Here is a 144,179-nt window from a genome sequence, read left to right as displayed (position 1 = left end):
AAGTCACAGACACCTTCCTGCCTAGACCAGCGCCCCCGTGGGAATCAGGTGAGCATTACAGAACGCGAAGCCCACCACTAAACTCCTACCCAGGCGCAATGGAAACCTCGGACACAGACCAATTGGCCCAATTGCTTGGGGAACTAAGAGCAGAGGTACATGCAGCTCGTCAGGAAACAAACTCTTTGAGAAGAGAGCTGATAATATCCAAGGAGCAAACAGAGGACCTCGCTAGGCAATTATTACAAACACAGGCAGGACAGACTCCTTTGCCCGCTCCAGGAGTAAGTTATCCTTCAGCATCCTCAAATCCAGTGCAAATCAATCTACCCGGTAATGTGCCTTTGGCTCCACCCGAACGCTTTTCTGGTGACCCAAAGAAATTTGCAGTGTTTATCAACCAGTGCCGCCTACACTTCTTATGTCGCCCAGCTGCCTTTCCAACAGACCAGACCAAGGTGGCTTTCGTGCTTTCTTATCTCAGTGGCAGTGCCGCAGATTGGTCGATCCCTTTGGTCACTCAGGATGATCCGGTCCTTCACGATTTTCAGGCCTTCCAGTCCAGCATGGAGAAACTGTTCGCAAGACATGCACAAGGGCAGGCCTTGGACAGTGAACTCCTTTCGTTACGACAGGGTAATCAAGACCTCTTGACTTATATTGCCTCATTCAACAGACTTATAGTGGAAACTCAATGGCCTGAGGATAAAAGAATAACGCTTTTCTACAGAGGCCTGCATGGAGAGCTCAAGGATGTGTTAGCTCAAGTTGTGAATCCTCCACAAGAATGCTCAGACTATATTCACTTAGTTGTCCAATTGGACCACAGATTACAGAACAGGAAGGCTGATCGTTCCAAATTTGATACCCGAGTATTTTCTAAACCACAGACCTCTACTAGGGGAGCTGACACCGTGGAACCCATGCAAATAGGGGGCATGAAAGGACCTTTAACTCAAAAGGAGCGGGAAAGAAGAAGACAGCTGCAATTATGCCTCTATTGCGGAAACTCAGGGCACTTTCTTCGAGACTGTCCAGTGAAACCAGCTAAGAAGGCTGTAGGAGCCGCAGATACCTGTACCAAAAATTCTGAGCAGGGAAACGACCTAGCCCGACAAGTGTAGAGGTCCTCTTGCCGAGCGTTAAAATCTGTCCCGTGACCTCGCATTTCGTGGTGCCTATGGTCCTCATTAGCCCAGAACGTCCGGATCGTTTGCATGCAATTGAAGCTTACATCGACAGCGGAGCAATCGGTAATTATGTGGACCGTGAAATGGGATCAAGGATAAATCTACCTCTTGTCCCTAAGGCAGTAAAAGACGTCATTACTACAGTGGATGGCACGGAGATAGCCTCCGGACCAGTAACGCATGCCACCCAAGAAGTGACGTTAGTGAGCCAAGATGGACACCGGGAGAAAATCGTGTTCGATGTGATCAAGGCCCCTCAGTTCCAGATCATTCTGGGAATTCCTTGGTTAGAGAAGCACAATCCTCAGATCGATTGGCGGGCAAAGACGGTTCAGTTTCCAGAATGTTTTACCACTTGTTATCCTCGGCCTGATGTTTCACTGGCAGTGATCTCTTCCGAGGTTCCCAAATTACCTCCCGAATACCAGGAATTCCAAGACGTCTTTCGGAAGGACCAAGCTAACACCCTGCCTCCTCATAGGTCCTACGACTGTCAAATAGATCTGATACCCGGAACAACTCCTCCTTGCAGTAGGATTTATGCCCTCACTGAGCCAGAGAATCTTCACCTCAGACAATATCTGGACCAATACCTAGCTAACGGGTTTATCCGTCCTTCAAAATCTCCAGCTTCCTCGGCTTTGTTCTTCGTTCCGAAAAAGGAAGGAGACCTTAGGACTTGCATAGATTACCGCGCCCTGAATCAAATCACCGTTAAAAACAGATACCCGTTACCTTTGATCCCTGAACTCCTGGACCAAGTCAAAGACGCATGTATTTATACAAAGTTGGATCTCAGAGGAGCCTACCACTTGGTACGAATAAAAGAGGGCGATGAATGGAAGACGGCCTTCCGCACCAAGTATGGGCTGTTCGAATATCAAGTGATGCCCTTTGGACTTTGTAACGCTCCTGCCGCTTTCCAGTATTTTATGAACGATGTCCTTAGAGAACTCATAGATGTGTGTGTTGTTGTCTACATTGATGACATCCTCGTCTATTCATCATCTGAAGAGGAACACCAGAGACACGTCAAAGAGGTTCTCGAGAGATTGCGTCAACATAACCTTTTTGCTAAGCTTGAAAAATGCGTTTTCAACGTAACTGAAGTTGAGTTCCTGGGATTCATATTGTCACCTAACGGAGTCCATATGGATTCAAAGAAAGTCGATGCAATCATCAAGTGGCCATCACCAACCTCTGTAAAAGGAGTTCAAAGCATGTTAGGCTTCGCTAACTTTTACCGCAGATTCATTCCTGAATTCTCTCGGATAGTCCAGCCCATCACCGCTCTGTTAAAGAAGAACAAACGTTTTGAGTGGTCTACTGAAGCAGAACAAGCTTTTCAGGACTTAAAAGCTAAATTCATTTCTGCACCTGTTCTAAAACATCCTCGCCCAGAACTGCCCTACATCGTGGAAACAGATGCTTCTAGTCTTGCTATGGGGGCAGTTTTATCACAAAGAGATCCGGTCACACACCAATTACATCCTGTAGCCTTTTGGTCCCGCAAATTCTCGGCTCCCGAGATCAACTATTCAATTACAGACAAGGAACTTTTAGCTATCAGATCGGCCTTTAAAGCCTGGCGGCATTATCTTTTGGGAGCCAGACACAAAGTCACCGTAATGACTGATCACCGCAATTTACAATATCTGAAGACGGCCAAAGCTCAGTCTTCCAGACAGCTTCGCTGGGCTCTGTTTCTGGCTGAGTTTGACTTTATAATTACTTATCGACCAGGCAGTAAAAACAGAAAAGCAGATGCCCTCTCCCGGATGGGAGTAGATGAACATTTGACCAATCCAGAACCGATACCCATAATCCCAGAACAAAGGATTTTGGGTTTGGTCAGCGCTCAATCCTTTGAAGACATCAAGACTACAGTCAAATCACTCCTAACTCCGGCCGATTTGCAGGACTGGCAATTAAAGGGAAAAGAATTCTCAGTGGATCAAGACCTACCATATTTCCGAGGACGATTGTACTTGCCCTGTGAGAAAATACAAAAACAAGTAATCTCCTGTTATCACGACTCTCTAATGGAGGGTCACCCTGGCATTACCAAAACCATGGAAAAGATCAAAAGACATTTCTGGTGGCCATCATGGAAGAAGGATATTAGAGACTTTGTAATCTCCTGCGGTGTGTGCGCCCAGAATAAAAGTCAGAAGGAGAAACCAGCCGGCCTATTACACCCACTAGACATCCCTCCCTGCCCATGGCATACCCTGTCCATGGATTTCATCACGGACTTACCTCCATGCTCAGGGTATAATACCATTTTAGTAGTCGTGGATCTATTCTCCAAGATGGGTTACTTCATTCCCCTGAAGGGCCTACCTTCAGCTTCAGTATTGGCCCGAGAATTCTTAGAAAACATCGTTCGGTTACACGGTTTTCCCTCGGTTTTGGTCTCCGATAAGGGAAGTCAATTCATCTCCCACTTTTGGCGAAGTTGCTGTCGTCTCGCCCAAATTGATGTAAGACTTTCAACCTGTCACCATCCCCAAACTGACGGACAAACCGAGAGGACAAATCAGACTCTAGAGCAATATCTACGTTGCATGCTCCAACAAACTGAAAACCCTTGGAAGGATATTCTTTGGATTGCTGAATACGCTTACAACAATTCGACTCATTCTGGAACCGGGAAGACTCCCTTCTTCCTATTATACGGACACCATCCTAGAACCTCTAACCTGGATCCTCCCCAAGAATTCGAAACACATGCTGTGGATCAATTGCACTCGGAGATCACTCGTGCTTTTAAGGAAGCCACTGCCCATCTGCAAAGAGCTAAAGCTCAATTCAAAAAAGGAGCAGATCGACACCGTAAAGAGGCCCCTCACTACGCAGTAGGAGATCAGGTCTGGTTATCCACTAAGCACCTGCCTCTAAAAGGACCCCGCACCTTCATCCCGAGATACCTTGGACCCTATCTCATCTCTGCCATAGTTAATCCGGTGGCTGTCAAATTGGAATTACCTGCGCATATGAAAATACATCCAGTATTTCATGTCTCCTTATTAAAACCAGTACAACCAGAAACCCGATTGACTGAACTCCCAGAACCTGTTTTGGTAGATGGAGAACTTGAATTCGAAGTAAAGAACATCCTAGACTCCAAAATCTCCAAATCTAAATTATATTATCTGGTTGATTGGAAAGGATACGGCCCCCAGGAAAGGTCTTGGGAACCCTCAGAATATGTCCAAGCACCTCGTCTGGTCAAGAAATTCCATCTGAATCACCCCGACAAGCCAAAACCCCCGGAGAAGACACGCTTAGGAGGGGCCTTGAGGGGGGGGTGCTGTCATGATCACTGCTTCCAAGGAGCCAGGACCAGCCCAACGTCCTTGGAAGCAGGCCCCTAACCCTAATCCTAGGTACCAGCCGGTCCACACTGGGACCTTTTGGACCTTGTCCTGGCGCCGGTGGCACCAGGCTCATCAAAGCCATCGGTCCCGGCACTGGAAGCGCCGGGCTCATAATATGTGTGAAGATGCTTGGGTGGACTTACCTGCAGCAGATCATGCTGCTTACTTACCAGCTACATAGGAATCCTCTGTAAGCCGGAACTACTTTCCTACCTGGGTGGGGCAAGCTCCACGCCCTGGATACAACACTGGAACTCTTCTGGAACAGGAACTCTTTTCTTACCTAGGCGGGGCCGTGGAGGAAGACGCCTCATCACTCCTAGGCTATTTAAACCACACCCGATTGATGAAACGTGCTTCGCGTTATTCTGCATCTGCAGCAGAACGCTCACCGAGTCTGTTCCAGCTTTTCTTCTTCCGATCCTGTACCTGCAAGTACAATACTTACCATTCCAGTATCCAGTCTTCAGCAGCACCTGTAAAGACAAGAAACAACAGGTTAGCACGGCGACTTCACATGCAGCGCATTCCTTACCTGGTCCATCGGCAGCGATCATTTCTTCACGCTGCACCTCCTTCTGTGGAGACAAAAGCATAGTTATTACTTACCGGCAATCCGCGAATTCCGGATGTTTTCAACGCTGCAACCCAGCATCTGAAAGACAAAAGAAGAGACATTAGACAGGTATTTACTTACGCCCATCGCGCTCGCCACAATAGAGCGCCTACAAATACTCCAGCGTTTTCCAGCATCTCTTCAGCACGAACTCTTAGCTGTAAAGGAAAGAGACAGTTAAAGCGCTTGCATTTACTTACGCATTTCCAAGCGCTTCTTTCCAAGGCTCTGGCTCCAGCTTTGGCTCTCTTCATTCCATCTTCTATCACAAGAGCCCTGCAAAACAAATAGAAGAAAGCATTATTCCGAGCCCTGTTCAATACTTACGTGTCCACGCACCTAAAGACTATATGGACTAAAAGGTGCCCGGAAACTCGCCGCTCGTGCTGTTAACGGCGGTTGCAATCCTCTGATGTTAAGAGGCCTACGTTTCACCCAGTGAAGGAACTGGCAACGGCACCCTGCACCAGACGCAGATGGAGAGTCCAGCATTCACCTATCTAAGGTGAGCACGTTGACCTGGGGGCTCTACGGAGAAGCTTAGAAGAGGGAGAGAAAGAGAGAGAAGGACACTCAACTGCCCAGATCTTTAACCCCCATATATTCTTTCACCTGCAGAAATCTCACCCTTCGAGTTCGACACACAGTGCGAAGAGGCTCAGCCCCAGAAGTCAATCGAGTCCTGCACATCACTTTTCGAGTCACAGACACCTTCCTGCCTAGACCAGCGCCCCCGTGGGAATCAGGTGAGCATTACAGGGAGACGAGGAGCTTGTCCTCCTTCCCCAGAACCTGAGTAGACTTCGTAGAAGAGGATGCTGCAGCCTGGACTGTAAAGTGGCCGCAGCCAAAACCGTGGAGGAGGGGGGCGGACAAGATGATAGGGCCACCTCTTCTGAAGAATGTAGCCTGCATCGCGCGTCAATTTTCTTATTGATGAAAAGTCGAGAGTGTGGCTTTTCCCAGACCCTACGGACCTCGGCGGAGCGGGTGCCTCGGGCACTGGAACATCCAATAGACACATCATGTCCAGTACCCGGGCATGAAAAGCTCTAATAGAGCGGGGCTTCGCAGTCCTGATCGCCCTGCGCATCATCCGACAGGTCAGGATCCTGCTGAACCGTGTCAGGCACTGCCTTGTCCACGGGGGACAAAGGAAGCAAGGGGTGAAGGGTCGGGGGAGACACCGTACGCAAGGGCAGCGCCGGCAGCGCCACTGTGGGAGCGGGTGGAGCTGGAGGCGCAGGCGGGCATATCTCCCTAAAAAGCCCCTTGAAATACTCTCTCCTGGGGTCGGTACGCATGAGCGTCTGAAATTTGCCGAAAAAGGTGTCCTCCGGAGACGGTTTTGGAGCTGCCGGAGGAGGCCTCTCATGAGGAGGATAATTCCAGGGATGCAGAGAGGAGGGTTGCCACACAGGTCCATCCCCCGAAGTGTCCACAAAAATCAAGGGTGCCGAACCCACAGGCCACGAGACATTGTGCGGAAGGGGCATCCGAGCGTTCCAGTCGTAAACTGGACGAAACAGATGCGCACAAGGCATTTTATGTTCACCCGCAGAACCAACTCCTACACCTGAGGCCGATGGCGTAGTTGTAGGGGAAGTGCCCAAAATGGCTGCCCTGGTCGTGTCGGGAACGGCCGCCATTTTGCCATCACCTGAGGGGAACTGCGGCACGTGTGGAAGTGAGGCAGGGGTCCCCATTGGTGGGTCAGGGGTCTTAATTTTAGCCTTTACATAAGGAACCTCGGCCGAGCCGGTACTATGAGGCCTGGAATTTTTCTGCGACATACCACTAGCCAAACTAGCCTTCACAGGAAGGACCTCGGCACTGCCGGTAAAGGAGGAACTTTCACTCCTTGCCTCCTCTGCAGTTCTGGCGTTGCAACACAAGAGCAGGAACGGTGAGAAACAACTTTCACCAATAAGGCCTTGTCGGGCCTCTCAGAAATGTTGGTTACTTTAGCCTCTGTACGGGAGACATCAGACCCAGGTCTGGTAACAGCCTTGCTAGAGCAGGCCTCGAACATCCGTTCGGTAACACCAAGCCCAACCAAGGCCTCGGGGCGCAACCCTGTTCTTTTGAGGGAAGCTGATAAAGAGGCCTCAGAGCGAGCTCCGGTACCCCACGACTCAGTAGAACTGGGTCTACAAGCAGCCCCCACAGGAGGGGCCTCGGAGCATACTCAGGTATCCACAGGCCCCTTACGGAGACCCTCAGAGAAAACTCCAGAACAATTATTGGGCCCAGAAGGCACCTCGGGGCAATCCCCGGTGATAGAGCGGTTGATGCTCCTCCCGGTCTGGGAAGAGCCCCGGAAAGGTGTCTCCCGGCCGGGGTGCTCTGAAAACTAAAGAACTTACCAGGCGTTTCTTCTTTTTGTCGATAAAAGATTGAAAATGCGAAGGAGGAGTAAGTTGAAACACCTCCTCCCACCGCTCCAACCGACGTTGAAGTGCCCGGACCGGAAGGGAATCGCAATAAAAATAGGAGACCCAACGGTGGTCCGGACTCATACACTCTAAACAAAGAGGATGGGGATCCAACCTCGCGAAGCGTCAGTGACACGAAGAAGAATCTGGAAAGTCTAGTTTGAACGACATAGACAGACTAGTACACGATCGCTAGCGAGAGCCAGAGAGGAGGAAAAAAAGGAAGAAGATCTTCGGCGGGTGCAAGTACGTCCAGTCCCGAATGAGCGGAGAAAAGGACTGATGGGCGATGCGCGGGGTGGAGCCGAGATGGACGAGGTTTTGGCCGCGTGCCGGGCCCCGCGTAGAAAGAGAGGAAGGACTAAATGTTTTGCAAAATTTTTGATGCTTTTACAAAGTGCTCCGGTCCCGTCCCACAGGACGGAGGAATGGCCCATAAGTATGGAGGAAAGGGGAGGGGATGTAGGAGTAAATTATATACATAGAAGGTTGCAGAGGTAAGTTGATACAACAAGAAAAAGAGAGGTGGGGAGTTAGCTTGTGTTACAGGCCAAGATAATATGCCTAGCCGGCGAGTTAAATATGTACATAGAAAAGGGTTGCAACAGTGAGAACGTAGGTGGCAGGCGCATAGTGTTACAAATCTGTGCACAGACGTTCATGTAGACTGGAGGGGTGGGCTGAAGTTCCTTAGTTAAGCTGGGAGAAGAGCCACATTTTTACTTAGTTTCTAAAAGCCCAGAAGGACGGCTCAACTCTTAGTGCTGAAGGTAAGGAATTCCAAGTCTTAGCTGCTAGCACTGGGAAACTGGAACCAGCAGCTTTTTGAAGTTTGTATTTGGGAACATTAAGAATAGTTGGATCTAGTAGGTCTAAGGGACTTTCTAGAGAATTTATCTACCAGATATTTGGGGGCCGAATTAGAGATGCATTTGTGGGTGATCATTAGGGTTCGGAATGTTATCCTGTCTTGTATTGGGAGCCAGGTAGTGTTGCGTCTTATTTGTGATATGTGGTGGGAGCGAGGTATGTTTAGAGCAGTTCTGAGAGCATTGTTTTGTAGTACTTGAAGCTTATTCAAGTTGCGCTTGCTGGTGTCTGAGTGTTAGAATAGTCCAGTGTTGAGAGTATGTGCTCTATCCAGGGTGATACAGCTGTGACAGGACAATAAATGCCTGCACCCATTAATCAGTTTGGATGTATATGCCGTAGCGAATGCTGTTGCTGTAACTTGTCTGGTGACTGACAGAGTAGAGTCCAAATACACTCCTAAAGTTTTGACATCCTTGGATACTGTGATGTTGTTCCCATCAATGTTAAACAAGTTATACTGGGAATCTAGTTTATTCAGATGTGACTTGGAGCCGATGAGCAGTAGCTCAGTCTTCTCGTCATTGAGACATAGACCCTGGTTGGCCATCCATGCCTGTACTCTAATGTAGATTTCGTTCAGTAGATTGGAATCTTTATCATAGGAGTCTGAGTGAATGATGAGGATCTGTGTATCATCTGTGTAATTAGTGTAGGAGACGCCTAGGTCCTCCAAGTGGTCAAACAATAGCTTCATAAAGATATTGTATAAGGTCGGGGAGACACACGATCCCTGGGGTACTCCACACGTGATAGGGTGGGTTCAGCTGAGGCAGTGGGAGAGAAGACCCTCATAGTCCTATCTGTAAGGAATGACTGGATCCAGACGGCAGCTTTGGGAGAGATGGAGGCTGCTGCAGTTAGGTGTTTAGTTAGGATATTATGGTCGACTAAATCGAACGCAGGTGATAAGTCAGGTAGGAGAAGAAGGGCAAGGTTTCCTTTGTCTTTAGATTCATCCCTCTGGATTTTTAAGTCCTGTAAGGCTGTCTCTGTACCGTGTCTTGGTCTAAATACAAATTGGCGGAGACCTAGAAGGTTATTAGCTTTGAGATGATTTTGAACTTTGTCCAATATTTTATGAAGAAAAGGCACGGTGGTTATAGGTTTAAAGTTAGTCGGAATGCTAGGGTCTAGGTTCGGTTTTTGGAGGAGAGGAATGACCAAGGCATCTTTGAGATTTTTGGGGACAATGCATGATCCGAATGAGGCGTTAATGAGAGAGGTAATGAATGAAGCAAATTCCTTCGTCCCCCTCTTATATGATTGGTGCTGGACAAATATCACCTTGGCATCTAGAGGGATTTAGGCTAGTAATGATAGCTTCTACCTCTGATGTGGTCGCCTCAGAGCGCATCAGAGATTGTTATCACAGGAGAACTGCAAGGTTCTCAACCACAACCCATCAAACCTGTCACTCAAGGCATGGTTCCTGAACAGGGAAAATTTGCGAATCTTACATTACCTTCAGAATGTTGGGAGATTACTAGAGTGTCTAGGGCACAATCCAACCAGATCACATACGTCAAGAAGTGGAACCATTTCACTACATGGTGTGAAGTTTAACACATAGATCCGCTTACAACATCAGTGGAACAAGTGTTACCATATGTGTTACACCTAGCAAGAGCTGGACTCTCGTTGTCCCCCATTAAAGTACATCTATCCACCATATCAGCTTCTACAACAAACACTAGTCAAGCTTCATTAGTTGCCAATCTAGCGATCAAAGTTTTCCTCAAGGAATTACTCTGTACTTTTCTGCCAATGCCGGAACCGGTACCCGCTTGGAGCCTAAATACAGTTTTGTTTGCACTCATGGAGGCACCCTATGAACCCATCGATATATGTGACCTAAAGTTCCTATGCTGGAAGGTTGCTTTTCTAGTAGCCATCACATCGGCTAGAAAAATCCGTGAACTCCAGGCTCTCTCATCGGAACCTCCTTTCACCTTATTCTAGAAGGACCGCATCATCCTCAGAACACATCCTCATTTCTTACCTAAAATAGTCTCCACACACAACGGCAGAACGTGCGCTACAATCTCTAGATATTACGCGAGTCTTGAAATTCTACATACAAAGAACCAAGGAGTTCCGTACCTCCCCATGACTTTTAGTGGCGTTCCCAGGTCGCACTAAAGGACAGTGCATCTCCAAACAAGGTCTCTCACGCTGGGTGACAAATTGCATCAGCCATTGCCACAGTCCAAAAGGTGACCCGCTCACTGCACCACCAACAGCTCACTCCACCAGAGGTAGAGCAGCGCCTGTCGCCTTCCAGGCATTACTGCTTAATAGAAGACACCAACAGGGAATCAGCGGTCGGACAGGCAGTACTCCGCCATCTGTTTGTTTAAGGTAGGAGCAGCCTATTTCTCCTGCCTTCCTAAGTATATGTGGCTTATGTTAAGTTGCTATACTTTATGGATGCTGAAGTTTAACCTTCATGGTGTAACCATTTTTGGCATGCTTAACTGCTTGGATTCTATTCAAGCATGTGAATCTATGAAATATCCAATGCTAGAGAAGTCTTAGTTGCTTACCTGTAACTGTATCTCTCCAGCATTGGTATCTTTCATAGATTCACATGCGCCCATCCGCCTCCGCTGAGAGGCTGCTCCAAGGCCCGAAAGTCATCATATAGGGAGTCAATATATGGCTCAAAATCTGAAGATGGCTGCCTGGGGTGGAGTTTAAGACCTGCTACCTCATTGGTTGGGGTCATTAACGGCCAAAGTGAGGTGGAGGGACTACACAAGTAATGTCTCATTAGACATAATGGCCAACTCTTATTGCCTTTTCCTATGGGAAATACTGTATATAAATAATTATTTTTTAAATCAGTGAGGATTCCCGTTCTGACGACGGGGAGTATTCAAGCATGTGAATCTATGAGAGATACCAATGCTGGAGAAATACAGTTACAGGTAAGTAACTAAGAGGTTTGCTGCATCAGGTGAAATTACTTGTCGAGAGGATTTGTGCAAAATGGTGTCTGCCAACAAAGCCATAAACCATGTTTACCGGGAAAGGAAACAACACATTTTGTTTCTCAACCGGTCCCGACACAAGGAAAAAAACTCAAGGTCCCTCCGATGGGACCTCGAAAACCACATTTCAATGTCCTATAATGCATGGTTTCTGCAATATTTGCACCGCAACAAACTGCACCACGCCAGGGTTGAGGCGGAACAGCGACCTACAGGATCATTCATTTTCAATATTTGATGACAGTGTTATCATGTCTGTCTACAGCACCTGAAGATTCAGATGTCATTACCCACAAGACCCTTCTTCTGCTTTAAATTAGAAGAGGAGTCCAGAGCTTTCACAAAGGCATGGGCCCTTTGAAGAAAAACCACAAAGCACAAAAACAACATGACTATCCATGACCATGGATGGGATACTGAACACACATCCAACACCATGGGTAAGGTAAGGTTAGTGGTCTTTGTATAGTGCCCTCCTGACAATTATGTTGGTCTTGCTGTACATGGCTCTGTAAGAAAGGCAGATTTGGGGGTGTTAGTCTGATAGTGTTAAAGGCAGATAGAGAAAACATGTAGTATTGATGAGTAGCCATTACTTGTGTGCAGGGCTGTAAGGGAAGCACAGCTAACCAAGTTGGGAAGCATGGATTGAGAGTGTGGTTGTTTATAGAAGATAGGTACGGTAGGAGTCAGAGATTTTTAGTAAAGAAAGGGGTTACTTGAGGGGTACAGCTGGTGGCTGTAGTGGGTAGAGGTTGGGTCTTGTCACTTCTTGGTTCTTAGTAGTACATTTCTTTGAGATATTCCAGGGCAGTTCAATGTCATGCAACCGGGTTCCTTAAATCCTCAGGACATCTCATGAATGGTATTCTAGAGAGGTAGCAAGGATTCTAAGAGGATTCTGATTTGAAGGTCAGACGGAAGATATATATTGAAGTATTAATACTCCAGATAGCACCTGGGTGCGACTACCCCTTATTACTGAAAGGAAAGGGTGTAGCTCTCCCAAGATGATGTGGGTAACAGGCCAAGTACCAGCACACAAGTCAGATTTCAGAAGAACAAGATATGCCAACAGATACATGCAGAGATGAGGCCCTAGAGGAAGAGGACAGAGGACACAGAAGTGGGAGAATTAGAAGAGATCAGAAGAGTAAGAAAGGTCTCAGATCTGAAGACACGCCTACCAGAAGTGGCAGACTTAGTTTTGAATCTATCAATTTCCTTAACAAGGTCCTATCATTTCCTCCAAGTTGTGAAGTTAATTTAAAGAAGGTGTATATTGACACATACATTCATTTGAAAATTAAAACTGGAAATATTCTTTCAGAACTGTGATCCTGTCACACAACCAACAGATCGAGTATATCTATCAGGGTATTAAGAATGCAGGATATAGAGGACACCCGATATTATCATTAGCAGAGGGATCATAACCATCTAATTTACCGATGCTTCAAGAATGACAGATATATACTGACATGTTAATTACATCTAAACTTAAATCAACTTCAAAATGTGTTCCGACATTGCCAACTGGCAACTTCAAAAATGCATTTTATACAACAGTTACATACGAAAAATATAATAACATGGACCAAAAAAAAAAAAAAGAACAGGGAACCTGGATATTATGACAAAAAGGCATTACAGTTTAATAAACGATGATAGGTTTATTAGAAAAATAGCAGATAAGGGAGGAAATGTGGTGATTTTCCACAAGACTGATCACATCAAAATGGCAAAGCAGCATTTAAACACACCTGGTTGCTACCTTAATTTTCAAACTAAGGGACTCACTGCAATTCTGGCGGTAACCCTGCCAGTGCTATTGGCGGGTTTCCGCCGCATTTGAAACATTTACCAGTGCCTGTCTTGCCAGTAACACCAGGGTATTACAAACCCAGCGTTCCGGGGAGTCAGGCGCCGGCAAATGGTAAATCCCCATTCCCATTGAGTCCTACAGGACTCAATGGGAATGGGGACCATGTAAGCACCAGCACTGTTACTAACGGTGCCAGTGCTTCTGTGAAGCTCTGCGGGCGGGTTCTGTTCCGCCCGCACATAGACTCCTAGTTTTCCGGTCCGGAAACAGCGGTGCGGGTAAGCTTACATAGACCGCACACAGGGAAACACCTATTGGCTATTTACTACAAAGACTTTTTGTTTGCAGTAAATAGCAAATTAAAGATTCCTACATCCCTGTAGTCGCCATGAAGGGAGAGGCCCATGCGAATGGCCCTCGTCTTTCATGAAATCTCTACCTCTATGCGAGTGGGCAAGGAGATTTTGTGAGCCCTGCCTTAACTCTTCGCTCAAAACCCTCACTCGTACCAGGAAGAAGACAATTGAAGTACTGCCAAGTGGTATAAGGTTGTGGTGGCAAGGCCACTAATGTGTTGTAATGAACTGTGGAGAAAACATCCTGACAAAACTTTATTGTTTAGGAAGATATGATGTGGTAATAGGTGTGTTTTGCAAGAAGGAGAGATTATATTGAAATCTGACTGGAAGTGCAAAAACAAATGACCTCATTACGAGGTTGGCGGGTTGCTGCTGTTCTCGTAACACTGTTTCCGCTGGCTGACATCCCGCTGTCACTAGGGCATTATAAGTCCCAACAATCCGGGATGTCAGGCGGTGGAAAGTGTAAGTCCCCAGTACCTTGGAGTCACAGGAATGGGTTCACTGAAGCACCATTGCTAACGGTGCCGATACTTCAGTGAAGAGCCACACTTTCCTGCTCTCCTCACATCTCTGACGTCTGTAAGAAGTCATACTACCAGCTGCATCTCCTCAGAGGTATTCTTCCTTTCCTCTCCTTCCCCCAAAAGGCTCTCCGTCTCCAGAGCTCTCGTTCTCTCTAGGCTGGACTACTGCCTCTTTCTAAATCTGCCTGCTTCTACCCTCTGCAACTCATCCAAAACAGGACTGCGAGACTTATCCTTGGCCTCAAGCCCAGGGATCGTATCGCTCCAGGACTGAAATCTCTGCACTGGCTCCCAGTGGCTGAAAGGATTAAGTTCAAAACCCTCTGCATTGTCCACAAGGCCTTCTGGGGCCTGGGGCCTCAATACCTTCAACTCTCTCTTCCTAAATATCTTCCTTCTCGGGCTCTCCGCTCATCGTCTCCAACTCCCTCAGGGTCAGTTGCTTCTCCAAGCAATGAGTTGGTGGTAGATCTCTTTCTTCTGCTTGGGCCTCCCTCTGGAACAGCCTCCCTGCCTCTCTGAAACTTGAGGAGAACCATCTCTGGTTCATGATGCACCTCAAGACCTTCCTGCTTCTGCATTCTCTCCTCCTCTCCCCTGCTAATCTCCTGGCTGAATCTGAAACTGCACTGGTTACCTGGCTACCCTCTGATCTCGGGCCCAGGTCCCCTCCCCGCCAGCTGCACACCTGCACTGCCCCCCTGGTGCCCCTTGCACTCGAGGACTGTTTCTGTATCCCTACAGCCCCTACAAGCCCTTGACACCTATGTCTGCACTTACACTTTATTAGACTCATTAAGGCTAAGAAAGGAAAAAGAGGTGGTAATGTAAGGCTCAATGTAAGACAATTAGAATGTAAACTAATTTGTTACCTGAGATGCACTCAGGTCGGTTTAAATTGTGATCATGAGATGCATGTGTTTTTATGAACTCTCTCTGGAGGCATTGGATGCCTATACGAAGAGTCTTTACTTTATGTCACATTGGATGACTGTATATCGCATATTTTGCACTGTGTAACCCGTCTGCCTTTCCCAGGATAGGAAATTAACCAAATTATCTGCGTTGAGTAAGACCCACATCTCCGCACCACCGTCCATCAAAGAAGAGGCCATAAACAAAATCATGACTCATCAACACTCAGCGCAAGATGCCCGGCAAGAAAAAAGGCAATGTTTTCGTTGTGGTTATGACCTTTCCCACGACGGGTCATCCCCAGCTATCGGCTAGACATGCTCTGCCTACGGAGGCGAAGACCATTTTTGCACCCTGTGCTGGAACCCAAAGGCTGCAAAGACCAGCTCTTCGGATCAGAAATCACACCGGCCCAAATCACCATCTTGGCACCACTGAGATGAGAGGAATAGAATCTCGGAAAGACGGCGTTACAAGGAGAAATGACACACACGAGCAAGAAACTCCCCATCACCCAACAACAGATCCAAAGGGAGGAGGCGAATTTGCCACCTGCACACAAACACGCTGTCCACAAGCGAGTCTGACTCGCAATCGAGCACGGACAGGAAGAGGAGAGGGTATCTATATGCCCTGGGCAATCCCACAACATCTGAACACAGCCCCCCACTACCACTCTCCATACAGGGACAAGAATTTGAGTACCTCATGGACTCCGGAGCCACCATCAACACGATGCCAGAGTCGGAATATCTCAAGCTGCAACACAAGCCAAAACTGAAGAAAGCGCGGGTAGCAATTTACGCTTACGGAGCCAAGGAACCGCTCCCATTCCTAGGCGCTTTTACAACACCATGCAAACACAAGGACAAACATGATTACATACTCGTCCACGTTCTAGCAACCGAAGCTGCAAGTGGATGTGTACCGAGTTTCAAGTCAACTGTTCAAATGGGGCTTATACACATACTGTATCAGATCCTAGCAGGCAAATACATCTCGCCCACTGCCAAGATAGTGACAAGCTTTCCCAGCTCTTCAAGGGAATCAGAAAACTCAAAGGACCAAAGATCTGGTTGCACATTGACCAGGCAGTGAAACCCATAGCACAACACTTCAGGGGTATTCCTTTCAATATTCAACACCAGGTAGAAAAGGAGTTGTTCGCCCTTGTAGAGGCGGACATAATTGAACCTGCATCGGGACCAACCCCATGGGTTTCACCGGTAGTACCAGTGCCAAAGAAGGGCCCGGCGGGCCAAATAAGAGAACATCATAAGTCACTGCACATCACTGACATGATGCATCTACTGAATAGGGACAAAGTCTTCTCTCGATTGTACTTGAACAAAGAATATCACCAAATTGCGAAGAGTCGAGATATATCACAAGCTTCACCACCCATCTAGGATTGTTCCACAATAAACCCTGTGTTTCGGAATTTCTTTAGCTGCAGAAATAATCAAAGTAGAAATGCACAAGATCATCTGCCACATTCACATTGTATAAATTACAGCGATGATATTTTAATATTTGGACACTCCCAAGAAGCCCATGATGCCACCTTAACGAAAGTCTGTGTAGCACTCAATGACAACAACCTAACACTGAACAGAGACAAATGTGCTTTCAACAAGAGTACATTAAAGTTCTTCAGCTACATCTTCTTCGAATGCAGAATCCAGCCAGAAGCAGTCAAAATCTGAGCCCTGACAGAAGCTCCACGCCCGGTGAATACTGCACAAGTAAGATCTTTCTTGCGGTTGACGCGTTACTGTACCAGATACCTGCCAGACTTTGCCACCATCGGCGCCCCTCTTCGCTTCCTCACGAAGCAGGACTACATATTTGAATGGGGTCCATCACAACAGGAGGCATTTCACAGGATCCGGAGGGACATTGCCGCCGCTGTGTGCATGTCCTACTTCGATCCCAACATGCACACCGAAGTAATGGTAGCTGCAAGCCCAGAGGGTCTTGGGCGGTCCGGGCCCAGCACTCTGGGAGTGAACACGCACAGAGGAAAGTGGTCTCATATGCCAGCAAAAGCCTCACTGAGGCAGAACAGAGATACTCACAAGTGGAAAAAGAGGCCCTTGCAGTCGTCTGGGCGTGCAAACATTTCCATCTGTTCCTGTACAGTAAACCGTTCACGATCATCAGGCACTCGTCACGATATACAGGAAGCCAACTGCTCAGATGCCACCCAGAATAGCGAGGTGAGGACTACGTCTACAAGAGTACAAATATATCATCGTCCACAAACCCGGGAAAGATGGAAATCCCGCAGATTTTCTATCTCGTCACCCTCTCGAGGGGCCCCAGGCATCGAGCAACCGAGCAGACGGGTACATTAATTACGTCATCCATCATGCAGTACTACCAGCCATCTCAATGGAGGAACTGATGAAGGTGTACAGTGGAAAATGCAACACTGTGCCTTGCAACGTCGTGCATAAGTTAAGGGCGGTGGAAATCATTCAAGACTGGTCTATGAAACAAAGCTTTGGATGGGTCCCTGTGCAAGACGCTCGCAAAGTCCAGAGTTGAGCTGCCCATGTCTCCCTCATCACTGATCCTCAAAAGGAGACTGGATCATGTTGCCAGCATCGGTTTGTCAACAGGCGGTTGAAATAGCGCCTGAACAGCATCTGGGGATCGTGTCTACCAAACGCATGCTGCAGAGGAGAGTGTGGTTCCCAGGCATGGACAAGATGATTGCGACAATGCTGAAATCATGTCACGTATGTCTCGGCCTACAGCCCCCAGCATTTCCAGAGCCCCTGCGCATGACCCCGCTCCAGGAAGGTGTGTGGGAGGAAGTAGCGATTGATTACTATGGCCCGCTCAGATCAGGGGAATACATATTGATGGTACTGGATTTTTATTTATTTTATTGTTCATTTATAACATGCTTAATAGCAGCAAGTGGTTTCTAAGCGCGGGATCGCAATTCAAACCCGTGTTGCACCTTGTTGTCCTGCTTCCAAGACAAACGCGTTGCCCATGAGCTATTCTTCCTCCCCCCAATGAACATATTTAAGGTACCCAGAAGCAGAACTAGTGCCCTCCACAGTAGCCATGATACCTATGCTAGACCGGATATGCTCAGCATTTGGAGTCCCCAAGGTGGTCAAATCAGAAAATGGTCCCCCGTTCATCAGTAAAGACTTCCACGACTTCGCCAGCAACATGGGTTTCTATGACTGCAAAATCACGCCACTGTGGCCACAAGCGATTGGAACGTTTGAGCGATTCATGGCAAACATCAAGAAGGCCATCCGTATAGCTAAGATCACTCACATTCCTGTTGAGCAGTCACTCTATCAGTTGCTACGGGATTATAGGAAAACGCCACATGAAGCCATTGGAACCTGCCCAGCTGAATTGATATTTGGTCAGTGTGCGGTCAAGGTAGCCCCAAGAACACAAACCCTCTGAGGAGAACGCAGAAGAACAGGATATAAGAAAGAGAGATGGTCAAGCAAAGGACAGAATGAAGGTATATGCTGATCGACGAAACTGGGCACAGGAAGCTGACCTGAAAGTAGGACATCGTGACCTGGTCCAACATAGTCCCATAAGGACGTCCCACCGTTTGACCCCCGACCATCACGCATAGGGGTCTATGGTGACGGTGGAAAAAAGAGACGTGCGCGGTGACAAGAACAGCTCACTGTTCAGAAAGACTGATGTCGGAAGACCACAGATCACCCTAGCATGGAGTGAGGAGAATTATGCAAAGGGAATGTCAGGATACTCTGGAGACGAAGATGAATCCGAAGAAGAGGATCAGAGCTTGCACGGAGGAGCACAAAGAGAAGAAAGTGACTCACACCAAGTTAATAACAGACCATGGCCCTCATTACGACCCTGGCGGATTTTTTCCGCCATCGACGGACTTTCCGGCCATGGCGTAAAGTCCGTTTACGCCATGGCGGATGGTGGACTTACCGCCCCATTCCGAGGTCGGCGGGGCGGTAAGTCCCCATTGACCCATTTACCCTTCCCCATTCCCATTTCGGCCCCATAGGGTATAATGGGAGTGGGGAAGGAGTTAATTACGCCACCGTAAATTACGGTGGCGTAATTAACACCAAGGTCCCATAGCGCCATGGATTTTTACGCCCGCAAAAAGCGGGCGGAAAAATGACCATGGCGCTATGGGAACTCGTAGTTGGCGGTAAGGGGTCGGCGCAGCGAACGCTGGCGCAAACCCCTTACCGCCAGGGTCGTAATGAGGGCCCATGTCATACCAATCGAAGACTGAGACAATGGATTGAAGACATGGGGTAAGACAGGTTATTTTGGGGATGTATGTAGCGTCGCCCTGTGGTCACCTGACCAAGGGACACAGTGGCTTGCGTCGCATGATCAGCTGACCATTGCTTATGTGAGGGCGGCAGGCATGTGAATAAAGTTAATTACTGAATGACCCTATGATGTGTGTTTGTGGCTGTGCGGTAGGTGTGCTTAGGCCGCGCACACGCAGCTCCAGAATGAAGCTGCAGGTTGAATCTCCTCTGTGATGCTCACCAAGGACAGGCTGATCTTCCCACATTTCTTTCAAACTGCAATTGCAGGATGCTAGGTTTCGTCGTGATCATGCTATAAGCTTAGTTACCAAACGACCTACATTTAACCTAATCTAACTATTTACATTTTGGAATAGACCTTTTGCATCATAAAGGTGACTGAAGGAGCCAGGTTCTGGATCTCTCTGCATTCCTACAGCCTTGTCCTACTTTTCCACTGAGAGTATTAAGCCAGCACCACCACACAGAGGAAAATGGGAATGCTGTGTAATAGCTTACAATATGTGAAATTGAACATTCGCCGATCAATGAACCAATGTGCAGTTTATTTCAAGCAGTGGATAGTGAGAAGGCAGTTTGACAGTGCGGACAGCGCAGGGCGTCAGTATACACTAGGCAGAGAGCTGGGGGGTATACGGGTGGTGCTAAGGGTGGAAGGAGAATGCAGGCAGATGGGGTTGAGGGTAAGGCTGAGATGTGGTGAGGTCCAGTGCAATGTGCTAGCTTTCAGGAGCAATCCCAGACTTTCACTGGTGCATCCAGTAAGCATTCAAGGTAACTCATTTCCAGATAACAACTTTGCTTCTATAGATGCATGTGTCAGAATTCTCCCCAACACTGTGAAGGCAACTCCTGCTGTGCCCACGCTGCATTCGCCTGCTTCACAAAGAGGTTGCAGTGAGTATCAATAGAAGTGGGGCTCTTCCATAAAAAGTCTAGACCTAAGAGTTGTGTGGTCTGATTAAACTGAGTAGATTGGTGTTTTCAAGAAGACTGCAATGACTCCTATGATTATTGCACTTGACCTTTCATTTGACGCCTACCAAACCCACCAACCAACCAGCAATGGTCTAATACTGCAGACCATGTGAACAGATCTTATAAAAGAACTGAACCCTGTGTTTTCTGTAGATGCCATCATTTACATGGTGGAGGCAGAGGCTATTATAATATCATTCTTTTTAGCCATTTTGCAGGCAGACACGTACGCATGCTAGTACTTGCACACAGGACAATGCCAATTGACATAATAAAAGGCTTCAGATCGTAATGGTGGAAAGTGTTTTTTTCACTGTATCTGCAAACCTATGGGCCTAATTACTAGGGCCCTCATTCCAACCCAGGTGGTAAGTTCCCTACTTTACCACCATGGTCTAAACTCTGTTTAGACCATGGTGGATGGCGGATTTACCGCCCCCTTGCAAGGTGAGTGGGGCGGTAAATCCCCAATCCCCATTTACCCTTCCCCATTCCCATTTTTGCCCCATAGGGCATAATGGGTGTGAGGAAGGCGCTAATTACGGCACCGTAAATTACGGTGCCGTAATTAGCGCCAAGGACGCTTAGCGCCTTGGTACTTAACGCCTGCTAAAAGCAGGCGTTAAGGTGGAAATCAGGCGTTAAGGGTTAAAGGCGCCGACGGCGCCGTTAAACCCTTAACACTTGGGTTGGAATGAGGGCATAGGTATGTTGGTCATTTAACAGAATTGTGGTGACTTGACTGCACGGTTTGTGAGGGTGCTCTCACTATCTCAAAATCTGCTATCAAGTCACTACAATTCCATGAAATTGGCCCACCATACATAGTACTAACTATTAAAGGCCCACACATGTGCATATATTGTTTGCACACATTAAAAATACTCATAGAGAAAAGCAAAATAATGGTATTCATTGTGGTGAACAAAAGAGTGTGTTCCTCTTCCTTTTAGTAATGCATTTTTGTGTAAGCACATTCATAGCTGCCATAGATAATAAGGACAAGAAAGAAATAAAACCATGTGATGCATCATACATGTGAAAAACACATTAACATTCCAGTAGGAGGAAAAACAAAACATGTTCTTAATATTATCGTTCACCAAATCTCCCTGTGACTTATATGGTTCTGCTGGTGCCTACAATGCAGCTGCCAGTATAACTGCAATGTCAACTTTGATGCGGTCATACTGTATCGCGCGGTAGCTGACTGGCACTGCTTTCCCTTTAAAATGTGTGTGTGTAGATCTGGAAGAGAGCTAAAGCGGTCCCTACTCGCACCTAAAGATGGTGACAGGAGGCGCGGCTACTGTCTCAATAGACGGAAAGGAAACATAGGATGCCAAAATGGCAATCCGTTCAAGTGAATGCCCAGAATGGATTAGCTTGGAATCGATATAGCAAAAAAAACGTTTCCTGAAGGGAGCGATATAGGCTGTGGGAAAAGCTGATATCTGCTAAGGATGAGGAATACTCAGAGGCACAATTAAGGGAAGAGGATCTGCAGAGATGCAAACATAAGCAATACCCAGAGATATTTTTACGCTCTGCCTCAAACCTAACACACTTAGTACATGTTGCTTTTAATTTTCATTCACCTGCTTGCCAGAGCTAACCTCCACACAAGAGGTGGTCAAAATGCCCACCTGGCGTAAAGGCGGGTTTTACAAATGAGAATAGCGGTGAAGAGAATTGGGTATCAGTGCTTAGTGCAAGAGAAAACCACTAGCCCAGAGCACCTGAAAGGTTTACTATTGAACAGAATTGTTGGGGGTCTATCCACAGAACACATAAAAGAACTAATTCTGATTACCCGTGTCTAATTGATTAACATAAGATGTTATCATTAACTTCCCTACACAGTGCATCACTAAAAAGAAAATCTTTTCACTTGCAATATAGTGTCCCTAGAAACACAAAAAGTATGCTCTTGCTCTTTTGTTTAGCAGTCTTTATTCTCTGGTAGAGATAACATGTGAGTATTGAAAATATTAAAGCGAATCAATAGCCAGTACCCAATATTAGTAAACATGTAGGTCAATTTCTTCTAGGAATCTTAAACGTTCAGCTAAGGAATAATGTGCATAGCCATGTAAAATATGGCACAATAAAACTCAAATATATACTCACAGTAGTGCTGTCCAGAATTGCAAGCCAGTAGACAGGCAGTGCTAGCCCACTCACTACCGTTCATTACATGGAAATGGTAAAAAGAGTCCATGGGTCAAGTAAAAACAATCTAAATCCATTGACTAAACATACAGGCAAAGCCGCCGCAATCAACCTGGTGGGGTAATTCCTCTCACCCAGTAGTGCATATGTGAGTCCACTTATTCTGCTTAGGTGAACTACAAGGAGGAGCAGAGGTTTTTAAATGCACTTTACCCAGGCTTGCCACACATAATAATTCAGTGTACCTTGACTTTCCAGGTAACAGTGAGAAGCTAACCTGCAAAGTAAAAAGTGGATCCCTCTACTCTTCTAGCTACTCTTTCTTCTCTTGTATATAACTTATATATAACTCCTGACTGCAGTGGTACCAGTTGTGCCTAAGTGACCATAGCTACTAATTTTCCTGGGCTGGGATGTCCTTTGCTACATTTCTCCCACCATGTGGTGTACCCCAAGGCTCTGTTCCTGGCCCTCTTCTTTTGTATCTGTACACTCTCCTCTTTTCTTCTCATATCTCTTCGTTTAGTCTTTCCTGCTACCTCTGAGCTGTTAATTCACTGGTCTTTCCTTTCTCTTCCTTCTATAATGAGACAGACTGTACCCTTTATAGCTGCCTTCTTGCTATCCAGACCTGGATGAATTTGCACCTTCTTCATGTGACAAAGTCAGAGCCCTGACCTTGTCAAGAGGGGGCGAGAACCCCTCCTAGCCTGAGGTGGGGTGCTACCAGGGAGAAATCAAGTACCAGTCCTACCCCAGAGGAGGACCCTGTCATGAGAGCTCACTGGGACCAGGTAAAGGGGACACTATGAGATTTACATGAATCCAGCAAGATCCTGATGTCTCGCAAGATCACACACGGGAACCTACTTAAGGCTCCACCTACTGGTACATGGTGCCAGTTGTGCCAGGTTTCCTGCCTGGACACCCCTGTGCTTGGGAACTTACCTAAATCCTTTTCCCTTGCGTTCTTCTTGCTTCCCATTTCCATTCTGGAGTGCAGATGAGCAGTACCCTATCTCCTTTGTGTCCCACCCCCCCTTTTCATCTTATTTGTCCTTCTGTGCCTTTTCTTCCTTTTTCAGCGCTCATACACTCGTCTCTCCCCCTCCTCTCTGTGCTTCCTTGTGGGCTGTTGTTTCCCTCCCCTTAGGCATCCCCTAACCCCCCTTGGCCATTGACCTCGCTACTGTGAGTTTTTGTGCTCTTTCTGGCCCCCCTGCACTCCATTTTCATTCTGTAATGCAGGTGAGTAGGACCCCTTCTTTTTTGTCTCCCCTTCTCCCCTTTTTAATCCTATTAGTCCTTTTATGCCTTTTCTTCCTTTTTCAGTGCTCTGGTGCTCGTCTCTCCCTGCTTCCTTGTGGGCTGTTTTTTTCCCTCCCCTTAGCCTTCCCCCATTGGCTGCCAACCTCGCTACTGTGAGTGTTTGTCCTCCTTTTGGCTCCCCTGCACTCCATTTCCATTCCGGAGTGCAGGTGAGTGGGACCCCTTCTCCTTTGTGTCCCCTTCCCCTATTTGTTCTTCCTATTTGTCCGTCTGTGCTTTTTCTTCCTTTTTTCACCACTCCTGAATCCCCCTCTATCCCCCTCCTCTACCCGCTTCCTTGTGGGCAGTTGTTTCCCTCCCCTTAGGTCTCCCCTTCCCCGACCTTGGCTGCTGACCTCGCTACTGCAAGTGTGTGTGCTCCTTCTGGACCCCCTGCACTCCATTTCCATTCCAGAGTGCAGCTGAGTGGGACTCTTTCTCCATTGTGTCCTCTTCTGCCCCTTTTTCATCCTATTCGTCTTCTGTACTTTTTCTTCCTTTTATCAGTGCTCCTGCACTCGTCTCTCCTCCTCCTCTCCCCATTTCCTTGTGGGCTGTTTTATCCCTCCCCTTAGCCCTCTCCCCTACCCCCATTGGCCACTGACCCCCTCATTAGTAAAGGCCGCAGTGCAGCCCCACTGCCCATGCAGCCCCTGCAACCAAGGGCCTGAGGCATAGGGCAGCTCCTACAGTAGCAGCTCCAGACTGTGTTTGCTTGTGTTCGCTGGTGGAGCATTCAGTGCAGCCATCAACCAGCAGCGACTGATAAAGTAAGAAAGGTGTGGGTAGGGGGAACAGCCATTACTGTTCCCTATTTAACTGTCCCTCCTCTATCATTACTCCTATTAACAAACTTTGCTTTCTGCAGCACCCCCCTCCCCCAGCTGTATGTTATCCATATATGGCAGGTAGACCATACTGGCACCACAATAGCACTTTTACTACCAAATCCATACATCTGGCGCAAACTAGCACCATAATAACATTGTGCTATCCAACCCATACATACAGCACCACACAGGTACAACAAAACACCTTTGGTATCCACCCATACATCTGGCACCAAACAGGCACCACAGTAACTCTTGCTATCAATCCAGTACATCTGGCATCACACTGGCACAAGAATAACTTCTCCTATGAGTTTATACATCTGGCACCAAACTGATACCACAACACATGTTGCTATCAATCCATGCATCTGGCAATAAACTTGCATCGGGATCACTTTTGCAGTTGAATCTTCCCTTCTCTCTGGCCTTCCTCCATTTGCCATCCCCCTGCTCCCTTCTTGGAAGCCAGGAATCTCGGAGTCATCTTCGACTCCTCTCTCTCCTTCATCCCTCATACTCAGGACATTTTCAAGAAGTCTCACTTTCAGCTCTACCTTTCCTCACATTCCCCCAAGACACAATGTTACCCGCGCTCTAGTTGTCTCTAGGCTTGACTATTGCAACAGCCTCCTCCTTAATCTACCTCTGTCCACTCTGCGACTCCTCCAGCTAATCCAGAATAGGGCAGTGAGACTTATTATTTGCCTCAAGCCAAGAGACCGCATCTCTCCTGTCCTACAAAGTATCCACTGGCTCCCAATCACAGCACAGATTAAATTCAAATCCCTCTGCATCATCCACAAGGCTGCCTGGGGTTGGGGACCACTCTATCTGCAACTCTTTCTGATCAAATACTCCCCCTTTTGACACCTGCGTTCCTCTGGCACCACCTCCTTGTGTGTGAAACTGTCTGCTAAACAGAGATTAAGTGGTTGATTGCTTTTCTCAGTGGGCTCCCTTCTTTGGAATAGCCTCCCCCTCCCTTTTCATGTTGGGCATGACCGCCTTAAGTTTTGGAAAACCCACAAGACCTTCCTCTTCACCTCTTCCTTCACTCCATCTCTCCCCTGCTAATTGCACAGTAGCTTGACTGAAGTGCAGGGCCATTATGCATCCTCTGGGCCCTGACCTCCCACATCCTATCATCTCAGCTGCTGTCCATTCTCTACACTTGCTTCGGCTCACCCTCCCTATTGGCAGGTGCACTTACCTTTTTCTTCATAGCACTTCACCTGCTGCTCGCCATGAGCACCACAGCACTTATCCCATACCCCCCTCCCCTCTGCACTTGCATGTTCTGAATACTCACAAGGCATAGTAGGTTTGTCTTCCCCTCCCCACTTGTCTTCATTTTGTTGGATTTAATTAACGTAATTATTTATCGTTGTTGTAATTACATTATCTATCATCCCCTGTCCCCTCGCTGTTGCCCCGTGGGCGCTTTGAAACAGTACTTTCTTCCTGTACAAGTGCGTAACAAGAGAACAATAAATAAATAGATACATCTGGCACCAAAATAACTTTTGCTATCAATCCATACATCATGCATACACATTTAGCGATACCAACAACCTTATTCAATAAGCTCCAAAACACCTGGCACACAATTATGCGATGCCAAATAAACACTTCTCAATCCATTTCCATCTATGCCTGGCATTCACATCAGGCCCAACATTCGTGCTCCCAAAATGCCACTTGCACACAAGCGTTCCTGTCAAATCTGTAATCACTCATTGAGAGCTCCCTACAATACTAGCCAACAGACACTTGACACCTGACAACATCTAACTGAGCAAGGCTCATTGCAGAGGATTTTGGTAAAATTCCTCTAAACGTCCTTGCTGCTCTTTTGCAGCACTAACCCTAAAAATCTTGCAAGGGTTAATGTTTACAAAACAAAACATTCACATACACATTTTCATACCACATCAAGCCCCCACACCATTGCATATGGCAAGCCGATCACATCAAAATGACACCTTTACGAATATGACACATTGAAATGAATACAACAGCTATTGAAATGAGTAAGAGGTGCATTGAAATGACTTTAGCATGCGTTGAAATGAATATAACATATTGAAATTCAAGGAAAGGTCTGAAGAACACATACACTGAATTATTTATTTCCTACACGGAAATGAATATCAACCAAACTGAATTGATTATCTAATGCATAGTAAATGTTTAACACATATGTATAAGTATTCTTTTCATGTATATAAACTAGGCAGAGCCCATCGGTTAGAGCTGTTTTTTTTTTTAAACAGTATCTTTATTGGCATTTAATAATTAGGTACAACCTTCATGCAGTCAAACACGGCAGAAATGAGGTATGAGAACAATTATGTTGTTCATGTTGCATTTCTAATGTTGCGGCAGAGGAGGCGCTAGAAGGCGTTAGAATCTCTGTTTAATTAGCAACCCCTGCTTCCTCCCCTCGTCTGGCATTCCATCTGTGCCCGAATAACTAGTAACAGTAACATACCCCGTAACAATTCCCTCCCTCCCCCTAAACCTATGAGCTGCTCTCTACTGGTTCCACTTGTCCTGAAATTGTGTGGCATGCTGTGTGTCTAGGCCTTTTTGGAGTGTGTCATGTTTAAAGTCGTGTGTTTAGGTACATGGTGTATCGTAGATCCGTTTTATTGGGCCCATGATCTGCACCCCTATTCCATCTTGCAGGTTTTCGACAGGAGTGAAAGTCACTACTGTCGAAAACCTGCAAGATGGAATGCGCGGCTATCGTGCGCTCACAGCCCCAGAACCCTTTAAGAGAATCAAGAGTACGAATATTCTAGTTCTCCTCACACAACAAAACTTGGCCAATCCACAATAAAGATTCCACCAGCTGACTGCACTTTCCCATTTAGCTCAATATTGTTTTTTATGCAAAGATGGTCAACATCTATCTATATATATAAAATGCTTAGGTATGTTTCCTTACTCAGCTGATGCAATTCATCAGTGTTAGGTTGCCCTTTGCTGTCCAAACAGCAAAGTGCACCTCGGTGGGTCCTTCTACTTCAACAACAGCTATCATTTTAACAAACAGAATGAGCACGGTTCTACCCAATCACCATCACCTTTCACTATCACAAACATTCTGAATAATTTCAAGTTACTTCTTTACACCACCACTTCTCTTGACACAGAGCACGGCGGTTCTAGTGTCAATGAACAGTTAATTACCGGCTCAACGTTGCTGTCTTTAAAGAGCAAAATGCTGTATGATGAATGCCTCCTCACAAGCTTAAACTGAAAGTAGGTGCTCTAACTATGCTACTATGCAATCTTATGCTGTCACAGGGACACTGCAATGAAACAAGGTTGACAATTATGCATCTAAAAAGCCACATCATAGAGGCACGTGTAATTGGTGGAACTTTAGATGCTGTTCTTATACCGCGCATACCTCTCATTCCATCTGACACAAATAAGACTTTCAAATTTAAAAGAAGGCAGTTACCTACACGTTTAGCCTTTTCCATTACCATGAATAAGCCACAGGGATCTACGCCCCCTTCCTGGAAGTGATCAGTGGTAATTCCGATGTTTAAAAAGGGGGACAGCGATTGACCTTTAAGATCTGCTACAATGGTGCATGTTACACTGGGAATGTCTAGTATTATATAAACAATTAAATGGACCCTCCACCCATAATAATGAATCGGTCAAGTGTTGGTATAGTATTTTTTTTTACACATGTTGTTATAGTCTCTTTTTTACATAGACACAATTTATTTTTCAAAATGGCTTAAAAAACAAATTACACTTCAGATGCATCTTTACAATGAAGAACTTCAATAGAGCGTACACTGTATTATGTTCATTATTCAAGGGCATGCAAATCTTATAAAATATTAACAATGATTTTAACCATGTCCTTTACGTAAGGGCCACCAGGCCACAGCTGAATATTTTCTATTTATGAGCAGTTAGCTTATATTAAAATAATATTATTTGCTCAGTGAATATGGCAGCTGTCTATGTGTGTGAATGCTCTACTGCCCATTTAAAGGAGCATATTTCAGATGAATACATATCAAAATATAAGTACACATGCCTAGTATCTTGTATGTGAATAACTGTTCATATACATCAGATTCCTCACATTTTGAGTTTGATTCAGTGAACATTTTGTTTTTACAAAATGAAGGCACAGGGAAAGCCAGAGGCCACTCTTGTGACACAAGGTCGTATGATTGTTTGATTTATAGAACATGCATGAAAACTAAATCACCTCTTGGAGTTTGGCAAATGAACAGGTGGATCAATGGTTATGATGCTATGTCAGGCAGAGGATTAAATGTATCTTGTGTGCTTAGAAATCAGTACCTCAAGAGGTATTTGTAGTGCTTATTAGTGGTACCACTTGGGAATGATTCAGCTGGTGGCAAGATTGACTGTGACACTTGCTATGTTATTGAATTGATGCATTGTTCCCCCAGATTATGAGACATGAGGATATCCCGCATGAACATTTGTGGTATTGGTAAAGCGCATTGGGGTCAGCAGTGAGAAGAGGATGCTTTTGAGTGACATCCAGAATGATTTCCTGAGGCGACCTTAATACCTAGGAACATTTTTTGCCTGAGCTGCAGGCTTTTGCAGATGGAATGGGGGATTGCCAGGAGGTTGGCTTCCGCAAAGCAGTGTTGAATTTTGTATCAGCCAGAACCTTGAGGCTTTCCTCCTACAACCTGGCAACAAAGCCTGTGAACCTTTAACTATTTCTGTGAAAAGGTGGAAGCAAGGAAGTTGATTTGATGATATCACCTTCAATATTCTGAATTCTGGACAGGGAAAACGTCTTCAATGACAATATAACATTATTTAAACATAATTGTTATGAAAGGATGGTTAATTCTAAAGCTGCCACATGATGAGAGAGTGGGGAAGAACGGAAATTCAGAGGGGCAGCATAGAACAAAAACAAACTGTAATAAAAAGGATTGGAGAAGAAGGATAAGAGAATTTGAAGTACCAATTCTTGTTAAAGGAATGGTGCGGTCAGAAATATTATTGTCCCTATGTTTCGGCCATGTGTTTTTAACCATACGTTGATCGATCGTACAAACATTTCCTATGCAACTTACTAGAGTTTTTGTCTTTTGAACACATCACTAGACGCATACCGCCCATTTCACAACGCCAAAGCACGTCTCGTGTTAACATTCTCTGCGCTTCAGCTAATGACGTGTTGCCATGAAAATGGCAGGACGCCTCTTTCCTCAATAAGAATAAACAGACTGTTTCACAACACACAACATCAGATTTTCTATTCCATTCCTCTCACTGTATTTCCTTGAGTATTCTGTGACTCGTTTCTGTGCTCTGGTCAGCTACCTTCGTTGCTTGTAGCCTGTGCAAACAGATACCAGTACCATCGCTATAAATTATTTTCATTTGTTTACCACACAATGGCAACAATAATGCCCTACCAGTACGAGCCCGAGTATTCCGAGGAGGAATTACTGGAAAGAGAAAGATGCGGTAACGATGGGGCTTCAGACGACAGTTGGGAGGACGATTCAACAGATCAAGAGCCTGAGCCTAGTCGCATGAACGTCTCCACCTGGTGTACCTGCAATCGGTGGGCGCTAATGCCAACCGAGTTGGAGAACTGCTGCTGCAGAGAAAACTCTGGATGCTTGTCCTACATATCGCAAGGTGAGCCTCGGCCGCAATGCGTTACCAAGCTGCCAGACTTCAGGGCAGCCTGCCTCACACGGTCCGTGTTGAGGATTTTGATGGTGCTTATGCACGAACTTCGCGCAACAGTTCGCCCTCGTAATCCAAGTAACAAGTAAGTATACTCTGGTTGTGATGTCAGTTAGGCCACTACTATTTCATGGTTGTCTCCAATATTCTCGTAACTTCAATATATCAATGTCATATCAATATAGTCTTACAATTCTCTAGTAATAGTCGTATAAAAGTCGTTCAATATTGTGCATTGTCTAGGTAGCATTTGTCCTGGCAAAAATGCCAATGGATACAAGAATTGTCATTGACAAGTAAGGTTTAATACACTTATCTTGGTCATTTAAAAACAGTTTGCATCCTTCTCTTTCACAGGTGGTACCGGCTGGTGGCCTATCGTTTTTTTACATGGTGGCTTCATGGGAGGCTTGGACACCGTGTTCGACGAGTAATACCCGCCTGTGTCGTTGGTGCCATTAGAGAAACTTTCCCCAGTGACAGCGGTCAGTACAGGGGATTTTCCCTCACTGTGCTGCAACCAGACCTTTACAATGTGTAGTAGTTTTGTGCCATCAAAATAAAAAACAAAATAAAACACAACATATTTTTTATCAATGGTGGTTTCAGTTTTTCTGTGAATCAAGTATGTCTCCATTCAGCAGTGTTCCGGTGCCTTGTCTGCACGCCCAGGCCCATCTATCCCCCCTCCACTATCAAAGGCAGTTGGCACCAGTGGATGTGCGCTGCCAAGGGGTGCCACCAGGGGCGCGAACGGCCCAGGTGCCAAACACCATGTACACTTCAAAGGTATCTTCCGCACAGGGGCCATTGTACACATGCCCTCCTCAGACCCCGTGTCTCCAGGCAGGCTCCCCTTGAAGCAGGCCGCGCCCCCGCAATCCACATAATACCACGACATATACACGTCATTTATTCACATACACACCCCTTTTTGTAATTCTTTATAAACCACTTGATATTTATCATGAGAACACCTTTGAGCACTGCAAGTCAACTCGTGAACGTGCTACCTAAGAACCCCGGTGACCGATGCTAATCTGCTCGTCGTCGTGCTATCTGTGAACTTCTGTGACTGCTGCAAGTCAACTCGTCAGTGTGCTACCTGTGAACATCTCCCTGTTCTCCTGCCACTAACTACTTTGCTTGCTGAATCTAACTGTTTGTTGGTCAAGGTAAGGGCATGTATCCTAATCATATCTCCTTCATCTCTAAATTTCTATCTATTTCGAACTAACGTACTCACTAGTGCTATGTTCATTCGTCTCATTGCTATTGACTCAAGTTTCATTTTTTATGTTATCGATATATCAATTTTCATCAGTGTCAATTGGCATCGAATTGCATCCTTTGCGGACCGTGTCTATAATAAGCATATTTCCTTTTCATGCACGATAGTACATTCAAGGGACCAGTAACATGTTCTGATTTTCGTCACATCAATGAATTGTTTATGAAAGTTATCCTATAATATAGCCGCCCACGCTGCACTGGTTTTGCTGTGGTGACTAAAACAAAGCTTGCATTGAAGAATGTATGGTCTAATTCCGTCTTTCTCACATTTTTATGCAAATTAAATTTCGAATTTACAAATTTTTGCAAAATTTACAACAATGCCTGCATGTTCGATTTTCGGTTGTCCCTTCGAAGACACATGACAAATCTGAAGGAACTACAATGCATGTATTCCCTAAGACTGTAGATCGAATTAGAGAATGGGTCAGATATTGCGTATATGCACCGGCAGAGCTTGAAAGTAGAGTAAAAAAAAGTCTTGGAGGACAAGAGGAGTAATCGATACCGCATCTGCAGCCTGCACTTTACCCCGAATATGTACGACACATCCTTGTACACAAAGAACAATCAACGGAGAACGACTCGAAAATTGCTCCCAAACGCTATTCCAACTTTATTCATCCACATGCCGCCACAGGTGAGTCACACTTCTGGATTTAGCTTCAGGCCTTGCGGTAGTGTGCAGGTAACCAAATGGAATGATTGGGATTTTAGGTATAAATGTAACTAATACCTATGCTATAGTGTCCTTTGAAATAAGCATAAAGTTTCCATAATCTGTCTACTTACATGGCAATTTTTAAGATTAGCATTTCTAAATCAAATAATATTTTCCCTTTACAACTCCATAACTATGCACTGAATATGAAGGAGCAAGATTCAGCATCCATGTCTTGCATATCAGATAGTCTTACTTAGCTATTCTGTTCTGGAATTGTTGTATGCATGGAATTTGTGATAGTCTGATCATATTTACGTGCTGTGTCATTCGTTTACACAATGTTTCATTCGTGGTTTGCTATTGATATGTACCTTTGTCCGCGTCCCAATGTGTGTGTTCAATTTCCAATATTTTCATCCTTACTAATCAAGTACTGTGTTTCAGGGAGATGCTGAAGCGTCCACTACAATTACTTCATCCCTTGTAGTTGATCCAGAGGTATGCGTACTGACAGTTCCATCGAATGAGATAATCTGATCATATTTACAAATCGTGTCATTCGTTTACACAATGTTTCATTCGTGGTTTGCTATTGACATGTACCTTTGTCCGCGTCCCAATGTGTGTGTTCAATTTCCAATATTTTCATCCTTACTAATGCAAGTACTGTGTTTCAGGGAGATGCTGAAGTGTCCACTACAATTACTTCATCCCTTGTAGTTGTTCCAGAGCCAGAGGTATACATACTGACAGTTCCATCGAATGAGATAATCTGATCATATTTACATATCGTGTAATTCTTTTACACAATGATTAATTTGTGGTTTAATATTTATACGTACCTGTGTCGTCGTCCTAAAGTGTGTGTTCAGTTTCCAATATTTTCATCCAAACTAATGCAAGTACTGTGTTTCAGGGAGTTGCTGGAGCTTCCTCTACAATCATCCCTTGTAGTCGATCCGGAGCCAGAGGTATGCGTACTGACAGTATCCTGAAATGAAAGAAAGCCGGTCTAATTTTATTTGTAATACAAATGACTTATTTTAAATGGATACTCTTTTCTAGGGATGTATACAAGATCCGTATATTGAACGGGAGGCACGTGGATCCGAGTCAGTGCACCAGCTTGCTGTTGGTGATGTTGGAGTAAAGAAGGTTTCAACGAAAAGAAAGAAAAATAAGGTTATTTATGAACAGTTTCTACTTTTAGCAGTTGTTTTGTGCTGAGGCCTTCATTATATGCTTTTTTTAATGTAAATTGTACGATACTGTATGATGGATTTACATTGAACATCCTTTTTCCTATCTGTCCTGTAGTCGCCCGATGGTGCACGGACTATGCAGACACAGACAGCGTCAAAAATGAGAGATGCTGCTTGCCAAACTGTTTTCACCATGGAGGAACTATCAATTGAGGCGCGGCATGTTCAGACTCGAGATGCCTTTGTCCAATGGCCAGAAAATGAATTTAATGTGACCGGCGAATACAGCAAAGTGTTTTTGGACCATTGCTACAATGCGACTGCAAAACCAGAAGAAGATGAAACTGATTGTATTGAAGATACTTTTGAATTAGTCGCAGAACACTTGACACAATCGACACCCGCCAAAAAAAATGCCACATAAAAAGCAGTCTACATTGATGTTTTCTCCTATTCACGGTCAAGTAACAGACGTTGAAATGACAGTGTCACATCCCCCATTACAGCTGCTCCTCCCTCCTCACACTTACCTGCAAAGGCAATCACGGCACACACATCAAGGCAGCAGCATCCTACCCAACGAGTGAGAACACCAGCATGCAATCCGGGTGTTTTCCGTCCTTCATTTCGTTGGCAGTTGCCATGGAAACTTTCACACAACTGGCAACGTCCCCGGTCTTCACGATCATCCTTGTGACACATAGAGAGACTTCCACAGCAACCTCGATCATCCTGCATCACGTGATCAAGATCACGTGACAATCCTCACGCTGCACGCTTCTGTGATTCACATCACGTGACTGCCTCAAACGAGTGCAAAAGCATCCGAAAACACGGAAGCAGTGCTTCACAGCTGATCTCGTGAGGATATTTGGCGTTCCTTGTTTTTCCCTTCAAATCATGTTTACTACGAACTTCTGTCCCTTACGACCTTGGACTGCTCAACGGACCTGATTTTTGCCTATCCCCTGGATTGCTTCTGATCAATCTCTCTGGAACTTTGGATCTTTGAATTCTGTATCTTGGAACTTGTGCTTTCAGGTCTTTGCCATCTGACCCAGGTGTTATCCTCCTACGAGCCGTGCGGAACGCCTGGTCTTCCAGCCCTCGACCTCCTGCTACCCACTACATTCAAGGCACTGCTGTGATACACTGGGGTAAACCCTATTCCAATTAGTGTTTACATTGCATTTCATTAGTACTGCACCTGTTTAAATAATCACTCATTGCCTTACAGTGGTCTGGGGTTCTTCCGCTGTTCCTGGTCCCTGATTGACGGCTCACAACACCTGTGGCCTCAAAGATTGCACAGGCAGTTTATTTCTCCTGCCTGTGCAGTACTTGGGGACGGAGGTATGATAATCTGCACGACCACCAAGATCAGAACAGACAGAGACTGAAGCATCAACACAATTGACCGACGAACTAGACAAAGATCTCAACTATAGTATGCCCCGTTTGGCTGATATGTCCACAACGATTCAGTCCGAAACAACATTAATGCAGGATGACAGTCTAATAAAGGAGGCCAAATAAATAGTATTCGACAGCAGCTTGATGGAGATTATAAAGATGCTCAAATGTGTGCATTCAGTGAGAGGGGAAGTATGTGGGAAGCCAATGGTGAATGTGACTCGTCTAACACAAGGAAGTAACCTCAAAATACATGCCACCTATGAAATGTTACATAAAACAATTTCATGGTCCGCTCAACCAATGCTGGGGAAACTGCCAGCTGGCAATCTACTGTGTGCAGCAGCTTTACTTTTCAGTGGCTCTAGTTTCTGGAAGTTATCCAGTTTCTGTCAGTTTGTGGGACTACATTTCATTTCTAAAACGCAGTACTACAAATATCAACGTGATTATCTATTCCCTGCCATTAGCGAAGCTTGGAAAATTGAACAATTGTCTATTCAAAGTACATTCTCCGACAAACGGTTCAGGCTAGCCGGCGATGGACAGTGTGACAGCCCCGGGTTTTCTGCTAAGTACTGCACTTACCACTTTCAGGACATGGAAAGTAAAAAAACGGAATCCTCAGTGGTCATGGAGAAACTTGGTTTTATAAAATCACTGGAAGATCTACAATCGAGGTGAATGCAAATCGACCTCATAGCCACGGACAGACACGTTTCAATATCCAAGACAATGAGAGAGCAGTTTCCAAATATTAAACATCAATTTGATGTATGGCATGTTGCCAAATCAATCAATAAAAAAATCTCGGCTGCAGGGGAAAAAAAAGGTTTGGAAAGTATTTCACAATGGTCCCAGTCTTTCAGCAACCATCTTTGGTGGAGCTCCAAAACATGTGATGGGTATGCGGAAATTCTACTGGAAAAATGGTGGTCACTAATGCACAACTGTTGCAACGTTCACCACTGGACAGAAAACGAACATTTCCACCAATGTCAACATGGCCCTTTGTCCCCGGAGCAGGCACGGAAGAAGAAGTGGTTGATTCCATCTTCACCTACACACAAAGCCCTTGAGAAGATTGTGTTTGATAAAACTCTATCAAGAGATGGAAGGGACTCACAGAATTCTGTCACACAGGAGATTTGGAGGTGTTCCACAATATATGCCTAAAGTGCAGGTCAAAGAGATTGCATTTCGGCATCGGAGACATGAAATATAGGACATTACTAGCGGTATTAGCGCATAATGAGCATGTAGGCCGTGAACAATCTAGGACTGCAGGAAACTTAGGGATGCTTCGCTACACTATGGCCTTTACGAAAAGAAGCAAAAAATGGGAGGTCAAATCAGTATATGAGGAAATGGAATTCGATTTTGTTAAATAGCTTATTATTAATGTCGTAGAGATGCATACTCATGGAATTGCGCGCAAATCTGTTCAGAGCACACATACATTGCCACAAAACATTGCCAACGTGCCATGTCCACCCAATGTAGAGCTCGTTGAACAGTTCAAATCCTGGTACAAATGATTACCATCTGTTTTTATTTTTGCCAAAAATGTTTTTATAAAGTGTCCAAATAAAGTATGCAATTTCTCTTTTGAAATCTATCCTCTTTGTCCTTTTAAAAAAAAAAATAGTACAAGAATGTATGTTCATTGTGAGTGAAGGTCACCAGCTTTGAATGTTTGCTTGGGAGCTGGGGAGGCCCCCGCGTCGCACACAGTATAAGGTTCTATTGTTTTTTTACCTTGAGAGACAGGGACCATTCCAAAAGGTATTGAATTGAAGGAGGGGTGTAATAACGTAAAATATGATAATGTTGTCCATTCCAAAACTGGACTTAGTTACATGTAAATTCAGTTTATGAAAAATCGTTGACATGAACGGAATCTGCGTTACGGTCTGCATTACGCCAAGAGAACGGAAATGTAGAATATAATGTAAGTTTCTCTTTAGACGATTTTATACCAGAACTAGTCCAAATATCAATAGCTGACCATTACTGCTGGGTTACATTGTACTTGTTCGTTCTGTGTGGCATATTGCAATGAAGCGCAAGTACAACCTTTGTGTGCTGGTCTTTCTACCGGGCACGTGGGCAGTCCAGCGGCGACACGCATGTAGACCACCACTCGTTTCCCCCTGGTTCAACGCTAATAAATCATTACATTATGCACCTCAAATTGTTGCCTCAGATTACGCATTATGTTTAGAGCTGAACATACTCCACTGCACTATCCTCGGAAGCAAATAGCGGATTACTTTCCGCGTTGTGTTCTCTCGGTTCACATTTTGTCCCATCTGTGCTAATAAGTAAAATGATTAATTGTAATAAAAATCGGCTACTGAGACACATTTCTATTTTTATGTTTTGCAAACAGGTACATCCTGCCATTCTGTGATTGTCATCTATTCCATACCCCAACCGATTGATTCTTCAACTGCCTGCTGCAGCTACATGTCAATCACTGGATTTATTTGACTCTTTTTTGGGACAATCACCAAGGGCCGATATGCCCTTACGCTGTACCAGCGATTCGGAGCAACATTACAACCTTTGCGGTGGTCTAGTGCCAAATTCATGGACCAGCCTTGCAATTCACCGTGCAACCAAAGTGTTTCATTTACCCAAAACGAACACCCTATGTACCCAAAAGGAACAGCGCCTGACTCACGATAAACATTTGCGTATCGAGAGCAAAGAAAAATAGTTCCATTTTGATTGAATATGTCAATCGCCGAATGTTCTCGAAGCATTTAATATGAAATAAATTTACTTTAACAATTGTACAGTCTTGCTGTTTCCTTTTAAAGTACAGTTTCATATTCTGAATTGTGACGCGCTGTGTTGTGAGATGATGTGTGTTGTTTTCCGGGTTCTGCGTCAAGTCGCGTAGGTGACAACTGGGTGCGTTTGGCTACGCTGCTCAGTAACGTCACGCAGAGAGGCAGAGAATATCAATGATTTGGTGATGTCAGGCTCAGGGGCGGGGGATATGATTTAGTGCCGCAAAGGCAGTTCACCCAGGGCGATGTGTCAACTGATAAGATTATCACAAGATAGCCGCGCCCTGCTGCCTGATTTCGCTTGTGTTCAAAAGACGAAAACTCCGGTAAGTTGCATAGGAAATGTTTGTAAGATCGATCAACCTATGGTTAAAAACACATGGCCGAACCATAGGGACAATAATATTTATGACCGCACCATTCCTTTAACAATATTTTATTTTTTAAATCTACCTTTTTTTAATTTTACATAGTGGATTTTTTAAGTTATTTCATATGACATGGATTGTAGTTTACATGAATTTGGTCAGTATTTAAAGAGTGCTTGTTGTGGTTGGAGGAGATATGATGTGATAAAAACTAATTCTGGTGACCTCCATTGATGGTTATGGATGTAGCAGCCAGCTAGCCATTACACATCTGAAACCAGAAAATATAACATTTTGACCTTTATCTTAAATGTATTTAAGTGATATGAAGTGAATGGAAAAACCCAGACAATGTAAAAAGCCTGCATAAAATATTCTGTCTTCCTCAATTTCTTTCTCACCAAATTACCTTCTAGATAAGAGTCTTCTAGTGGATCGCACTGGACACTTAATTCATTTTGCACACAACACAAAGTCTGCAAACACTGCAGGATCATGTAATGTAAATGTGTTATGATGTGCAAGCTTCATATGACCATCGTTTTCTGCCGTTCTATTATTTATGTATTTGAAATTGTTAGCACTTTTCTTCCCCAGATAAAAGGAAAGAACTACAATGAATAAACAGAATGGACGCTTTGTGACCGATTTCCTTCTGTTGGGGCTCACAGACAATCCGCAGGTGAAGGCAATCCTCTTTGTGGTGTTTTTGGTAATATACTTGGCCACTGCATGCGCAAATATTATCCTGATCACTGTGTGTGTCCACACGCCTCGTCTTCACACTCCATGTACTTCCTGATAGTCAACCTTTCTGTACTTGATCTTTTATACTCATCTGTATTTGTGCCCAATCTCGTGGTCCGCCTCTTGTTGGACATATGGGGCATCAGCTACTTTGGATGCGCAGCTCAGATATTCTGTTACTTGCTCCTGGGGTGCACAGGGAGTGTTCTCCTGACAGGCATGGCATATGATCGCTACGTGGCCATTTGCATCCCCTTTCACTATGTAAACATCATGACGCCCTCAACTTGCATCAAGATGGTGGCTGGTTGCTGGCTTAGTGGCTTCGTGGTAGCATTCCTGGACACATGTTTTACGTTGCAGTTGCCTCTATGTGGTCACAATGTCATCAACCATTTCTTTTGTGAAGTCAAAACGCTCATAAAGATGGCATGTGCAGACACCTTTATCGCAGAGATGGTTATTTTCTCTGGCGGGATCATTATCTTGCTAATCCCAACACTTGTTATTGTCATCACCTATGCCTACATCATCATGGCGGTTCTTAGAATCCGCTCCAACAAGGGCAGAAAGAAAGCATTCTCCACCTAGTGGTTCTCATCTCCTTGTTGTTGCTATAACATATGGGTCGGCCATCTTTGTATATATGAAACCGTCGCCAAGCAACTCAGACAATCAAGGAAAAATTATCTCTGTGTTTTTCACAGTCGGAAATCCAATGTGGAACCCCATTATCTACAGTTTGAGGAACAAAGAGATACAGGCGGCTCTGCAGAACCTCTTAAAGAGATGATAACATGTTTAAGTATCTCTGACATCTAATGAAACTGATAACAAACAGCTGCCTCTTCCCCGCCACTCCCCTACAAACCACAGTGTGGTACTGTACAGTTATGGGTTTCCTAAAGTGCATCGCTGCATAGGTCTGTGCTATCTGAATATCCACCTGCACACTTCTGCATTGTTGTCATTGATATGATTAAATGTTTATTAATAGGTTGTAGGGGGCAGCATATCAGGACCTACATGCGCTGTAGGTGGGTAACGTTACAACTGACTAACTTGAACCATGGTTCAATGTACTGCAAAATTGATTTTAATCAGCTTGAATCTGTTTAATGTCTACAATGCTGACTAAGAAATGCATTCAAGCACCAGAGTCCCAGATTAAATCAGTTCTGCTCATAGGAACTTATTTTTTTAATAGGGTTGAATTTAATAGAACTGGACTGTTACTCGTTCCAAAAATCAAATAAAAAACCTAAACAATTTCACTGAAAGTAGAATAAAAACACACACTGGTCGATCCAGCAGGTCCTCTCATCTGTTTGTGCCACTCAAATTGAGGTTTGGATCTTTCGAAGCATTTAAATATCTAGTTACAAATTATGTGAATAATTTGATTTGATTTAAACCCTTGTTTTTTCATAGGCTTGCATCAGATTAGAGACAGTTCATTCATCCCCAATATATGTATTTTAAGGGCAATAAAGTCAATTTAATTAACATGAATGTAATGAATATTTCATAAGGGTACTGCAGGCGTTCAGAGACTTCCTTGTCTGGTGCAGACGTTTGGCCATTGGGGTTGTATGTATGTCTGTACGTGTGAGGTTTTATATAGCGGTAAAACAGCTGAGAAGCAACTGAGCGCTACGTACCACACGGATACGGTAATAGGCTGTGTGGCATCGTCTTATGTTCTGCTTGAAAAATCAATCCATTTCACAATCCCATTGTGCATGGGAATGAATTGATTTTCTGCTCAGCTCCTTGCTCACCTCCCGACCCTTCAGGACCTCTGTGGGCACACTCCCAGAACCCCCACAAACCCTCATTTTCCTCATCTCCCTCCAGTCAACAGTCTCCTTGCCCACTCCTCTCCAGACCCACCCCTTCACACTGCCCACTTATCTCTATCTCACTGCTAGTTCCGATCACGTCCACTTTCACTGTCCATGCATATACAGGGGACGTTTTGCACTGGATTACATGCAAAATATCTTCTGTTCAATGCATGGCAAACACAGTGTAGCATAGACCCCTGCACAACATTGGGGACTGACAGTGGGGTGGTCCAAGGAGTCGGTTATCATACTGTGCTAGTGGATGTGCTGGGTGCAGAGTTATGTGGGTGGTCCCCAGACCACCCAAGAAGGATCCCTGCAATAAGTCAGGGGGAAGTCGCAATGGCACTCACAACCCCTTAATTCCACCTATGCTAAGGGTGATAGCCACATAACTTCTTTGTACAACCCTACCTGTAGTCATGACAATCAGAAAGTGCTATCCTACTCCCGACCCAAACACTCAGTAGATAAATCAATTACTTTCCATTCATGGAGATGCACTTGCAGTATCCTAAATTTATTTACAAGTGTTGATAAACCTTACTCTCCTCGAGAACCATTACCAATAAATCAATTAAACCAAGTAATAAGTCCAGCACGGCTCGATTCTACGGCCCCTCCTCGAGCCTGAAGATTGCAGGCGGCTTTTAACGGGCATGGGATGCTAAGAGCCAGTCGTCCAAATACGGATACACATGGATACCCTGCAGATGAAGATAGGCCACGATCACCGACATCATCTTCGTAAAGACACGCAGTGCCGAACTGTGGCCAAAAGTAAGCACTCGAAACTGAAAATGCTCCTCTCCCACAAAGAAACAGAGATATCTCTTTGTGGGCCCCAGATCAGGATATGCATGTAGGCATCCTGAAGGTCCACCACGCTGAGCCAATCGCCCATCTGCAAAGAGGACCGTGTCTGGCCGGGCGTGATCATCTTGAATTTCTCTTGGGGTAGGAAAAGATTGAACTGGGAAAGGTCTAGGATGGTGCCCAGGCCAGCCTGGTTGGGTTTGGGCACCGTAAACAGCCGGGAGTAGAAGCCTTCCCCTCTCTCCTCAAGAAGAACAGGTTCCTCAGCTCTGAGGTCCTGCAGTTTCTGCACCTCAGCTTTTAGGGAGGGCGATCCCGACTGCTGGAAAGGAGGGTTGAAGGGTGGGGTGGGGGTAGGGGTAAGCGGAAACCCGCCCGAGCGACTGACAAGACCCACCTGTCCTCAGTGATTGTCTGCCACACCTCCCAATGAGACGCAATGCATCCTCCCACCGGGGTCTCGTGCGAACGAGGAGAACCCTCATTTGCCAGGTTTTTCAGTGGTGTTACCACCTGAACCTGGGGAGAAGGCTGAGGAGCGGGGGAAAAACCGAGTTTGTTGCTGCCTCTGGCGTTTATTACCCAAAGGAGTAGCCACTCTGCAGGATTTCATGTCTAGAAAGCCCCTGAAACCAGAGGAGGGCCGGCTTTGCGACAACGGTCTCCTGGTCCTAAAAGGGGATTTAACCAGGACGGACAAGGACTTAGCTGTCTGGGTGCTGTCCTTCGTTTTGGTGAGCTCCACATCCGTTGTGGAATGGAAAAAACTCCTTACCGTCAAACGGCAGGTCCAACACCTTGTCCTGCACCTCCTTCGAGAATTTAGTGGCATGTAACCACGCCTGTCGAGAGGTATCAACACCCAGCATAAGGCCCCGAGCCGACGCGTCGACGTGATGAGCCGCGGCCTCAAGCAGATCCTGGACCAAGACTCCGGCATCGGATAAACCCGCCTTAAAGTCTTCCAGCTTCTCGACCAGAATGAACTCCTCAAACTCCGACAGACCTTTCCACATCTTCATATTCGCCCCAGCTAACACCAGTTCCGCATTAGCCTGCCGGAGTTGCAAGGCCGAGTTAGCGAAAATCTTCCTCCCAAGGGAGTCGAGGAGTTTGTCCTCTTGCCCCAGAACCTGAGTAGCCGTCGTAGAAGAGGACGCTGCAGGGGTGGACTGTAAAATGGCCGCAGCCACCACTGTGGAGGAGAGGGGCGGACAAGATGATAGGGCCACCTCTTCCTAAGAACGCAGCCCGTATCGCGCGTCAATTTTCTTATTGACAAAAACTCCAGAGTGTGGCTTTTCTCAGTACCTGCAGACCTCAGCCAAAACGTCCATCTGCAATAACAGGCCGGTACGCTCCGAAGGAGACACGGTGAACGCCCCCGAAAGCACACCCTCCTGCGGGGCGGGTGCCTCGGGCACCGGAACATCCAATAGGCACATCATGTCCAGTACCCGGTCATGAAAAACTCTAATAGAGCGTGGCTGGTCTTCGCTGTCCTGGTCACCCTGCGCGTCATCTGACAAGTCGGGATCCTGTTGAACCGTGTCAGGCACTGCCTTGTCCACAGAGGACAATGGAGGCAAGGGCGGAAGGGTCGGGGGAGGCACCGCAGGCAAGGGCGGCGCCGTTGGAGCCACCGGGGGAGCGGGTGGAGCCGGAGGCGCAGGCGGGCATATCTCCCTAAAAAGACCCTTGAAATACTCCCTCATGGGGTCAGTACGCATGAGCATCTGAAATTTGCCGAAAAAGGCATCCTCCGGAGGCGGTTTTGGAGCTACCAGAGGAGGCCTCTCATGAGGAGGATAAATCCAGGGACGCAGAGGAGAGGAATGCCAAACAGGCCCATCTCACGATGTATCCACATAAATCAAGGCTGCAGAACCCACAGGCAGCGAGATGTGCGGAAGGAGCATCCGAGCATTCCAGTCGTAAACTGGGTGAAACGGAGGCGCACAAGGAATTTTATGTTCACCCACAGAACCAACTCCTACACCTGAGGCCGATGGCGTAGTTGTAGGGTTAGCACCTAAAATGGCCACCGTGGTCATGGCGGGAACGGCCGCCATTTTGCCATCACCTAAGGGGAACTGCGGCATGTGAGGAAGTGAGGCAGGGGTCCCCATTGATGGATCAGTGGTCTTAATTTTAGCCTTAATATATGAGGCCTGGAATGTTTTTGCGACACACCAATAGCCAAACCAGCCTTCACAGGAAGAACCTTGGCGCTGCTGGTGTAGGAAGAACTTTCACTCCTTGCCCCCTCAACAGTTCTGGTGTCGCCACAAGAGCGGGAACGGTGAGAAACAACTTTCACTGATAAGGCCTTGCCAGGCCTCTCAGAAATGTTGGTCACTTTAGCCTCTGCACGAGGGACCTCGGACCCAGGTCCGGTAACAGCCTTAATAGCGCGGGCCTCGAACATCCGTTCGGTAACACCAAGCCCAGCCAAGGCCTCGGGCGCACCCCAGTACTTTTGAGAGAAGCCAATAACGAGGCCTCAGAGCAAGCTCCGGTACCCCACAACTCAGTAGAACTGGGTCTACAAGCAGCCCTCACAGGAGGGGCCTCGGAGCGTGCTCCGGTATCCACAGGCCCCTTACGGAGACCCTCAGAGAAAACTCAGGTACAATTATTAGGCCCAGAAGGCACCTCGGGGCAATCCCCGGTAACAGAGTGGTCAACGCTCCTCCCGGCTCGGGAAGAGCCCGGAAAGATATCTCACGCCTGGAGTGCTCTGAAAAGTAAAGAACTTACCGCGCATTTCTTCTTTTCGTCGATAAACGCTTGAAAATGCGAAGGAGGAGTATGTCGAAACACCTCCTCCCACCGCTCCAACCGAAGTTGAAGTTCCCGGACCGAAAGGGAGTCGCAATAAAAACAGGAGTCCCAACGGTGATCCGGACCCAAACACTCTAGACAAAGAGGAGGGTGATCCGCCCTCGCGAAGCACCAGTGACACTATGAACAATCTGGAAAGTCTAGTTTGAACGACATAGACAGACTAGTACACGATCGCTAGGAGCCGAGATGGGCGGGGTTATGGCCGCGTGCCGGGCCCTGCGTAGAAAGAGAGGAAGTACTAAAAAGATTTGGAAATGTTTTGGATGCTTTTACAAAGCGCTCCGGTCCTGTCCGACAGGACAGAGGAAAGTCCCATAAGTATGGAGGAAAGGGGACGGGACCTAGGAGTAATATATTTATTTAAAGTATATGTTGAATAAATAAATTCCTTTAATGGTTACACATGCCACCTTTTCTGTGGCACAAAACAACGCTTCAATACAACACACTTTCCTTCTTGTAATAAACAGGTAAATATTACTTGATAAAATTTAGATTGGAAACAAAGTACATATTTGATTTTAAAACAGGTTACACATTCATTATACATGCAGTGCTTGATACATGGGGGTTCCCTGCATACTTGATAATGCAAGCAGTTTACAATCACACAAACTGTGAAGATACTTTTTGTTTGTAGAACCTAACTTTCTTCACCCCAAAAGCAACGCAAACATCAGTCTGCTATCAGGGCCGCCCCTTAATCACTCTCAGAGCAGAGTGTACATTTTTCAATGGAGAATGGCACTGGGTTTCACTTTATGCAAAGCACTTCTCTTCCCAAACACCAAAAACCCAGGAAGCAGTTCTATGCAGCACCCCTCTTTTTAAAGGCGAGGTCTAAGGAGTGCGGACAGTTTAGGTATTTTATTTAGGGCCAAGAGCCCATTTTGTTTAAACACAATATTTAAGGAGTGGTGACAATTGGGAATTATTTTCTAAAACACCTTTTTTTTTAAATACAATGTTTTGGGAAGTGGCATCAGGTGGAAATTTCGTTTTGGGGACAAACACCTTTTTGATGAAAGGCAGGGTTTTGGGAAGTGCTGACAATTATAGATTTCATTTTGTGGCAAGGATACCCCTGTTCATTAGTGAAATCTGGGGTGGACAGAAAAAATAAATTAACCCAATTACTTTACGTGACTATAACTTATTCCCGCTAGGAAACAGGGTGGAAGTTTCGAACTCCTCCAAGCTCTCCCCTCTGTCAATCTATTTGGGAGTTAATTAAATTAATATTCAGTCAAATATATTAAATGTCTACACAATATGCTGCCCGCACACTATTAAGGGAAGATATTAAGGCAGCAAAATCCCCCACACATTTGTTGTCCTTTGGATAGATCTACCTACATTGGACACACTTGTGTCTGGGCACCCAGGCAAGACGGCAGGACTCCTCTTTGGACAGCACAGAGTCAGTAACTTTAGTCAGAGATTGTCACCAGCTTTCATCCCTCATGTGGCTCTCCTTAAGAATCAGGGCCCAGTGAGATTTTGACCTTGCCAGTTTCTCTATTCCATCAATTGGAGTTTTCTCCACCTAAGTAAGGTCAAGCAGCTGTCTCGGGATTCACCGAGGTGAATTATAGGTAAATCCTGGAAGATGTTTAGCAGCTCTCCCTCAAAGATGTTTTTAGGCAGGTTCTTCTGTGTCCCTCCTCTCTCCATAGAGCAAGCACTTATGTCTAAGTCTCTCCCATGATATATTAAAATCAGGAGCTGCCAACTTATTAGCCTCGAATTTTCATTGGACTTCTGCAGTTCTCTCCTAACCACCTCTCTGTTGATTTGCCCTGGAGTTCCATGATGGAATTGAAGAGGTACCCCTTCTGCCATTTCTGTTTTTCAGCAGTCAGCTTTTTCACTCAAAAAGTCTGTAGATGTCAAATTTGAGTAATTTACCAATAGATGCCATATTATATAGATATTAATGTTTCCCTATTCACCACGGATAGGTAGAGCTTACTTTAGTTTCGGCACATTATTGCATGGGAGCGCTATGTTTCTTTTGCCGTTTATGCGAAAATGCACACAGTTGGGAATATGAAACATCCTCATCAGATATCTAATTTGATAAGCCATTAGCTCCCTAACTTTCAGATTTATAACATTTTTGGGGCGGCTATAAACATCTTTGAAGTTGCCACAGGGCCATAAAGGACATCAACGCCATCGCCTTGACAACAGCTTTAAAATGAGATCTGTCACAACCCTGTAAGTATCATGTCTTAAAGTGATTAAACAAAATGGCATGTGTAGTGTAAGTCAATGGGCAAACAAATAACATGGGTTTGTTCAGTTTCATGTTTCCATTTCCTTGAGACCACGTGGTTCAGAGCATCTGCAGTCTCTTGGCTGAATGTTGGTTTAGCCTGCAATAAACTGATCAATCACTGTTGCAGAGCCCAAAGCTAAGCTAATGGATACTGCAGAGATTATATCTCCATCACCAGATGGTCGCTGACATCATGAGGCTGTGCTACATTTGCCATTTTGTCCTTGTGATCTTGAGTTGACCACAATTCCGATCGAATTGTGTATATTTTTAAGAATTTTACCCACCCAGACTGGTTCTGTGTACCACCCTGTCATAAATACCTAGTGTGCATGACCTTCTAAGAGCTCTCCCTTCCAGATAAGGAGCCACGCAGACCTACAATGGGGGAAGTCACTTGTGAATTCTGCCCAGCGACTATGGGCAGCTCTGTTTTGGGCTCAGAAGAGATTTACATGTTGATTCTGATAACTAAATACCCTTTGAAATTATTACATTTGTTTTCTCAGTGCAGCATTTTATTTATTTGTATTGCTTGCATCTTTCTGTGATTGTTCAATGCACTGAATCAATGAAATTTCTTATTGTTTTTCACAGCATTAGTTTATTAATGTGGCCACAGAAAGTGAAAGGCTGCTTTTCATTTTGTCCTTCACAATGGGCATCTATCATGTTATAATGTTCCCTGTGCCAGGGGCAGAAAAACAAATAATTTCCATTTTGCAATGTTCCTTGTGTCATTTTCAGCAAGACACACACTCTGCATTCACTAGGCCCCTTTGTTGTGTTAAGGTTTTAGGCCTGTCATTTTTTCCAGTGTCTTTTCCATCAGACCAATTTATTTGGCACTAGGGGCCTAACCTGGCCTTTCAGTTATATCTTCAGGGCTGTCATTAAACCCCATAACATATATATTGGTGTAACCTAACCATATTGGTTCCTTTATGAAAGGTTTTAATTTATATATGAAATATAGCACTGTCTAGGACTGAGTCACGTAGAGTTTAGTTGCACCTATGCACTATGATGCATTCTTGAAGAGATGACTGTTCCTTTTACTGAGCCGTGCCATTCCTTTCACACTCCCTTGATGCCCATGATTAGGGTAGGGTTCCATGCCTCCATCGTCGATTGGGAATAAATGCAAATCCCCAAGTAAATTTGTCCTTGCGTCAGTAGACCATCTTAGTCCTCACTTTATCTTTTTGGTATATGGAATTTGGGAGCAATGTTTCAGGCCACCTCTCTATTCCTTCTGCTTACTTTCATCTAATTATACATGTCCTCTCGGCCTGAGCGGGCATGTCCTTACACACTTGTAGACAGGAAGGCTAGGACATCACCATTACCAAGCAATGCTCAAGGTTTCCTAACAATGGCATTTTAGAGTACACATAATCTCCTGGCACAAATGATAATAATAACAATAATAGTGAAGTGGTCTTGCAAAGCACCCTTCTGCCATTTTGTTGGCTTTGCCGTGGATACCTGGGCAAGAGAAGAGTATAGGGTTGTTAGTGGAATGGCATGAGAATCTGATGTGAAACCTTTGCTGTTAATTGCTGAAGGTCGGAAGTACTCAGTTACTGTGTGCCGATGTGCTTTCTATGTAGCTGCCAGTCATGTGGGGGTATTTCATCCTAAAAGGAGATCCCGAAGACTGGAAGTGTAGGGAATGCCTCAGGACAGTGTTGCCCACTTATGAGCTGAAATAGGGGCGCTGCTTCAGTTTGTTGATCGTCCTATGGTGTTGCCTAGGCCTGATTGTAGTTAGTGGGTTGTGTTCTGGTGTTGCGTAAGGTGGAAGTTTCAGATTCAGAGGGAGATTGCTTCATTGTGGTGGACATACAGCGTGGGGGTTGGTGAAATGGGGGGCGGGGTTGATGAAGAATGTTGAATATTGGATTAGCCAGAAAGTAGACAGAACTGCGCTGGAATATCATCACATCCCTAAAAACAACTTTATACATACTGTGTGTCTTCAAAGCTGGACTTGTAATCAGTTGCTGAACTTACTTGGTGGTATACACAGCATATTATGATTTACCATCCCTTGAGAAAAATAATGTTACAATGTATTTTTCTGTGGCACGGTCTACCTGCTCCCAGGGCGGTCTTATCTCATTACTTATGGCTTCATTATGTATGCTTTCATCATCATGCTCCATCGTCACTTTAAAGAGCACCATTTAAATAAAACACGTTACTTGTTGGTACTGGCAAGTATGTGAGAAAACTGCAGATGCAGGGCTCGTTGCCCAACTAGCCTCCCTTGAATCTAACCATTTTCATTGTATTGAGAAAACTTTGCGTGAGAAGATAAGAACATAAGGTCAGTGGACCCATGTGGACGGGCTGGATTTCTCCCATCACTTTCCTTTGTGAGGGTGATTCAGGTAGAGTTATCAGATCACTTTCCTGAACAAGGGGAAGTGTAAGAACTCAGGACATTGTGTTGCATGGGGCTATACATCTGCTACTCTTCTTATTGGCATACACCCACTACTCGTTCAGTCGGATTCAGAAGAGTGTCTTTACAGCTACAAAAAGTTTGCAGATTGACCTGCCAGCCACCCTTTACATTCTTGGATTGAGGTGTAGCAAGGTGGAGATGCATCAGTCTAAGAATAGTCTTTAACAATACATCTAACGTCACCAGTGAAGAAGGTAGGGCTTCTCTTAAAGCTTACTCTGAACTAGCATTGAAAGGCTATTGGGGCAAATTATCTTATTTAATTCCTTATTCTAAAGTGCTATCGCCACTGGTAAGGTTGGATAATTCTTCTCTTGGGTCTACCGCAGGTCTCCATTCTCATTTGGCCAACGAAACTGGAAAGGACAAGCCTCAAAACTGAAGCAGTAAGAGAACAGCAGTGTGTTTGTGGGTGCTTTGTGTGCGAGTCACGTGTGAGTGGACATGGGTGTTTGGTGATTTGTTTGGGTATGGGGGATGAAAGTGTATTTGTCACTAAATGTTCATGGCTATAGGTTGTTTCTAGCTATGCTGTAGGCATCCATATCATGAAGGTCTTACCCCCGGTCCCTTTCCACTCCCTTCTCAAAGCACCCATTCTGACACTCTATTTGGACATGCTACTGTGGTGATAATGTGTTAGTTAAATTATTATTCCTCTGGAATGCCACACTATGCTATGATTTTGCTTCATGGTTGTGCTGTACTACTATGTGATGTGCGCTTTTGTCTTCGTAATGTTATGTTTTCTTAAGTTTGGTTTAAGTGACGAGGTCCACTGCTTGGATTCTGGGGTGCCTAAAGGGTGTTGCAGAAAGCATGTATGGGACTTCCTCTCAGGTGAGGTTGTTTCTATAAATCTTTAATAGCAGCACTGCAGGGTGAACATAGACAAGACACATATACAATCCCAGTGCAATCGCAGACTGTGTAACACCTCTCCTTTCTTAACAGGTTTCAATCAATTGCCTTCAACAGAACAAGTGGAAGATTTCAAGAGTTCCCTATGAAGGAAACCACTCTCCACAATTAACACAATTACTGACTCTGTACTGCCAGGCAAACTGAAACACCCATAGATAATTCTATCAATTTAAGAAGATAAACAACACAGGTGTGCACTTCTAATAAAATTAACCCTCTACTCCTTTTAACAACATTCATGTGAAGTAACATTATCAGTGTAACTGAATATACGTTTTGGCGTGCAGGCATTTTATAAATAATTTCGACAGGGCGCCGGATTCAAATGTGCGAGTAAATACATTGTTAGTTGCTAAGTTTCTCTGTTTCCTTTTCCTGAGCAACATTAGACCTAATACTGATTATAGAGGCCTATAATTTCTTGAATGAACAGTGTCATTGTACTTACATTTAAATTCACTTATTATATTTCCCATCTACATTCTTTAAACCTTCATTAGTATATATTTTAATGGTTCCTCCACAGATGTCCCCTTGCAACTGCAAACTCTTTCAACAATCTTTCATCTGCCCTCAACAACATCAGCCTCTCCTGAATCGTTAGAGCATTGACAGTTTCTATTTCCTTTTTAATTTAGTTTAGTGTGATTCAGTCAATATAAAAACATTTCACACATACATCATTAACAGATATTTAAAAGGCATATTTCATATAATACAAATATATTCATTTGCAATTTGAAACTGATATATCATACAAAATTATAAAATTCATTAATATTTACAAATATCTCCCCTAAATAAGCAAACTTAAAACAACTCCATGGAGTATCTATTTAGAATTCATCATTATTAGCAAGATTATTGTCAACTCATGATAAAGGAGATCATCAAACCTAAAGTACAAATCCACTAGGATCTAAATGTCTTTAGAATGAAGTGAATGCACATGTATGAACTGGATGTGTGTCTTTCCAGAATTAGGGCGCATGGTTTATAGCATATCTTCTATTTTATAACCGAGCCTCACAATTGCGACAGTCAACAACATGTTAGTACCAAGCAGGTGCAAATGCCAAAAGGAATCACTTGATGTGTGTTCTGGGTTTTGTATATATTTCCCCAGAGGTACGTGTACAGGCGCATTATAAATGGCTTATCCCTCCCTAGAGGGGAGCTCAACGGCAACGTGCTCGCCTTGGAAGCAAGATGACACGAAGCAACACAGGTTCAATCCCTGGGTCCACGCTTAGAAACCTCTGGGTATGTAAGCGCGTTATAAATACGCAACTAAGACAAACAACTACGCAACTGAAACTAACAATTCCTGTAACAGCGCCTCGATGCCCGCGGGCTGTATGAGCGCTTTAAAAATGCAAATAAAATAAAAAAATAAAAATCTCATATCACATGCTGATTGGTTTCCACCATGTTCTGGCATTTACATTACCTGCAGTTGTATTTTTTTTTCTCCTCCTTCCACCGCCCACTTATTTCTAGAGTGGGTCATTTCCCCAATCTAAGAAGTATAAATGTAAGGTGCTTCTGACCTAAATTGCTAAAAGAAGAAACTGTTGTGCGTGTGTTCCCCTGATAATGAGAGCTACCTGGGTGCAAATTGGAAGAAATTGTCACACACCTTACAGCGCACATGCGCGTAACATTGGATCCGGGGACAGAATTAAGAAAAGCTAACACCAACCCTGAGCTTTCTTGAGAACTGATAGATGCCTCCGCCAGGAGGGAACCACGGGGCAGCTCCTGGAAACCCCTTGTCTGTAGAGAGAAAAATAGGCAAAGTCCTTTCTAGGGCATTACTGTCCTTTCCTCTGGGAAATAAATACCAGGTACACCATAGCATTTGCCAGCCCCGGTCCAGGGCAGCTTTTAAATGATAAAATATTATACACATAAATATGAAATACAGTAGCCTATAAACAATAATAAAAAACAGTGAACCTGGAATAAAGTCCCAGCAATGCATTACACAATGTCCACAGTTTGTTTAATCACTCTCCTATGTGGAGGAATAATTTGAGCTTATTCACATTCATTTTAAGAGTGAGTCTGAGAGAGCGTACACACTACGTACCTAAATAACAAATCATTATCTACCCGTCTCTTAAACATTAGAATGAATAACAAAGCGGGTTGTTGACATGCTTGTGCATGGCCTAAAGTACCTCACAATTCATACATAACCTATTAAAACGATTCGGCAACACCGAACAGATGTTATTTAAATATTAGGTGAGCGAAGCAGTGTGTCTGGTGCGAGTCGTGAGGACAGACTGCTGCTGAAAACACACTTCATTCCACATTTTGGGCTGAAATTTCTGCATTCCTTTTTCGACTTCTACTGATTTACAGCGAACCAGAAAGGACTTCCTACTTAAAAACCGCGCAGGCGCGGAGCGCGGTGCGGTGTGCGAAGCAGTGTGTCTGGTGCCCGGTGCCAGGTGGCGAGGCAAGGTAAGCAGTCCTCTATAACAAGATCTGTGTGACAATCTTCAAGTAAACATCTGTTCCCCACACACAGTCAAGCCTCAGTCAAGCTTTACCTATGGCTCCTCTTTCGCCAATTGATGACGACATAAGTCGCTGCTTGCGAAATAGCAAATCATCCTATAAAAACTTGGACCAACAAGACACTTCAGAACCTAGGGATCCGACGGAGGGGAAAAGTCGTAAAACAGGAAAAGGTTTCTCTGCGCCATCGGCGCTGACCTCTACGGAAAACACCAAAACCCCTACCCCCTCTGTTCTCACAAAGTTCCCACAGTGTCTGAAAGAGTTATCCCAGCTCTCAAAGTCACGCTCTCTAATGGACTCCGAAGTCACTGTGAGCCTTGAGTAGGCTTACCCAAGCAAAAACACACCCATTTCAGCGTCGCCTGTGGGTGTGGTGGGGGGGTCGATCACTCCCAAGAGGCCGTCACAAAGAAACTTACCTCAGTGGCAGCGTGTCCGAGACCATCGGGATCATCGACGTGCACTACACCCGGCGGTTCTACCGTGGTGACGAGTGAGCCCTTGCCGGAGACTGTCGGAGGACGGTCACGGCGGGGCTCTGAACGGCCGGATGCAGTGCTCTCGACTTGTTCCAAGACTGAGGCTACGCCTCCCCGACCATCCCTTGCAGCACTGCGCATCCATGAAGCAACCCGGAAGACTATTCCTAGTAACATAAGCGCTCAGCCGCTGGCCACGCCAGGTGAAGGGAAAGTGATAACAGTCCAATTTCATCAAAGTGAACTTACACCAACAAAGCCTCTCATGTGGCTAAAGCAAAGCAAGCAGATCAAATGTAAAGCTGTCCCAATTAGAAACATTTCCAATGATTCGTGGGATACGGAAAATGAGGAGCAAATTTGCTCACCAAACGACTCAGTGTTTGAAGTTTCTTACGGGGCGTCCTCCTTCGATCAGCGGGCGGCCACTGATCCAAACGAGCCGACAGAGCAAAATCAGAGAGTGGAAGTGCTAAAATCTGTCGAGGACTCACCACATACTACCTCCTCTACTCAAAGTCCAAACAGCACCTCAGTTGGGTTGTATACCCTAGGCACAGGTGAAACTCAGCTGGGAGTTCCGGGCACCGAATCTAGTACTCCCGGAAATTCAATGCAGGTGTCAAAAACTCTGCTTCCAAAAGTGATCTCCAAAACAAGATTTACGTCTGTAAAAACACTTACCAAGAAACAGTGGAATTCAGCCACAAAAAACCAGGGGGCTCAAAACTTCTTTCTGCCCCCACGACGTCTGCATCCTTTTTTTAAAAAAAACCTTTATTTTTGCATTTTAGTAAACATGTGTATCAACAAGCCCAAACAGTGGGCTACTGACATGCTGCCGTTGCCCCCCTCACGCCCACCCTCCCACCCTCCGACAGTCCCATCACACAACAGGCAGTTAATGCATTTACATTTACACAGGAGAGGTCTGTGGTGGCTGATCAGTTGTCTCGGTTGGTGCTGCGCTGGAGAGGAGGTGCGAGATGTATGTGCCCCATATATCTGGGGGTCTTGCGTGGTGGAGAAGTGTCTTTATAAATTCTGCTTCCGTTTCTTGGCAGTATGTGATGTCCCTCTTCCAGTTTGTAAGAGTGGGGGATGTGCCTCGTCCCCACGCCATGGCTACTCTTCTACGTGCCAAAACCAATAGCATGCTTGCCAGTTTCCTGACGTGTGAGGACAGGGGTCTCGTTAGGCCGAGGAGCGCCACCAGTGGTGAGTGTCCCACTCTCTCGCCGATTATTGCGTCAGTTTCGTCGAGCACATCTGACCAGAATTTAGACACTGGCAGGCAGCTCCACGCTAGGTGCAGGAAGTCAGCATCCGGGGACCCGCAACTGTCGCAAGATGCATTGGACCCAGGTTGGTGCCTGTTTCTCTTTTTAGGGGTATAATAGGTTTGGTGCAGATAGTTAAAGTGGATTTGTTTGAAGCGGGAATTGAGTGCCACTTTTTGAGTCTGTTGTAAGATATAGCTCCAGTCTTCATCAAGAATGGGGGTTTGAAGCGTGGTTTCCCATCTTGTCTTTGTTTTGGGGTTCGAGGGAAGAGTGTCCTTGAGCAGGGTTTTGTAGATGGATGAGACTAGTTTGCCCTCCCCTTGTGCCTGAATGGTCCCATGCAGTAATTGCCAGGTGGGAGGTTGTTGTGGGAATGTTGGGATGAGGGCCTGCAAGGTGTACCGCACTCTGAAGTACAAAAAGATGTCGAGGGAGGAGGTGCCCCCCTTTTCCCTCGCCTGCTGAGGTGTTATGAAGGTGTCTTGTATGAAGAAGTCGCCAAATGTTTTTATTTTGCACTTGTCCGCCCAGATCAGATACACTTTCTCGGTGGTGAGTGGGATCCCGGGAATGAATTTCGCGGGTAGAAGAGGAGAGTATCTAAGCTGAATCTTGTACTTTTGGGCCATTTTCCGCCATATTGCGAAAGTGGATTGCACTATGTTCAGCGTCGTGTGTGGCACAGCTTGATTGCTGATAATCACGGCCCTTAGCAAGTTGGGTGAGGCTAGTGCCTGTTCGACCTGTACATGCGGTTTTACGAATTGGGGTTTGTACCAGTGACTGAGAAACTGAGCTTGTGCCGCCCAGTAGTACCGTTCTAGATCGGGTAGAGCTAGGCCACCCCTATTAACAGGAAGCACGAGGGATGAGTATGCCACCCTTGAGGTTTGCCCGACCATATGAGGTCCAGAACTAGGCTTCTCAGATTACCCAGGAAGCGCCAGGACAGCAGGATGGGGATGTTGGCGAAAAGGTACAGGAGTTTGGGTAAGATTACCATTTTTACCAATGAGGCTCTCCCCCAGAGAGTGAGCGGTAGCAATTTCCACCTGTTTACCTTGTCTCTTATTGATTTCAGTGTGCTTTCGTAATTGTCTTTGAATATGTCTTGGTGGTTTAGGGACACTCTAATTCCTAGATATCGGACGTGGGCCGTCTCCCACTGGAAGTTAAAATCGTCTTGGACTATTTTGGTTTTTGTGTTTAAGGGAAAGACGATTGATTTCGATTGGTTAATTTTCAAGCCAAACTTAATTATTTCTCGCATGATCGGGTTAAGGTTTTCGCTGGGGTTTTGCATGAACAGGACTATGTTGTCGGCATAGAGTGATATTATTAGCCGGTGAGGTCCTATTTTAAGTCCTCTCTGGATATGACGTTCCCTTAGGCGCGCTGCTAAGGGCTCCATCACAAGGGCGAATATCATGGCGGATAGTGGGCATCCCTGCCTAGTGCCACGCTGGAGGTTGATATGTGCCGAGCGAGTCGGCCCGAGCGCGATTGCTGATAGGGGCTGGTTATAGAGGAGTGAGACCAGCTTGATAAACTGTTTCCCAAGTCCGAGCTGCTGTAGCACGGCGAACATAACGGGCCACTCAACAGAGTCGAAAGCCTTTTTGGCGTCCAGCAGCACCGCCACTGCCTGCTGATCGGGGTCAAGTGCTGCCAGAACCCCAAACATTCTGCGTATTCCGAATGTGGTGTTTCGGCCAGGCACGAATCCCGCTTGGTCGGCGAGTACCAGCGCAGGCATTAATGGGAGAAGCCTATTAGCGAGGATCTTGGCCAGGATTTTGTTGTCCAGATGAATTAATGCTATGGGGCGGAGGCTTGTCTTTTTTGTGTAGTAGTATTACGTTGGCTTCTCTTAGTGTCTGTGGGAGAATGCCGGATTCGATTGCAGGAGAGGGGCAATGAGAGGTGCGAAGTGTTTATAAAACTCACCAGTTAGCCCGTCGGGCCCCGGGGCTTTGGAAGACGGTAGACTTTTGATGGATTCTTGGATCTCTTCCCGCATTATGGGCGCATTCAGTGGCTCACGGAGTTCCCCCTCCACCCAGTAAAGTTCTGTGTCGTTGAGGTAGTTCCGGATCGCATCAATGTCAGCTGGGCCCCCGGCGCTGTATAGATCCTGGAAGAAAGCCCTGAATACCTCGACTATGTCATCTTCTTTGTGCAGCATATTTCCCTGCGGTGTCCGGATGCTGTCCACCCTTCTCGGCCTCCTATCTGCCACTATAAGACGAGCAAGAAGGGCTCCAGGCTTCTGGCCTTCGCCGTATTGTCTAATTCTGTGATTGTGACCCAGAAATGTAATCTCCCGTTCAGCCAGTTTTCTAAAGTTCAGAAGTTCTTCTTTCAACCTCACCTGGATTAGGTCTGAATTGTGTGCGGCTTGCTGCTTTTCCAAGTTCTTCAGGTGCGTTTCGCAGGTCTCTAGTTCGCGTCTGATAAGTTTCAGGATACCGTTTTCCTTGGCTAGGCAGACGCCTCTTACGTAGCATTTGAGAGATTACCATAGCACTCCGGCAAAGTTGACGGTGCCTTGGTTAATGTCAAGGAAGGCATTGATTTCCTCGCTTAGCTCGGTGGCAAATGTCGGATCAGCGAGGGATCTGGGTTTGAAGCGCCATTGTGGAGGTCGTGGTCTGGTGGTCGGCAGGTGGCATTCGAGTGTTACCGTGGCGTGGTCTGAGAAGGTTTTGGGGAGTATTTGACATGCGCCCCATTGCCAGTTGCTGTGAGCGGAGACTAGAAGATAATCAATGCGAGAGTTCGTATTATGAACACTTGAGTGGTATGTGTAGTCTCTGGCTTCCCAATTCTGGGTCCTCCAAATGTCCGATAGGTCAAACGCTTTGCAGATCTCCTGCACTTGTAGGCTGGCTTTAGATGGGTGTGCTGTTGTTAACTTTGATTTATCTTTTTGTGGGTCGAGATGAGTATTCAGGTCGCCTCCCCAGATTATGGTAGCGTTTCACACTTGCGAGAGGCGGGATAGCACCCAGTCAAAGTTGTTTGCGCTGTCTGTGTTGGGGGCGTAGGAGTTGACGAACACCACCTCCTCTCCCTCCACTATGCCCCGAACCAAAAGAGCCCTTCCCTCGTTATCTCTTTCTGTTTGGATCAGGCGAAACCCCAGTGAGGAGTGAAGAAGAATAGCGACACCCCTGGCATAGGATGAATATGAGGAGAAGTAGCGATGGCATCCCCAGCTGCGGGCCCACAGGTGCTTATTTTGCGGCAAAAGGTGGGTTTCCTGAATCATTGCCACCTCGACCTTGTGGCGTCTAAGTAATTGCAGGATCTTGCGTGTCTTAGCCAGGATGTTGCCCCCTCTAATGTTCCAGGTAGCTACTTTGAATGTACCAGTGATGATTTATATGACACCTGATTGCAGCAAGATCGGAGTCAGAGTACCGACATATGGGAGGGCTGGAATGCATGGGAGCAGCGTCAGGTGGGAGGGTTCGAGAGGAGCGGTGGCGGGGCTCTGGGTGAGGCCCGCGGTTAGACGGTGGTGCAATGAGCGCGTTTCGAACGACAACAACAATGAAACAAATTTCCTTACATGGACAACCCCCAACTCGTCCATTTGGAACCCCCCCCAACTGGAACATAATGCGTGCTGTGCACGTGGTGCGGGTGGCCTTCCTAGGCTTAGTCCCCAACCTCCCGTTTGCGAAGATTGTCCTGATGGCTTGATTCCTGCTTGCTTTGGATCAGTGGCGCAGGTGTTTCTCACGGCGGGACTCTCTCTGCTCTTTCTCTGTTTGAAGCTCCGGGCGTTTGGTTTGCGGATTTACATCCCTGCCGGTCGAGGTATAGTGTGGCTTCTTCTGGGGAGTTGAAGAAGTGGGTATTTCCCTCCAGTTGAATGCGAAGCCTTGCCGGGAAGAGCATCGAGTACGTAATCTGGTTGGCGCGTAGTCTGTGTTTCACCTGGGTGAACGATCTCCTTTGGGCTTGGACTGACGGCGAAAAGTCCGGGTAAAACTGGATGTCGTCCCCGTCGAAGTGTAGTTTGCCCTTTTCCCTTGCCATTCTGAGGATGGAGTCCCTGTCCTTGTAGCTTAGAGTCTTGGCAAGGATCGGGCGGGCAGGGGCTCCCGGAGCCGGTCTTGTTGCAGGGATTCTGTGAGCTCTTTCCACTACGAACATTTGCGATAGGACTGTGGGACCAAAAAGCTCTGTGCATAATTTTTCAATGTGTTCTTCCATTCTGACTGGTAGTTGTCTTTCTCTGATTCTGACTATCCTGATGTTATTTCGTCTGCAGCGGCCTTCCAAGTCCTCGTTTACAGTTTTCATTTGCCCCTCAAGCGTGGAGACCCGGGAAGTGAGTGCTGATGTGCCGTCGTCCAGATCTGACACTCTCTGTTCGACGGAGTCGAGCCTGTCGCTGTGTTTGTCGAGCCGGTGCTGTGAAAGGTCCACCTTGGACGAGAGCGAGTCTATCTTGCTGTCCAGGCCACCTATCCCAGCTTTTAATTCCATCAGGATTTCCCTAATGTCCGTTTGTTGCTGCAGCTCTGCCTCCGACTGGTTGTTCGGGGATTCTGGGGGGTGTTCCGGCCTGGGTGTTTTAGGCGCAGGGCCTGCATCAAAATTGAGTCGTTTCTGGGACTTGTCCGGCTTCCCCATCTTGAACTTGGCTGCGGTGTCGGCGCGTCTGGTTTTGGGGTGCAGCCAAGGCGCAGGCGAGGCGATCAGATTTGGCCGCTTGATGCCGTGCGAGGGGCCGAGACCCAGACGCGCGGGAAGACGCTATGGGCCAAAATGGCGGGGACGCCGCGGAGCGACCCCGGTTTGTTGGCGAAGCGTATACTCGTGCTTCTGTGGGTCTCCGTGCGCTTCCTGCTCCCCACCTGCAGGTGTCTCGCTCTGCCACCGTCCCAGTGCTGGCTGTGGGCGCCCCGACTCCAAGCGATTCCCCCGTGCCGCTTTCCGCTGGAGGTGGCCGCGGGTGGCTCTTGTCCGTCTACGAAGGATTTTGGACAGGCTGGTCGGGTCTCCTAGGCCCCACGCAGGTCATGGTTGTGCAGGCCGCACTACGCAGCGAGTTTCTCACGAAAGGCGAGTCCGATTCACTCTGAATTTTCGACAGGGATGAGATGCCATGCTAGGATATATTATTTCTTGCAGATTTAGTGGTTTCGCCACAGGATTGCCACGATTAATCAGGATTCATGCGGCAGGCAGCCGGGAGCTCACAAGGGAGCGGCCATCTTGGTCGGCCCTCTAGCGCCCTCTGACGTCTGCATCCTTAAAGGAATATTTTATAACCCAACATAAAAGAAAACTAGACCGGGACTTAGAGTTGCCCAATGCAGAAATCTTGGAGGCTATTTCAGACCCGCGTCAGAGATCCAAAGCACGAAAAATGGACTTGACTTTACAGGGCTCAAAGCCAAGCCCAAAATCTCAGCTGCAACGAAGATCATCTACGGACCGGAGTGCGGCGATTGTAAGCCCAGTGCCTCAAGCAAACAGTAAGGCTAAAGAAATAGCGATCGATCTTGAAGAAGTGGATCCAGGTCCTAAAAACACTGAATCACCAAAAGAAATTCTTGGCACCAAACCTATACCGGAGGGTGGGTGGACTGGAACTCCAGACACCCTGGCAAGAGAAAGGCATAGACCAGATCTTAGAAATCGCCAGACTGTGTCCTTCTGCTACGCCTGTTCCAGGGCTCCGGGCCCCTCCACCTGCCCTTGACGACCTCCACCTACTAGTCTAAGTGCCGACCACCTTACTGCCTCATACAGTGGTGTACCCCTGCACTACCTCACTACATCAACACCCAAGACTCCGGCTCCTCCTGCCTCTCCTTGTGGGATGTTTTTACCCATGCATCAGAGCCCTACCACAAAAACTGTGCAGTACTGGCATTGAAAACATCATGATGACCAGAGCTTCCCAGGAAATGCCCAGGGAAATGCATGAAGAATAGGCTGCCACCCATTTTTGCCGATGTTATGGGCACAGAAGGGCACTGCCTAAAACCACCATTGGACTACCCACACAGTAGCCTGAAACCATTGGGAATGGCAATGCTGATTGCCAAAAGCAACCTAGAATTGTGGGGAATTCATTTTCTTAAATCCCAAAAATGGTTGCATTACCAGTACTCACCACTATCAGAAAGCCGGCGTTTTAAAACCACCAGACCTTTTTGTGTAAAACTGAATAAATGAACCCAAAGCAGGCCAAAGAAAGACTTACTGAGAGGTGGATACAATGTAAAGTTATATCCTGAAGTGACTTGAAGGTTTATAACAAGACTGGCTGAGCTGTGGATTTCAGCAGTTTAAGTAAATTTGGACTGAAAGACACTAAAAATCTAAATGTTTAAAAGAAATGACTGACCTACTTTGAGTGTCACATAGGTTGCAATTGTTTAAATGTCATAGTTTTAAACTTAGAATCAGCATTCCAGCTGCATATGTAAAAATTGTTAGTTTTATTTGAATGCAGAAAACTGGGTAACTAAAAGTGACATTAGCTGGGGCCTGGCTTAAGGAACTGGATTCTGCTTGACAACTTCCCCCCAATTGGAGTGAAACTGGATCCACAGCAGTTCCCAGGCCTAGCTGCCTTTTGCTGTTCCCACCAAAAGGGATATGACACTTCTCTGATTGAATTACCTGGGCTCTGCAGGAAATTGAACAAAGCCCTGTCCTGACTCAGGCAAATGTTTTATTGGTGGGAGTCGTAAATGTGGCTTCCTCCTGGAAGGAAAGGGGAGGAGCACTGCCTGTGAGAGCAAGCTGGCTTGGCAGAACTGGAAAAACCAGAAATTCAACCTTGTGCTGGGGGGAAACCACACCCCTTTGGGGCCAGAACATAAATCTAAAAAGATGGATCATTCATAGAGCGGACTTGTGAAAATTTTATAAGTGATATCATTATTCTTGTGATTTTTCTGTGCACATTTGAAGACGTGTTAGGACCCGGTGGTATGTTCAGAGGGGTTTTTAGCGGAAAAGAGGATATTACTCTAAATGTATGTATGTTAAAAATCTGACACTCCACCACCTAATACCCACATGCTTTGCGAACATTTGTGTAAATGCGGGGACAAATCTAATATTGGTAACCCGACCAAAAAGTGAAATATGTTGCCATTTTTGAACCCAAGCCCCCAGGAAGAGCAGAGTTTGAACAGGGGCTACCATCAGTAAATGCATGATGGGTGCATGTAATTTCAAACCACTGTGTAGCTATGAAATATGTCTTTTTGGGTCAAATATAGATTGTGTGTAATTTGACAGGGGAGTGTCCTCTCTGCAAGCCATTAAATGACATCACTCTGACACTCCACTTCTTTTGCCCAATCAAGAGAGAAAGGAAAGCTTGACCAATCTGCAGTTGAGAGAGGGGCTGGCTAGTGATGCTGCACACACACCCACTTTCAAAACACATAAAAGCAGACAGTCAGGACAGATAGAGACATGCTATTCCATCTGCTGCGGGACGCTCTGCCGGGAAAATCCATACTTTACCTCCATCAACCTCCAGAGAGCCAACATAGAGACTTCAATCTATCCACCTTCAGAGACCAAGACTTTACTTCAGAATTTGTAGCAGAGAGGTCAACTACAAGCTAAATCCCTCTTTAGCAGGCCTCAAATCATTGCCACTATTCACCGCCAGGCGAGTTGTTTGAATTCTTTGCAAGAACTCTTGCCATTTGCCAGAGAGCAGTGTTGTATCCAGAGAGAGACCAGCTGAACCGGAGACCGCTGTATCCGGACCCACAGACCTGATCAGAACCAGAGACCCAGACCAGACCAGCAGAGTAGAGCTGACCCAGATCACTGTGAAGTGCTGAGACCAAAACCGGAGTCCAGTCCAAAACCTGACCAGATCCGTGGCGTGGCCTATTTCTAAATATATTGTGAGTACCTAGCAGAACTGTGCAGAACCCAATCTCTTAGTTAAAATAATCTAATCTAAACTATTTTAATCTAAGTAGAACTGCCTCCTAACGGTCCCCTGTCATTTGCAAAGCTGTCACCTGTCATTTTTAGCTGCAAGCTGTAACCTGTCGCTTTGAACTTTTAAAATTTCAAATAAAAAAAACAACCTTCACAAAATCGTTCATTACTCCGTAACCGTTTGGGCTAGGAACTTGGTTTCACTTTCCTTGTGAAAGCTTAGAATCTTACCTTTCCAACAAGCCTAGAACCGACTTCCTACACTTTATACTTTCTCCGTAATCACGATTCTCGCACCCGCGAATTTTGCCGCGATTTGCGATTTGGCCCGATTTCTTTACTTGTAAAAAGATAGCTGTTTTGCCTGAACTGCTAAATTTCGTTTGCCTCTTAAGAACCATCCCTGAATCATTGCTAGAGTGAGCCTGGACTAATATTACCTAGATACCACTCACCCTGAACCTCTAGAGGGAATTAAAAGCATTTCAGCATATTCCTCACTTCATTGCCAGCACATATCAAAGCACTTTTGCCTGTGTATCAAACTTCTGTAGTCTAAGCTTGCTGGGGTGAACTGAATTACATTTGAGTGCATTTCTGAGAACTGTGTGCTTTCCTTCCATTTCCTTGCATTGCAAGGATTGCCAGAGAAAAGTGATTACATTGTTTTGTTGAAATCATATTGAGTATTTTCTGTATTGCATTTTCATTCAACATTGCATCCATCTGAACTTATATAAAGCATTCTCTACCACCTTATTCTTCTGTTCCTATTCACAAGTGTGCTAGTGCCAGAATATCCATTATTGATTACTGCTCAGATTAAGTGTGATATCCAATTATTAATTATTATAAAGTGGGATATATATATCTATTGTTTAAATTATCAAATAAACCTTTTAAACTTGCAAAACAGAACTACTTCTTGGCTCAGTGGGGTCAGGGGGATTCCAAGAGAGGGGTGTTATATAGGGGTAGTCATCCAGAACGCATGAACTGGACATAAAGATATATCCATAAGGGTTTCCATTCAGTATCCCAGACTAGGCATTGACTTAGCTGTAGTGTTGAATTGAATCCTCTTACATCCTGCTGGACATTGCTTCTTGGGCCCTGACCCCCTACAGAATTTCTTGGGGCCGCTTACCGCTCACTGGCTCCTACACACATTAGTTGGCCGAGGAGGCCCTTTTGTCCCAGGATCTGCAGTCTGGCATTGACTGGTCTCCCCATCTGGAAAGGAGTTGCCATACTCTGTCCTGGTGTTCGGCCCTGCCTCCACTCACACGTCTCCCGAGACGATCCGGGTGTCTTCCCTTGGGGCCCTATCCATCCCCTGTCTGGTCTTCTAGACTTAAATTCATCCTCTCAACGGCATCATGTGGACACGAACTGGCAAGAAGCAATCCTCTATCAATATGTTCACAAAGCCCTCGGGGGGCCCTGGGGCGGAGACATCTCCACAGGAACCTTCCACTTCACTGGCGCTGGAACCATCCGATTCCCAGAAAATGATGGAGTACATCCGGGAGGGGTTCACCACAATTCATAGTAAATTGGATGACATGAATGACACGATATCCTCTATTAAGGCACATATGGATTGAACTGATGGGCGTGTGGCCGAGATCGAGACGCGGGTGAGCACCGCCGAGGACGGCCTAGGTTCCCTCCGTGCGGAGGTCTCCACACTATCTGCCCGCGTTACTGAGGTGGAGAAGAAAAACGAGGACCTTGAGTCTCGCTCGAGGCGCAACAACCTCTGCATTATCGGGGTACCGGAGGATGGTATACATGAACCTGTGGAGGACTACGTGGAGGGCATGCTACTCCAACTTCTGGACTCCCCAAAACTCTCCCCACAGTTTGCGATCGAGAGAGCCCACCGTGCACTCACAGCGAAGCCCAGACCTGGCGCCCCTCCGCGTCCTATTATAGCCAGAGTCCTGCATTTTCGCGACCGTGATGCCCTCCTCAGGGCGGTGAGAATCAAGGGAGACCTTCTCTTGGGCACAGCCAGGATCCATCTATATCCGGACTTTTCGGTGGCGGTCCAGCGTGAGCGCAAGACCTTCCTGGCGGTGAAGAGGAGACTACGCGAATTCCAGGTTAAATATGCCATGCTATATCCTGCCAAACTGCGAATCAAGCATGCAAATCGAGTGTACTTCTTCACGCTGCCTAAGGAGGCCTCCAGGTTCATAGATGAACACTTCCCCGGCTGAACTGCACCTGCAACAAGCACTGTTAAGGTCTTATCCCTTATTGCATCAGTCTACACGATGAGACATTGGCTGGCCACAACATAGACTTATTGTTGAGTGGATGCCGTAATGACCTGTTCCAGAACTTATCTAGTCTTGTAACATACTGTAATTACATGTTGCGGCGCCCATGGGGCGTCATGGGCCGAGAGAGTCACCATTCATCCCGACTTGGTCTCATTTGTAACATACAATTTTAATGTCTTTGCTGTTTCTCTCTGTTGTTTTTGGCTACTGACTCACTGACATACCACAATGTGGTTGGACTGCTGGGCGGTCGATGGTGCGGTCTCTCCCCCATTGATGCGTCCCAGGTACTCGCCACATGCATTCTCTGATCTCTTGATTGCCTGGGAATCCCGGGGAAGCCCCTTGGTCCCAGAGTTGTCTGTTTCTCGAACTGCACCCCTTTTGACGTTGTTTTTCCACCACCATTATATTGGTTGAGATATTGACGTTACAAGCGATCACCTCTCATTGAGAGACCCTACTGGACAACTATAACCCACTAGCCGATTGTGCACCATGGAGGCCTCTCCGGGCATCTGCGGTGTACACTCGACAATCTCCTGCTGGGTTGTCTGACCTCTTGCTGGGCTCCCCCGCTCGCTTCTGGGCCTTCCTTGGATCTGCCTCCCCTTCCCGATGCTCCTTTGTCATTATGACACTTTCTCAGTATCTGTGGCTGAGCCCATACATCATCTCGATCCAGTTGATCGTGAATTTACTTCCTATAATCCCGTTATATTGGTTCATTATCTGGTGTCCATGCCCGTCCTTCCCCCCCGTGGGACCACCCCCGGGTGGGAATGGTTCTCATTGTCGGGCATCATGTTTATCCTAAAATTGCCTCATGGTTCGGAGCATCGTCGCCAGGCCAGTTCGCAGGCCCCCCAGGCGTTGATGCCATTGTTTTGGATTTGGTTGTTTGGCTATGGGGTGTTCATCCCTCTGTTTGGGGGAGGGGCGTGGGAGGGGGTGGGGAAATGGGGTTTTACATTAAAAAAAGCTCGGTATTCGCAGAAAAGGTAGAGTTCAGGACACCATGGACCCGATGGCGTTACAGATCTGACTGCATTGGGCACCGTCCATGGGGGGCACATTTCCATCCACCCGTATTCCTCTATGGCTACCTCGGGAGTGTTGAGTGCGGAAACTCTGACATTTATGAGCTGGAATGTACGGGGGCTGGGTAACTACAAGAAAATGAGACTACTCCAGCTCCAGGCCGAGAGACATGGGAGTAAAATCCTGTTCCTTCAGGAGACGCATGCATGCGCTGGAGTTTGCTAAAATATGGGGTCCTCAAAGATACTTTACCACCTACTCTACCCAGAGCCGTGGGGTTATGACCCTTATTCACAGGAGCCTTAGATTCAACCCCATTGCTACGTCAATTGATCCCCTGGGCAGATATGTGCTACTCCATGGTACCCTCCAGAATAAGGACGTGGTCCTGCTAAATATCTACGGTCCCAACATCGACAATCCCGAATTTTATACACACCTTATGACTCTCTTAGATGGCTTCCCGCTGGTACCGATTCTCTGGGGAGGCGATTTTAATACGATATTCGATGTGGACCTAGACAGATCTGGTTCCAGACCCCGTCAACTCTCCAGAGCTGCATACACTACACTCTCCTCCCTTCCCCGCTTGTCCCTGATTGACGCATCGAGGCTCCTCTACCCCGACTCCCGCTCTTACTCCTTTTATTCCTCGGTTCACGATTCCTTTTCCCGGATTGACAGATGGCTAGTGTCTGATATACTGATAAGGAGTGTTTCAGGCTTGGCATTCCTCCCTAGCACCCTCTCTGAACACTCGCCAGTGACGGTCACCCTTTGCTGGGGCCCAGACCGTGACCGAACCAGACACTGGAGAATGAAACCGCTCTCCCTCCTCGATCCGGCATTCAGCTCGGAGATGGAGTCGGCAATAGAGGAGTTCTTCGAGATCAATACCAACTCTGTGTCTTCGCAGGCCACTGTCTGGGAGTCTTTTAAGGCCTACATCAGAGGCATTGCCCTTTCCAAGGAAAGCGGTATCCTCAAAACTATTCGTAGGGAGATCGCCGAGAGCGAGGCCACATTATCCGCGTTAGAGGCCCAATATACCCTAGACCAAACCCCTGAATTCCTTGCGTTAATTGGCACGGAGTTCGATACCTTCCGCATGCTCGCGGACCGCGAGCTGAGGTTTCTTGATAACCCAGGTCATGCGAGGAAATATGGTGAGGGTGAACGGCCAAGCCGCCTCCTAGCTAGACTTCTCCACCGTGAGTTTGGTGCCCCTCCCATTCCTGGAGTTGAGAGACCTGACGGATCCCTGGCCACTTCACCTGGAGATATCAATGCCGAATTCCTCTCCTTCTATCAATCCCTATATGCTCACTCAGACAAAGCCACTAGGTCAGAAATTGACGCCTATCTTGATAAACTTCCCCTCTCGGTCCTTTCCCCCGACACCATCGGATCTCTTGAGACCCATTCACTCCTGAGGAGTTCTCGGAGGCCATAGACTCCCACTCATCAGGCAAATCCCCAGGATCGGACGGTATACCTGTTGAGTTCTATAATCATTTCAAATCACTCCTACTCCCTCGTCTAGTTGCTCTCTGGGAGGAGTTGGTGGAGGTAGGCCAGTTCGCCCCCTCGCTCCGCGAAGCCACCCTAACAGTCTTACTAAAACCCAACAAACCCCCCACTCAGTGCGGCTCTTACCGCCCACTCTCATTAATCAATTGTGACGTCAAGATTTATGCAAAATTACTCGCTCTACGACTTGTCCCTTTCATGCCACATATCATCCACCCAGACCAGGCAGGGTTTATCCCGGGACGCTCCACCTCCTTGAATTTGAGACGTCTGTTCAACATTATAAGTAGAGGGAGCCCAGGTGTACACACGGTGGCTGCGACACTTGATATGCAGAAAGCTTTTCACTCAGTCTCGTGGAGGTATCTCTGGCGGGTACTCGACAAATGCAAATTCAGCCCTGCCTTTCTCTCCGAGGTTAGGCTACTCTACTCCAACCCCGTTGCCAGAGTCCGCACTGAGGACCGTTGCTCCCCCCTCTTCCGAATAGCTAGGGGCACTCGACAGGGCTGCCCCTTCTCTCCCTTAATCTTCGCTGTGGCAATGGAGCCGTTTGCGGACATGCTTTGCCAAAACCCCGCACATAGGGGTCTACGTACCGCCGGTTCTTCGGATATAGTCTCCCTGTATGCTGATGATGCTCTCCTCTTCATTCGCTCCCCCGAAATTAACTTTGCTCCAATACTAGAGGATATTGTTCTCTTTGGTCGTATCTCTGGTGTCACGGTGAACTGCTCTAAATCAACCCTTTTCCCGCTCACTCCCAGCACACTCCCCCCTCCCGATACCATGGAATTCACATGGGCTCAGTCTAAATGTACTTATCTAGGCATAGTGGTGTCGCGTCACACTGAACGGGTCTTGGAGGAGAATTATCAAGCATACCTTACAAACCTTATGATAAAAATACAGGGCTGGAACAAACTTCCGATTTCACTGGCGGGTAGGATAGGGGTACTGAAGATGGTGGTGCTTCCCCAACTCTTGTATAGATTTGCTAATGTCCCGCAGTGGGTGGGAGCCGTCTTCTTTCAGGCATTGACACGCACCCTTAATACCTTCCTCTGGCACTCGGGTGCGGTCCGTCTTAAGCTCAAGACCCTTGCCGCCCCGATGGAGGCTGGCGGCTTTGGGGCACCTGACTTCCTCAAGTACTGGCTGGCGGCACAACTTCAACACATTGCGCACTGGTTTAATATATCAGACCCCCCTCCCCATGTCAGGCTGGAAAAGCTATCGGTCAGTGACCGCGACATCCGGTCTCTGATGATCACACCCATGCTGATGGTATTAGCCTCACTGGATCCAGTTACGTGCACGTCCTTGGCTTTATCCAAATCGTGGCAAATATTGGGCACCGCCCAGCCTTTTCGTGGTAACCTCCCAATCTGGAATTTTCTCCGAGAGGTCCCACAAGTCCCTCCCTCGGTTGTTCGTACATGGGCTGAGGTGGGTTATGAATTGCTACGTGACATATTCGAACAGGGTAATTTCATAGAATGGCCTGACCTCCCACTGCCCCTTAGGCGGAGACCCTCCGTTTGGCTTCAATATTCATCCCTCCATAGAGTACTCAAACACAAGTATACGTGCTTCCCAGCACTGCCACCTGATGAGCCTGCAATCACTGAACTATCCTCACCTTCCCCTATGAGGGGCAAAATTTCCAGGCTATACACTTTGCTTCAAACCAGATCACCCCCCGCATTCTCCAAACTAAAGCGCTCCTGGGAGACAGATCTCGGCCTGGAAATGACTGATGATCGTTGGACCCATATTAAATTCAAATTAATTCAATTTAAGTTGCTCCACAGGAACCACTACACCCGACTAGGCTACATCGCATCTCGAATGACTCCTCCCCTAGGTGCCCTAGATGTGACTATGAGGATGCTGACTATATCCACATGATCTGGTCTTGTCCCCGTCTCACTCAATTCTGGAGCGCAGTGTGTTCCACCGTGTCGTCCATCCTCGAATACCCTATCTCCCCATCACCAATCAAGTGCCTATTTCACGATTTCCCCGAGCTCCACCATGATTCCAGGAAACTAGCTGGCCTCTGTATGCTGCTAGCTCTGCGTACAATTTTACTTTGCTGGCTTCGGCCTACCACTCCTACTCACGCACAGTGGCTCAAGGCAGTTACGTGGGCTTCCGACACCGAAGAGTCCTGGACGATACAACAGCCTGCCCCTCCAGACCTAGAGATATTTGGTTGAAGTTTCGCTCATTTATGTCCCCCACTGACACCGGTTCAGGTCCTATATCCCCAGCTCTTTCTCCTCGCTCATCCCCAGTTGGTCCTTGATTTATTTCCCACCTACCCTTGTGATGACTTTCTATGTGACCCCCATGTGCATATGATGATCCTTTTTCCCTTATTTATTTCTTTTGTATTTACCATATGAATCTGTGACGTTTGCATTGTTTTGATTCTATATGCCTGGTTGTTACTCACCTGTATCTGTGCTACCGAGCTGAATAAATAAAAGTTTTTTTTAAAAAAAGAAATCGCCAGACCGGGGACCAACACGCATGGACATGGCCACATATTCCGGGCAACTCGAGTAGAGGCTCGGGGGAACCCAGTTATACGATCCAACGCGAAATGATTTCAGTAGAAAGAAGATCCTCGGAGAGACTGCTCCAGCCATCCATCGATAGAGGCTCAAGAACTCAAACAAAACCAAGACGCTTAAGTGAAATCTCAACCTTGGCAGATAAAGACACGCCATCTAAAAATAAAGCAGACCTGCTGTCTATCATGTCGGCACTTACAATAGCCCTGAATCAGTTTGGCAAGCTTTATGAATCAATCCATGAGGCACTTAAAGATAACAATTGAATGATAAGTACCATGAAAGACAAATTGTCTTACATTGAAGGCTACCAAGCCGCTATTGAGAGAAATTCTAACAGCATAGAAATAACACTGGGCAAAAAAATAGACAAACTGGGTGACGAATTGTCCAAAAATAGAATCAACTCGAGTCAAACCACTAAATTATGTCAATCAAAATCGACCCAGACTTCAGAGTGCGAAAAGCCTAAGGAGTTAGCCCCAATTTTTGCAAAAATTACAACAAAGCCCTACCGGCTAATATCATCAGCGGACCCAGTAGACCAGTCGTCAAGAAGCACAAAACAGATAAAAGAGAGGAATTTCTCAAATACTCTCTCGTGTACACAAGAAATGGGTTCAGAAGATAAGCAGCCGTCGGGCCCCATCAACAAAGACCATACGCCACAGAATAGACGGGAAAATAACAGATCCAAAACGGCAAAAATCCAAGTAAAGGCATGTCCTGCTGTCGTGTTGATAACAAACGATGACCACGACACTTCCTCGGACCTATTGGAGATCTCACAGCACGTAGACGCAGAAGAATCCATTATCGCCCCACTGACAAATCCTGCGACCGTTCCAAAGGTATTTCCTGATCTAGCCGAGGACAAAGGGGAGGAAAAAAAACGATCAGTTACAGAACCAGTGTTGTGCATTAAAAGGCTGTGTTCGAACTCTCCAAGTGCCCTAGAAGCTCTAAAAAACCTAAAGAGAACTGAAAAACACAGACCTGATCAGGAACCTGAACCAAGATCTGGACAAAATCATCATCACGATACCTACCGGGTCCATTCTTTTAAGAAGTCCACGAGAACAGGTGAGGCGGAAGCCAAAAAAAAGTTTAAACTGGTGGACGCATCGCTTTTTAAACTGGAACAAACCTCAGCAAAAGACAGTTATCTGGTACTAAATCGTAGAACAGTACTAAGATTACTGGGAAAAATCAAGAAGCTCCGCCATATAACATCGCACAACTTCATACTCGTTGAGCCTTACCATCGGGAGCATAGAGCCAAAGCATATCTCCATATAAGAAATAAGGCACTAAGCGAAATCACCCCCTAAGTAGCGAAAGACCTCCTGCATATAGGCATAAAAATACAACAGCTGGAAAAGCCCAAAACAGACCAGGTGGGCGACACGAGGGCAAGGAGAGGGGTCTTGAGTTATCGCAGCGACAAACGTTCACCATCAAGTGACGCCAGACACGCCACAACTAGAAAGAGATGGGAAGAGGGGTCGAGATTCCACAATGAGCGCGCCAAAAATGAGATACATGGAAATCACGTACCATCTACCTCCTCGAAAAGCCGTGTTGAGACCGCCAAGGAGAGACTCCGAACAGAATTAAAGGGGTCCCCAACGAAGAGGGAGATGAAAGAAACATCTGCCTCAAAGCCATGGAAGTGGATTGCCGACACCTTCTCACGAAACCAAAGGAAATAGCAGCGACCGCTGTGTTCCATTGATGCCAAGAGGCAGAGCGAAAATCCATCTACCCAGCTCAAAGAAAGTGCCCTAAAAATGGCATCATGGAACACTAGAGGATATCGTCACTTAACTAGACCGAGCGACATAAACTTGGGATCTTTTGACCTGATCTGTCTGCAGGAAACTTGGCTTACGGATAAACCAACACTTGACGGGTTTGAAATTGAAGTCGCACCAGCAACAAAAGCTTTGATGGACTGTCCTTCAGCTGGCATACTGACTGCCATTCGTGGAGGTTCAGGGATTGCCCCAAAGGGTAAAATCGTAGAGGGCTACGGCTTGCTTGCATCACTAACTTCATGGCTTCATTACGATCACGGCCTAGACTCTTGGGTAAACACCGACCTGGACATAATACATTTATACTGGAACCCGGAAAGAACAACTACGAAAGATTTCTGCAATTTAATAGCAAACATTATCGATGAAATCACAATTGACCGAAAAGTCCCAAACATCATAATATGCGGCGACCTGAACGTTAAGTGTGAGATCGAAACTATGAAGAACAAAGTCTACACGCCTTATCCACTGGTCGACGAAAGATCTTGCGCATGGTCAAACTTAATGAAATCAAGAAAATTCCATAACGCGGCAGCTCTACGAGCCGGAGGCTCTCAACATCCAACCTGGGAAAGGTCCGGATCCGTTGCTACTTTAGACTACATCTTCATTACGGAAGGCCTGATCCCTTACTTCGTGGACTGCACAGTCATAGAAACGACTGAAAGCGACCATAATCTTCTTCAGATGTCTTGGGACGGAGCATTATTAAAAAGATCCTATTACTCACCTGACATAGAGTCCAACATACAACAAAATCGACTCCGACTCACTTCCAAAAATATAAGATCCTTCCAGGCCAACCTAAGTCAGAAATACGGCCAATGCATCTTGGAAGAAGCGAGACCTGAGTACATGTCCCTATTGGCCGCCTATAAAGTGAACTTTAGCGGCAAATCACGAAACCATCTTACTTACGCCCACACGTATAACAAAATGGTCTTTGGAAAGCGCAGAGAAGTGACAAAATTAAAAAAGCTGGCAGTGAAAACGAAAACCACAGATGCCTGGACCTTATACTACACGTCTGTTAGGTCCTATAAATCTTGGCTAAAACAACAACGGCAGATAATGTATCAGAATGATGCTGAAGCCATGCTGTGTACCTGGGCATCAAGAAATACCACAGACTTTTGGATGCTCCTTAAGAGCGTAAATGGCCAGACTGCTCCACTGATCTCAAATTCGGTATCTGAACAAAACTGGATTTTACATTTTTCAGAACTTTATCGTCCCCCTCAAATTTCGGTCCCACAGATCTCCCAGTTGAATGTGGATCCGTGGATCAAATTGGATAACGTGAAAGACATTTCTAGAATAATCACTAACTTAAAATCGTCCAGGGCCCCCGGTCCGGACGGGCTGACAAATTTGGACCTCAAGGGGCATCCAAACGAATGGGCAGATGCAATTGGCGAGCTATTCAAACATTGCCCAGTACAGAAGCAAATCCCGAAAACCTGGACAGAAGCTGTCCTAGTCCAGATCTTCAAGAAAGGGGACAGAGGTTCCCCGGTGAACTACAGACCCATAGTTCTGCTTGATATCATTGGGAAGATCTTTGCGTCCCTTCTGCTGCTCCACTTCGAAAAATGGGCCTGCAATTCGCCATCAGTCGATATCTTCCAAACCGGCTTCCAAAAGGGGGCTGGCACAACAATAAACCTGCTAATTCTAAACATCATCAAAGCGAAGGTTAAGAAAGGAGCGCCAAAGGTCTACCTGGCGATGGTAGACCTATCCCAAGCTTTCCATATGGTGGATCGAAATAGACTATGGGCCAAGTTAACATCTTGGAAGTGCCGGGTCCTGTGCTTGAGCCCATAATGGCCCTTCATACATCAACATCTCTACGGGTACGCCTCAACCGACAAGGTACCCTTTCAGATCAGATCAATACAGAGCGAGGTGTTAAACAGGGCTGCCCACTGGCCCCTGCCCTGTTTATAGTTTTTACTGGTGACTTTCAAGAATCAGGAAAAAAAAGTGCGATCCTTTCCGCCCAAAGTTGGCTCCTTCACGGTTTCAAGACTGTGGAACGCCAACGACTTGAATCTCAACAAATCAAGCGACATACATGGAGAGAAATAACCTAAAAATCAACACATCTAAGACAAAAATCCTGATATTCGCAAAAACATCGAAGAAACAACAGGCAAATAGCTTGTGGTTCCTCGAAAAGACAAAAATTGAACTAGTCAGTGAATAAAAATATCTGGGAATCCAGATAGACAACACTTTGAAAGAGAACTCCCTCCAAAACTCAAACTTGGGAAAAATGAGAAACCTAACTGCACAAACACGTGCAGTGGATAAAAGGTTTGGGAAGTTCTCGTGGATTCCCGCTCTCCAGTTTTACAAAGCAAAAGTAATCCCGGCCATAACTTACGGAATGGCGGCTAATCTAACTTTACCAGCGGAGTTGTGGATCCAGTTGGAGGGATACCTATGGAAATCAGTGCTGGGCTTGCCAAAGGCAGCCCCAATGTCAGCGATCCGACGAGATCTGGGTCTGCCATCCTTAGTTGCTGTGATAACTCAAAGTACAGCTCAGCTCTACAGAAAAATCCTATCGCCCAGTTCACTGCCAATTTTTCAGGTGGTAGCCTCTGAAATCACCAAGGGATCCTGCAAACCTTTAATTGATTGGATTACTAAAATTCAAGCCAAACTGGAAGAAGTAGCGTGTAATGAAGAAGTCCTGACTACGAATCCAGGACGAGTAAAGATCAAACTTGAGCAACAAGATTGGATCATCACAAATGAAAAAATCCAACTTTACAAATCCTTAAAGCACCTGACTCCATCACACAACCAATTGAAGGTTCCTCTTAAGCACTGTGAGAAATTCCCTGCAAAAGATCTAAGGAAAACATTTATGCGCGCCCGGATAAATCTCCTTCCGACAAGGGAAATTCTGAATACCAGAGCTCTTTGCCAAAGTCCTGATTGTCGCCTGTGTGGAGTTCCGGGCGAAGTTGAAACCGTTCGTCACCTACTTACGTCTTGCCCAGCGCCAACATTCGAAAGGCAAGCCTACATTACACCACTTAAACTCACAGTCAACAACATTAGATGAAGAAATTTGCTAGTTTCGAGTAATAGCAGGCGATTCCGTCAGATGGTCCAGGATGGCAGCCAAATTCTTGACAGTAGCTCTAAAAAAACCGAACACAATGGCGGCGAGCTTACCTCCTGCTGTCTGTTTACTAGAGACCTAAACTGTCTCTTAAATAACAAACAATTACGAACAACCCAACAACTTTACTTAACCGAAAGTGGTGTCTTAATGTAGCTTGCAAATGACCAAAAACTTTTCATCAACGCTTGTTTTGCATTTTTGTAAAAACCTAAAAGGTTATAAAAATTTTTTTTTAAAAAAAATATTAGGTGAATGGCTGTGCCAAGGTATAAAACCAACATGAAATAAACAAACATACCCGGTCTGTCAGCAACCAGCACTTGATTATGTCCTGCCCCCTCCTATAGAACATGAGCACCTAGGACAAAACACATACATTGGTGCCCGTATACATGTAACATACATACATTGGTGCCTGTACACATGCAAAATACATACATTGGTGCCTGTACACATGCGAGGACTCGTTCACTAATTGGTGTTTTACTCAGGATGGTCTATGAGAAACCAACTAGAAACCTATTGGTAGCTGCAGTCCACCACGTACACACAAATGTCACTCATAGATAAAGTAAAATAAATCATGACAGTAAATGAGGCCATATAGAAACTTCCTCCCAAACCAGGGTGGTATGCAGTGCCTCCGTCTCACCAGCAAGGCGGAAACAAGAAAAACAAACTTTGCTTACCTTCCCCTGGGGATAGGGTATAATAACCCAGGGCTTACCACACCTTTCTCTTGTCGGTGCAGACCACACGGGACACCAAGGACCTTGCCAAACCTCACTAACCACCACAGACTGACAGGAGCTGTGAAACCTGCCATCACCACAGACCCTGTTTCTTTTTATAAGTGTCTTACCCCCAAGGGGAACAGCCATAATATGTGCTGGAAAGACCTGCTGAAAAGGGCCTTGAACAACACGTAGGGTGAGATCAAACCCTCCTCTTCCACTCCCTCAGCCCTGCGATGGGTGCGAACACAAGGAGTCGTCCCCTGGGAATGGTATTTCTCCCTCGAACTTTCTTTCTTTCTTCTTTCTTTAAATTAGAGTAGGCGTGGACGGACCCACGCAGGCGCTTCCCCATCCAATTGGATGATGTGCACCTATCCACCATTCAGCATTCGACCCACGTAAAACTCACAATTCCTCCCACCGCCCTGTCTGCCTCACAAAATCCAACAACACACTACTCCTCCTTCTGCCACTCACCCCATCACCTTCCAACAAAGCCTTCCCACTCAACTCAGCCACACCCTGCGCAGTCAATCGAACCCTCATCAATTCTCTCTCTACAGCATGTCTCTCACACCTAAACAGAACATGTTCCACAGTCTCAGGCACTCCACACACCGCACAATCCCTCGATTCTCGCTTCCCCACTCTGAACAGATATTCATTCAGTCCCACATGCCCTATTCTCAATCGATTCAGCATCACCTCCTCCCCCCTCCTCCATTCTAGACTTCCCGAATTCACCTTTACTGTCACTTTCTCACGAATACCAAACATCCACCTACCTTTCACCCCACTCACCCACTTCTCCTGCCACTCATCCATGACCCGCCTCACCATCACTGCCTTCGTCTCATCCACACTCAAAGGTAATCTTACATCAACCGCTTCCCTTCTCATACCCTCACCCGCCGCTAGATCCACTAACTCATTTCCCAGAATGCCGCTATGACTGGGGACCCACGCCAACTCCAGATCCATCCCTCCACGCACACACCGATCAATCTTTCTCCTGATATCCAAAATCACATCCTTCCTATCACCATCCCCTGCCACAATCGCCTGCAACCCACTCAATGAATCTGAAAATACCACTACTTTCTCAAACCTCAACTCGCATACCCTTTCAATCGCCATTGCAATCGCCACCAACTCAGCCGTACAAATTGACACATCATCCGTCAGACGCCCCACTTTATACTCCCCCGTGCTTTCTAAATAATACGCCATTCCCACTCTTCCAGATACCGGATCCTTTGAACCATCCGTGAACACCCTGCACCCTTCTTTCTCTGCCACATATGCCTGACCCAAATCTTTGATCTCACCCCGCAATCCCCGCTTCTTTGACACCACACTCGTCAACTTCAAGCACACCTTAGGAGACCTCATCATCCACATCGGACACCTCACTAGATCCATATCTGTCACAACCATCAACTCGCCCACACCCCACTGCACCCCCTTCTCCCACATGTGAAACCCCAAAGTGCCCCCTTTCTTCCTCCATCGATCCCCATAATAGTCAAACCTCCAATTATACCGCAAACATTCACGTACCGGATGAGCCACACTCTTCGCACTACACTTCATCCACCACCTCATATTCAACACATCCCTTCTCAATCCCAATGGCATCTCCCCCACAAGTACCTGAACCGCATTCATTGGAGAGGATCTCATCACACCCGAACACACTCTCAACGCTCTCGCCTGCATCCTATCCAACCGCAACTTCTGACTCTTTGTGAAACCCACTGCCACCTGACATCCGTAATCTAGCACACTCAAAATCAATCCCTTATATAACATTCGTAAACACTTCTGCTGCGCACCCCATTCTTTCCCAGTCACCGCCCGCAACAAATTCAACCTGCGTTTACACTTGTCCATCACTCCATTCACTTGCATGTTCCAATTCAACTTTCTATCCAGAATCACCCCCAAGTACCGGAACTCCTTCACACTCTTCACCCTCACACCTTTCAAAACTAAGTTCAACTCCTGCTGCACTCTTCTCCTCGAAAACACCATACTCACACTTTTTTCCACAGACACCCAAAAGCCCCATTTCCCACACCACTCCTCCATGCGTACTATCACAGCTTGCAACCGATTCTGCACCGTCAACAAACTCCGCCCTCTTACCCATACCACACCATCATCCGCAAAGAAATCTACCTGACACCCTAATCCCATCATAGCCCGAATCAGTCCATCCACCATTACATTAAACAGCATTGCACTAATCACACTTCCCTGAGGTGTCCCATTTTCCATCTTCCAAACTTCAGACAGCACCCCCCTCACTCTCACCTGAAAGGTCCTATCCGCCAAAAATGCCCTTATCCACCGAAACATCCGCCCCTTCACACCCACCTCCAACTCCCTCGAACTGCGAAAGCGCGCGCTCCAAACCCACTCTGGACCATACCAATGGATCCGTTCCCGGGGGGCGGAAAACCTAGAAACATCGAAAATCTCCTCAGAGATGACAGGGTCTCCCCTGCGAAAGGAATGTACCACTATCTGCCCTGCTGGGAGGCCCCCACATGGAAACCCACAAACAAAACACGAGAGGGCGAGATGCTGTGAAACATATATGACACAACTACACAAACATACATATAAATAATGCACTGTGGGCAGATATGTCAGATGAAAAAAAAAAACTACATTACAAATGTAGGCATTTTACCGATGCATAGTTCACACAAGGAGATCAGCACCCATTTCATTTTTGTTTTTCATATTCGATACACCATTCCCTGCGTTTTCGCGTTTTTTTTTTTTGTAACCCAGAATTATATGCAGGGTTACATACACGTTTGTCCTTTGCGGAGGGAAACTGCAGCAAATATTTCTGTGTCTTAAGAATGGAATGTTCCAGACTGGTAAACCGTTTGTAAGTTTTTAGCACAGCTAGGTGCTGAAAGTTGGTCAAACAGTCGTGTTGTTTGGCTCAGAGAGAACATTCCTGTTTAAGTTGATAAGTCTCTTTTCGTCAATCAGGAGTCTCATCTATTTCTTCGAAGTATTTTACGTTGATGTCCCTGATTTTGCAGCCGCTCTGCATCTTCCACAACTGATAGTTCTAATTATATTCAGGTGAGGACATTCAGGCTTAGGCATGATCTTGATGTACAGTACTCCTCTTCTGATACACATGCTAGTGTGTTTCGATGTAAGCCCCAATTCTAGTCTCAGTGCTTCAACAAGGATACTTTGCGACTCCAAATGTTACCTCCAAGGGCATGTAACCACTAGTTGATTGATTGATTGATTGATTGATTGATTGAATGAGTGTTTTATAGTGTGCAACATAACAAAGCAATCGTATCTAGCTGCAGTAGACACAAATAACCACAATAATGTACAGGTTTCAGGACAGCTTATCTAAGTAGTATTATTAGGGTCTGACAGAATTGTATAAAAAAGTTGAGTTATTACCTCTTTGCGGAGCTGGAGAAAAGACCCCACTTTCCTAATCTCCCATGGACGACTGTTCCATAGTTTGGGCCCATGCACAGAGAACCTACGTCTCCTCTATATACACAGGCAGAGGAGGCAATGAACAAATGCAGCTTGGCCTTAGATCAGAGGGCCCGGGTTGGTTGGTATAGGCTCACCTTCTGTGCTAAATATGAGGGAGCAAGGTTATTCAGACATTTGTATATCATACATAAAATCTTAAAGATGATCCTGTCATCCACTGCCAGCCAGTGGAGGAAGTGACGTAGCCCTGAAATGGGTGAGGACTTACTCACTTCAAACACCAACCTAACCGCGGCGTTCAGTGCTTTCTGCAGTTGATTTATTTGTTTGGACGAGGCACTCGCTAGCAAGCTGTTACAATACCTAATCTCCCACACTAGCGTGAGAAGGGTGTTTACATTCTATACAAGTCAAGGAGGCAAGTATTATGCATTCACAATCTTTACTCTGAACCACAGCAGCAAAGAAGTATAACTTTGTGAAAAACGAAATTTTTTGTAAACAAACAACGTTATCTGGACAATGCACAGGGGAAACACGCCAGTCCAACATGGTGGGCAGGTCATGCCCTGGAGGTAGACAATGGGCTGCGAGCCAGCCCCATATAGGTCCATTCCTCTAGCACCACCTCCTCTTTCTGTCGCTGATCTTCTTCCCACCTCCACCGAGCACCTTCTCCACGCTGAACGAAGAACACCTTCCCATGGAAACTGCGGGAGCTGAAACCTTCTGCAACTTGTAATAGCGTATCCCGCTTCCTCCTGAGAGAAACTCCTCAACTGAAAGCTGAAACAACAACCAAACACCAGTAAGGGTGGGCGGGAGTTATAATAGTCACCTCCTTGTCTTTTATAGAATCTAAACCCCCTTCTCACGCTACTGTGGGGGATTAGGTATTCTATGGCAAGACAGGAGGCTCATATTATACACGTTCAAAGCCCTTGCATTACATTCACAGCAACATGAGCAATACATTTATGATAAAACGTTTTAAAAGTTGACTCCCTTGACCAGTCAGCTGCTTTAAGAATCTGCTCCAAACTACCCCCCAGGAAGGCTGCTTTAGAGGCCATAGCGCCTCGGACTGAATGGGGACCAAAAGAGGACGTGTCAACTCCTGCTTCCCGCATAACCCACTTGATCCATCTGGCCAAAGTAGAAGGGGAGACTGGCTTATGGGGTCTCCTGTAGGAAATCAGCAGCTGAGAGGTACTCTGTGGCCTAAAACCTTCAGTTTTACACTCAAAAAATTTCAAACAGTTGACCACAGATAATTTACAATCTTCAGGAAAAGCTGGATAGGATATTGAGGAAGTCAAGCATGTAGTCCTTCGTTAAATAAAGAAAGTAACCACTTGAGGAGTGAACATCTTATTATCCACATCCAGAGCTCTGATATCAGACCCCCTCTTAATAGACACCAGACATAGTAACATAGCAAGTTTGGAAAATAACTGTTGCAAGGACCGATCTTCATTAGGAGGCCAGGACCTGAAGAGCTGAAGTACCATATTAACATCCCAAAGAACCGAATACTTTGGTTTTTGTGGAACCTTAATATGAATAGATTTGAGGGCCCTACGCACCAAAAAGTGCCTACCCACCAGTTCTACTTTAACCAAAAGGTGACCCGCTGAAATAGCTGACCGAAAACCATTAACAGTCCTGTAGGCTTTCCCTTCCTTAAACAATTCCACTAGAAAATTAACCACTTCTACAGGAGAGGCAGAAACGGGATTGAGGTGCGTAGCCACACACCAGCTAACCCAGCGGTTCCATGCTGAGGAATACCCAGACTTAGTAGAGGGCGCCCAGGAGTCCCTGATGACCGACATAGAGTCTTGCGAAAGTCCTCTGAAGCACCAGGAAGAGCTGAAATCTTCCAAGCCATAAGGGCAAGGTGTCCCTGCAGGACCAACTTGTGAGGGAGACCCCCTGGATCCACCAGCAACTGGGGATCGAGAGGGAAAAGATGGGAACATCTACCGCCAATTCCAAAAGGGCCGGGAACTAAACCTGAGAGGGCCAAAAGGGGGTAACCAGAACCAGAGACACCGCTGGTCTGCAAACGTGGATCAGAACCCGTGCTATCATGGCAAAAGTAGGGAAGGCATACCCCAACTGACCCGACCAATCCTGCAGGAAAGTGTCAGTGGCCAGAGCCAATGGATCTGGTCTCCAACTGTAAAATCTGGGAACCTGACAATTTGGTCTCGAGGCAAACAAGTCTATTGCAAGGGGGCCCCAGAGGGACGCTCTGCGGGCAAAGAGAGCCCTGTTCAACATCCAATCACTCCTGTCTTGCAGGTGCCTGGAGTTCCAATCTGCAACCACGTTGCTGACCCCCGGGAGATATTCTGCTTTCAAAAGAATATCCCAGTCGTGTCAAAAGTGCCAAAACTCTCTTGCCAAATCCGTCAGGGCTTTGGACTTGGTGCCCCCCAGGTGATTGATGTACCTCGGCGCAGAGATGTTGTCCATGCGGAGGAGAACACAACGATTTCCCTGATCCTTGAGGAGACTTCGAACAGCAAAGGACTCCGCTAACAACTCTAGAGAATTGATATGTAGTTGTTTTGCTGAGTCCGACCACTTCCCCCGTGTGGAAACCTGACTCCCCTACCCACTCTGCTTGCATCTGACTCCAGAATGACGCCTGGAGATGGCCCAAAGATTGCTTTGCCATTCCAGGCCTCCATGTGCCTGAGCCAGAGTTCCAACCTGGCATCTGGAGGCAATTCCACCATCTGCGAGTAAGAGAGATACTTGCGCAGATGCTTGGCTTTCAGGCCCTGTAGCGCTCTGTAATGTAGGGGAGCTGGGAAGATAGCTTGAATGGATGCCGACAGCATTCCCACAACCCTGGCTAACTGCCTAAACGAGATCCTCCCTCTCCTGAGGAGCAGACAAATCTCCTTCTTTATCTTGGAAAGTCTGCTGTCTGGGAGAAGAAGGATGCAAAGCTTTGAATCTATATGGAAGCCCAGAAACTGGACACATTGCGTAGGCTTCAATATGGATTTTTTTACATTTATCACAAAACCTAGATCCTGCAAAAGGGTCACAGTGAATTTCAGATGAGAGCACAGAGTTTGATAATTCTGGGCTAGCAGAAGCATGTCGTCCAGATAAATTATGATCCGAATCCCTCTGGATCTGAGGAGAGCCATCACAGGCCTCATGAGCTTGGTGAAACACTATGGGGCCGAAGACAGACCAAACGGAAGGGAGGCAAACTGGCACACCCGACCCCTCCATTGAAACTGAAGAAACTCCCGATGTGGGGGAAACACAGGAACCACTAGGTAAGTCCTTGAGGTCTAATTTGACCATCCAGACAAGGGTGACCCTGAGCAAATGAATCCCTTACATCTTGAAGTGGTGATATACCACAAAAGAGTTGAGGGCTTTTAGATTGATTACCGGGCGAAACCCCTGGCCTGGCCTCGGGACTAGGAAAATGGTACTCAGAAACTGAGAGGCCTTGTAAGAGGCCGGACTACCGCCCCCTTGGAGATGAGATCCCTGACTTCCACATCTATGAGGGATTGTTTGACCCCGTCGAACACCAAAGGAAGGGGATAAGACAACTGGCAAGGAGGGGTGTAAAATTCTATCTGATAACCTTGAACAGTTTGTAACACCCAAGGATCCGAAGTGGGGGACTCCCACTGTGGAAGAAACCTGGCTAGTCTGCCCCCTAGACTTTTCAGCGAAAAAACTTTTAACACCTGAGAAAGTACCTGATGGCCATCTTGATCTTCCGGCGCCTCTGCCGGCACGTCCTCTCCAACTCGAGTTTTGTTGAGGGTAAAACTGGTTGTGTGCTCCTCGAGCAGAGGAGGGATTGTATGCGCCACGGGGCGCAAACTGGCGGGGACGGGAGAAGCCCTGGGTAAAGCAGCCTGAGGAGCGGGCCCTACCTCGTCCAGCCTTGTTAAAAACCTTTGGGGCAAATACCTTTTTTATATTAGTTTGCGCATTGTCCAGCGCTGTAAATGTATGAACATATGCTGATAGATCCTTGAGGAAAGAATCCCCAAACAAATTACCTTGAGCCGAAGGGCCCCCTTCCATCCCTCTGACATGTCCGCCAGTTTTGAATCCAATCTCATTAATAATGATTTCCTCCTCTCCCTACATATGGAGGCATTAGCGTTGCCGAGCAGGCAAACCATGCTTTGGATCTACCCCCTTAATGCGTTAACATCTACCGGGGTATTAGAGGACGCCACCTCTTCTGCCATTTCAAAAATCTGCGTGACTGGACCTAGGTTGTCCAACAGTCTATCTTGACAGCTACGCCACGCTTTGTCGACCCCCTTTTGAAAAGCCGCCATAGATTGGTCTATCTCTGGCGCTAAAGCCACCTTGTCGGCGAGCATAGGCATGGGACATTCCGACCTTAACTTATTACGTTCCTCTTTGGGCATAGGGCGTCTGATCCAGAACTTGAGGAAAGAGGAAGCCTCTTCAGAGGGCTGCCACTCGGCTGACCTGGGGTGTTGTATCAGGGCAGGATCAAAGAATGGGACTCCACTAACATCAAAAGGGGCAACTAAGGTAACCTTCCTTTTCCGCCTCTTTGGGGGCGAATCAGAATCATCTGAACTCTCTGAGGATGTGACAGCAATAGGGGGTTCCACCGATGCGAAAGGCGCGGGGACTGGCCACGGGGTGGAAGTCATAGGTTGACAGGGCTCTTCCCACCCTCGCTTTAGGTTTCTTCTAGGGGAAGACACAGGTGATATGGCAATGGGGGGACTGAGTTGTCCCTGGATATGTTTAGTTTTGGCTGTGCACTTTTTAGGGGGCCTGGACTGCAACAGATGGGTCAGCGTCTTGAGAGGGATGAAAATTCGCAATGCGGGTAATTAATCTGTCAAAAGCTGACTCCAAATGTTATTCAAACCTGTTAAGGCTGTGTCCAAAGAGGACTGAATAGCTTGCACCACTCTAGGCTGGGCATGACAGGATTGATCCCCCATATTGTCTCCCAACCTATCACTTTTCTTGGCAGTACGTACTTGAGTGCTGGCATCAGCAGAGGAGGGAAGCACCCCCTTATCCATGACAGCACTTAAACAGTATTCTGCTTGGTAAAATATATATAAATATTTTATATCAACAAACAGCAGGTTCAGTTGCTGTACCATTCAAAGCCTAGCAGGCCGAAACCCCTTATTCCCACAGGGTGCAAAGTTTCAGGGAAGGGCCACATAGGCAGTATACAGGCAATGCCTGTAGTCAAGCAGACAAAATCACACGAGCAGCGTGAGAGGACAAATATGAAAATCGCTTGTAACAACAAAATACAATTGAAATAATTTATAACATAAAATACCATGTAAATACATAATTTTCACACAGAGATCCACCAGGAGGATAGCAGGCTCGAACCGCCAATCTTATAACGAGCAACCGGCACGCTTACTGCATGTGCCAGAGCTTCCTGTGAAGACACGTGCAGCCAGTCAGAAGATAAACTTCCTGACACTGGCTGATGCGCGTGATTAACAAATGAAAACGCTGCGGCCCTGAACAGGGAAGCGCGTCTGAATGGAACGCTGAAAGCGTTCGCAACAATTATAGCAAGAAAAACACTGCAAAGCCTGTATGATGAACGAGACGCCCTCAGGTGGTGCGCAACAACACCAGAAGCGAAGTGGGCCCAAATAAAGAAACGCCACGCTCGCGTGAGGAAAATTATGCAAATAAGCAGTTTAAGGAAACACGATCTCAAGCGAACGCTGCCACTAACATAACAAAAGATATTTAATCAATGACATTAAGCAATGCTACAGTGTAACAGTGTACACGCTAAGCAAACTGGAGGTGTGACTTAGCTGTGGGACAGCAGCAAAGAAAGAGGTGGTGGTGCTAGTGGAATGGACCTATATGGGGCTGGCTCGCAGCCCATTGGCTACCTCCAGGGCATGACCTGCCCACCATGTTTGCCTGGGGTGTTTCCCCGGTGCATTGTTCAGATAACGTTGTTTGTTTTCAAAAAATGTGGGTTTTCACAAAGTTATACTTCTTTGCTGCTGTGGTTCAGAGTAAAGATTGTGAATGCATAATATGAGCCTCCTGTCTTGCCACAGAATTGACTACCTGTGAATTTACCAGAGCTCCCACCACTACCGCATGGTCCTTCCCTTCTCAGAGACAAAAGGGAGGGCGTGCCATAGAAGGTGAAGCGAATAAAATCAGCCTGCACTGTGGCTACGATTTGACCTACGCTGCTCAGGTTGCCCTGCCGTATGCAGCTAAGATTCTTGATCTTGAGGACAAACTGCAATTCAGATCCCAAGAAAAATGGAAAGAGAGGACGTCTTTACCCGTTTAGCAGATGTTTTGGTCCAAACAGAGAAATCTCTGTATTGTTTGGTTTGCGTTGAATCCAATTAGTGGACATCCAACTACTGAGTTTGTCTAGGCAAAGTCCTACCCTAGAAAACGAGTCCTCCACATTGCCTAGTCTAATGAACACATGTGTGTCATTCACGTATGACTGAAAACAGTCCTTATATTTCCGGAAGATGTCCAATAAAGGGCGTAGGTATAAGTTGAATTACAACAGATAAAGGAAAGACCCTTGAGGAACTCCACAGTCCTGGGGTCTGAAAGGTAACCGCCTAACCTCACTCCTTGTTCACGCCTTGATAGAAAGGAGGTCAACCATTCAACTGCTTTAGCAGAAATATTTCCTATTTCCCTCAGTTGTTTGATAAGAATATAGCGGTCCACTGTATCAAATGCTGTGCAGAGATCCAACATAACCAATAATGACAGTTCCCCTTGATCTGCTAGTCGTAAAATGTCATTCCAAACTGCTACAAGCACAGTCTCTGTCCTAAATTTTGGCCAGAAACCAGATTGCAAAGGGTTCTTCATGTTCCTGTAGTTGGACCATAACAACTTTCTCTAAAATATTACTGGGCCGAGGTAAACCTGCATCAGCACAATATTAAATAAATCAGTGGAGATCCATGGTGCATGCACAGTCGCTACACGGGATACTCTCCCCAGGGTCACGCTGCAGCCTCAGCTTGCCAAGGTGAATTAGGGAACTCTTCAAAGGTCATGGATGCATTTGAAGAAGTCAAGGTTTCAAAAACAAAGGGCACACACGCTTCAATGCCTAAAAGCAATTATGAAACAGCCTCCCAGTGAACATATAGATGTAGACTGATTATATAGAGGTGGTTCATTGAGAGATGACTCTGGGCTCTGAAGCTGAGATGGCCGAGCAGATGCACCTGCCTTGTGTAGATCTGGTGCCTAATCAAGTATCATATTCAATATAGCAGAGTTATGTGACTTAGGGCCATCTTCAGGAGTTTCTTTATCTGGGTGTCCTCCTTATAGTGCCAGTTAAGTCTATTATAGCCTTTTCTGTTTCTAGGGACTGCCAGATTTGCCCCTCTGCTTTCATCTCACTCAGCTGCTTTTGACGCTTTGCTGGGGCATCCTTCTAAGATATGAATTTGGAATCAGAGCACCTGTCAATAGCCTCTGAGTTCCACTGAAATAAATCCTCTGAATAATGTGTGTGCATGAAACACGCTGGCCTCCTCTTAGGGGAAGTTGCACTTGTTTTGACTGACTTTGTTCCAATTCTCACAGGGTTAAGACCAGGACTAGCCTGTGAGCAAGCCCTGGATACATGGGAAGTTGCTCCTTTTGGTCATCTGGGTTGTTGCTGGTCGAGGATTCAAGTCCTCTGGTACCGGAACACTTCTTCAGAACTGTAAAGCAAAGCTTGAACATACCGAGTCCTCCTGTCATTCATGGGTTACATTTACGGTGGCTAGCAGTATGAGTACTTGTCCCCAAATGATGGGGCCCCAATATATTTTTTGGAGTTGTCATCAGGTGTCCTCAGGACACTGGAGTAGTGGGAAATTGCAGGCCTTCCCTCCAACGCAGCATATTTTGTTGCACCTTTAGAAATGCATCCAAAACCATTTAGGTGATCTACCCATGGTATACACCTGCACTTAGAGCACTTAAGCTGCTCTATAGATACGCAGAATGCACATGGCGCTCTGCCTATCATCATGAAGATAAAGCTGCTATGCAAACTTGCCACCTCAGATATCACTCAACCATCAAAGAGGCTAAAGCAGCTTTTTTTTTTACTAACAAGATTCAGGTGGCTTTGAATAAACCCAAGGAGCTTTTCTCTGTAGTTAAAGGACTATCTTCCCTGAACATGATCTCTACCTCAGTGCGCTCTACGCTGATTCTCACTGATTCCTTAGCTGATTTCTTTGTTCAGAAGACTCTAAACATTCATGCTTACATTCCAACTCCGGTTTCCACTGTCAGAAATGTCACTCCCACTATGTCCCTTCCTTTGCCATCTCTGGATAAGTCACTGTCCCGTTTTACAAAGGTACTGACACTTAACTCCTAGATTTCATCTTCCGGTTTAAGTCTTGCTCTCCAGTAGATTCTGTTCCGCTACACGTGTTGAATGAAATGTGTCCTGATGCAGTTTCAGTTCTTGTCCCGGCAATAAATTACTTCTTAATTTAAGGAGTTGTTCCTTCTGCACTTAAGCATGCCTTAGTGGTCCCTCTCCTTAAGAAACCTTTTCTCGATCCTACGCTGCTGCCAAACCTTCAGCCTATTTCACTGCTACGTTTTTTATGAAGGTTTTGGGGGCCACTGTGAAACCTCAGCTCTGGGATTTCCTTGAAGATTCCCTGATCTTCAATCCATTTTAGTCAGGTTTTCGCCCTTTGATGGGAACAGAGTCAGTTATCACCTCGGTCACTGATGATATCACCATGATCAATTGTCACAGTGGAGTTGGCTTATTGATCTATCGGCCATGTTGACACTGTCGACTATCTGATTTTGTGCCAGAGGCTTAAAGAAGCAGGTGTGTCAGGCACTCTTCTCCAGTGGTTCATCTCCTTCTTGTTTGACTGTTAGCAGAAGCTTTCTCTGCCTCCTTTTAGATCTGAGCCATCTTCTCTAGCTTGTAGCGTCCAGCAGGGTTCAGCATTGTCACCCTTGCTCTTTAATATCTATTTGCGCCCTCTTGTCACGTTGATCCACACCTTTGGCTGACACTTCTACTCTTACGCCGATGGCACCCAGCTTGTACTTAGAATAGATCACCATCATTAGGATGCAGCTGGCCCTTGAGGGAACGTTTGACAGCCATAGGCGAGTGGATGAATGTTACTGGCTTAAACCAAAGGGCGAATAAACCAAGGTTTTAGTTGTGGGGTTCACATACCATACGCCATCTTTGGCCTCACGAATTTTGGTCTCTCAGCATTGGGCCTCTCTCCTCACCTGTGGACTCTGTGAAAAATCTTGGAGTCAAAATCTCAGCTTCATTGTCACGTGATGTGAAAAATCTTGGAGTCAAAATCTCAGCTTCATTGTCACGTGAGCTGCAAGTTAGTTCTATATGTAAGACTGGTTTCTACAAGCTAAACATTTTGAAGAAAGTATTGCGTTTTCTTACCTCAGACATTTCGGGTACGGTTGTTTAATCAACCATCTCAGACATGCTTAACTACTGTACCGCCACTCATCGCTACAACCTAAATATTTCATTAAAAGACTTGTGAAATGTGACAAAACTTTGACAAGCCGACTACCAAGCAGGCCACATATCCTGCTGTTGCGGAGAGTTGCTATGATCTTCGAGAATATCTTCCCGTCATTGTTCATCAGAGTGATTGGCTTACAGGAGACACTTTGCTCAGGTTCTTTGCCTGGTTTATGGACTAGTAGTGTCAGGGTTCTGCCATAGATGGGGTGGCACAGCTTGTTGTTAGGAATGAGTTGAATAAAGTTGTGAGCCGTGGGATAGGATATAAGAGTACGTCTTGTAAAATGTAGCTGTCATGCCACCCGGACCCGGGGCTATGCTCTTCAAGGATTTAATTACATCTACAGTCTCCTCTACTGTGATTGGACATTCATGCGGTGCTAATTGTGCTCTGTGGGAGGTCTCATCGATTGAGTGTAGGTATCGCGTCTGTTTTTCGGTGGATAATGGGGGGCCCACCATAATTTCAGTATGATGTCTACCATTGTTTCCCTATTTTCCCCCTCGCTGTAACAAGCTTGACCGTCTGCCCGCAATGAGCCGTGATATATATCTGTGCACCTTTTTCATCTTATATGCTAAAATACGGTTGGCTTTGTTCCCCTTGATATAATATAATTGTTTCGTGTATGCGAGTGTTCTAGCTGATCTATCTGCCCAGTGAATTTCAAGTGCCATCTTGGCTTTAAGGTCCCTCTTCGCCTTTCTGGTTTGGCGATGTTTGAGGCATCTCTCTAGTTCTGCTACTTTCTCTTCTAATTTAGATGCTTGGAGTAGGGCGATCCACCTTCGTTCTGCGCCTCTGCTAATAAATGCCGGCATACTACCGGCTTCATAGCGTCCCAGACTGTGGCTATGGGGGTGTCTTCTATTGTGTTTTCTCTAAAATAGTGGGTGAGGGACTCGCCCATTTCCCTTCTAATGACTTTGTCTAATAATATGGAGGCCTGCAACTTCCAGTATTTTGGGGTGGGGGACAGGGGAGCCCTTAATTCATATGATTGCTGAGACTGGTGCATGGTCTGATAGCATTCTGGTGTGTATTTTCATTTGTCCCGGCAGGGGAATAGAACGCTGGATGCTAGTATTAGGTTGATTCCAGAGAAACCTTGGTGTGCACTTCAGTAAAAAGTAAAGTCACTAACCTCCGTATTGGCTAATCTCCAGGTGTCCACTGTCTCCGTTGCCCTAAGGAATTTAGCAAGGCCCAGGGCTTGAGCGAAATCTATTCTGGTTGAGGGAAGTAGTTGGTCTCTTTGCAGGTCTGGGACATCTTAAAATCTCCCAACATCAATCATGAGATGCCCTTCGGTGAATGTTAGAGTAGATCAAGCAGGAATCCATCCTGTGCATAGTTCTGACAGTCGATAGCTGCTATAGTGAGTGGTTGTTCCAGGAAGTAATATTTCACCAGGAGGTCTCCCCATGGGATCTTTCTCTACCGTAATATACGTTAAGGGGGCATTTTCGCTCAGCAATATGGCTACCCCCCGTTTTTTAACCCCTGGCATGGCGAAGAAGCGCTTCTTGAAACTACTATATTTAATGCGCTGCTCATCTGTCGGTAGAAGATGAGTCTCCTGGAGACATACTATATCCCCTGCGAGCTGACGTAGCCTTCTATCCACTGATTTTCTTTTGCCTGGGAAGTTCAGTCCCTGAACATTCCATGTTATCAGTTGTATTTTGTGTTCGCTATCCGACCCCATGTCCCTTCTCCATAACAATGCTATTGAGTAGGCATGTTTGATTCCCGTCCTGAGCGGCAGGGCGTGGATTGTTTTGATTCTCTGTGTCTGCGCTTTCTCTTGATGTTGATGGTTTGTTCCCTCTAGTCCTCAGTGAGATCACAGGGGTCAACCCACTCTTTTCTCCCATCCCCCTCCGCTCCCTCTCCCCTCCCCTACCCATAACTGCAAGGGATGAGAACAGCCCTAACCCAACAGCGTATCCGCCTAAAACCAACCATCGACATAACTCAAGGCCAACAGGGCCAGGTGCACGATAAGCGGCAATACACAGCAAACGCTAATGTTAGCTTCACTTCGCAGATTAGAGCTATAATGTCAGTCCCACCGAAGATCTTTGTTCATGGGGTTTGGTCCTTATTTCGCCCTCTTGCGCCGGGGACTCATTAGTTGCTCACTCTCCAGACACCCGTATTGTGGCTCTCTGTTAGATACCGTGGGTGGGAACCCGGGAAGGGAGAGTCACCAACCTTAACCATGGTAAGTGGCTTTCTTTGTCTGCCCCCACACATTTCTATGCTTCTTTTAGAGAGAGTATTTGTCTCTGGCTGCCTTGCCAGGTGAAATTTAAAGAGGTCCAGAAACCCCATCAATAAGGTATTTTCTTGTCTCTGAGCCACTCTGTGAGGAGCTTTCCTTTTGAGGAGCGTAATGTTCGGCAGATCCTGGTAGATTAGGATAGTGGAATCTCTGAACAGGAGCTGTTTCGAGGCTCTGGCTTCTCTCATAATTTCCTCCTTCACCTTGTAAAAATGGATCCTAGCCAGGACATCCGGAGGAGTGCAGTACGTTTGCCTCGCTTTGGTGCGATGAACTCTGTCTATTTCTAATGGGGCGCTGTCTGGCATGGTCAATATGAACCGGAACATGTCTGATGTGTAGCTCTCTAGGTCCGCATCTGTAATTGAGGTGGGAATTCGGCGCAGGCGGATGTTGTTTCTTCTTCCGCTATCTCTTGTTTGGATTCCATGGCATCGCATCTAGCTTCTAGGGCTGAAATCCAATCCAGTCCCTTCTCGATTTCGAACTTTTGTGCACAGAGGTTGTTCTCCACCGCCACTGTTCTATTCTCCACTGCCTTGCTCCTTTGTCTAGCTTGGAGATCTTTCTCATAACTTCCTATGTCCCTTTCTGGAACTCTTTGTCATTGCTGTCAGCAAGTCCTGAAGGTCCGACTTTGTGGCAGATTGAGTCTGGAGGGGTGCACCCCACAACTTATCTTGTCACGCTGTTTCAGGCCGATGGGTTCCCTTGTGGGGCCTTTTCTAGCCCGGTCTGGTTTTTCTGTCTGGACCAAGGGGCCGAGTTGGGAGGAACCATGACCTTTTGGTTCTCCATAGCTGCTTTGTGGCAGGCGTAGGATCTAGTCGGGGACACGTACTGTGTTGTACGGGTCCATCGGTTGAGCCCAATCAGGTTCAGTACAGTACAGCAGGAAGGGTCCGGAGACTCCCTCATGATGTATAGGCTTTGCGAGTTCTCCCCCATAGCAACGCAGATGGGGCGGTCTCTGGAGATGCAGAGTCTTCTCAAGCACCACCCAGGGCTTAGCAGTGCGGCTTTGTGTATTTACTGGTGAGAGGGTTGGTGTACAGGGCCCTTCTAGGTGTTTTTTTTTGCGTCAAGAATTCCGGAAGAAGTTGTTTGGGTAATATGAGCACTGAGTTTTTTGTTCCACTTGGCTGATATGTTGCAGGGCATCCCCACCACAAGGCTTCGCTGGTGTTTCAGAGCCCCACGGGGGCTATTCCATTGTTCTCTGTTTAGTGCCAACCCAACAGGCGGGCCAGAAGCCCTGGGCACCGGGGGTACGCTGATGTGGAGCATATACATTGGATTTACAGGCCCTGGGGGGGCTTATAGGGGAGCAAGCCACAAGGCGCTAATCTCCCACTATCGGCTTGTGGCGGTGCCCCAGACCCCTTATTGCGTTAGGCCTCTGTGCTTGGTGGGTCCCGTGGGGTTCTACCCCACTCCTCCGGAGGGGACGGTCACATCGCTCGTGGATCTCCTCACTCACTGGACCGATGCAAGGGAACTGGCCCCCGAGTCGAGACCGCCCCCCCCACTGGGTCACTGCTGGGGGCAGGGATAGTCTTCCTGACAATAGTCAGTCTTCCGATTATGCTCACCTCACCACTCCCAGCCTGGGCTTCTGCGTCATTCTCCAGGACACCAACGGCGTAAACTTGTTTTGCCGCTGCTGGAGGTGGGAGGCAGACGGGAAGTCTGGCAGGTGTGGACTTGTGACCGGTGTTGCTGCTCCGAGGGATATCCGTCAGATTCAGTCGGGAGACTGGGGCTGATGAATTCTGTGTTGCTTCGCATCTAGCTGTAATCAAGCACCCCGGCCCCTTCAGAGTTCTATGACTCCACCTCCTCTTGCGCTATGGGGAGCTCTGGGGTATTGCGGCTGCCATTTTCACCTGTTGTCTGCCGGGACCGGGTGAACGCACATGGTTTGTTACTGGCAAAATCCTAGTTTTTTGGCAGCGAATTTTCAGTCGAATATGCTTCTCCCCTTCCTATCTCCATCTGTGTGTTTTCGGTGGCTAACTCAGTGGACTGACTGCTGAAATCCTGTCGACGGTTAAGGCAAGACGAAATCTTCTATGGAGCCATCCTTGCAGCTTTGGCACCGAAGCCAGACCCCGTTTTGCACTCTTTGATTGCTTTGTATGACTGGAGTTCCATTCAGCACTGGCAGTTCCATTTGAACACCATTACCCCTCTTCATCCTTTACATCCTCAATAACATGCCCTCCTCAATGGAACTAGTTCTCCAGCATGACAACAATCCTGAGTAGGTGGCACAGCATCCTCTATCAATCTCCCTACAAGGACTGAATCCTTGCTCACACTATGGCTTTGGACTCAGCTCAATAACCCTAACCTCATCTCATATCCTCTCTCAGCTTGCATTCTCAAAATCTATCCATGATGATCAAGTCAATGCTTGCTCCCCTCAACTCCAATCTCCTCCAACGACGTTGAGCTGAGCTGGCACCTATCATCTGAGCTACCAGCCCTTCTTGTGAACCCACCATCCACTTCACACCACAAACAGGAAAGAAGCTTGTAAGGTTGCCCTGCTCCAACCTCTCACCTCTTGTCAACCTTATACGTTCCTCGGTTATCTTCATAGCTTGTTTCAAAGTGGCCATATGGTGGCCACCTTTGTTCCCATTTTGAAGTAATTCACTTCTAAATCAGAGCTGCCCAGACCACCAGTTACTTGTATCTCTGTTTTTTCACTATTCTAAAGGTCACAAATGTGCCATTATAGCTGCAGGCCAATAGACTCATTAGATCCTTCACAATCTGGATTGCAAGTCAGACATCAAAAGTGGAAGTGCCTACAAAGGGCTCCAACTCCCTCATATTGGCACATCACTGCATCTGTCATCTACCCTCATTCTCCTGGATTTCTTAACCACATATGATGCATAGTATTACCCCCCCATAGTTCCTCTCACATATTGGCTTTAGCGTCACTGTCCTAACTTGTCCATGCTTGGGTGACATGCTATTCAACTCAATTTGTCACTAACTGCTGATCTTCTATCCACCCCTTGATGGTGCTGCATTACTTGATGCTCAACTGCTCTAAACTGAAGTTAGTTATTTTTCTCCTGTCTACAATTGTCGCCCTTCTCTCCATTGTCATTTCCCCCTGACCTTTTTATCCCATTTCCCAAGACTCACAATCTGAGGACTGTCTTTGATAGCAGCCTAAAACTGAAGCATGCCATCCCCTCCAAAACCACAGCTGCCAAACTTCATGCACATCTGTAAAGCCTTCCCCCACCTCGCCCTTGATTCCTCACCACTCTGCTCCTTAGCAGGCTGGAATACTGCATATAGAATTCCCTCCTACTCCTTTGCTCCTCTCAACAAAATATTGAACTTTGCTACCTACACTCTCAAATCCATCTCATGATTCTCTACCATCCCAGTGCACCGTCTTAACTTGTGGTGGGGGGGTGTGGATGCCCTGGTGGTATTACTCCCCATTTAAATTCCTTCTTTCTTCTCCTAATTTTCCTGCTCGGCACCCCACTTACTCTTTCCTTCCAATCCCCCCTTAACCTAAAAATCCCTGTCCACTCTCTACTATGTGGCAAGGCCTTTACCCTGGCCTCACCACGAGAGGATGGGCACCGCTCTCTGGTGGAGTTGGGTGGCCTACCAAGAAGTTGAGAGGGCCCCAATCTCTGCACCCCTTGTGCCAGTCACTATTTCAATGGCCAACCTTTGTCTCATGCCATACCTCAGTCACAAGATGAGCTAGACTTATTCATGTCTTCTCTAGTGGATGACCATCTGAGTGGCGAGTCAACATGAACCATCACAGTGAGATCCTTGATCATTGTGCGCCATCCACATAAAAGCCATGACCTGACCACCAGCAGGTAGACGTCAAGGTCTTTGGGAGGTTCTGCCGGCAAATTGGAGAGAAGGGAGCACAGCAACGCCATCTACGTAGAGTTGTGCAGTGTTGCCGGATGAAGGTGAACATGCACAGCCACCATCAAGTGACAGGAACCGGGGGCCCCAACACAAACAAGACCTTTCCCCTTCACAGGCCATCATGACTGCTCCACTCCTGACACATAGGAGGTGGGATTAGCCTGTCACTTATAACTTTGTAGCGTTTAACATTGTTCCAAGTGGGGATGTATGTCTTTATTTCACCTGCATTCACTTTGCAATACATTCACTTTGACACTTTTACTTCTACATGCCTTGGCTTCTACTGTCACACACTTCTACTAGCAATCACATTGTCTTTACAGGGGAGCCCACATTTATCCCCCTTCCTTTCTACCCCATATTCTTCACCCTGCCACCCTTTGACCCTTTGATAGTTTTTTCAAATGTCTAAACAAATGATTTTATCTGATGATATTTTGATTTAACACATTCCGATACTTGTTTTTTCTCTAAATTAATTGTCAAATGATTACATTGAACATATAAGCTAAGACCTTCAATTAGCCTTTGGAGACATCCTTGAGTTTTGGATAACAGAATGAGATCATCCGCGTAAAAAGTAACAATGGAATTTGCTGAGATGCCATATTTGGTGCCTCAGAATTTATGTTGCTGAATCTTTCTCCAATATAAATAGATTAAATAAAGTAGAGGCGAGAATACACCCCTGCTTTAAAGCCTCAGAATGTTGGGAAAATGGATGTCATATGGCCATCAAGAGTTAATCTAACTTGCATAGATGTATCTGAATGCAATAGGTCAATCAATTTGTCGAACAAGGGTGGGCAATCAAGTGTCCTTAATTTGCATAATAGCAGCGATCTATCAATGGAACCGAAAGCCGCCCTGAAGTCAACAAAGGCCAAATATAATGGTTGTTTTCGATCTTGGCTATATTTGATGGCTTTGATGGTAGTGATGTTAATAGCAGTACCCTTACTCGCCACAAAGCCTGTTTGAAAAGGGTCCTGATTCTTAGAAAGTTGTATCCATTCCTGTAATGCTCTTAGAATAATCTAGGCATTTTTCAAGGCCGAGGCGTATCAAGAAGGGCGATTGGTCTATAGTTATACAGATTTTGTCTATCGCCCTTCTTGAACACCGAGATTTAGGTAATATTTGGCTGCTCGCGGTCTGGGAGAATAGATTGTAAAGAATTGAAGCCCACAATTCAGGAACTTGTTTCAACATTATATTTGATAAGTTGTTGGGGCCAGGTGCCCGAGATCAGCTATATTTGTTTATATAATGTAGTATATCTTCTTCAGTAAATTTAATAAAAAAGAATGTATTGGTACATAAAGAAATTGGCTGTACAGTGGGCTCAGGATTAGCGTACAATTTAGAAAAATGCAATACCCTTTAATTTTTGGAATTTTTAATATATATTGCTTTTAACTCACATTCTCCATGCTTCTGATACGAGGTCGATCTGTACATCCGCATCTAGTTTCTGTATCCTGTTTTGACCAAATTCAATGCAGGCCATCTTACATCTTCAGGTAACAATAAAGCCAATTTTTTCTCTTGTCTCTACAGAGATGTTCTTTTCTTTACACTAAGATCAATTATATGTAAGGTTCTCTATTTTTTCTTATCTTTATGATTTATTGAAAATAATTGCAAGAGATCACAATATTCTAAATTATTTTGTGTATACGAGTTTAAAGTTCTTGATATTTAATTTTTTAGTATAGTCCCAAATTTTATTAAATTATCTTCAGACCAGTGAAATCTATTTGGGCCACTATTCATAACTATAGTTCCCTGAATTATTTTGTTGTTATTTTTTTTCCATGAATTAGTAGTCATTGTCCATTTTAAATTTAAAATCTTGTGGTCACTTTTATTAGTAGAGATTACTTTAAATTGGGTCACGTCAGGCAACAATTTATCTATTTGCATAAATGTAGTCGATAATAGCATAGGAAAGTCCTCTTTTTCATGTGTTCTGTGGAGGGATATCAGCCTGCAATGCACCATTTGTCATAATCATATTCCTTGTTTTAATAAATCGGTTCCACCGCATCAATCTGATGTTTACCTGATGGATATGTTTATCTGAACAGTGTAAATTAAGATCACCAGCTATTACAATGTGTGAATCAGATGGCACCAAAATAATTAAATTCCATATCAAGTCCAAATCTTTAAAATACTGGTCTACCGAAATCGCAATTCCAATAGATATTGACTATGGACAAAATAAACTTCCCTAATTTTGGTTTGGACCAGTTGCATAAATGGATTCGGAGCAGAATTAGATTCTAAAATAATGTCAGCACTAATTTTTAAAGCAATCAAAAGGCCTGACATGGGTCACCTTCTTGGGAACGTATCGCAGGATTAAGAATTATGCTGTAATTGTCCCACGATGGACTTTCCGTTTACTATGTCGCATGAAGTAAAATTATGTCATGCTGTTCAAGACCATTTGTTGGATTCCTTATTAAATGCGAAAATCCTCTGGTTTTCCAACTCAACAGAGAAGTATATGTGGTTACAGCCTGTGCCTCTAGTTACGCTTGGGAACTACCACCGTGGCAGGAAGTTTGTGGATCAGTTTCTTTAGACTTATCATTCACCACATGTCCTGCATCATGACTAAATTCTTATGGAGTTGGGAATATCAAAATCTTTACAGCATATTTCATCTAACAATATTTCAAAGCCTAAAGCAAACAAGGCATTTAAAACTATGCTACAGCGTAGCCAGTTTCTTCAGATAGTTAGGTAATTTTTGTTGATAAATTCAATCTGGTCAATATCAACCGATCCTATATCTCCTAGCAATGGTATTTCTGCCAGAATCGCTTGAGATCATATTTACAATAAAGAATGCCCCTGCAGCTAATGATTAAAGGATAGAGGTCATTTCTCTTGCCTCCCTTCAAAGGTTCGGAAAGTAAATTATTACGAGTATTCATTTCTCTAATACATGTGACATTAGGTTCCTCCACAGATCTTCTCATATTGTCTGTTAGGGCTAAAGTCTGTTGTTTGTTATGAGATATGTCTCTCATGTCATGACGTGCAGATTTAAGATAGTCATTGTGCAATTTGTAAGTCCACATTATAGTATGCTGGTTAGACATATATTTTTCAACTGCTAGTCATATTAGATCCTGCTTTGGAGGTTGAGCCACTGGTAAATTTGCCACGGACAACACTTTTTTTTGTTTTTTAATAACAAATACTACATCAGATTTAGTTGTCATACTTGTTTCTTGTTGATTCTTTTCAGAGTCAACTAGGGTAGAAACAGTAGATTGTTTATGGACTACTTTATTAGTAAAGATAAAGGGGGTAATTCATAGAATTCAGCGCACAAGTGACGCACGCGGCTGGTGCACAGAGTGCGTGTGCGACTTTCTGCACCAGCCGCGTGCACTAAAATCCATTTCCGCGCACAGTGTATTCATGGATTTTAACATCCAACACCAGCCGTGGCGCAGAGTACATCAGCGACCCTGCAGCAGCGCCAGTTGTGCCCCCAACCCTCCCCATGCAAACAAATCCCGTACATGGCGCACAGGACCACAACCACGTACCCCGCTGCGCGGGTATTCTCACACGCGATTGGGCCTGTGCGAGCGGGGTACGTGTATTACTGGGGTGCGCGGGAAGTTTCACACGCGATTGGGCCTGTGTGAGTGGGGTACGTGGATTACTGGGGTGCACGTGAAGTTTCACACGCGATTGGCCCAGTGCGAGCAGGGTACGTGGATTTGAGGGGTTGTGCGGGAAGGTTCACACTCGGCAGGCCCTGTGCGTGCGGGCTACGTGGATTACTGGAGTGCGCGGGAAGTTTCACACGCGATTGGGCCTGTGCGAGCGGGGTACGTGGATTACTGAGGTGCGCGGGAAGTTTCACACGCGATTGGCCCTGTGCGTTCAGGGTACGTGGATTTGGGGGGTGCGCGTGAAGTTTCACACGCGATTGGTACGTGTATTACTGGGGTGCGCGTGAAATTTCACATGCGATTGGCCCAGTGCGAGCGGGGTAGGTGTATTACTGGGGTGCGCGGAAAGTTTCACACGCAATTGGGCCTGTGCGAGCGGGGTACGTTTATTACTGGGGTGCGCGTGAAGTTTCACACGCGATTGGGCCTGTGCGAGCGGGGTACGTGTATAACGCAATTTGGGGGAAGTTCCACATGTGCTTTCTCTGTCAGAGCAGGGTACGTGTATCCAGGGGGGTGCACGGGGAGTCCCACATGTCAATTGGCAGTGTGGGTTCTCACAGGTGTGCCCTCTACCTCCTCCACGGACCCTGCAGGCAACCCACACCACAGGGGACTACCCAGCACCCCTGATCATGTTCCGCAGGCAGTCCATCCACCAGGGGCATGCCCCCAGCCAGGCCACATGTCACCTTGCACTAGTGATCACCAACTCATGTCCCCCAGCACTCCCACCCCCCAGCAGTGAGGTGCACCTGCCAGCAGCCCCGCACTCATGTCCCACTCATGTCCCCCAGCACCCCCACCCCCCAGCAGTGAGGGGCACCTGCCAGCAGGCCCCCACTCATGTCCCACACATGTCCCCCAGCACCCCCAGCCCCCAGCAGTGAGGGGCACCTGCCAGCAGGCCCCCACTCACGTCCCCCAGCACCCCCACCCCCCAGCAGTGAGGGGCACCTGCAGCAGGCCCCCACTCATGTCCCCCAGCACCCCCACCCCCCAGCAGTGAGGGGCACCTGCCAGCAGGCCCCCACTCATGTCCCACTCATGCCCCCAGCAGTCCCCCACCCATGTCCCCTAGCACCCCCACCCCCAGCAGTGAGGGGCACCTGTCAGCAGGCCCCCACTCATGTCCCCCAGCACCCCCACCCCCCAGCAGTCAGGGGCACCTGACAGCAGGCCCCCACTCATGTCCCACTCATGTCCCCCAGCACCCCCACCCCCCAGCAGTGAGGGGCACCTGCCAGCAGGCCCCCACTCATGTCCCACTCATGTCCCCCAGCACCCCCACCCCCTAGCAGTGAGGGGCATCTGCCAGCAGCCCCCCACTCATGTCCCCCAGCACCCCGACCCCCTAGCAGTGAGGGGCACCTGCCAGCAGGCCCCCACTCATGTCCCACTCATGCCCCCCAGCACCCCCACCCCCCAGCAGTGAGGGGTACCTGCCAGCAGGCCCCCACCCATATCCCACTCATGACCCCAGCACCCCCACCCCCCAGCAGTGAGGGGCACCTGCCAGCAGGCCCCCACTCAAGTCCCTCAGCACCCCCACCCCCCAGCAGTGAGGGGCACCTGCCAGCAGGCCCCACTCATGTCCCCCAGCACCCCCACCCCCCAGCAGTGAGGGGCACCTGCCAGCAGGCCCCCACTCATGTCCCACTCATGTCCCCCAGCACCCCCACCCCCCAGCAGTGAGGGGCACCTGCCAGCAGGCCCCCACTCATGTCCCACTCATGTCACCCCACCCCCTCATCACCCACCCAGCAGTGACATGCCCATCTCATGACACAAACCAAAAGTCAACTATGTACATCAACACATGTCCGTTACACACACACACACACACACACACACTGGTTGCCATTGATTGAGTAAACCCACATGTCGACATGCATGAACCCAATGAGCGAATCCCACACATTGAAGTAAAACATCAAAATGTATTAACATGAAAATGAATGTAAAGTAATTAAAGCATAAAATAATAGCAAACATGAAATGATATGCATGTCCAAATAAAAAAACAAATCCTCAAAAAATCCCAAGTAATCCAAAAGAAAAATGGCCAAAACTCTCTGTCCACCAAACCAAATCCAAATGAAACACAAAAAGGTAAATCCATTGATCCATGGTGAAATGAAATTAAAATGTCCAAATAAATCCAACGTCTAATTATGTACAATCCAGTTTCCAAGGGTCAATGAGCCCAACGAAATAAATGAAACCTATCTAATAACCTACCTAACAAAAACACTATATACAAAAGTGTGGGGCATAGTCCAAAAGCCCCAAAATAAAAAAAAGAAAAGGAAACCTAACACTATAAACTATTTACAATAGCGGCGGGCAAGTCCTGCGGCTCACTCAGTGATGTTGTCGGCCAGGGCATCATCAAACTCCATGTCTATTTGCTGGAGGCGGGCCTCTGTCCTGGCCCCGAGAACTCTGCCTGCCTCAACGCCCGACACATGGAGAACTCCACCCTGACCATGGTGAGCCGCGCCTCTTCCACCCGCCACAGCTCCGCACCTATACACTGGCCCAACCACAGCCACACAGAAGACACACCCATTCCAGGGTCCTCCTGCCGTCTGGCCGATGCCTGCCCCCCTGATGTCGATGGCCCCGAGCCATCATTGCTCCCACCTAGAGCCTGCTCCTGCTGCTGCTGCTGTCTATGTGCCCTGTCCGATGATACCTGCACATCCTCCATCAGCTGGTCTCCAGTTGTGGTGTCCACCCCAGCTGGACCGCCGACTCCCGACTGTGTCAGGGATGGGATCTCCACCAAGCTGGCTGTGTTGGTCAGGCCAGGTCCACAGAAGGCCCTGGTGGAATCTGGGCCGGAAGACGGCAGGGAGAACTACTGGCGCATAGTCTCCACAGAGGAGGAGAGGTCCGCCAGAGTGCGCGTCACATGTAGGAACCCACCGACCAGGGCCCCACCCAACAGTGCCACGTCGTGACGCTGCTGTTTGTGATGGCGTGCGTTCTCCGCCCAGGAAGAACGCACGTCATCATGAATGTCACACGTGCGCAACGCGACACCAATCAGGACGGAGCCCATACATTCATGGGACCCCTCGTCCGCAGGTAGTGGAGAGGCAGATGACATGGCACTCTCCTCTACCTGCGGACGGGCCTGGGACGGGGCATCCCTGCTGGTGCATGGTGGTGCTGTCACAGGGTCAAGGACAGCAACATGCACAGGCTCCTCCGCGGTGACCTGTGCTGCCTCCTGGCCCTGGACTGCACCACTTGCACCACTGGTACTACCCCCACCAGGCCCCATGTGTGGCTCAGTAGCGGGCTCCTCCTCCTCTGTGGAGACCACCAACCTGGATGTCTCTGCACCGTCTTCCGCCATTGCAAGCCCCTGTGGGGGCTCACCCGGCCCTTCCGCCACAGCCGTAGTGGCAGACGCGGCACCAGCCCTCTTGCTCCCGGATGATGGCAAGTCCTGGGAGGGTGGCTGGGCCTTGCGTCACCGCCCGGTGGAGGCATCCCCGCTGCTTGGCTCCACAGCGCCGTCTCCGCCCTCTTCTTCACTTGGCGCTGCATAGAGGGAGAGAACACAAGCATCAGGGTACAGTACAATATTTCCCTAGACAGGAAGCAATAACACATGAGTGGCATTGTCAAACGTCACTTCCATCCTGTCCCTCCACAACACATGGGTGAATGCATGCAACACACATGCAGAAACAGACACGGCGCCTGCAATCAACATCAGTATCCATGTACAAGGGCCTCTATTAACCAAAATGTTGCCTTCAAACTCACATGTCTCATTGCTCACACTGATCCCATGCACACACATCACCGGAGGGTCATGCATCATGGCTTGTACACCACAGACACAGTGCATACAATGGTGACCGCACTGCATGAATAAATCTACACATCATCATGGACATGTGTCATGCATCCATGGCGTTTCAAAGTCACACACACACACTTCTCAGACACACACACATGTGCACCATACATGTACATGACAGCAGCACCCATCCCTCACACCCCCTCCATGTCCAAGAACAGAGACTGGCATGCTTTCATGTGTGCATTTGGCATACAGCTCCCCATGTTGCATTGTAACACATGCACCAACCATGTGGTTCACACATTACTGGTCTCACATGCATGACCATGATGTCCCTGCGCACACACATCCATACATGGCCTATGTTACACATACAGGCAAGTATCAGACTACCAGCACACTGCAACATGCCCTGTCTCACACACCAATGCTTGGCCACTTACCGCTGAACTCCAGATGGGTCTTCCTCCGAAGGATCTGTGTGTGGAGCGCTGGACATACGTGTTCCAGGACCCTCATCTGGATGTCACTCATGCTGACCCGGTCCCCCTTCGTGAGGTGCCGGGCCTTGTAGAGGGTCCTGGACCTGAAGTCCTCCCAGCGCTTCTTGACGTGCTTGATGTTGTGGGTTGCCACCCCTCCGTGTTGATGGCAACCACTACGTCATCCCTGATCCTTTCCCGTCCTTCCTTGTTGGCGCGTGATGTTCCGAAGAGGGCATCAAAATGCCCCAGGACATGCTCCACCAGGACACCAACTTCCTTCACACTGAAGCTGGTGGCCCTCTGCCTCTCTGGCTGGGGGTCACCAGTGGTCTCAGATGGTGTTTGCCCTGACATGGCGACCCCCGAGGCAGGCGTGGGTGGGCAACTGGGTCCTGGGGCTGGGCTGTGGAGCGATGGTATCCCAATCGGAAGTCTTCTGTTCCAGCAGGGGTGGACACAGCAACTGGAACCCTGGCTGACGTGCAGGCACCAAATAGCAGGGCACGTGGACAGCAGGCAGGCAGGCAGCAGCAGATGGCAGGTGGGAGCGTGCTCGGGGCTCTGGGGGGCAGTAATTCGGCCTTCTAGGCAGGAGCGTGGTCTTCCGTGTGTTGTTGCGTAGCCAGCTTGATTTGGAGTGATTTGGCACGTGAAAATCTTGCACGTCTGCGTGTAATTCGAGGAAATGCCCTTAGCGCGTAAGCGCGTCTGTGACATTATGCGCATGGGCGTTTCCCTCGTGACGTGGGCATAGCGGTTCAGCGTGCGTGAAAAAAACTGCACGTCCGCGTGTGAATGCGTGTAATCCGAGGAAAGGGCCTACGCGCGTATGTGACATTACACGCATAGTGAATCAGCATGTGAATACACTGCACGTACGCAAATTCATTGGACCAAAGGCCCTATAGCGCGTAAGCGCATCTGTGACGTGACGCGCAAGGGCGTTTCCCTCAACACGGGTGCATGTTCATCGTACATGTGCAAAAACTGCACGTCCAAGTGTCAGCTCGTGCAATTGGAGGAAAGGGTCTTAGCGCGTACACAGGTAAGTGACATTGTACGTGTGGGCCGGTTTAAAAGGTACATGTAGGACGCCATTTACTTGTACGTGCTTTTCGTGGAGAGCGAGTGGGTGAATTTTGTACTTCTTGTCGGTTCACATGCGATTACTTCACAGCGTTTCAAGTTCGTACTCCATGTTACCTCTGACAGCGTTAAATTTTTTGGTTGGCCCTGTTTCCTCAAACAGCGTTCACTTCTTCTTTTGTCCTGTTTCCTCAGACAGCGTACAATTCTTCTTTTGGCGGGGCTGTTGCCAACGCACACATATGCGTCTTTTTCACGTTCTTTTTCCAGGCATACGGTGAGTCGCGCACGTATTTACCAACTGTGCTTGCCCCGTGTGTCGTGTACCCCTTCAGAGGTCATTGTAGGCTGCATGTATTACGCATACGCTTATTTTTGTGTTTCTGGGTGCCACAGCATAGTGCGGGTTCATTTTTCCACGCACGTGGTCTACGAGGGGTTGCGTGCACGTTAATTTTTGTTTTTGGGTTGCCTGTGCGTTGCGTGACCTGTCATCTTCTCCCAGGGGTCACAGACAGCCTTGCTAGAGCACTAGGGTACGAATTCCATCTAGTACCCTACCCCTTTCACCCCCAATTGCCCAGGACAATAGTTTACTGCTACTCCCATATGCACAACAACATCAGTGCCATGGTTAGGAGGCGACCAAGCGGTAAGGGAGGCAAAGGTGGCTGACCTTCAAAAGGTGGGCGTGGTGGGCGCGGTAGAGGACGTGGCCAGGATTTGCAGGATGCCCCTAGACCACAATGTGTGGAGGACCAATCAGGGACACCCATGCCCCACCCCCCCATGGTTGTGGGAAACGTAGCTGGCACCATCCCAGCTCAGCCCTTGTTGGACCGGCCCATTGTGGCACCTGAACCGGCACAGGAAGACTCCCAGGCTGACTTCCAGGTCAGCAAGTCTAAGCCACGTGTGGCGGTGCAAGTTGTTGTCAGCAGGCCACGTGGATCTGGGGCAGCAATGTCATCTGCTGCCCCAAGTAGGCAGGGTGGGGAGGCTGCAGGGGCAGCTGCAGCTCTATCCACCCCAGCTCTGAGTCTCCCAGCCGGACAGTGTCGGTCCAGGTCCACCAGACCGACGTTGCCCCAGCCAACATCACCCTGCAGCCAATGCCTGCACCAAGACCTATGGTCATTGTGCCTTCGCACACTCCTAGTACACAGTCCACCGGCACTTCTGCCCCTACTGACCAGAGTGGCGTAAGCCACTCAGGATCCGCACCACCTTTGAAAAAGAAGAAGGGTGCTCTGGCACTACAGGCTATGACCCCAGACACGGCTACACACTCCGGCATGTCGAGGAAGCCTAGCTTTAATGACGCCAAACTTGATGTACTTGTGGCCTATGTGTCGGAACATAGCCATGAAATGGTGGTGACTTCAGTGTGCAAGACCACACCTGGTCAACGTAGGGCACACTGGCAGACCATCGTGGACCACATTAGTGCCCTTGGATTTGTGAGGCGTACAGCTGATGATTGCTACAAGCGGTGGAATGACCTGAAACGCAGAGCAAAGAACAAGCTGGCCTCAAATCATGCCTCTACTCTGGTGACTGGCGGTGGGTCTCCACCAGAGGACAACCAACTCACTGAACATGAGTCTGTTGCTGGAACTTTCGTCACAGAGGAACAGATCCAAGGCGTGGGAGACCTACCTGATTACGACGCATTGTCCGGTGAGTGCCCATGCATGTGTGTGTAATCCATGTGTATGTTGTTTGGGTGACGGGTTCTGATTGAGTGCTAGGTGAGGGTGTGTACTCCAGAGTGTTATGGGTCACCCATGTGCTCCCTCCAATACATTCACGTGCCTTGGATTTGGGTATGACAGTATCCCTTCTGCCCACAGTAGCCAATTAGCGCCACATTACTGCAGTTGCCCTTGACCTGTCATCTTGCAACAACATTGTTCAGATTTTTTCAGTGTTCATTCTGGCTGATTGTTTCAATTCTCCCATTTTTGCTATGCATTTTTCAGCCCTAATGCCACATATGTGACATGCTTCTGTCATTGATTAGACCCCACATTGGCCCACATTTGTTGTCTTGTTATGTGAATGATTAGACCATTCATGCTAATTGAGTATTGGCCTCCTCACATTAATTTTTGGGGCCTGTTTGAATGTGGAACATGATAGTTGTTTGCTATCATGTTAAAGTGACCAACCATTGATGTGTACATCTGCCTACAATCACTGTATTATTGTACACTGGATGTGTTTCGGTGTGTGGCACATGCATCTTTTGCCACACTATTTAGCATTTTTCATCTCATCATGTCCATCTCACATGGATGGGTGACAGTACTCATTCACTGACATATCGCTGTAGTTGTCTAATGTACCATGGCTATGCTACATGCCATCTGTGTGCTGGCATGTGTCATGTATGTATATTGGACATGCCACTCACAGGCTAATGTGTGATGCCAGTTCTACCCACCATGCAGCAAGTGTGTTGCTTTTCCATCTTGGTGTCCTCAGCGTCTGCTTTTTGCCTCCCCTTCCAACTCATTGACAGTGCATGCATGCCAGGGTTATAGTCATGTGGGACATGTGTAAGTCATGTACAGGATCTCTGTCTTGTCAGGCCTATGTGTGTGCTATGGTGCTCATGCCTGTTTGCATTTGTTGTATTTCATGTTTTTGCAGGTGATGACGCACTTGATGCTGGTGAGGTTGAGGAGATGGTGCAGAACCAGGAGGGATCTCAGCCACGACCGAGCACCAGTGGAGGACGTGGTGTGGTGGTGGGTGAAAACCCTTTGTTACTGCAGACCATACTGTCCAGGGGTGCCTCTGGGTGCACCTCCCCAGACCTCTATTCAGGTGCTGAATCGGATGATAAGACTTATGTGCTGTCGCAGGTGAGTGCTTCTGGCAGGGATTCTGTTCTGTCCAACCCACCTGCACCAGGGGTAGAACCCTCTATGGGAATGTCAGTGTTCGTAGGTCCGCCTTTGGCGGTTACCGATGCCTGGTCACACTCCACAACATCTGATCCTGTTCCTGAAAAGAGCACCCCATTCCACTGGGCATCGGGAACAGTTAAGTATCTGGGGATTAAACTAACTGCCTCTATCAGGGGAATTGTGGGGGCGAATTACCCGAGCTTTATGAAACAAATTAAAACTGACTTGTATAGATGGAAAGGCCTATGTACGTCATGGTTTGGAAGAATAGCAATTACAAAGATGAATATACTCCCCTGGCTTCTATATTTTATCCAGGCGATTCTGATGGCAGTGCCGGGCAGTTTGCTGAGGGACATCCAAAATAGTCTCATGAGGTATAAATGGGGAGGAAAGAAATGGAGAATAGGTAGAAAGATGCTTTTTAGGTACAAGACCGGGGGGGAGTGGCGTGTCCCGGTGTAATAAAATATGTCCAGGCAGCACACTGAGAACAATGGTTGAATGGGGAAGAGCAGGTAATGAGAAGCACTGGGTACGAATGGAACAGGCGGTGGCGGGGAGCCATTTATGGAAGATTGTGGGGATGAGGACAGGTGATAGGCCGGAGGGTCTAGGGATGAACTTGATAACGGGCAGCATGGTAAAGCTCTGGGACCAGCTCAACAAGAAATATGGGCTGTCTCCCTGGCCTTCACCGGGAATCCCTATATAAGGTAACCCAGCTTTTCCACCGGGCAGAGATTATGGGAGATTAAAACGCTGGATAGATGGAGAGGTGAGAGTAGTGGGGGATCTTTATGAGGGCACGCGATACAAGACATTTGAAGAAGGTATAAGAGAATGGGGCTTGAGAGACGAGGATTTGTTTGCGTATCGTCAACTGCGACACTGGGCGGGATCACCTGAGATGAAGGAAGGGGCAACAAGGGTGCATAGGGGTGGGAAAAATTAGTCTTAATGTTGGTGGAGAATAAGGGACTGATCTTTGCAATTTATAAACTCCTGCAGGAGGGAGAGGAGGTGGAGGGGATGGCATTGAGGGATAAATGGGGAAAGGTGAGAGGGAAGGCACTTACGGAAATTAAGAGTGAGAGGGCGTTGAAAAGTTGGTCATCCTTCCAAACGTCAATGCAACAGAGGGAGTTGCAATATAAGGTGCTACACCAATGGTACTATAACCCAGAGAAGCTGCATCGGTTGTATCCCACCACGTGGGTGGCGGGGAGTTGGGGGGGTGCGGCGAAGTAGGGACCGTGGAGCATGTCTGCTGGACAGTGATGTCATCAATGACATTTGTGATGTCATCTTTGATGTCCTGGGTGTTAGTGTTAGCTGTGCACGGTGGCGCGAGTTATGGTTGCTTATCTTACCATAACTGCCGAATTTCAGGGGTTTTTCGGTTTTACTTTGAACCATAACATCCCTTTAACAACGTTTTTTCACTGAATTTCATAGGTTCTTAGTAGCGCAACTTAACCATAACGCCCCTTTAACAAAGATTTTTTACTGCATTTCATAGGTTTTTAGTAGCAAAACTTAACCATAACGTCCCTTTAACAAAGTTTGTTTTACTGAATTTCATAGGTTTTTAGTAGCAAACTTAACCATAATATCCCTGACTTTAAATACATGTAACATAGAACATACTGAACCCCTAGCTAGTGATTTCGATGTCCGCGGACTACCGCCATGTCTGCGGACATATCGAAAATCTGAGCGTGGGGAATGTAAATTTAAATAGTGTGCCCCATTGCTCCTTTGAGGTTGGCTCTGAAAAGGGCCGTTTTTTTTGCAGATGCTTGACAGACACTTGTTATTTTGTATTTTTTTTTCTTCTTTTTTTCTTACTTTACTCCTAAAATGTTCACATAAGCTTCTACAAAGCAACCCTTACATTCCAAAACAGCATGGAATTTCCCATAAAAGATAAGGAAATGCCATCTTCTTTAAAATAAACAGCATTACTGGAATCAATAGTCTCATTATTACAGAAGAACTTTCCAGCTCTAAGCATGAAGGCACACATGCCTCGGTTGATTACACACCTAGCATTGTTTTGCTGAGGACAAAAAACTGAACTATTGTCCCATATTGCCCTTGGTAGTAATCCAGAAAAAAATACTTTGGCATTTGGAAGGATGTTCATTACTGCTTGAACCAAGTGTTCCAAATCTGCCAACAAAGTAGGGGCCCTGACATAGCCCAAACGGAAAGCACCAAAGTGCAAAACTACCACATGGGGACTATTGACCCTGCCCATATCTTCACAAACTTGTACAATTCCCTGTACATTGCAATCAGGCACAGTGCTCCACACGACCTCCACTCCTTTAACATCAAAATTCTTTGCAACATGCCTGCATTGAGCATACTGTTGTAAACCATGCACAAACATATCTCCGAGCACCAACACCCTGACTTTCTCCACTTCTGCCATCTTCACTACACACAGTCTCTTTCAACACAAATCCACAACCTCAACATCTGATTGGCTGATCCCTACAGTCTTCTTTCCATGCTGGATTTGCTGGAAAACCCCGGATGTAGCACGCCCTGTCCATGGACAGCCGCGGTGTCCGCGGACCGCGTAATTCTTGGACAGCCCTTCTACCATTTCCATTTCACTCTCTGTGCCCTTCCCTCATTGCATACAGCTAAGCAGTCACACAATACGGAGAACGTCCTCAGAACACCCCCATTTTGTTTATTGTCGAACATTTCAGGACACCGCGTGTGTTCTTATAACACATGCAACTTGACAGCGAACAATACGCACAACGTCCTCAGAACACCCCCATTTTCTTTATGTACGAACATTTCAGGACACCGCGAGTGTTCTTCTGGCTCACTCTTTTTTCTTTTGCTGACATATCTAGACCACATGGTTTTCTTCAGTAACAGTCAGAAACTAAAAATTGTATTTTATTTGTAGACGTATCCTACAAGTAGGTTCTTACAGTAATTCCCTTAGAGTCCAGTCACATCATATGAAACATATACATAGGGGAAGACACAAGCTTTAAAGACAGCATTATTTTCAAGCAAATAAATGATGATTTCTCTGTTTCAAAGCTGCTATTTACCCTATGTATATGTATATTGGTATGTGTTCTTGTCTCTTTCTGTTTTCTCTATAGTAATGCAATTATGTAATACATGGGTTTTATTAGCTACTTATTACATATTTCACAGTACACAAAAATCTATTAAGAAAACAATTATCAATTTATTATTCAACATATTAACATTACGAATATTATACCTTCATCTTGTACGCTGCACACAATGCTATGTTTCTGCATTAGTAGTTTAGTATACTATATAGAACCCCATAATAGAATGCTATTTATATCAATGCATCGTTCAAAGCACTAATTAGGGTGTGATATTTATTGCAATGATCCTTGACACTTTTTTTGCAACATTATATTAAGAATACCTTGTACACATATTTCATGAAAAGTACATACACATGTGATGTCATCAGTGATGTCATCAATGACATTTGTGATGTCATCTTTGCTGTCCTGGGTGTTAGTCTTAGCAGTGCACGGTGGTGGCGCGAGTTATGGTTGCTTAGCTTACCATAACTGGCAAATTTCAGGGGTTTTTCGGTTTTACTTGGAACCATAACGTCCCTTTAACAAAGTTTTTTTTATTAGCACTCAAACAATATACAAAGATGGAGTGTAAAAAGCAATTTCTCAGAGATGGCTGTACACAGAATGTTGTAAACTAAGAATTTATGGTCGTTTACAGTGAAGGTCAGCTGCTTCCATTTTTTGCTCACGTGCCGGAGAGGCCCACGACTCGCACTATAAGGTTCTATGTTTTTTGACAGACAGGGATCGTGCTAAAAGACTTCTTTTGAAGGAGTGTTGCAAAAACGTAAGACACGATAAGGATGAAATTTCTGAAACGAAACCACTTTTATATATTATATCACTATGAGAAAGATCGTTGGCACGGGTGGAGTAGTATTTTGGGACTGCACTACGCTTAGACAATGGAAAATGCCAATATAATGTAAGTAACCCTTTAGATTATTTTATAATGTAATATAATAACAATAGCGTGGCGTTAAAGCCTGGTTAAATTGTACTTGTTCCTTTAATGTGGCATAGTGTTTTCTACCGCGCACTATCACCGCCGAATTGGTCCCCAGTCGCTTAGAGGGCTCTGAAAAAGGCACAGGACAGAGGGTGGGTTAATGGGAATAAGTTAACATACTCCGTTGCACTATCCTCGCTAGCAAATAGTTTCACGCCCTAATAAATAAAATTTATATTTTTAATGAAGATCGGCTGGTGAGACTAATTTACGTTTTTTAAAACAGGTATGTCCTCCCGTACTGTGAATGCCATGATTTTCAGACCTCGGCCGACGGATTTTTTAACTGCCAGGTGCAGCTACTTCTAAACAACTTCATGACACTCACCATTTTATGGGACAATCGCCAAGGACCAATATGCCCTTACGCGGTACTAGCGGCTAGAAGAAACATAACAACCATTATGGTGGTCTAATGCCTCGTTGTTGGAACAGCCTTCCGATTATCAGTGGCACCATAGTGCTTCTTTTATCATAAACCAACACCCTTTGTACCGCAAAGGAACAGCGCGTGACTCAAGACTTTGCGGATCGACAGCAAAGACAAATGCAAATCGCTAAATATTCTCTAAACATTTGATGTCAAATAAAAGTACTGTACGAAATGTAAAATCTTGCTGTTTGCTTTTAAATCACAGTTTCATATTCTGAATTGTGGCGCGCTGTGTTGTGAGATGATCTGTGTTGTTTTCCGGGTTCTGTGTAAAGTCGCGTAGGAACCGTAAAGGAACAGCGCGTGACTCAAGATTAACTTTTATGGATCGACAGCAAAGACAAATGCAAATCGCTGAATATTCTCTAAACATTTGATGCCAAATAAAAGTACTTTACGAAATGTACAATCTTGCTGTTTGCTTTTAAATCACAGTTTCATATTCCAATTGTTGCGCGCTGTGTTGTGAGATGATCTGTGTTGTTTTCCGGGTTCTGTGTAAAGTCGCATAGGACTGGAGACGACTGGGCGCGTTTGGCTACTCACCCTGTACCGTCACGGAGAGAGACAGGGAATATGAATGCTTTGATAATGTCAGGCTTAGGGGCGGGAGATATGATTTAGTGTCGCAAAAGCAGGTCAGCCAGGTCGATAGGGCAAGTGATAGGGTTATCACATAACGTTGACGCACAGCAGCCTGATTTATCGTTTGTTTAGTGGACAAAAAGTCGGGTAAGGGCCATAGGAAATTGTAATGTCAACGGACATAAGGAGGGTTCTTAGAACACTTTCAACCTGACAACGAACAATACGAACAGCGTTCTCAGAACACCCCCATTTTGTTTCATTGCAAACATTACCTCCACGTCCACTCTTCCTCATCCCAGTACTTACTTCATGAGGCCCCTGCCTCCGAAACAGGACCTTCTTCTATTTCTTTAAATTCCTATAACTCCTCCCCCACATCCACATCACTCAGTTTCATATTACCAAGCCGGAGCATGGGACCTTCCCCGTAGGGAGGGCGAGGAGGGTCGTCAGTACTGTGACGAGGAAGAGTAGGACTAGGAGTAATGAAGATTACTGGTAAGTAATCAGAGCATTTCAGGACACCGCAAGTGTTCTTAGAACACATTCAACTTGCCAGAGTACAATACAGACAGCGTCCTCAGGACACCCCCATTTTGTTTATGTACGAACATTTAAAGACACTGCAAGTGTTCTTAGCTCAATTTTAGCTTGCTTGCGAACAAAACGGACACACACTCCGTCCTCAGAACACCCCACTATTTAGTTTACATAGAACATTTCAGAACAGCTGTGTTGTCCGCAGACAAATCGAACACAACGAAAGTGTCTAGCATATAAAAAAAACAGAACATCTCATACTCCCCCACCCTCCCTAATTACTCTTACACGCCAACACACTCCACTAAATACAATTTTTAATCCAAGTTTCACTGCGCTGTCCGCGGTCGTCCGCGAATGCAAGATGGCGGGCGCCACAGAAAATCTGATGCGCTTCATGCACCACGCCGTCCAATCAGCAAACATGTCTGGGGTCCGCGGACATCGCACAAGTCGCTCGGCCAATCAGGGCACTGTCCGCGGAGCGAAAAGGGAAGTCCGTCCGCGAAGCGAACGGAGATATCACCAATTTTTTTGCCTTACATTTTGGTCATTTAAAAAAAAACTACCGGACAGATTTACACCACATTTGCACGCTTTCGGGACCAAGCCCCACTCCTGCCGCAAATTTGGTGTAAATCCGTCCAGCGGTTTGGGCTTTAGGCGTGCGCAAAGTTTTTTCCCATTATGTCTATGGGAAAAGACAAAAGTTTTGGGACCCCCCTATAACTTTGACCACCCTGGACCAAACCTCTCCAAACTTTGCAAGAAAATTCAGAGTGGGCCATATACTTTTTGCAAAGTTTGTTGAGGATTCGTCCAGAGGGAGCGAAGTTATAAGCCGCCCAAAAAGTGCTCTTTCTATGGAAACACCAACTTAACCATAACTACATGGACGCTAGAGCGTCCATGTAATATGTATATATGCATTAAAGGCCTTTTAAGTAAAACACAAATGTGTAAATATTCAGCAGTAATAACAAAATCAATACAAGACTACTCCAGCAAACATATATACAGCAACCAATGGCCAACAGAGATATTACTTAGTACCGTTCCACAACCTGTTGAGAAAGGGGATATACAGTGCGAATATCTCTGTGGCAGTCCTTCACGATTTAAACCCTAACTTGAGAGGCAGTCCAGTCCCTAAGATGAGTGGGGCCTTGAGCTCAAAATACTTTTGGTGCTGGTGCCCGCGATCATCAGAACAGGGTCTCTTTCATGGGCTGTAGCAAATCAGGAAGGTGGGTGAGGCAGTGAAGAATACATTCCCACTTTTTGAGGAGGGTCCTGAGTGGACTCTCAGGTGTATAAATGGATGGATGTGCTAGGGGCCACATGTTAGGGTTGCAAGTACTCACCGACATTCAGCGCAATCTGGACAAAACTTTGTCAGTCAAGTCCACTTCGGTTGCAGGTTCAAATCCTGCAGTTGCGTTCATTTGCAGCTTTCAGGGGCTGCGTTCCAGGACTGATTCCATGGCGGGACAGTGGTGAGTTCTCTGCTCCTGATGAAGGGATCAGGACAGTTCCACTGCAGTGACTCTTAGGGCACAGTGGGGCTCAGCAGCAGGGACCCACAAAGTTCGTCACTTCGAAGTTTGATGCGGGTTCATGTGTACTCTCCTAATTCGAGACCTAGGAATGGTAGGTGTACGAATCTCGGGGGCGAGTGCCTTATACCCAGAGCCTACAGTCTCCAAGGCCTCAAGTATCAACTCGAGACGGCGGTGGTTTCTGGGCAAAGGTCCTGTACAAGCTAGTCAGTTCACTGGGCAGTCCAGGAACACTTCAGAAAAAAGGCTAGCTTACAGGTTAAATTGGAGGTGCCAAGAATAGTTGTTCCCACTATTCCAATGGGTCGAAGCACCTTTGCAGTCCTTCTAGGTTTGATCAGAAACAGGGGGTCTGACGGGACAACAGCAGGCTCAGGGTGCCAAACCTTCCAGCGGGTCACCAGCTGTTCCATAGATCTTCATTGTTGATTCAGGATACCTGGCTCCTCTACTAAGTTCGGTGTGAACTCAGAAGATCGACCAGGAATAGGTTTAGAGTGCCTTCTCTTATCCAAACTCTCCTTTCCTCCAAAATGAAGAGGAACCAATAGGATATCTGCTCACCAATCACGGACCAAAGTGGTCCCAGTCATTGCAGAACACCAGACATCCTGGCACCCAGGATGTGTATTGGAACTAGACAGCTCCAGACCACATCCTGGCGGCAAACACAGAAGGCATACAGGAACCGACGAAAACTTTGGTTTGTGCAGGGGTCTGCATGACCAAATAAGGAATTTCCCAGGTCTGCTCGACCAGGGGAAGGCAAAGTGACAAGATGGCCAAAGGACAGAACAAAGGACCTTGTGGCATGGCCATTTTAGGCACTGGCCACCGTCCTGGGCCAAACGCTGTAAACGCGGTTTGGACCATTGAAGAGTTGAAAAAATTTAATAAATAACAGCTGTCACCAGCTCTGTCCAAGGCACACCTGTACATTCACCAAATATCCTTCGAGGGTGTGTTGGGCCTTAAAAATGAAAAGGGGTCCCCAGCACACTGTACAGTATGGTATTTTGCGCACTGATAAAATGTTACTCAAGAATAGCAACAAAGTGAAAGACAAAGGGAAACAAAGTCTCCCAGTACTGACTGTCTTAAGGGCATGTCATATTCCCCATAACAAAATGAGCAAAAGCCCAGAGGAGTGCGGCAGAAGGCTGTGCTCCACTGGTAAAAGTCAGGCTATGATGGTCAGACAACAGCAAAAAGTTGGGGGCAACAAAACTGGAGGGAAAATAACCCATTAATGGAAATCTTTCCAAACAATACCTGCAGCTAATACTCGGCTGTTTATAAGCAGCCTATGTTGGCGGTGGGATAGACTCTAAAGATAAGCCAGGCCTAGATTAAGGATTTGTGCATGGCACTACTCATGCTCACTACAGCCACATTCAATTTGATATCACACATGTGTCAGCTGCTGTGAGCCAGCTAGGTAACATCCTCCTTTAGGGACAGCCGCAAAACAGGCATCTGTCCGGAACCCAGGCATCAAAGGGAGTAGCCTTACACAGGGTGATGTATTTCTAAAGAGCTTTGATTCTAGCAAGAAGGGAAAGGGAGTGGTTAGAGTAGACATAACGGCTCTGTACGGTGGGGGGATGTCTTTCACCATCTTGTTTCTTGTTATTTCTCTTTTTGTGTACCTTCTACTTCCCCACTTCCTCTAGAGCAAAGCACTTTAGTTGTGATGTTGGAAGGACAAAGACCACTTTTATCAAGAACATGGATTGGACCACTAAGGCAGCCTATCTTTCATCCAATCACCTGTTGACCTTTACCTTTAAAAGAAGGGGTCTCCAACCACTTTGCAGAATCATCTTGAAGCATCCGTGGATCTTCACTTGAGAATATTTCACTGGACCCTGCTGAGAGAGTAGTCCTTTCTAGACTTCTCCAGTTGTGAGGCGAAAGCAGGTGCTCCAAGGCAGAGGAGAGCTCTGCCCCTAACCACCCCCAGGGACCGTTGGGGGTGATCTACTGCTGGAACAGGACCTGACTCTCTGCCAGCTACAACGGTACCCAGGACCTCACTGTGTGAAAGGTTCCCTGCAGTTGTGTGTCAGCCTCCCCCATGGTGGGAGCACTAGAAAAGGACTCCTCTTGTTCCTAAACCCCTGGATTGGGACTCACAACACCCTGAGAGCCAGGGGCGTTGCTAGGGGGGGGCTAAGGGGGCTATAGCCCCTGATCTTTTGGTTGTAGCCCCGGATAGAATCCCAGGAGCTACAGCCAAAAGACTAGCTAGCCCCCAGTCCCAACAGTTCCGACATCAGCTTAGCCCCGGGTCTTTTCCAGACCTAGCAACTCCCCTGCTGAGAGCCATGATCCTAATGTCTTGCCATTGAACTGGAACTGCTTGGAGGGTGTTTCAAGAACCATTTTAACCACCACAACCCTCTGATGCTGCCTTTTGCACTCTCCTTATCTTAACATTTTTCCCACAGCACCAAGAAGTCTCGTTCTGCACTGCCGGAGCAGCGAGAACGGCAAAAAGGTATTATTGGGACGATATAACCTTTGGGTGTGGGTTGATCTAGCTGGTAACAGGCTGCTGCACAAGTTAAGAGCTGATTAAAGTATTTCCATTTTTATAGAACCTTGATTAGACAGTCCTTAATTTTGACTGCTACACTTCACTATTTGGTTTTGCTACTGAACATTCACACCTATTCCCTCGGCCCACGTTACTACAAAAGATGAAGTAGGTATACCTTTTAACTGAGACAGTTTTACCTTTATGATTGTGGTAGTGCTTGGTTTGCACGTATTTGATGGCTGAGTAGGTGCTTGTACACCTGATATGATACGCTGTGGCATTTATAAAGCACCTATACACAAGTGTTTTAAGGCGCGATGAGGCAAGGGAGGAGGAACAAAGAGAGGGCAGACAACAATCATACTAGTTCAGGTGTCATTCAGATCGTGCAAGTGCATGAGATGGGGGAAGGGGGAAATTGTGGGGGGGGGAGAAGGGACAGTGCAGTACATGGCATAGAATAATACCAAAAGGTAAGGTAACGGCCAGCAGGTGGCAAGTGCAAAGGTAAGTGCAGATATCAGGTGTCGAGTGCTGCTTGAGGGACTGCAGGGATACAGAACAGTCCCCAAGTGAGGGGGTTGTCAGGCAGGCAGTGCAGGTGTGTGTGACTGGCGGGGGAGGGACCTGGGCCTGAGAACAGAGGGTGGCCAGGTAACCAGTGCAGATTCAGTTTCAGCCAGGAGGTCAGCAGGGGAGAGAAGTTGAAAAAGCAGAAGCAAAGAGAAAGGTTTTTAGGTGCTTCCGGAACCCGAGATGTTTCTCCTCAATTTTCAGGGAGGCTGTTCTAGAGGGAGGCCCCATTCGAAGAAAGAGATCTACCACCAACTTGTTGCTTGGAGAAGCGACTGACCCTAAGGGAGTTGGAGGCGGAAGAGCAAAGAGCGAGAGAGGGAAGATATTTAGGAAGAGAGAGTTGAAGGCATTGAGGCCCCAGGCCCCAGAAGGCTTTGTGGACGATGCAGAGGACTTTGAACTTGATCTTCTCAGCCACTGGGAGCCAGTGCAGAGATTTCAGTCCTGAAGAGATACGATCCCTGTGCTTGAGGCCAAGGACAAGTCTTGCAGTCCTGTTCTGGATGAGTTGCAGAGGGCGGAGAGTAGTGGCAGGCAGATTTAGAAAGAGGCTGTTGCAGTAGTCCAGCCTAGAGAGAACCAGAGCTCTGGAGACAGTGAGCTTCTGGGGGAAGGAGAGTAAAGGTAGATTACCTCTGAGGAGGTGCAGGTGGTAGTGTGACTTCTTAGAGACATCTGAGATGTGAGGAGAGAAGGAGAGTTTGGAGTCGAAGATGACCCCAAGGTTTTTAGCCTCGCAGGTAGGAGCAGGAGGAGGGCCAAGAGAGGCCGGGAGGTAGTCCATTCATCACAGTTTGATCACCTCATTCCATGAAATTGAACATCAATTGACCCATTTTCCAAGAAATACATTTTTTCAAAGAGCTCCATTGGTTGCAAATCTCCTTCGTGAGTTCACAGATGCTATATATATTTAAATACACCCCCAATATTTTTTTCAAAACAAAGTTGGGTTCAAATAAATGGGGGTGTCCTAAAACATTAATAAAACACAACCTTTTTTTGGACATGAGTGCAAGGTCAGACTCTTTGATGGTAAACGGAGTGATGTGTGGGCATCACATGTGCTGCTTTCCCAAAATGGCCCCATTTGTTCTTAAAAAGACTATCTGCATTTGCCGTATAGTTCATCTTAACTACCTGTGGGTTAATAGATGTAATAATGTCTCAGAAACAAAAACACCTTATCTAGCCCTGATAGGAGATTAGTGATATTTTAGCAAATGTGAGACGAGTAAACCATTTGCCAAGAAGACACTTTGTTTAAACAACCCAGTTTGCTTTTGAAATCTCATGGTGCTAGGATGTGTATTTAAGGTTAAATATGGGCAGTTAATGTATACTTGTGTGTTCAGGTGTCGGTTTCGGAATCAGTCTTGAAAAGTGAGCTTACCAATAAGGACTCACTGTGGAATTTAAAAAAAAGTAAAATCCCAGTGTATGGTGCTCCATACATAAGAGGGACACTCCATCTACACCACCGGTGGGTTCTGAGATGTACTAATGTCTTCAGAGACACCAAAATTACCAGTACACATTAACTTAACATCTTAACTAATGTATTTAGCAAGAGTGAACATATGCAGGAGATTGCAAAAGCAAATTGGGCTGTTGGAAAAATAGTGACTTCTTGGCATATGTGTCACTCGCTAACTTTCCTATTAAGAATAGATGAACAAGTTACCTACCAACTGTAACGTTCTTTCGACTGGATGTTCCTCCCACGTATTCCTCATCTTGTGATAATTTGTTTCGCCAGCTTCGCTGCATCGGAAATAAAAATTGGGCAGAGGGCGCTGTGCCCGATGTCGTGGGATCGAATGTCCCTTGACGGGCTCCGTACTGTGTCAACGTCACCGATGGAATAAATGGCTCGAGCCGCGCCCGTCGGTTTCAGTTATGTTTTTTCAAGGAAATACTTGTGGAACATCTAGGCGTATGATGTCACTGATAGGCCCACCGTGAGAGGAAAATGTAAACTATACTGCGGGGTAGGCTGGGAGGGTCGATGAGGAATACGTTGGAGGAACATCCAGTCGAAAGAACATTACAGTTGGTAAGTAACTTGTTCTTCAAATGGATTGTGTCCTCCCACGTATTCCTCATCTTTTGATAAATTCCCATAGCATTGAGCAATTTGGAGGTGGGAGTGCTAGTTTTTGTTTTCATGTACAGAGTGAAGTACTGCTCTGGCAAATAGTCCCTCATTTGAGGATGAGGCATCTAAGCAGTAATGCTTGATAAAGGTATGCATTGATGCCCATGTTGCAGCTGAGCAAATATCTGCTGCAGGGACTCCCCTCTTCAAAGCCGCAGAAGTAGCCATTCTCCTTGTGGATTGAGCATGTAACCCATCCGGTGGGTCTTTTCCTGCTAATCTGTAGCATTCCAATATAGCTAGAATAATCCAGCAGGTTATGGTTTGATTTGTCACCGCTAACCCCAATTTACGACCTGTGTATCCCACAAAAAGTTGGTCGTCTTGATGTAATTTTGACATTCTTGCAATGTAAAAACTGAGAGCCCTCTTGGGGTCCAGCCTATGTAACCTCTCCTCTTCTTTTCCCAAATGAGGAGGAGGATAGAATGTTGGTAAAACAATTTTCTGCGACAAATGGAAGTCGGAAACTACTTTCGGTAAGAAAGATGGTTTTACTTTCAGAATCACTTTGTCTTTATAAAAAGTGGTGTATGGAGGTTACATGAGAGAGTCTGTAGTTCACTAACCCTGCGGGCTGATGTTAATGCCACAAGGAGGACAGTTTTTAGCGTTAAAAGCCTCAATGGACATGAGTGCAAAGGCTCAAATGGTATACAAGTTAGGAATTTAAGAACTAAATTCAAATCCCAGGTTGGAACATTACATGGTATTAGTGGATATACATTTGTAAATCCTTTTAAGAACTGTATTATTAATGGTATTTTAAAGTAAGAGACCTCTTCCGAGGAGTGCTTAAAAATGGACAGCGAAGCAAGGTATCCTTTGATTGTTCCTATCTGGAGCCCCAGATTGGCTAGATGTAACAGGAAAGAAAGCACCATTGGTGTGCCACATTGAAAAGGGTCCATATCTCTATCCTTGCACCAGTTACTGAATTTATTCCAACGACTCCGGTACAAAGATTTTGTTGCTGGCCTCCTGCCCGAAAGCAAAATCTCTATTACGTCATCCAGAAGATCCCAATCCTTGTATCTCAACCTCTCAGAAACCATGCATGAAGGTTGAGTGTGTTGACCTCTGGATGGAGAACACAACCTTCCTCTTGCGAGAGAAGATCCTCTCTTTGTGGAAGACGTATTGGAGGGTAGATGGGCATGTCCAGAAGGTCCGGGTACTACGTCTTCCTGGCCCAATCCGGGGCAATTAGGATCATGGTTTTCCTGAACTTTCTCAACCTGCTGATTACTTGAGGAATCACGGGGACTGGAGGAAACGCGTACAGCAGGGGAAAATCCCAATCCACTACGAATGCGTCTCCTAGAGCTCCTCTCGGAGGAAATTCCCTTGAGCAATACTGATTGCACTTCCGGTTTACTGAGGTTGGGAACAGATCCACTTGAGGGGTTCCCCAAAGGGCGAAGATCTCTAGAAGGACTTCCTGAGCTAACTCCCACTCGTGGGAGACTGTGCTCTGCCTGCTCAGAGCGTCTGCCGCCGTGTTCTGCTTTCCGGCTAGGTGAACTGCCGATAGAGAGATTCCTTCTTGTATTGCCCAGAACCAGAGCTGCATCACCTCTCTGCACAGAGGTAGTGATCCTACGCTCCTCTTTTGTTGAGGTAGTACATGGCCACTGGGTTGTCCGTCATTATCAGGACAATCTTTCTCTGTACGGAGGGCAGGAATGGCTTCAGAGCTAGTCTGATTGCCCTCAGCTCCAAAAGTTTGATGTGTAGTCTGGACTTCGATGGAGACCAATGTCCGCTGATTGTCAGATCGTTGGTGTGTGCTCCCCACCCCGTGAGTGAGGCGTCCGTCACTACTGTTATCTCCGGCCATGGTTGCCAAAAAGATTCTCCCTTAGGAATGTTGTTGTTGCAAGCCCACCATGACAGATCCTGAGCAACTGCGCTCGGGACTTGCAGAAGATCTGACATATTCCCCAAGAATTGGGACCAATGAGTTCTGTGGGCCCATTGGAGGGATCTCATTCTCAATCTGGCCTCTGGCACCAGAAAAATGCAGGATGCCATGAGGCTGAGCAACCTCAGGAAATCGAAGGCCGCTAGATGCTGGGCTTTTTGGAATGTTGTTACCATCTGCTGGATGTGGAGAGCTCTCACCTCGGGCGGCGAGGCTTTCCCAGAGGAATTGTCCAAGACTGCTCCGATAAATTGGAGTTGTTGGGATGGTACCATGTGGGACTTCTTGAAACTGAGGGAGAAGCCCAGGTTGTGGAGGAAGTGGCAGGTGATCGACAGGTGTTCCTGAGCTTGTGCTGGAGAACGTGCTCTGATTATCCAGTCGTCCAGGTAGGGGTATACGTGAATCCCCCCTCTCCTGAGACTCGCTGTCACTGCCACCATCAGTTTGGTGAAAACCATTGGGGTGGAGGTCAGCCCGAATGGCAGAACTCAAAACTGATAGTGAGAACCACCAACTGCAAACCTCAGGTATTATGGGTGCTTGGGATGGATTGGCACATGCAAATAAGCATCCTGAAGGTCCAATGATACCAACCAATCTTGGAGTTGGAGAGCCTGAAGGATCTGAGAAAGGGTTACCATCTTGAACTTGTGCTTCCTGAGGAATTTGTTTAATTTTCTCAAGTCCAAGATGGGTCTCAATCCTCCGTCCTTTTTGGGGATGAGAAAATAGGGGAGTACCAGCCTTTGTTCCTCTCCACTACAGGTACCTGTTCTATTGCACCTTTCTCTAGCAGGGTTATAATTTCCTGCCAAAGTGGCGGATCTGGAATTTTGGTAGAGCTGGTTCCTGGTGGATGATCTTGAGGACTTTTTATGAAGGGTAGGCAGTAACCCTGAGCTACTGTCTCCAGTGCCCATGCATCTGAAGTAATCCCCCACCATTCTTCCAGATTCTGAGAGATTCTGCCTCCCACAGGTGTTTTGTATGATAAGACCTCAGAGAGATTTGGAGGCGGCTGCAGGAGCGACTGAGGGCATAGATGCCGTTCCTGAAGATGGCTTTGTAGTCTTTGCTCGTCCACCACGAGTGACATTTTTTCTGCCCCTTTGAAAAGCCTGTCCTCTTCCTCTACCAACAGAGCAGTAGTATCGAAATGGACGACCCCTCCAGGAAGATGAGCCCGAATAGGATTTCTAAGGCTGTCGCATGGAGGCACTAAGGGACTTTGCTGCCACTTTCGAGGTCTGTAGTTTTTCGAGGCTCTCATCAGCCTTACTAGCAAACAGCCTCGATCCATCAAAGGGCATGTTGAGAAGCCTGGTGTGTACATCTGGTGTAAACCCCAATTTTCTCAACCACGCAAATCTGCAAAGCACTGTGCTTGATGTCATGGACCTGCTAATACTATCAGCAGTATCCAGTCCAGACTGGAGGCATTCCCCCATTGCCTCCTCACCGTCAGTGACTATATTCAGGAAGCCTTCCCTTCCTCGCCTTCCGGAATATGCTCAGCCGCCGCCGAAATGCATTCCCACAGGGTATGTGTGAACCTGGCCAGGGTACAGGTGACATTGGTAGATTTCAAGGCCATGCTACCCGACGTAAAAACTTTACGAGCCCAGGCATCAACCTTTTTATCCTCGCTGTCCGGAGGTATGGTTGGGTATGCTGCCTGCCTGGATGTAGTAGCTGCCTGAATAACCAAGCTTTCTGGAGTAGGGTGTCTACTCAGGTATTCTGGGTCAGAAGTGGAAGTTCTGTACTTTTTTGGGAGATTGCTGTCTACTGCAGTAATGCTATCAGGTTTTTCCCAGTTTTTCTCAACTGTTCTTTGTAATGCCATATGAAAGGGGAGAACTGGATCTTTCCAGGGTACTCGGACTATAATATCCATCATATCGTCTTGTTCAAACGTAGGGAAGGCTCTTCTCCAACCCATATACTCAATCACCCTATTCATCACATTCCTATACCCTGAGTCTGCATGTTCTGCAGGATCAGGTGAAGCAAACTCCAATTTGGGTGATGTGTCCACACCACTAGCAGAATGCAGAGTTTCAGATAGATCTCTCATTTTTGTGTCAGGATTTATCAGTTCCTCTGGAACTTGTCTAGTTCCATACTTTACGCCAAAAGGAGTGACCTTCTCATCATCTGAACCAGATTCCTCAAAAATTGAAGACATGGACTTAAAGAAGTCCGATCTTGGTAAAGGTGTAAACCTTCTCTCTTCTTCCTCATCATTTGTCGAAGGAATCAGTGTTTTCTTCGAGGGAGTCTTCGAGGCAGTCGAAGGAACCTTCGACACACTCGACGAAGCCTTTGACAAAGGCGTCGAAGATAAACTAGCCTTCGTCATCGGAGCAGTCGGCGCCGATGGTGTCGATGAAGTTGCACCCGACTTCGACAATTTTTGTTTCTTATGAGGGATCGGAGAGATCTATGGGTACTACTAGGCTTAACCGTTGTAGTTCCCGACTTCCCTGTGTCGTCCAAAGGAGCAACTGGGGTCTGGCTTTTCTGAGGTTTCTTCGAGGGGGTCAAGGCTGCGTTCTCAAAGACCTGCAACATTATTTTTCTAAAGCTCTCCTACTTTGAAGGGGAATCCGATCTAGTCGGACATCGAACCAATTCTGTCGATGAATCGGACGATGACGACAGAGATCTATGTCTCCTTTTGAGCTTTTTAGAGGAAGATGAAGCAGATCGTCTCGACCTGCTACGAGATCAGGATCTCTTCAAGTGCTTTTTATAGCGTTCCGATTCCTTAGAGTCGGACAATTTTTTATGTTTTTTAGATAAGGCTTTCGAAGAGCCCTTCGACGCCTCCCGCCCCACCGCTAACTTACTTTTCCTCTCACGGAGGGCCTTCTCCGTCATAGACTGACAGGAGCCGCAGTCGCCGGTTCGATGGTCTGAGCCCAGACACCACAAACAGATACGGTGAGGATCGGTGATGGACATCTTCGATCCACAGTCATTACACTTCTTAAACCCAGTCTTGGAAGTCGAAGCAGTCGATGAAGAAGACATTTTCTTGACAGAAAATCTCGAAGCGCGCCGTTCACGAGAGTGAAGCAATCGGAAAAACGGAACTGAAGCCAACGGGCGCGGCACGAGCCATTTATACCATCGGTGACGTTGACACGGTATGGAGCCCGCCGAGGGATATTCAACGCCACGACCTCGAGCACAGCGCCCTATGCCGATTTTTTTTTTCCGATGCAGAGAAGCTGGCGAAACGAATTATCACAAGATGAGGAATACGTGGGAGGACACAATCCATTTGAAATGGTGTTTTTCTTTCAGAGGCATTATTACATCTATCAACCCACAGGCCAGTGTAGTGTAGAGGGACAGTACCGCATGTGTATGTAGAATTTTAAAAATAAAAAGATCAATGTTTGTGTCATAGGGCTCCTTCGGTCCGATGTCCTGGAACTCTGTGTCACATGAAATTATCAGTTTGTCCTCCTTGGAGCTTCAAACATGCATTATATGTTTCTTGAAGATAAATTAGATGGCCCCAATGCCATGGTACTGGTGAGCTCTCACATGCATTTTCCGTTCTCAAAGTGTATCCTTCACTGAGAAAAATACACATTTTGCACTGTATCACCAGTGATACGAAGAGCGAAAAATTCATTAACATTTTTGTAAAATGCACTAAATGGAAAAGAAAGACGGAATTCAGGGGTTTTAGAACAAGCTGCATTGAAGGTATATCTCTAAATATTAACAAAATAAGAGATGGTGCCTTCTGTTTAACCCTGTATAAGTCACCTAGGTTCTGCATTTCAATTTCTGCAAGAGCCCCAAAGGTCCTTACCTTTACATGCAGGTGAAAGGTGTAATGTTCGATGCCTGTCCTGTTTCGGGGCCCACTATGCTCCTCTGGAATTACACTGACCGAGTCTTCTGCATTCTTCCTAAGATTGATGGGAGTGTGCCCTCTGGTCCTTGCTCTGATGAGAACTGAATCCTCTTCCAGACACTCATTAATCCTTTATCAGAGCACTCTATTGGTACCACTTCCTGAACTCACTGGTCGTGTAAACTCACACATCTAGTGAAGCTGTCTTGCCCTTGCAGCCCTCCTCTCTACTCAGAAGGGAGCAGGAGAAGGCTGCCTCCTGGTCACTGGTCTTCTGCACACATTCTTTGCCTCTTAAGCATAACTTCCCCTCTAGGAGGCTTTGCCTTTAAGCCCCTGGAGGTTTCACTGTGATCACTTTGCTGGCAGCAGGTGAGAGGTAGAGGGCTCTTGATCTCACAGTGAAGGGATCACGCAAGGCTCTCCAACAGCTCCATCAGGCGGGTGCTGAGGCCTCTTCAAAGGACTGAAGTGTCTGCAGCTAATCACCTGAGACTGAAGTTCTAGGATCCTGGGAGCAGGTCCCGAGGAAGCTACGGAATCACAGGAGCGTGCCCTGGTCTGAACTTTGAGGTAACTACATGAGGCCAAATAGTGTCACGATAATGACATACTCCGCTGAGGTTGTACATGCTGTACACAGTACACCCAGGAGAACAATGCCTTTTCCTCACCTCCCTCCTTCACATGTCCTTGCCATCTCCTTAGGTGACCTCTGCTACTTGGGACAAGAGGGTATCCATTGACATGTGTGAAACACAGTCTACATGGGAGGAGCATGCAGGAACTGATGACTTTATAGGAGGTATGCTGGGTGTCCAAAGTGATAACTCTCCTGCCTCGCAGGTCACCGGGAACATGTCATGTTGCAGTTTAACTAGTGTTGCTCGTTAAAGGTTCATTACATGTTCCCGGTGACCTGCGGGGCAGTGCACTGCAGTTCTCACTTAGGACATGTGATAACCGATAGGCTGGACAAGAATTCCACCATTTTGCTTTCTATCACTTTACAAAATATATGTTTGTACATTAGCACTTTCTTACAAAGCTGATGATGGTTCTGCAAATATTGATTGGTTTTATAGGATCTTGCAGCTCAAAAGACGTCCTAAAAGCAAACATAGCATTGCAACATTCAATGTAGCTGCAAAGAAGTCTTGTCTCACCAGGATGTTAATGTGATCATGAGGTTCCATCATAAAAGAACTGCTGGATAGACTGGACCTATGTGAGCTCTGGTCCTGTCCAGGAACTAAGATCGTCTTAGTGGGGTGAATGCCTGAGAGCATGCATGGGCTATGAGTGTACTCCTTTATGCTGGAGCAGCATCTGTGCCTGGAAGATGATCCCTTAAATCGATCCTTACTAATGGGAATGCGGTTGTGAGATCTCCCATTAGCAACTGTGCAAAATGGAATAGCAACATTTCCCCAATGTGCCCCTTTTTTTGTCCGTCTGTGAGGAAAACACTACAGCACTTCCTCTTTATGTGTCCTCAGTGTGAGGATTCAAGAAAAAGGAATTTGAGACCTTGCCTGTGCAATAGAGCTGCACCATCATTGTTGGAGGCAGAGCACCTGTGTAAAGGTGTAAGGTCACCAGAGATTGTTTTTGCTATTTCAACATTCTTGAGCAGCTCATTGAGGAGACGAGAACATCTTTTGAAACTCAAGCAAGGATTTTAAAGACATTGGGCCTCATTACACGGTATGCGGTAAGGGATTACCGGCACCGGTAAGGACACCGGTGCTGGTAATCCCTTACCCCCCTACTACGAGGTCCCTTAGCAGGTCCCTTCCTCAACGCCTGGTTTTACCAGGCGTTGAGGAAGGGACCCGTTGAGGGACTTCAGAGCTAATAACGGGCCCGCTAATAGCGGGCCCGTTATTAGCTCCTTCCCCATTCCCATTGAGCCCTATGGGGGTCCGTGTTCCCCGAATGGGGACTTACCGGTCCCGCCAGGGTCGGAATGACCTGGTAAGTCCCCATTCCGGGAACACGGACCTGGAATGCAGTAAGGGGGTAGCCATGGTGCTAATAGCGCCATGGCTACCGCCTTCCGTGTAATGAGGCCCATTGATTTTCATGTGGTTAAACAAGTGTACCTATGTTTTAATGTATTTGTATGCTTTGTTTTTTTAAAGTTTTTGAAACTTTTATGGGTAAAAACAGTGCAACTACACTGCTGGGAATGGGGGCTTGAAGAGGAGGGAGAGATCTTACAAAGTACATTGGCTGGCTCCGGGGAAAGAAAGCGGAGTCACCAAGTGTGTCCCCAAGACACTGATGACTGGCTGAGGAGTGTTACAGGGATGATCCGTGGCCACCCACACTTAATCCCACACTCACAGTAGGCGACCGTCACACATGGATATTAAAGTCCGACAGCTTCCAACTGTGAGAACTGGAAACAACATTGAACCAGTAAGTGAATCCTCCACCCGCCCCCATACCCAAAAAAGTAGCATTCTCTCTAGTCCTGCCTTAGGCGTTTCCATGGAAACTGCCCCTTTAAGAGGGTTGGACACTGGGGAAGGAGGAAACACTTAGCAAAGAAAGCAAATCCCCTTGCGTTTAGTGAATACCCGCACAGACATCAGAGGCGTATTACATGTTTGTCCAGCGCCGGCTCGCCGAGGGGCTTCAGGCGTTAGAAGAATATTACATTCTCCTGCAGATATCCCTTGTCGACCCTGCAGAGACATCGGGGGACCACTATGTTCACCTAGAAATGACATGCAGAATGCTCACGGTTAACATTGACACAGCAATCACTTGCTTGCAGGAACATCGGGGCCCACTATGCTCCCCGGCAGCACGCTTGCATGTACATTGACACAGCAATCATTTGCCTGCAGACATCGGGTTCACTATGCTCCCCTGGAATTCACACGCAGCACACTTGCGGTATACATTGACACAGCAGTCATTTGCCTGCAGGGACATCGGGAACCACTATGCTCCTCTGGAATTCACACGCATCACACTTGCGGTGTACTCCAACACAGCAATCATTTGCCTGCAGGGATGTCGGGGGGCCACTATGCTCCCCTGGAATTCACACGCAGCTCGCTCGCGGTGTACTCTGACACAGCAATCATTTGCCTGCATAGACATTGGGACCCACTATGCACCCCTGGAATTCACACACAGCACGGTCACCGGGAGAACTGACAGAGCAATCATTTGCCTGCAGTGCAAGCCCCAAGTGTTCCATCATGCAAAATTACTTGCACCCTGCATAACCTATACTAAAGCATTTGCAAGGTCCGGGGACAAACTCCATAACCATTATGCACCAGGGGTCGCCATGTGGAGCCCAGGAAACTGCAGAAAAAGTTCCAAACCACAGTCAGCTGAACCCATCAGCCCCAGCCAATAAGAGGCCCACACATATCCCCATCAACATATGCAGATCCTCACAGGGACTCCAACCCCAAGGGAGGGACGCAAGGGACTATATGCCTACACCATCAGTCAAGCAGTGTGGGCAGCTGTAGTAGAGCCTGGCAGCAGGTGTTTGGAAAAGTCTGGGGTGTGAGGGATGAGATTTGGGAGAGAAGAAATAGTTTGAAGAGGTTGGATAGAGAGAAAGTAGCATGGAGAAGGATGCTGGGCAGTAGAGCCATAGGTAAGGAAGGAGTTGGAGAGAGACATTGTGGAAGAGGCAGAAAGAGACTTGCAGGAGGTGATGTGAGAGTCTTACAAGAGGTTTAGAGAAATGTGGATCCAGTGAAGAGGTAGCCTAGGACCCAGGGAGGGAGCGGTGGCAAGAATCTCTCATGTCTGGCTGTTTAAAATAGGGAAGCGCATTTCAGTTGGCACTGTCTCAGCCTGGCAGAGAAGCTCACTTACTACCTACAACCCTTTGCGGAGATTCAGCAGTGTCTATGGGGTCTACTTGAGAATTCGGATGTGGTGGACTGTCACTGGCTGCTGAAACCAAGCAGAAGTACTTCCACAGGGAAAATATTAAAACTGTGTTTAGGATGCAGGCCCTGAAGCTTCTTACCTTTCCTTTAAAGCCATCCTGACTCAGAACTTTGTGAGAAGAGACTATTCTACCCTTTGAGTTTTTCTATTTTGAATTTGGCATTGAATTTAATCTGTTTTGACCTTAGCAGTAGTGTTCAGCATCTTTGTGGACCCCCTCGACTATGTGACTCATTGCCGTAACCCCAGTCCCTCCCAGAACACCTATGACCCGGTTTCACCCCCTGGCAGCACAGTTCCCTCACCATCTCCTTATGGTTCTAAGAAAGCGGAGAACAGGTGTCCCGTGGCCCAAATAACAATGTCAACCATCATACTGGGGGATGAATAGGCCAGTGTTAACATTCAGTAACATTCCCAGTCTGTTCAAATATATGGGGGGTCATTACGAGGTGGGTGGTAAGGGATTGCCGCACCGGTAAGGGCACCGGTGCCGGTAATCCCTTACCACCCTATTCCGAGGTCCCTTAGCGGGTCCCTTCCCTAACGCCAGAGAGTTCCATTATTGACTTCATACTTGAGGGACTCACCACAGGTTTTGCAAATTCTGCATTAGTTCAAATGGGATTCGCAGTATCTATTAGTAACACTGGATGTTAAATCCCTTGACACTTCTATTGAACATAACCTTGATAGTCAAACCTTAGCCTTCACTTATCAGAATTTTTGAGCCTCAAATAGTGAGCATGTAAATTTTCTCAAATCATTTCTTGATTTCACGTTGAAACACAATTATTTATAGTTTAATGAAAGCTACTATGCACAGAACAAGGGTGTAACCATGGGAGCTAAGTATGCACTGTCATTAGCCAATCTATTCCTGGGCTATTTTGAGCATAATTATATATTCAATGACAACGAATTTCATAGCAAGATCCAACTTTGGAAAAGGTTTATTGATGATGTACTGCTTGTGTGGAATGGCACTTTGGAGAGATATAACAGATTCATTGTTTATTTGAATGACCACACTTTTTGGTATTGAATTCACAGGAACCATTGATAGGACCTCCATTTCTTGATGTCACGATATATGTGTCAGCAGGTCATTTGGAGACTAAAACTTTCAGGAAACCCACTCAAGTAAATTCCACAATATTTGCCAGTAGTTGCCATAAAAGATCAACTATCACTAACATCCCCATAGGAGAATTCGATAGAGCAAAAAGCAATTGCAGTAGGGCAGAGACCTATGAACAAAGATTTGAAGAAAGGGGGTACTCTAAAGGATGTGTGCGTCAAGCCCAAGAGAAGCCTCATTCTGTACTGAGGGAAGATGTAAAAGCGCATCCTCTCAAGAAACAGGGGTGAGGTTTATCAATACATATCCACATGAAAGCAATCTTATGTATCAGATGGTGCTACAAAATTGGCACCTATTGCTGTTTGACATGGATTTCAGCCAATACATGGAGGACAAACCTAAATTTGTCAACACTCATGCAACGTCAATCGAAAATAGACTATGCCCATCTTTCTTAAAACAGTCATAGAAATGAAGAGTGGCAGTGAATGGTTAAGATCTATCCTGAGGGGTTTTCGTAACTGTGGAACGTGCAGCGTATGTAGGTATGCATTATGCAATACCACAACGTTTATATGTCACGGGGGAATCAAAACAGACATTCAAGATTTTATCAAATGTAGATGCAAGTAAACAGTGTATGCAATTCTTTTTATCTGTAACAAGGTGTACATAGGCAGCACTATCCACAAACTGTCATATGAATTAGGGAGCACGTGTCCAGTCTGGGACGTCAAGACCCCAAATTGCCGTTAGAAGCTTATTGGCAGCAACAACACCGAATGGACAATATGGCAGATATCAAGTTTGTTGCCATACAGAACGTTTCATGTGGTAAAAGAGGTGGAGACATGGAGCAGTGTCTAAGACAGTTGGAATCTAAGACAATATGCAGAATACAATGCACAATGCTGGGACTTAATAAGGAACATGTAATGAATGTTTTCTTATAATGTGTTTCTTTTGTTGACTGACATGCTATGATTTTCTTTTGTAGATGTATGACTGTCAGTTTCAATTTACTGCTAGATTATTATCTGTTCTTGGGCTTGGGATATCTAAATCATTACTTTATAATGGATACTAGCCCATCACTGCCACCCATTCACGAAACAGGAACATAGGTCATACATTGTAGTGGTATGATAACATCTAAGATTATTTATGTATTTATTTATTTATTTATATAGTACTGATCGCCCGCAGGCATCGGGGCGCTTACATGTAGACATGTACATAGCTCGAGAAGGAGCCAGAATGAGGCGATGGGACAAAGACATAAAAATACCAGTTAACTGATTCAGTATGGCCTAGACGGGAGGTTACTTGAAAAGCTCCAGATAGAGGCTGCTCGGTTAGGGAAGGCGCTGCCTATGCTGAGTTCTTTCTTGTGTTTCAAGGGCTTTATGAGCCCATTAGCTTCTGATCTTAATGCCCTGGGCAGATGGTAAAAAGTGAGTTTGGACTTCAAATAGGCTGGTGCCTTGCCATATAAACACTTGTGAGTTAGGCACATAGACTTAAATTGTATGCGTGCCTCTATTCTCAGCCAATGAAGGTCGCGTCTAGCTTCACTGATGTGTTCACTTCTTGCTTTCTCTTTGACCATTCTGATGGCGTTATTTTGGACCAGTTGGAATTTTTGGATGCTTTGCTTACTAGCTCCTGCCAGGAGGGCATTACCGTAGTCCAGACGTGACATGACGGTCGCTCTTGCTATTGTGGTGCAGTTTTTCTCCCTCAATAGGGGTCTAATGGCTTTAAGTAGCCGGATGTAATAGTTGTAGTTTTTACTAACATACGTAGCCTGGACATCAGAGTTGAGGGATGCTGCCAACGTCATGTCAAATGTTTTATCTGTCACTGGAATATGGGTTTCTTTAATTTGGAAAACCTGATATTCAGCGGGGAGTTTGGCACAAGCCTTGATGGAGCCAAATACCATTAATTCGGTTTTATTGCCATTCAGGCACATCCAGTTATTGTCCATCCAATCTTCGATGTTTCCGTAGAGTGTATTTAGTATCGTACTATCCTTAGCGTAATCCCCACTCAGTTCCAAGACCAGCTGAGTATCTTCAGCATAGTTGGTAAAAAATATCTGGAATTGTTGTAGTAGCTCACATAGCAATCGGATGTACAAATTGAAGAGCAAAGGGGACAGAATAGCTCCCTGTGGTACCCCGCAAAAGATGTTAAATTCATTTAGAGATGTACTTGGAAATCCTTATTGACAATGTTGAAACAATGTTTAGACTGTCATGGGTTTTGACCCATTTTATTATAAAAGCGTGGTATCTATATTTTGTCTTATTTCTCAAATAAACCTTTTAAACTTGCAAAACAGAACTACTTCTTGGCTCAGTGGGGTCAGGGGGATTCTAAGAGAGGGGTGTTATATAGGGGTAGTCATCCAGAACTCATGAACTGGACATAAAGATGTATCAATAAGGGTTTCCATTCAGTATCCCAGACTAGGCATTGACTTAGCTGTAGTGTTGAATTCAATCTTCTTACAAATTGGGGGTTTGTCCGGGATTCCGGATTAGATCTATCACTTGTGCAGATTAATACAGTGTGCTAACTGACAAGATACATACATCCGGTCGGATCACCACGCTGTGTTACGCTGTAAAGCACTCCTTAAAAGGACGCTCTAAGGGAAAGGTCTGTTTTGCAAAAATAAAATACACACTTCTGTAAGTCAGGAAGGAACTCAAATTCCAGAATGATGACCTTGGTAGATATGAAAATAGCCAGAGAGCACTTCTTACATAAGCTATTTGTGAGAGGTGAGTGGACTCATCAGGACCAGACGGTCTGGTTGCAGGCAATCGCACCCCAGATCACTGAAACAGGGTCAGATATATGGAGAGTCCAGGGTCCCTTACATGTGGCCCTGAGTGAACTATATATGGCCCCTAAGGCCAAGGATGAGCACAACAAGATTGCCAGGGTAGCGGCATATTTATATTTACATATGGGAGTCATGCAGGACAAATGTGCTGAAGGCCAAGATCTGGCGAGTAGGCAACTGCTGGCATTACAGAAGGCCCAATCTGCTCTAGACTCTTCTGAGCAGAGGCTGCACAGAAGCCAGGAGTCCGAAAATGAGAGTAGACAGTACATCATTAAAATAAAGAAGGATATGGATATCCTGCAACAGGAAAAGACGGACCAGGATACCAGAATTCTGGCTTTGCAGAAGGAGCACCAAGACAGTCTGGACTCCTTACTGCAGAGCCAGAAAAAGCTGGAGCAACAGATCAATTTCAACAGGGCATGCACAGAGCAGGTAGCCACCCTGCAAATCCAACTAGACAGAGAGAAAGAGGAAAGCAATAAATTGATTTTGAAAGACCTGGATACCCAGGCAGAGTTTGATGAAGAACACCAGAAAGCTGGTGCCTTCCAAAGGCAAAGGGACGACTTGTCGGCACAGATGCAGACTCTTAGTCAGGAAAGGGATACCTTAGGCCAGGATGTCTGCCACTTAAAAAGGAAAATGGAAGAAAATCACCTGGCCCTCCAGGGACTGGGTGACCTCCAAAAAGAACACCAGAACTTGTTAGAGCACACCAGGAGGGTGGAGGATGCTCTGGCAAGAAAGGAGCAGGCTAATAGGGACACAGCTCAGGAGGTAACCCTCCTGCAGCAGAGACTGGCCCAGTACTCCAGGACCAATCAGGAGGCACAGAGAGAAAATGAGGCTCTCTGTCAGCACAATGATAGGCTCAAGCAACAGGTAGCGATGCAGGAGAGACTGATAGAGTCTAGTAAGGCCTTAACTGAGGAACGGAAAGTGCAGGCTCTTGCATTGCAACAGGGAGCAGGGGCGGATAGAGACCAGGTTCGCTGGGAGAGGGAGACTCCTGAGCATAACCTCAGGAGCCCTAGTACCAGAGGCCTTCATATCTCTCAGTCCCTGGACTCTGCCAACCCCATGTCCCCTGGCGCACATGAGCACCGGGCCACAGGGATGGCAGATTACTATCCAACCAGAAGTATGGGGCTCATAGGCCAGTACCTCCCATGAATGGAGGAGCGGGCATCCGGGTATGGGCACCCAAGCACAGTGCAATTTAGTGGGGAACCCCAGGAGAGTAGGCCCATTAAGGTCATCCTGAAAACTTCTGCCCAGCTAGGTCAGTGGGTGGGGTACCCATCAAATCCTGGCAGCAAGGAGGAATCTGAAGACTCCTCTGAACAGCGCAGGACACAGGAGACCAGGTCCCCACATTCTGCCAGCCATTCCCAGGCTCGCAGAATCCGGGAAAACCTGGAAGATCAGACAGGAACCTCTGGGAGCAGTGCCTCTGAGTCAGAGGATGAATGGACCAGGGTTACCCGAACCAAAAAGGCCAATAAGGCAAAAAGGGCCTTGCCTAAGGACCCATTGAAACAAATAAAGGCAATCAGGAGTGTCATCACTCCTTATCATAAGAACGCGAAGTATTCCGTTTGGGAACACTTGGAGCTGTTTGAGCAAATGATGGAGACTTTTCATTTGAAGGACAGCCAAAGCTGTATTCAATATGTAAAGTGGACCTTCTCACCAGAGTACTCCAGTTTCTTTGCGGGGCTGGAGGACCAAAATCATTCAAGGTGGTCCACATACAGGGCGGCCATCTTGAAACATTTTTCTGTGCACAGAAATCCCCAAGAGGCTCGCAAGGCAGCCTACAATTTGCAATGTGGGGAGGATCAGGCCCCACAAGAGTTTGTGCAAGAATTAAAGCGTGCTTTTGCGCAGACCACCAGAAGGGTGCGCACAGACAGCAAAGAGTTTGTCAATACATTTTTCCATGCTCTCCCTAAATATATAATGACCCAGCTCGTGAGAGATTTTCAAGAGAAAAGATCTTTAGACTGGGTCATTGAACAGGCTACTCGGATCTATGAGGTGCAGAAGCCTATCGAAAATAAAAATAACGCGCCGAAAAACCCCAAAACCAACAGCACCCCTGCTGCTGCCAAGGTGGCAGAGGTAAAGGTTGCCCCCGTTTTAGATTTGGAGATGGGGGGGCACCTAAAAACCTGCCTGCACCAAATAATTCACAGCCCAGAAGGCCCTCGGGCCAGTCACAGACAGGGAGTCGAGGAGGTAGTCCCACAAATGGAGTCCCTCGCTTCCCTAACTATGTAAATCCCCGCTATAAGGGAAACCAACCAATCCTGGGTTATGTGTGGACTCCTCCAGCCCAAGGGGGGGGATCCAGCCAAGCACCTAACCAAGGGAACTTCCCTCCCAACTTCCCACAGGAGGGCAGAAATTCTCCAAATCCTGGGCAGAACTTTTTTCCCAGGTATCCACCCAATTTCCAACCCCAAAACCATCCATCCTTCTTTCCCCAATTCCCTGAGCCCAGACAACCTAATCCGGGAGAGGGGAGGCCAAGGGTGGCGGGGTACCAAAATCTTCCCAACCTGGGGTACTACCAGAGAAGGGATAGCTAACCTTCCCGGGATCAGCCCAGGGGAGAAAATAGAGCCCCGTTTCAGCCTGAGCGGGTTTCACAACTTGAGCGCCAGGTCCAAAATATGGCACGAGATCTGGGTCACATACTGAGGGCTCAACAGAACCCTCAGATGAGCATGCCACCGCAGAATGCCCCAAACTCTGGACCTGGTGCTCCAGAACAATGACGGGGGCAGCACCCCGATAATCCACCGGTTCCCAGGGAGGAGGCACAAGGGGAAGGGGGGTGTAAAGCCTTGGATGAAGCCTCCTTCCCAACTTGTAAACTGCCCCTGGAAAACCAGGAACCGTAAACAAAATCTCCTACCCCTGAAAGCCTGCCTCCCAAGGAGCAGAGGGGGGGTAGGAGAAACAAAGGACCCAAACAGACCCACTTTGTGGAGGAGGTACAGGTCTTCCAATTTGAGGGAGAGGGATCCTCAGAAGATCCTGGGAAAAGGATCTTCTCCTTCAGAGATGGGGGAACTCCTCCCAAAGAAAAATGGGTCCCAAGGGATTCCAATCCAGACTGGGGAGATATGGAGACTGAGCTACCGCCGCCCATCATCTCATCCCAGAACCCACAATACCGAAATCCCCTGGTTCAAACCCATCCTGGTGACTGCTTCCAAAAAGGGGGGGGGCGGCCCAGAACCGGAACCAGGGGAACCCACAATGGCTCTGATCTCCAGATGCCTACTTTTTCTTTCATATTCCCAAGACTCTCCACAGAATTCTGCCCAAATCTTTTCTCTAGCAATGTCTAGAACCAGAAAGTTAGCTCACCAGTTGTCCAAAAATGTGCATTTTCTGTGCCCCCTTGAGGAGAAGGAGGGAAGATACTATGCCCCGGTACAAGTACAGGGGCAGGGTACAATTTTGGCACTGGTGGACACTGGATCCCAAGCTACCCTTCTGTCCAAAAGGGCCTTTGAGGAACTAAATGCAGGAATGGGGGAGAATTACCGAATTCCTCTCACCTCTCTTCCTGGACAACTGCAGAACTTTGACGGGAAGGAATTTCCAGTTGAGGGGACTGCAGACTTGGACATTAAAATTGGGCGACACAAGGTGAAACACCCGGTCATAGTAGTGACTCCAGAGGGCACCCCTTGTTTACTAGGGAATGACCTCCTGAGAAGGTTGTCACCCCTAAAAGATTGCGTAAACAAGGTCCTCTGGACCCAGACTAGCCGACCAATAAAATTAAAACAGAGTGTCAACCATGTTAGTTTAAACGGCACCTGCCACATGGTTGAACAAAAATCTGACCAAGTAGAATTTCACTTCCAGAACAACCAAACTCCAGACGTGGCAGTAACAGCAGTAGGACAACAGACTGGTGATGGGGGGTCCTCTCTATTTCTGAAAATCAACCTTCCTTCCAGTTTAAGGTGGTATTCCACACTGGAAGGAAACACCCTGAAATTCTTTACTAATCCACAATCAGACATTCCCACTCCTATAGTCCAGAAAGATGTGAAACCAGCTCAGAGCCTGGCTGATATTCAGCAAATTGGAGAGCAGTTGTTCATCCCTGTCCAGTTAAATGATGGGAAGGACTCTGTTCTCGCTCGAGTGTGTGTGAACAACGGTAAGAGCTTCATCAGCAAAGCCATGTTCCGCCAACTCCCAAAATACCCAGCCATTCCCACATTCAAACTGATAGACAAATGGGAAATGGACCTGGAAGCACCTAATTCCAAACATCTCCTGCCAAGCAGGTGTATGCTCAAAATCTCCATTGGCAACAAGAGCATAGTCCATAATTGTTGGGTCGTGCGAGACGTCACTGCCGCCTTTTACTTAGGCAGTGACATTCTCAATCGCTTTGCCATTAGTTTGGACCTAATAAACTTCAAAGCTTGGTCCCGATTAGCGGATAATCCCATGGGCTTTGATGATCCAGAAAAAGCATTTAGGTCAGCTCAATTGCTACCTTATGCAGTTGAAATTCAGATCAAAGAGGAAGTCACCATCCCAGAAAGGACCCGACAATTCTCCCTGGAAGTGAAAGTTAAAAGAGGACAGCATTTGAAAAACCCTGATGCTTACATACATCTAAACGCTTCTCTCCAACAGCAAGGGTTGGGGGTAAACCCAACTCCATTAGTCAACATAGAACATGACACCATTCTAATAGAGGTGGATAACAGCGACTTAAAGAGTATTACTCTAGCCGCAGGCACCATTATTGGAATGGCGGTTGATGACCGACATTTTTCCATCGATTTAGGAAATTAACTGTTAGGACCAATCCCCAAGGACTGTTTTGACAGTGACAGTGATGACAATACAACACCAGACAGGATTTTTACCCGGCATGGGGGGAACTTCCTGGTGTACACTTCCTGCCCCTATAGTAAGGAAGATGTGACTTGTGACTTCAGGAGGGATGATGTGATTTTCCAGGTCCATGAGGGTTGCCTTTCCCACCTGAGGCCTCCAGTCCAAATCAGCACTCTGACCAGGGACTTCTCCACCCAGCTGGAGGAGGCCGCTGAGATAGCCAAACCAGAAGTCTTTCCAGGCTTCAGGCAGATGGTGGAAGAGAGAGTCAACCTAGCTGATGCCTGTGTGACTCTGGAACAAAAGCAAAGGTTTAAACAAGTTTTCTTGGATTTCCAAGATCTCTTTGCGGTAGACCCATATGACTGTGGCCGCACCGACATCCACACAACAATCCCCACGGACCCTGGAATGACTCCAGTGTTTGTGAAGCAATATCGTTTGCCTCTCGCCTCCATGGAGTCCCTTACTGAAATAATTAAGAACCTTGAGTCCCGGGGAATAATACGTCCAGTACACAGCACCTTCAATAATCCGGTGCTGGGAATATTGAAGCCAAACAGCCAGTGGAGACTCTGCGCCGACCTTAGGGAGCTCAACAAACGGGTCCATAATTCCCGGTGGCCTCTGCCCTACATTGACCAAGGGCTGGCCCAGATTCAAGGGTCACGAGTATTCACTGCAATAGACCTGACCAATGGATACTGGACCGTGCCTGTCAGTAGGGAGGACCAATACAAACTGGCTTTTACCTTTGGGGGCCAGCAGTACACCTGGACCCGGACTCCCTTCGGATACCTCAACTCCGGCAATGAATTCAACATTTTCCTACATAAGGCCATGCCCGACCTGGGTGCGAGGGGTAACCTGGCTTATGTAGATGATGTCCTCATCAAATGCTCATCTGTGGAGGAACACATAGCGGAGATCCGTTATGTTCTGACACAGTTGAGGGCCGTCGGAGCAAAACTTTCCTTTCAGAAAGCACAGTGGTGTAGAACCCGTGTTAATTTCTTGGGGCATGAGATTACTCCTCAGGGTCTCTGTCCCCAAGAAAAGAAAGTGGAAGCACTCCAGAAACTGAAAGACCCCACAACTCTGCGGGAACTACGGAGCCTCCTTGGACTGACTAATTACAGCAGAAAGTTCATTGAAGGCTACGCAGAGATCACTAGACCCCTGATTCATCTCTTGAAGGGGGGGGTCAAGTGGGAATGGGGTCCAGAACAATCCGAGGCGGTAAGACAACTCAAAAGAAGCCTCTCACAAGCGCCTTGCCTAGCTTACCCTGTCAGAAACAAGGAGTTCTTCCTGGAGACGGGGTTCTCTAATACGTGCTTGGCGGCAGTATTATACCAAAAGCATGACACGGTCAATAAAGTAATCTCCTATGCGAGCAAAACTTTATCCTCTGTGGAGGAAAAATTCAACGATTGTGAGAAGGCACTCCTGGCAACGGTGTGGGCATTGAAGAATTACCGCCCGTTTATCCAGGGGGAACACATCATAGTGGATACTCCACACCAGCCTCTGCAATATCTCCAAAGTTACAGAATCCGGGCCGGAAATGTGAGTAATTCCCGAATTACTTCCTGGATTCTGTCAATGCCAGGCTTTCCTGTGGAGGTCAGATATGGCCAAAACAAGAAGAGTCCCCTCGCGCAAGGTCTGGCTGACTTGCATGATTGTGCCAGAGAAAACTGTCTCGAGGACGAAAGTCTCAAAATCAAGGACAACATGGAGGCATACCTTAATTCCCCACACAAAGTCTTTGAAGAAGACAAGTGTGAGGGAATGCCCACTGTCTATGTGGATGGATGCTCTTACCATGTTGACAACGACGGGGAGAAAGAACTGGTGGCTGGCATAGGGAATGCATGGGTGAAGGAGTTCCCAGAACCCTCCGCTGGATACAAAATTGGTCCCCGAAGTAGTCAGGTGGCAGAATTGATGGCTGTGCATCAGGCCATCCTGGTCATAATCACAGACTCGGATTATGTACGGAACGGGTTCGTGGAGCACCTGGTCAACTGGAAAACCAGAGGCATGTTTTGCGCTAATTAGAAACCCCTGAAACATGGTCAGTTAATCCAAAACATTGATGATCTGGTCACCTCGAATGGGATGACCATCTACTGGAAGAAGATCAAGGGCCATTCCAAAGTAGAGGGACCAGACAAAACTGGAAATGACTTAGCTGATCAGCTGGCCAAAACCGGGGCCATCCAAGGGGATCTAATCGAAATAGAGTCCCTGTTGGGGGAAATCTTGGTCACCACTATCACTAGGTCCCAGACAAGTGCTCACAATGATCTTTCAACTGCACAATGGAGTAAGGAGACCCCTGATGCTGATTTAATCACAGCTCAGAAGGGGGATCCAATTATTGGTAAGTTTTACCAACACCTTGAGGATCCTGAGAACTTTCCCCTGATGGATACCGATTACATTGGGAAAGAGGACCTAAGAGTGTTGATGAAACGTCCAAAAATGTTCTGAATCCAAGACGGTTGGTTGGTAAGGAAATCCCAAGCTGGCCATGATCAGTGGGTGGTTCCTACCTCATTCCAAAGCCTGATGTTAAGTCACGCCCATGATGTGGCCACCGCCGGTCATAGGGGGTTTCACACAACACTGGAAATCTTAAGAGAGGTTGCATACTGGCCACACATGGGGCAGCACCTCGACCAATACTTGAAGGGGTGTATTGTGTGTGCACAATTTCAGCCATCATCCCTCACACACCGTGCGCCTCTCCAAAAGAGGGGGATGACACTGCCATGGTCAGATTTGCAAATCGACTTTGTAGGCCCTGTGATTCGCTCGTCTAGAGGAAACAAGTACATGTTGACCGTTACATGCTTGTTTACCAAGTGGGTGGAATGTCTCCCAGCCCCAAACTGCAAGGCAGAAACAGCAGCTGCCCTGATGATTAACCACATTTTTTCCCGTTTTGGTCTACCTCGAAGGATTTAGTCAGACAGGGGTAGCCACTTCACCAGTGAAGTAATGACAAAGATGTGGGAGATACTGGGGGTCAAAAGAAAGCTACATATTGCTTACCGGCCAGCTTCTTCTGGAGCAGTGGAGAGATATAACCGAACCATTGTGAGCATCTTAAAAAAGTTTGTGGCAGATTCTGGGCCAAGTTGGGATATCCGATTACCCCTGGTCCTAATGGCCATCAGATCTACCCCTTCATCTGCAACCAAAATGTCGCCATTTGAGTTGATGACTGGACGCAAGATGGTGCTTCCCCAGCATTTACCCTACAGAACCCAAGAGCAAACGTTGATAAATGCCTCCACAACACATGAGTATGTGGAGAATTTAAGGAAACACCTTCAGCATGCTTTTGCCTATGCTCAGCGGAATCTAGAAAGATCAGCCGAGAGCATGAAGACCCACTATGATTTAAAAACTACCCGAAAGGAATATAATGTGGGTGATCGGGTCTATCTATACAATTTCCAAAGAAACCAGGCCAAACAGAGAAAATTTTTGCCTACATGGAAGGGACCGTTTGAAATTATAGACAAGATCTCCCCTGTGGCCTACAAGATCCGCATCCCCAAAGGTGGTTTGGCAGAGGGGGAAGACAAGTGGGTACGTATAAATCAGCTAAAGTGTTGCCATCCCAGGCACACTCTGCAGCAACTGGAGGAGTCCTCTGCAATACCAGAGGGGACCGCTCCAGATTAATCCAACCCTAAAATATCCCACAATATCTCTAAAATATTATACTCTTGTAAGCCACTGTCTTTGAATGATAACTTGTATCTCAAAAGTAAAATGTTAGGTATGTTAAAGTATGAAATGTATATGTCTGCCACACCATTAATAGTGGTGGAAAAATGTCTACGAATAGGTATTGCCGCTTTTCCTTTGTCGTTTTAGGAGAAAGAAAACCTGGAGACTGACCAAGGAGGACGATCCGGAGACCGGGAGCATAGACCCAAAGGGCCCAGGATACCGCCCAATCCTCCCATCAGGACCAGCAAGGAGAACTGATTGATCGACTGGAGGGAGGAAAAGATGCTGAACTGTGCCACCTACAGGATTGGAAGAAGATAATGGGGACAGACCAGCGCAAGGGCTCAAAACCTCCTTTGCACCCGACTTCCCCTCGACTTGAATCAAAGCGCAGTCGGGCGGGGGGATTTGTCATGGGTTTTGACCCATGTTGAATCAATAGACTGGGTAGATGTGGGGATGAGCTGTCGCCGCCCATTATTCTATCCCAGAACAAACTAAATCAATAGACTGGGTGGATGTGGGGATGAGCTATCGCCGCCCACATTCACGCCAGAATAGGAGAACTGTGCAGTTGGCACGAGACCACTCCAAAGATACAACCTTCTTGTGGGGAATTCATTTTCTTAATCCCAAAAATGGTTGCATTACCAGTACTCACCACTATCAGAAAGCCGGCGTTTTAAAACCACCAGACTTTTGTGTAAAACTGAACAAATGAAACAAAACCAGACAAAGGAAAGACTTGCTAAGAGGTGGATACAATGTAAAACTATATTCTGAAATGACTTGAAGGAAGTAATTATTTAATGTGTATGTAAAAAATGTAAGTGATTTAAACTGGGAACAAAAAGTGACATTTAGCTGAAACCTGGCTTAATGAAACTGAATTCTGCCTGACACCTACCCCCGACAGGAGTTGATACTGGATCAACAGCTGTGTTCCCAGGCCTGGCTGCCAGGCCTGGCTGCATCCTGAGGTCACATGGCCCTGTTGATTAGATTAGGGGTTGAGCAGCTGGGGACTACAGGGAGTTGAACAAAGGCCTGTCCTGGACTCAGGCAAATGTTATATTGGGGGGGCCGTAAAGTGGCTTCCTCTTAGGGGAAACTGGGAGGGGCAGTGCCTCTGCTAGCAGCTGAGCTTGGGGGAAGTGGATAAACCAGTTATTTCATCCTGTGATGTGGGAAGGCACACCCCTTTTTGACCAGGGCATAATTTTAAAAAGATAGATAACTCAAAGTGCAGACTTGTCAGAATTATATAAGTAATATCATTATTTTTGTGATTTTTCTGTGAACATTTTGAGATGCGTTAGGACCCTGTGGTGTATTCTGAGGGGTTGCTAGCGGAAAATAGGGTCTCACTCCAAATGTCTGCATGTTAAAAATCTGACACTTCATCAATTAATGTCCATACTCCTTGCGCACATGTGTGTAAATTTGGGTAAATGTCCGATATTGCAAAACCAGTTAAAAAGCGCAAAATGTTGTCATTTTTGAATGCAAGCCCCCAGGAAGATCAGAGGCGGACAAGCATGGACCATAAGGAATATATAATGTGCACATGTAATTTCAACAAATTGTATATCTGGGAAGGATGTATTTGAATCAAATATAGATTTGTGGGCAAACTGACCAGGGGAGGATCCTCTGACCCATAAAACCTACAACATCACTCTGACTAAAATTTCCTTCCCCCAATCATGGGAGAGGGGAGAATTGGGCCAATGACAAGTAGAGAGGGGCAGGCTTAGCTAGGCCCAGGCACACACCCATTTTCAAAACACATAAAAAGAGACTGCTGGGACAGGTAGAGACATTCAAATCCAGTTGCTGCGGAGCGTTTTGCCGTACCACACAACATCCAGAAGATACCAGTTCCAGACTGACTCCAGCTACATACTCCAGAACCTAGAACTTATACTTTAGAACCTAAATCAGAGGCCTAAAACCACAAGCTGAGTTCTCTGCAGAAGGCCTCAAATCATTGCAAGCTACTCACAGCCAGGCGAGCTGCTTGAATCCCTTGCCAAGAACTTTTGCCAGGACCAGTGCAGAGATCCAGGAGCCGTGCAGAGACCGCTCTATCTGGACCGACCAGACCAGAGATCCAGAGTGACCCAGACCGCTGTGAGCAGAACCAGAGAGCTGACCCAGATCACTGTGAAGTGCCGAGACCAGAACCGGAGTCCAGTCCAAAACCTGACCAGATCCGTGGCGAGGCCTATTTCAAATTTATATTGTGAGTACCTAGCAGAACTGTGCAGAACCAATCTCTTAGTTAAAAAAATCTAATCCAACCTATTTTAACCTAAGTAGAATAACCTCCTAGAAATCGTGTCATCTGTCATTTGTAAAGTTGCACAATTGTCACTTGTCAATTCTGAAGCTGCAAGCTGTCACCTGTCATTTTGAGTTTACTTTAACTCCGAAAAACTACCTTTATTTAATCGTCCGTATCTCTGGAACCGTTTGAGATAGGAACGGAATTTAACTTTCCTCTGAAAGCTTAGAATCCCAGCTTTCCAACGAACCTAGAACC

This window comes from Ambystoma mexicanum, chromosome 4p (genome assembly GCF_040938575.1).
Source record: "Ambystoma mexicanum isolate Mex_15411 chromosome 4p, UKY_AmexF1_1, whole genome shotgun sequence".
Taxonomy (NCBI): Eukaryota; Metazoa; Chordata; class Amphibia; order Caudata; family Ambystomatidae; genus Ambystoma; species Ambystoma mexicanum.
This window is presented reverse-complemented; position numbering follows the sequence as displayed.